Raw genomic sequence first — 134,169 nt, forward strand, 5'->3', positions numbered from 1 at the left:
ATTCTTGTCTGAACACTGGGATCAACAAGGCATTTTCACCATGAGAACTGCACACCCTTACTGCATATTTTCTTTTTCAGACTATTCTCTGTAAACCTTAAAAAGCCTCTACCAGCCTGTCTGGTCCAGCCCCATACTGATGTTCAATTTGAACTTTATCAGCTTGACATGACGATGTATGCATGCCTGAAAGCACTGCATTGCTGTTATGTTATTGGGTAATTAGATATGTGGGCTATTAGCAGTTAAACAGTTGTACTTAAATACGTGGCCAATAAGGTATACCAGAAATTAAATTAATTATAATTCCTGCCTGTATAAAATATGTAGTTTGTGAAACATAACTCTCCTTACAGTGCTTGAGTTTTACATATTCTCTCTCTGAGTATCATTAGTAATTTATTTTCTTTTGTCAATTAAATTTTTAACTGTGCTAGAATTGTTTTTGAATCCTGTCACAGAGAAATAACGGTAAAATTTGACACACTAACATCTTTCAAGTTAAGTTCTCCTTGTAACTAAATCAGTCACCATAAATACCCTTAAAATAAACTTTAAACTGTTCCCAGGATAAGACATTTTCACCAGTTTGTATATATTCCAAAATCTAATCAGTTCATCTGGTTGTTATGATGATAATTCCATATAAAGCCTACAGACATCTAACTACTCATTCTAGTTGGCATGTCGTGCTAACTGAAATCTCTGATGGACCCACGGATGAATGGATAATTATTGTGCATTTTATTATGAATAATACATAAACACTGCAGACTGCAGCTTTTTTGCTAAATAATTAAATTTTAAGAGCCAATCAAAATAAAGCAGTTGTCTGATTAGATGCTTTATAAACCAAATGCTAATTCAACAACACTGTAATTGTTTTAGATGTCCGTTTTCCTTTTCCTGAAATCCACAACAATCTCCTTGCTCTTTGCTGTGTTGAGGAGCAGGTTGTTGTCAGTGCACCACGCTGTCAGCCGCTCCACTTCGTGCCTGTAGGCAGACTCATCTCCCCCAGAGTTGTGTTGTCTGCAAATTTGACGATAGTGTTGCTGTTGTAGGCAGGGGCACAGTCATATGTGTACAGCGTGAAGAGCAGGGGGCTCAGCACACAGCCCTGGGGGGAGCCAGTGCTGACACTGATGGCTGAGGAGATGTGTGGGCCCACCCTGACCCTTTGTTTGCGGTCTGTCAGGTAGTCCTTTAGCCAAAGACGGGTGGAATAGGGGAGTCCCAGGTCTGAAAGCTTGCACACAGGTCTGTGTGGGAGGAGGGTGTTAAAAGCAGAGCTGAAATCAATGAAGAGAAGGCATCCCCTGATGCTGCAGGTGGGATAGGGTAGCGTAGAGAGCTACAGCTACAGCATCCTCAGTTGACCTGTTTGCTCTGTAAGCAAATTGGTGCGCATCAAAGGTGGGAGGGATGAAGGACATGATATGACTCCGGACCAGTTTTTCAAAGCACTTCATCAGGACTGGGGTGAGTGCTACTGGCCGATAGTTATTCAGGCTGGAAATAGATGATTTTTTTGGTAAGGGGACTATGGTGGAGGATTTCAGACAGGGTGGAACTGAGGCCTAAGACAGTGACAAGTTGAAGATCCTTGGGAAGACCGTAGCCAGCTGTTCTGCACAGTCTCTCAGCACACATCTGGGTATGCCATCAGGACCTGCCCCCCTTTTGGGGTTGACAGCCTGGAGCGAGCGCCTCACCTCCTGTTCCTCCACCTTAAAGGTGGGGGTGATGTTAATGGGAGCCGTTGTTGCTGTGTTTGTAGCAGCTGTCTCTGCTGGCTCCACCTCAAAACGGGCAAAGAATTGGTTCAGCTCCTCTGCTATTGAGGCATCACCTTCAGCAGCTCCCTGACTGGTCCTGTAGTTGGTAATGTGCTGAACTTCCTGCCAGACCTGCCTGCTGCAAGTGTGCCATGCTGTAAAGGGCCTTGTTTCCCGACCTGAAGGCGGTGTTTCTCTCCTTTAGCAGCCGCTAGACCTCCCTTGTCAACCAGAGCTTCTGGTTGGGATAGACCTGGATGTGTTTCTCCACTGTGACTGTGTCCATGCAGGTCTTTATGTAGCACAGTACACTGTCTGTGAAGAGTTCTAGGTCAGGATGTTCGAAAATGTCCCAGTTAGTCCTGCAGCTGCAGAGAGGCATCCTCAGGCCAGGTTGTGATGGACCGCAATAATGTTGGAGCAGATTTTCTGAGAGGGGTGTGTGCAGGAATCAGCAGCAGAAACATGTGTTCAGTCCACATGTTACTGCCAGGTGTGAAAGCTGTTTAGCTCTGTAGCCCAGCTTAATGTTCGAGTAGACCTTATCTAGCATGTTAGCTCCTCCAGTAGCACACTTTACGTGCTGGTGGAGTTTGGGGAGCACTGTTTTTAAATCCGCATGATTAAAGTCTCCTGCGATAATGAACGCCGCGTCAGGATTCCGACTCTGTTGTCTGCTGATGCTGCTGTATAATTGTATAAAAGCCGAAGTAGCGTTAGCAGCTGGTGGTATGTAAACAACAGTGATCATCACCATGTTAAATAGATAGGTTTACACTTTACAGTCATGTACTCCAGCTCTAGGGAGCAATGACTGACCGCTATCACTGCATTCGTGCACCAGTTGTTTGTTGATATAGACACACACACACACCCTCCTCTGCTCTTACCAACAGCCTACATCATCGGCCTTCAGGGATGGTGATCCATGGAGATCACAAGGAGATGTCCTGGCGATCTCCACCAGTATGGAAATGCTAAGAAGATCATGGCGGTTGTAGTATGTGTTTACCCAGCAAAATGTTACATGGAGTAGAAATAAAATACACATAAACATACACAAAACAACATTCCGAACGGGAGCCCACCGAGCCGCTTCAACTGTGTGCGCCGCCATTCGTCCATCCAAAGCAGTCAATCTTTTAGCAGCAATGAACAAAATCATGCACATACACATTAAGAGCTTCAGTTAATCTTCATGAGAAACCTAAAAATCTAAGGGAAATAAAATACCATCGACTCCAACAACAGCATTACCAACAGTGCCAGACAGGCTGGTTCAAGCCCCTCCTGGGACCTCAGTGTGCAACAGACTCCAGAGTTTTTCCAAAAAAGTGTAAAAAAAAAAGCCCTCACACCTGGTAGCAGCTCAAATGTGCAGAAGCGAAATACTGTATTGTCCCAAAATATAACCGAACAATGTACAGTACACATACACATGCATATTAACATAAATACACTACATAGCCTTTAGACCTTTAGACCCATATGAGGTTCTTCTCCAATTCCAGAAGCACACAATAGTACAGATTTTGTAGGCTATAAAATAACCAATTCTCTTCACTGGAACTGCAGCACGACAAAGCTGTTGTTCAGTAAACCAGCTCCATAAAGACATGTTGTGTTAAGGTTGGTGTGGACGAGCTTGAGTGACCTGCACAGAACCCTGACTGAACACTAGCCCAAACTTAGAACCAACACTATGGTAATATTCATGGTATTTGTATGGGCACATATAATTGTGAAGCTCAGGGAATATCTTAATTCTTTCATTTATCTATTTATTTATTTTTTATTTTACAGTCTGTCCTAATAATCTTAAAGGTTTAAGATTTACATAATGGTATTGCAAATGTAGAGATGCCATTGAGGATGCCAAGGATCTTGGGTATTTTATAAAAAATGCTTTCAAGTATTTAAAGCAATTTATATACAACAAGCAGTAATAACATTATGACTACTGAGAGGTGACCCGAACAACATTGATCACCAAACATGCACCATGGCCCCCCCGAGCCTCATCATGCCCACGGAGAAACCAAGTAAGGTTTCACTTAGAAGGAACTTAACAATTAATCCATTAATGCAAATTAATGATACATTTAAGCAAATTATGCAGATATCCCATTGTCTCATTAACATCTATTCATTCAGTTTATTACATCAGCTCATGAAATTAACAAAAAGTAATTGAAGGATAAATCTGTTTCTGGATGGTTCACCCATTTTTGCATTTGCTATTCTGTATAATTAATGACATGACATTTTTCTGCTGTTTTTGGAACAACATTTTGGCCATATCTAGTTTGTTTTAGGGAAAAAAAGCTTTATAAAACAGAAGACTGGCATTCTTTTAGTTTTTTTATTTGTTTATTTGTATATATGCAGAGTAAAATATTTCAAGCCTGTTTTAGTTTCATTGAACATTCACAAGCAGACTTGAGGTTGTCACTGCCAAAGCAGGTTAAACAAGTAATAAGTGATGGATCTTCCTCATGAAAAAGGGAATATTCAGGCACAAATTTCCATTGTCAGCCAAATACACTCCCTGTTCGGTAACTGGAAAATGAGAAATCGAAAAAAAGTAAATCGGATTAAGAATAAATTAAAGATTAAGTTAAAAAGACAAATGCCAGTGTGTTCAAATTCACTTATACGTATTTAACACTGTTATTTCAGCAGGAAAAATATATAAAAAAAATAATGAACTAAATCCAGTAAAAACATACAGTTTTGATTTTCTAGTTAATATTTATTGGTGCAGGTGCTGGTTTACATTGAGCACGTAACTTATTAGTAGCAGATTTTAAAGTAGATTATTAAACCCATCACATACAGTAACTGTTCATAACATCGCTTTTATTTAACATTTTGATTTTATTTAAGGTGCAGGTTAAACTTCAGGCAGATATTTAAGTACTGCGAGAGTTTCATTCTTTCAGTGGTCGATTTAAGGCATGCCCACAGTGGTACACATGCACAGTACGCTTTTAATACTTACAGTTTCTATTCTAGCACATAAATGCTCCTAACTTCACTTCTACTAAACATTTTGATTTAATTTGAAGCCCAGATTTAACTTCAGACAACTACCAAAGGGCTGCCTTAGTTTAATTCAATAATAAACAAAAGGTTTTGTCTGAACATTGGTCAGAACATGCTCTTACAATGATATCTTTGCATTTCATACATTGAAGGAGCCAACACCAGTCTCAGAAAATGACCTGTTGGTATGTCTGTCCAGACAGGTTTTGTCATAGCACCAAGCTAAACTGGCTAGACAGACATACAAACAGGAAATTTTGTGTGTAGAATAATTAAAGTTCTAAGGCCATTTTTATACCACGTTGTGTGGCGTGTTGAAAAAAATTGCGAAAAACTTTAAATGATCTGAAAACTTGGCGTCAGCACATAAGTTTCATTAAATTCAGTACATTTATTAAAATTAATGTTTCTTTAAATTCATTAAAACTTTTTTTATTTGTTAAGTGTCAAAAAGTCAAGTTAGGCACCCATAAGTACAGCCATAAGGAATGTTCATCACCGAAAAAGGAAGGTGAAAGTTAGACTCAGTAAGTTCAATAAGTTAGACTTTAATAACCTTCGAAATATAAATCTTCGGAAAGGTAAAAATGAGACCAATAATGACTACATTATGACAAAATAATTTAGACTTATTATAATATTATGATTAATTTTTGTCCAGCACTTTAACAACCCTAACCCTAACTCTAACCCTGTTTCCCTGCTACCTTCCCACCTAAAAGAATCTGTTTATTTGCTGTTAAAACACTTGTGTAACTTTACAATAAATATTATTAATGCATTTTAGCATATAGTATTTAAAGTGATAATAATATGGTGCTATGTCTAATATTTATTTGCAGTTCAAATGAAAAAACTTGCAAAGAAAAAACTACGTCTATTTACAGATGAAACTGACTGCACTTGAAGCCGTGAATAAATCTGTGCAACATTTCTTCTGATTCTTCTTGAAGCACTTTCTTCTTGAGTGTCCTTTTCCCTCCTGCTCCACCTGGCCGCTTCCTCTCCATCCTAAAGTGTCTGTCTCCATCCTAGCTGTGCTGCTCTGAGGAGACGTGGAGTGAACATAAGGTAACAATAACTGTTGTACTACATGCCTGTCCCCTTAAAATGGTGTTCCTGAAAGATTACTATTAAGAGAAGTCTTCATCCACATGGCGCACTTCTGCCAGGGAGCCAGCAAGTGGCACTACAAACTTACTAAAGTAATGGATGAAGGCCTTGGAGTATCCGCCCCTGGTCTAGTCCACATTGAAAACAACTACACAGCTGTACAAGCCAAAACACAAGCCTGATTCCAGATGTATGGAGCTGCGTACAGAACACCGCTGGACAACGGGCGCAGCTGCAGGGCTTCATGGTGTCTGCTTTGCAATGCAAATGTAAGAATGTAAGTAGGCTTATAACATAAAATACATTGCGGCATTGCGGCAGGGGAGGGGGGGCATTTAGTTCTGTAGTGAAATGCAGAAGAGCACACACAGGCTGTTTGACAGAGTGAAGAGACAGAGTGGGAAATAAATGCAGCAGTGATTTATGCTGCTTAGGCTGCGTCGGTAATGTTCAGGGCCTACACATTATGTATTCGCATATAAGAAAGCAAAAAAGAACATCTTTCATACGGGTAAAAAATATATTATTTTAGCTATTTCAATAGAATTTGCAGTGCGTTTCTGAACCTCAGAATAATAAATATACCCATGGCTATACCATGTTGCCTTTTATGCTACAATGTGACTCTGCAGTTTACTCGACTGAGAGTTCTTAGGTCAAGATGACTTTTACATGAACTCGTGCTCGGTCTAAGCAAACTGACTTGTTTTCATTTTCATTTCATTTTCAGTACTTTTTTTTTTTAAATGTTATGCTTTTAACAACAGTAATATTATAGCTTAATAATAAGCTTTTTAAGGCCAGAAAATAAGAATTATTTTATTATTTGTGGTACATTTCACCTACGTAGACAAACACAGAACCATATTCTTTCTTAATAGAAGAAATTTTACATTTTATGTGTTGGTGAGTGAGAAAGTGAAATTATAGCTACATGTATAATGAGTGTTGTGACATACAGTATGTAGACTGATAACACTTAAGATGTAGGAATGTTCACTGGTTATCTACACTACTGGGTAACAATTTCCCTAGTTTCACCAATAATGTCAGTGCTAGGTCTCACCTGGATACGGACGTCTCTTATTTTCATGAACAGTTTAACATCATATTCAAACAAAGAACTAAAACTTTAAAGAATCTTAAACCCATAACAGAGTAAATAAAATAGCTGACAGAAAATACAAAGAGCTATTTAACATCAACTATTTTTGTGAGAGTGAGAGAACACTTACCACAGTGTATTTAAACTGTATTCCACAGAGAATAATGAGATCATGTGATGTGAGTCATTTGGCAGATGTGAATATCAATGAATTGATGTTCGTATTTAAATTATGTAAAAGAGATAATCTATTAAAATATTCCTCTTTTTTAGTATTTAGACTTTTAAAATAAATTACAAAATAGTTATTGTTAACTCTAATGCTTGTATTCATTCTTTACATTAGTACCCGTCACTGATGGGGAAAGAACTGTTCGTAAAAAAAAAAAGGTTAAAACTAAAAATAAGCTGATGAGCTTTAAATCCCTAACCCTATCTGCTCCAGGGTCCCTGTATCATAGCCGACCCTGCACTTTGAGCCTCGTTATGCGGGGACATGCAAGTAAGAATTTCACTGTGCAGTAATGTATATGTGACACATAAAGGCTTAACTTAACTTTAATGCAATCAGTGATATTATTATTTCAGGGTAAAGCCCACATACATGTCTGCCTGTAACGCCACGGTTTCAGAACATATAAGACAAACTTCCCGCAGGAAGAATAAACTTACATTGATCTGGCCATTCCCTCTTTGAAGGTTGAGATTGCGTAATGCACGAGCCTTGCCAAGCTATGTTGTGTTGTGGTTTCGTTTCTGTTTCTCAAGGTTTTTGGCAGCTTGTAGATGCATTATAGTTGTTTCCTGCATCTGTGTCTTGCACATACTCAATCCTCACACAGTAAACTATCGATCTGATTACCTCGGTTGAGTGAAGTGTATAGCCACACCCAAAACTGCTCATGTCCCTTCTACAGTACATTTTTATTTTATTTATGTTGCAGGATTACTGTCAGGCCAATACCTAACCACAGCCGAAGTTTTTTATTAAATTCTGTACAGGCAGTTTTATGTTGTGCGTATCTGGCTGAACAGACATAAATACAGATATACATACAATCATAGAGACTTGGGTTCAGGTCAATGCATGAAATATAAAGATATCATTAAAAAAGCGAGTTCTGACCAGTGTACAGACATTATTTACAGTATATAGATTTCGAAATCAAGATAATGCTCAGCTGCAAAAGTGGACATGACAGAAACACCCAGTTTGAAGCCATAATGACAATTCACAAGCTGAGTGACACATAGGATGCACATAATGTTTGTGCAATATTGTAACGTGCTGTCCATTAATGGTGAAATATGATATTTTGGAAAAGAATATACTTGTTATTAACATACATGGAATGTACCCCAAATTATAGAATGATTCACAATAATATTGTATTTTTTATTTTTTTTTGCAGATCTGAACATTAAATAAGGAATGATAATCTGCGGGAATATTTTAACGTTATGGGAGACCCTAAAACAGAGAAGGATCTACGCCGACAGGATGACGGTGTCACTCTGTGTCCCAGCAATACAGAACCAATTGTCGGTTCCAACTTCTCTGTTTCTGATGAGAACCGTGGTAAGTTGATAATGACAGGAACAATAAAAAAAAAAACACACGATACATAACAACCAAAAAGAGATCTCCACTGTAGAGGAGGATGACACCATGAGGGTCTCTTTAGATACCAGTTCATCAGGTAAACTTAGCCTTAGGCATTCCACTTGCTAAAGAAGCATACGTCTGTGAGCTCACTGTATGATGTGATGTGTAGCAGAATTTTTTTAGCTGCAGACTTTTGTCCATTTTGTGTTTTGTTCATTACAATGTTTTATATATATATATTTTAAATAATTTTAACATTAAAGGTAAATAGTCAAACATTTTTTTTGATTAAACATATAATGGAACAAGGTTGCATGCTCGTACATGGTGACTGCATGCCATGTATATTTGATATAACATTTTTTGTACTTGCTTTTGTATATTTTGAAGTTTTCATTGTAACAATCGTCTTTTAGTTTTAGAATCAGTACCAGAACAAACGAATGAATTGACCAGGGTACTTCTTTTATATATCCAGTGCCACAACCTGGTTTATCAGCTAAGGGCTACATGACTTCCTTTAGCTTCTTAAAGGCCCTAAACAGATTTATGTTAGGCAGACCCATTCACTTACAGTATATTAAAATCATATTTGTCTTTGATGGCTTGATGATATAAGTCTATTGACATAATGATGTGATTGTGGTGATTGACATAGTGGTGTGATTGTGCTGTAGGTACTCCAGGGCCCAGTCCTGCCTTTTTGGCTACACTGAGCTCTCTGGGTGAACACACTGACCACATGCTCCTGCCTCGCTCGTTACATCAGGTGGGTTTAATTAGCTGTTAAATGTTAAATTGTACACTGAAATATAAATATACAGTACAATAATGTAATTATTATTATTAACAATAATAATAATAATAATAATAATAATAATAATAATAAGGGGGATGTGCAGAGCTGTGGCAACTACAGAGGAATAAAGTTGATGACCCATACAGTGAAGCTGATGGAAAGAGTAGTGGGAGATGCAGATGCAGTATTTGCTTTGAGGATTCTGATGGAGAAGTACAGAGAAGGTAACAGGAAGTTGCATTGTGTCTTTGTGGATTTAGAGGAAGTATATGACATGGTGCTGAGAGAGGAGCTGTGGTGTTGAATGAGGAAGTCTGGAGTGGCAGAAAAGTATGTTAGAGTGGTGCAGGACATATACGAGGGCTGTAAGGGGTGAGATGTCAGGTGTGACAGAAGAGTTCAAGGTGGAGGTGGGTCTGGATCAAGGATCTCTGAGCCTCATCTTGTTTGCTCTGGTGATAAACAGGATGACAGATGGGGTTAGACAGGAGTCTCCATGGACTATGATGTTTGCAGATGACATTGTGCTTTGTACTGAGAGCAAGGAACAGGTGGAGGAAAATCAAGAGAGGTGGAGGTATGATGGAATGGTGAGGCTAAAGGCGGCAGAGGTAAAGAAAGTGCAATGCTTAGGGTCAATAGTCCAGAGCAACGGAGAGTGTGGAATGGAAGTGAAGAGGCAAGTACAAGCAGATTAGAATGGGTGGAGAAAAGTGTCAGGTGTGTTGTGCGATAAAAGAGTATCAGCGAGAATGAAAGGAAAGGTGTACAGGACAGTGGTGAGACCAGCGATGCTCTACAGCTTAGAGACAGTGGCACTGATGAAAAGACAGGAGGCAGAGTTGGAGGTAGCAGAGCTGAAGATGTTGAGGTTCTCTTTGGGAGTGACGAGGATGGATTGGAATTAGTCTATCAGACAGACAACCCATGTTAGAAGTTTTGGAGATAAAGTTAGAGAGGCCAGACTGAGGTGGTTTGGACATGTTTAGAGGTGAGATTGTAAATATATCGGTAGAAGGATACTGATACCAAGTATTAGGTCAGTTCAAATAAAATTGGCTGTGGACTCAATTAATTATATATTTCTCTTTGGTTGACTTGGCCCAACGTTTCATCTACTCAAAAAAGTAAGTTCAAATCGGCCTAACAATACCCAAACAATTAAAACACACAAAGACACAAAACAATTTCATTATTGAACCCAACTCTCAAATATTCTTTGAAAATTCTTTTTTTTTTGCATTTGATGGTAAACATGCACTACAGAATGTTTATGGAGATAATACAGATGGATGAAGAACTTTAGGGAGCTGGGTTCAACAATAGGGCAAATGCATGGCTTACAATACTATGTTGAGTATTACCTTTGTACAGATGAAGAGTTACTTTGAATGAGCTCTGTTAGTACATTATGCCCACTTTTGCATACTTGCTCTGCAGTAGGTATGAATAATACTCACCCTACTATAGGACAAGAGGACAATAGGACAGAATTAGGACAGTATATTTTCAGTGATGCAATGAAAATCATGGCACTTTTTTACTTCCCAAAACATTCCAAGTGGCAGACGTCTGTGCCATCATTAAATCCAACTCTTTGAAAATCCCCTTTGTTGCATTTGATGGTCTCAAAATGGACTACAGAATATTTATGGAGATGACACCACAAGCACATGCAATGTGTGGCTGTAAAGCTGTATCCTGAAGAGCTTACTCCTAATAGAAGCATTCATATGCATTATTGTCCTTTCACCTAAAGGCATTCAAATTACATGTGAACTCAAATGCTTGGGGTTATATTGTGATAATATAATTATATTGTGCAAAATTACAGCTAGAGAAACTGCTTTTTTGATGTGCAAACTAAATTATATTGCTACCTTATACCAGATTTCTGGCCTACACACGATCAATTTATTAAACTGTTTTAGGATTAACACTTGAACCTGTAGGAAGACTGTAGCCAAACATTATTAATTCATTATAAGTTAATTAGTAGGCATTTTGGAGGCAGAAAATGAGTCAATTAGGAGACTTTATTTCCTTAACATGTTCTATACATCTTTTTTTTATAGATAGCAGAAGCTTATTTTTATGAAGAGAACTGTATCCTTTTACGTCAGATTGCACAAAAACACAATATAAATTTTATTAATAGTGTGTAAATAGCAATATACATAAATCAGAAATAAATACTGTCTCATGTAGCAATGATTACAGTTTATTGTCTAGTTTTTACAGTAATTTCCATAAACCAGTTTTGTTTCTTATTGTTTATGGTTATAATTATGAGGCTGGAGGAAGGCTAATGAGGGTGGGGCCGTTGAGGTTTAGCACCTCACTAAGGTTTAGATATCCTTTTATAAAAACATTGTGCAATGAATATAAAATATAAAGCTGTAGACATTACAAACTATGATCATTGTTACTAGTGTTGCCTTTAACTCACTGATGCTGCCAGACCAGTGGGCAGTTCAGTTCCTGCATTTGGAGATGCTTTATCATGAAAGACTGATTTCCAATATTGCTTCCATGCAGAAGGACTGGGGTAAGTGAGCTGGAGGTAAGAAAATGAAAAGGGCTTCAGAACAGGCACAGTAATCGTGCTAAAAATCTGTGTCCTAAAAGTCTAAACTGCCTTGAGGTTTAAGTCAAGTTTTCTCTTTTCCTTAGCAGTATGTACATATACTAATGTATTAATGCAAGTTAAATGATAACTTGCCAACACACATTACCATGATTGAAAAACATCAGCTTAAAATCAACACCCTTTAAACATAACTTTTATTTATTTAATAGAAAAAAAACCCTTTATAATAATATTATAGTAGATAAGTAGATGTTATTGGATATGGAATAGGAGTTTTATATCCAAGTGTGTGTGTGTGTGTATGTGTGTGTGTGTGTGTGTATTTTCATGGTTGCATTCAGAATCCCAGGGCAAGGCTGTTTCTCAAGCAAAAATCTCTTCTTCTGTGAGGATCCCCTGTACTGAGACCGAGACAAAGTGCATGAATGCACTGAATTTCATCTGCAGAACACACCAAAGGTATAAAATCATGATCTCTGTCCCAGTCCTGCACATATACAGTACATGTTCATCCCATGACCATAAAATGGGGTAGTTTTGGGTTTATTTGTAAAAGCTGAAAACATTCTGATGATGGTTTTCATTGAGCAATGTTCATATAAATGTGTTTGGAAGACAGGGTGAACACGGCTATCATCCCAGCCTCCCAAAAAATCATGTCTAGGCAAGAAACCACACCTTTTTAATAATGCATACCTGAATTTCTGATTTTAGGCTTTTCCTTGGTTTTTATGTGTTGTCGTTTGACTTTTACTGCAGAGCTGCCACATACGTCCTGGAGTGTAAATGTATTTAAATGTGTGGATCACATGTCTAAACTCACACTTACTTTTTCTTCCCCAGACCTTATTGCAATGTGAAAAAGGTAAGATATAAAGATCGTCCAGTCTTACAAAATGACTGAAAATAGGGTGGGATTTCAGGTTTGAAGCGTGTGTGTGTGTGTGTGTGTGTATGTTTTAATGTAACATGTTGGATCTGACACTGAGAAAGCAAGTGACCGAGGAGAGCATTACTGTTCAGCAGATAAGTGCAGAAAATCCTCTTAAAATGAAGGACTGGACAGAGGACCCAGAAGAGGAAAAAGGAGATGAAGAGGACAGAGAGGCTCTGGGGCAAGAAGCTTTGACGGAGGAGGTGCAGAAGGAGGTGCCTGGAAGACAAAAGTTATCTAGGGAAGAAGTGGCTGAGCTCATTAAAGTTGAGGAGGTAAGAGGACTCGTCGTAAGCTGTGTTGTGAAGATCTCAACTTGCACACAGGAGTTGTAGAAAAAAGCTTGTAAAGTGATTTTATGTGTTAGTTTTTGTGGAAAAGATTTTTGGTGAAAAATGGAGTAAAAGTCTTTGACATTCCCAGAAGACTTCAAGCACATAATGGTGATGAGACTCTTAGACGCAGTAAAACATTCGAATGGTACAAGTAGAAGGCTGGACTGTAGGTGGCTAAGAGCTCACTGCAGTCGTTCCTGTAGACATTTAGAGAGTGGAACACCTGATTCTCAGTAGCTTATCACGAACTTGCGGAAGAGACGCATCTGTACACACCATCATTCACCAACACCACTTGCATATTACAGGAACTCGGCAGAGAGTTATTGTACCATCCCTCACAGTCCTAACCTCGCTCAAAGCTATTTTCACATTTTTCTGGCATCAAAGGAGTTCCTGGGAGGCCAGTGTTCCAGAAATGACACAGGCAGTCCGATCATGGCTGCTTTATTTTTTTTTAACTGAGAAAACTTTTTACTTTGATGTATCCAAGCACTAGTGAATCCCTGTGATAAGTGCATCAGTGTAGCAGGTGATTACATAGAGAAAAAAGGGAGTTTTTACTTTCATAACTGTGTCTGTTATGTACAATCAAAAGGTTTAGTCTTTTCTGTAGCCTGACTAAGGATGTTAACAGCTTTTCATTTCCGTAAAACAGTGACTTAACCGCCAAGTATCTGCTTCCATTTATGTGGCTCCATTGGTTAGTCCACTCAGTCTCGAAAAACTAAATGTTATAATATCACCAACAGACAGCTGCAGGAATTTGTGGAAAACTTCTTGAGGGTAAGTAATGACTTGCTGATCACTTGGGCGTGGGCCTCTTATATAACAGACAGGCCCTTATGAAAAAAGCAACAACGTTTCACTTGTTTGGACTGAATAAAAACACAGAAGCTTTTCTCAGATCACATACCTGCATGCATGTATAACTGTAAATAAGTACATATTAAAAAATACAAGGAAATAAAGTAACTTAGATTTAGTAATATAAAAAGAGCAGAGTGATTTACTACGGAATAGATTACAACTGTATTCTTCTATAGATATATAAAACAGAAACACTGCTTTGCCTGCTGCTGGTGGCCGGTGTTTGAGTGGGTGGTATAGCAGGAGTCACTCAGGCATTGTCATGGAATGTAACAGTAGGAAGTGTCACAATCACCTTTAATGACATACTCCAAGGTCATAGAGCCGTGCCTACCTTCTCGTTATGCATATAATGTATTATAGAACATAAGCACGTCCGGCAAGAACACACATCTGACGATGTTAAGTCATTTAAAAAAAACTCTGCTTAGTAATTGCTTATAAGTCTTTTTGAACCGTCATGTTGTTCTTTTGACCGCCAACTAGCTTCTAACACAAGGCTGAATCTTAAATCCCTCTTTAACCTACGTTGTGTAAAACAAGAGATTGTACACCGTAACAATCTAGCTTTCCGTTTAATGCTATTTGAGATGAAACCTGAGAACAACACACTAACTGTTGATCGCTAACTGCCAGTCACGGCTAGTTAGTTCCACCAGTCATGGAAGGATAGTTTTGGTGGAGTAAACTAAAAAAAACAGATTTACTTAGACTCCGTCCACACGAAGGCGTCGTTTAAGAAATATCTGCGTACACACGAAACCACTGAAAACGGTGTAGTATATATGCCAGACCAGTATGAGGCGCTGTAATTCTGCCATAGAGATACACTATACACGGAGAAGAAGACTTTGAGCATGCAAATAACCTTGCGCGCTGTATACGAACCAAGATGGTGTTGTTGTAATGGTACCATTATCGCTTGTTGCTCATAACAGTTGCATAGAAGCAATAGATTTTGCTGTAATAAAGCTAGTAGGCTTTGTAGCAACACGAACACAATCACGTAGTCCGCCAATATTGTTGTTGCTGTTACGTGTGACGCAGCTGACACGTGATGTGATGACATCATCGTTTCACAAAATATACGGATTGGCCGTACACACGAAGATGCAAGGGTGTGGTTTTCAGATTTATCCACTTTGGGACCCGGTTTGAAAAAATAGCGCTTTCAGTCTCCCAGAGGTGTGGACTCGAGTCATGTGACTTGGACTCGAGTCAGACTCGAGTCATGAATTTGATGACTTTAGACTCGACTTGACAAAATATAAAAAGACTTGCAACTCGACTTGGACTTTAACATAAATAACTCGGACTTTCACTTGGACTTGCGCCTATTGACTTGTAAAGACTTGCTACTTCCCATAAAAAGCCCAAAGATAAAAAGTATGTTAACACGGTCCGCTCTATCTCTGTTTATTTGTCTGTGCGCGTGTGTGTGACAGAGCGCATGCGCGCATTCGGCACGACATCCAATCAAAGTACGGTAGCTTCTTTTGATTCGACAGCATCCAACACGTGACAACAACATGCACGCGCCAGTTCGCGAAATGATACCGAAGGTAGCTTCGTTTGGCTATAAAAAATTGTCTTTATGCGCGGACCACTGAGCTTCTACAGAACGCAGTAAAGGCCAAAAAGGAAATTGTTAGCGTTTTTTAATCCTCTGACGAACTCTAGCCATCAGGATGTGTTTCCCTTGTTATCTTGGACATATTTAGAATGATGAACCTCGGCTGAGTCACTTGTAGGCTGTAAACATGTCAGTACATGCGTTGTATTGTTTATATTTAATCACTGGTATACACTACCCATGATTTGCTGATTTCTTTCATATGCAGTTTGGGTTTATTCAAATAATGTGACCTAGTGAATTGACATCACACGGATAAAATGCTAATTATCTCGCTAGAGTTCGTCAAGGATTAAAAAACACTGTCCTTTTTATTCTTTACCGCGCTCTGTAGAATCTCAGTGGTCCGCGCATAACCCTTCGCGGGCGAGCCTTCTCCTAAATGCGCGTTCCCTGTGGCCTTTTCAAGGGGGTGGGGCTAAAAAAACGCATCCTGATGGGGGAACCAACTTCGACACAGCATGAGGTAGCCTACATGAGTGTATCACACAAGGTAGGGAGCAAAGTTCTTTAATGTTATGTGAAGAAAACAACGTTATTGTTTGTATGAAGTAGCCTACATCATTAAGAATATGTGCTATCATTTTACATTGCTACTAGCATTTACTAACATTTGTATTTTTATGTATCTGAGCAATGTTCTTTCATAAAAAAAGGTTTGTTTAATAAATACAGATCTTACAACTATACATAATCTGTATACATTTTATTTTTCTGCTAAAAAGACTTGAAAAGACTCGAAAGTCAAACCGTTGGACTTTGGACTTGACTCGGGACTTGCCTGTCTTGACTCGGGACTTGACTCAGGACTTGAGGGCAATGAATTGAGACTTACTTGTGACTTGCCAAACTATGACTTTGTTCCACCTCTGCAGTCTCCTTAAACGCCGGATCCGTGTGGATGAAACGGCAATACGAAAAATTTTTTTTATACGTATACAGCGAAACGCGTCTCCGTGTGGACAGGCCCTAAGCCTGCGCAAATTTGCGTAAATTCCCAGGACCTCACACCTACTAGCACCCCTGCTGGGTTTTTTAACATGCTGTCAGCTCCATTGTTCTCTTGCTTTTGTTGTGTAAACACACCCATTACCTGTGAGGCCTGGCACATTTGCATTTGTTAGCTTAAACCAAGGCAGGCCGAACCTTTGTGTGTGACATGGAAACCTTCAGAAATGCCTGCTGTATTTATACAAAAGACACACATTCACAATATATGGATACACGAGTCTGTTTTATTTTAAAGTGTTTCATACTTTACAGCGTTTTCACACCCAGTGTCCATCATCCCCGCATTTGGCACAGGTGAATTTCTGACATGTTGCACAGGTAAATTCGAAAAAAGCTGCGGCTCCTGTTGCACTGTGTTGTCTGTACAGTCCCTGGCACAGCAGCAGCAGCAGCTTCAACCTGCCTCTGTGCCAGTATTTCCTTGTGTTGCATGAATCGGCAATGGAGTTCCTTAGCTAGAAGACTCAAACAATCTTTTGCCTGTCCACCCAGTACATGCCTTGTAAAAAATGTAGACATTCACCGCCACCAGGTCCAGCATATTGTAAAAAAACGCTACTGGTCACCTGCGTGTTGCTGCTCTTACGATATACATCCGCACCATTTGGTCCGACACGTCTACACCACACTGTAAAAGCAGAGAGAGAGAGAGTCATGAGTATATGTGCTTTTTTTTCTATAGGCCTGTATAGTATACATCAGAAAACACTGATGTAAAATTATACACGCATTCACATACCTTCATGTGGTTATAGTCTGTTATGTTGGGTTTCCTCTTCCGCTGTCACCGATTGCCACGTCTTGGTGCATGGAACTTAGAACACACACAGTCTTGTTTTTTTTAGGTGCATAAATTGTCAAGGAGACACACACACTTCTAAGCACTGAAGTGGAGAATACCTCTCCCCGTGCAGTGTCTTTTGCAAGTTCATGCCGGACTTTATTCACCGTGTCCAGTAACTGCAGCAGTCTGTGCGACAGTGAAGTAAAGAAATTGTCCGTCGTGACATTTCTACCATCATCCAAAAATGGCTTCACCAGATTCATGACCACGTTCTCTGCCAACCTCTCTCCCTTCTGACGACTGGGGACCTTTCCCAAAACTCAAACTGCTTTGCCTGCTGCTGCATTATGCATTGCAGACATATTTGGTCTTCAAATCTGTGGCCATCCAGAACTTGATCCCAAATTTTTCTGGCTTGGTTGTGATATAAGGTTCGTAGATATACTGTTGGCACCAATGGGACACATGATTGCTCTCACAAACAGAATTGAAATGAATGCCATCAGTTCATGAAGTTCCAGTCCGGCTCTGTTCTGCGGGCTTGATGGACCGTACACTCCCTGATGGTCTGCAGCATTCTCACGTCTAACAGGCAAAAGAAGCTTTGGAGCACACTTGTAATTTTACACTGTAAGAAGATAAACAAATAAAGAATGGTAAATTTACATGAACCTCACTCTAAATGGGTTTATATAAATATCATATGTACTATGGCAATGACGAACCTTAGCAGACTGGGTGTCCAGCTTGCGCAGTGAAGCACGAGTGATTTGCTACTGCACTGGGCACTCCAATGTCTTCTTTTGTTTTACGGAGGCCATCCTCATGTGTGTTCTTAAAAATGCTGAGAAATGATTCTCCTGCGTGGGTCGGTCTGCTTTTATGCACAGCACTGTGCTGTAGTCATGCAATGCCACTCCCTTACATACAGTCACAATGGACAGCATCACACTTTTTGGCCACCTCTACAGCATTTATATGTTGTGAAAAGCCGGCCTAATTGCATTACAGTATCTGCCATTCTGCCATCAATGCCATGGCAATAGAACACTGCCAAAAGTGCCAATAGAGGGCACACAGGCACACAAAGAACAGCGCTCTCTGGTTGTGGGGGATGTGAGTTGAGCAAATGAACTAAATCACTTGTTCAACAGGTTTGATTCATCTGCCCCTGCCTTTCCACCCATACTGCCCTCACTCATATACCCCCTAATGTCTGCTACAGGCACCCCTACCCCCACCTCAGACACTTCCTCTACACTTCACACTGCTTCCACTCTCTCTGCTCACTGCTCCACCGCTCCCCAACCCCCAAACAGGAGAGATTCAGAAGGTCTTTCCTTCCAATCGCTGTCAGACTCTCCAACAAAGTCCCTGCAGCTGACCCCACACACATATAGACTAACACACACACATCCAATACACCATCCAGTACACCATGGTAGTTTCTATGTGTTTCCATGTAGATCCACTCTGTACATAATATACATACAGTCTATTTTTACATACAAACATGTATATATACACACATAGACACCAATATTTTTCAAAACACGTGTTCATATTCATGTCTCCAGATTGTTTGTATAGTGCACTTTTTATACTGTACGTTTGGTACAGTTTTTATTTTAGCTGTCTTGCACTGTCTACTTTTCTGCAATGACAATGCAGATTTTCCACTTGTGGGACTTATAAAGACAGATTTGCTGTGATTTCTGACATCTAGACACGCTTCACCAAGAACAGTGCTGAGAGTCAAGGAACTCCATTGCTGAATGCAGGGACGATGGTCATTGGGTCTGCAAATGCTGAAACAGACAGACAGACTGTGTGACAGACAAAGAAAATATATATCAAAGTAGGTTGCACCAACTAGAGAAAATAAACATACAACCTACTCACTGAACCATTATCTATTAGCAGGCCCCCTAACACAATTCTGGAGCAGGGGTGAAGTGAGCTTCTCCTCGGGAATGCGTGCACTGATCTTATGTAGCAGCACCGTCTGTAGCCACCCTCTGATTGGCATCACCTGGGAGCATTTAACTGCCAAGCAAGCAGAGAGTGAGAGAGTACAGCACAGGAACCAGACAGCCACACCCAAAGGGCGGGAAAAAACAATACCCCAAATGAATATTAATATGCATACATCCCTAGGGATGCAACACCCCCACCACCAAGAATATAAACCAAGAATAACACCCCCACACACACACACACTACTCAGCACAGCTGTAAAAGGGTCAACAAGAAACAATTTCATACTCTCGAAAGAGCATCGGCCATAACATTTTCAGAACCTCTCTTGTGACGAATGTCCAGATTGTATCCTTGGACAGCAAGAGACCATCGCAGCAATCTTTGGTTGGAACCTGACATTCGAGAAAGAAACACTAGAGGCTTATGGTCAGTGTACACAATGATTGGATTGGAATTACTTCCCAAATACACATCAAAATGCTGTAAAGCAAACAACAATGCTAATGCCTCCTTTTTAATTACACTATAGTTCTGCTGTGTTTGAGAACGTTTTAGAGAAATAGGACACAGAATGTTCAATATGGTATTCATCTTCCTGTAGCAGGACTGCTCCCGCTCCTACAGCGCTTGCATCCACTTGCAGCCTAAAGGGTACTTTGAAGTTTGGAGCAGATGGGACAGGTGCATGACAAAGCAGATATTTGGCAGCTTCAAATGCCAGCTGACAATCCTTGTTCCATAAGAACTTTCGATTGATACTGAGGAGATCTGTGAGTGGAGAGACGAGGGTAGAGAAATTGGGACAGAAACTTCGGTAGTATCCTGTCATACCTTGGAAACGTCTAAGTTCAAGTTTGTTGCAAGGCACAGGGAATTCAAGGATGGCTGAAATCTTTGCCTCAACAGGTTTAATCATTCCATGGCCTACCCGTTTACCCAAGTAGGTGACGACTCCTTTTGCAAATTCACATTTGGCAAGGTTCAGGGTTAATGAAGCTGCCGCCAGGCGCTTGAAAACCTTTTCAATGGTTTTTAGGTGGTCTGTCCAGTTATCTGAATGCACTACAATATCATCCAGATACACTTCACTGTTTGGCACGTCTGATAGTATCTGATGCATCATCCGTTGAAATGTAGCAGGTGCATTTCGCATCCCAAATGCTAGTACTTTTTACTGTAAGAAACTATCAGGAGTGACAAATGCAGAAACTTCAGAGGCATGTGCTGTAAGAGGCTCTTGCCAATAGCCTTTTAGCAAATCCAATTTGGTGACATATTTTGCTACCCCTACTCGGTCTACGCAATCTTCCATTCTAGGAAGGGGGAATGGGTCAGGTTTTGTTACATTGTTGACCTTTTGATAATCAGTGCAAAATCTAAAAGTATTATCAGGCTTTGGGACAAGCAAGCAAGGAGAGCTCCACAGACTTTGGCTGTGCACAGCAATGTCATGATGCAGCATATATTCAACCTCCGTCTGCATGATCATTCGTTTCTGTGGATTTACCCTGTAAGGATGCTGCTTAATAGGGGTAGCATCCCCAACATCAATGTCATGAACACACAATGTGGTTCTACCTGGAACATCACTAAATAAGGTAGGAAAGGCATTCAACAACTTGGTTAAATTCCTAAACTGTTTCTCATCCAAATGAGAGGAACTGTGGCAGTTCTTTCAGGATGACCGAGTTCTTCAAATGAGTAGATGAAAGGGGAACGTCACTGTTCAACAAACCATCCTCTTCTAAAGAGTAGTTTGCCACTACACTCACAGTGGCAATAGAGGCAGGCAGTTGAGAATTTTTAGCCTGACCCTCAGACATTTCAGAGGGAGCCCTATCCACATAGGACTTCAGTCTGTTTACATGACAGACACGGCTTTTACACTTTCTGTCTGGAGTGGCAACAAGAAAGTTTCTCATTCAACTTCTTTTCAACCAGATATGGCCCGGAGAACCTTGCATGCAACATAGAACCAGGGGATGGAAGTAAAACCAGCACAGGATTGCCCGGCTGAAAGTCTCTTTTTACCGACTTCTTGTCAAAATGAGCCTTCAGCAGTGGAAAGATGAAGTTTGGCAAGATTTTGTGATTTGTGCAGCCCCTCACGGATAGAGGTGACAATCATCGACAGGATTGGGTTTAGAACTTAGATTCAGCAACTGTTCACTTAGCAACTTTAACGGGCCACGAACTGTGTGGTCAAAAACGAGTTCAGAGGGGCTGAAGCCAAGGGATTCTTGCACTGACTCTCTTATTGCACACATCAGGAAAGGAAGACCCTCCACCCAGTCTTTCCCAGTCTCTATACAATATCGACGCAGCAGATTTTTCAAGGTTTAATGAAATCTTTCGAGTGCCCCTTGACTCTCAGGGTGGTATGCAGTTGACATTTGGTGATTTATGCCAAGTGTTTCAAGAGATTGTTTAAAAACCTTAGAAATAAAGTTTGTCCCTTGATCACTCAATTACTTTTGGCAATCCAAAAGTTGTACAAAATCTAAGCAACTTCTTCACAACAACCTTAGATTTCAGAGTGCGTATGGAAATAGCCTCAGGGAAGCGAGTTGCAGCACACATGATAGTCAAAATATATTGGTGACCTGATTTAGCTTTGGGCAATGGTCCAACACAGTCAACAATTAAGCGTTCGAACGGCTCACCCACAGCTGGGATAGGGCATAGAGGTGCAGGTGAAATTTATTGATTGGGTTGACCTGCTATTTGACGTACGTGACATGGTTTACAGAACTTGGCCACGGCTAACTTAAATACCAGGCCAGAAAAAGTACCTTGTAATGCGTTGGTAGTTTTTTTTGTTATCCCTACATGACCAGACAAGACATTTTCATGGGCGAGTTTCAAGACTTGCTGTCGATAACTAGCAGGTAAGACAATCTGCCACACTTCCTGCCAACCTAAATCCTCTTGCCGGGGCTTCCATCTACGCATTAACAACCCATGTTCCCAGAAGTAAACCACCCCTGTATTAGGCACTTTGGTAGTGCTGTTTGCAGCCAATATGCACTTGGCTAGGGAAGGGTCTGCTTTTTGGGCAGCAGATAAGTGCTTGATACCTGCCTTATGAGGAGCTTCAGAAGTTAATCCTTCAGAGTCTACAGCGTCAGGGTCTGGAGCTATGGACAAAACACACTCTACAGGGTCAGGTTCATTAATTAGAAAGGAGTTTGAAAGATCCACTACCTCCCCAAATTTTTTTGACTGGGCACAAGTAACTGCACAGGCGGGAAATGCAGAGGGAAATTTGTTGCCAAATCAGGTTTACATGCTGTAATTGGTTTATGGGACACGACTGGCCTAGGAAAGACTGTACCACATGCTAGGTCATTCCCTAGAGTCAAATCAACCCCCTCAACAGGTAACTGTGGACGTACAGCTAACCTGACTGGGCCATTCACCATGTCTGCTTTCAAGTACACAGTAAGAAGGGGTACATTAACACAGTCCATGTTAATTCCACGAATTAAAACGTCATTACCTGTGAATGAATTATCTGAGAAAGGCAAGACGTCGGCAGATACGATAGACTGTGCTGCACCCGTATCACGCAAGATGGTTATCGACTTAAAATTTGAATCAGAAGACAGAGAGATTGAGCCTTCAAATAAAAAGGGCTGATAACTCTCATCGGTAGGAGGACTCTTGTTACACAAAGCCTGTATAAGGGCAACATTTTTGGGTTTGGAAGTCATTTTCTTTTGTTTCCAAGCCTTACAGTCTGCAATCAAATGATTTGGATCCAGGCAGAAAAAAACTCTTTCACCACTATTTATCGACTTACGACCAAATTTAGATGGGGTCTCACTTTTAGATGAATGAACAACATGCGGGCCAGCCAAAGTTTCCAAATTCATCGTTTGACAGACGTATGTGCCGAGAAGACATTTCTGTGTGTCAGCACAAACTCATCTGCCAAAACTGCAGCATTAGCTAACGACGTCACTTTTTGTTCATTTAAATGTACAACAATTTTTGCAGGAACACAATTTAAGTCCTCTAGCAAGATAAGTTAAAGCTGGTCCTCCAGATAAGTAACCTTAACTTACTAGCTACCCGCTCAAAAGCTACAAAATACGAGCCAACCTCTCTTTCTCTGAATGGAGGCACAGGTCTTATATACCTGCTAACATCAAAACTATCACTAGAAGGCAAACGAGAAAAATCTTGTGTGTCTGTACTACCAGCATAGGTTAAGGGTAATGAGACTGATGGGGGCCTAGTACGTGGGGATGGAATTGGTTTCTGAGTCAGCCGCTTTGATTCAAGATCCAACTTACGTATTTGGATATCTCGGTCAGCTTGAGTCTCTACTAGTCAAAGCCTAATCATCTCTGCCTCACATTCCTGTGTTTTAAACAAAAGATCCATTTCCTTCAACTTTAACGCCATCATTGGATTCATGAGGCACAGATCCAGCGCTGAAATCCAAATCTGCAGCAGCAGTTTTTACTGCTTCAGAACGAACCCCAGCACCATCCTCAGACTCATCTGGTAAAATACCTGCCTCTACTAACTTCACAAACAGGTTTTCCTTAAGCACTTGCTTTGTAACATCTTTTTGAATGTTAATATTGAAAAATTCTGCAACTAAAATAAGATCTTTTTTTCTACACCGATTAAAAGCTTCAATAGTAGGACAAAGAGTAAATGTTGTAAAATCAAACTCTATTATCCCTAGGTCTACAATTTCCTCCCTACCTACAGTCGAAAACAGTCAAGCAATTTGAGAGAAGAGTACCAACAGCCAATTAGAAAACCGAACAGACGAGCCCCCACTTGTTACATCCCCTCTCCCTTACGTCCAGGGGTGGGAGTGAGGGTAACAAAAGAAATAAAACTTATAAGGAAGAAATTAACAAAAATGTGGAAGGATCACTTCAGTCCACTGCCCCAGAAATGCAACAACACTTTTTGATAATTAAGCAAGGGTTTATTTATGGGTACTAAAACATGGCAGCAATAAATGATTTCAGGAGAGGGTCAAGGCCAACATAAACAAAACACACTTTAGCTGTTTGAGGGAATACTAAATAACCTAACCGAGCAAAATAAAAGAAATAATCAACAAAGGCTTTCCTGCACTCCCTTACTAACTGAAAAACAGGGATAAACAAAATAAAAGGGCACCCTCTCTCTACGGCTTCCCATTTAACTATAACAAAGAAAAAAAAGTTACAATACCTCTTAGTACCTCTAACAAAGAAAATATATATCAAAGTAGGTTGCACCAACTAGAGAAAATAAACATACAAGCTACTCACTGAACCATTATCTATAATCATTGATACTTGCACCACAACAACAATTATCTGATAGCAGGCCCCCTAACACAATTCTGGAGCAGGGGTGAAGTGAGCTTCTCCTCGGGAATGCGTGCACTGATCTTATGTAGCAGCACCGTCTGTAGCCACCCTCTGATTGGCATCACCTGGGAGCATTTAACTGCCAAGCAAGCAGAGAGTGAGAGAGCACAGCACAGGAACCAGACAGCCACACCCAAAGGGCGGGAAAAAACAATACCCCAAATGAATATTAATATGCATACATCCCTAGGGATGTAACACTTCCAATATCATTTCCAAGATCCCCATGGGTAACTGGAAAGTATATGGAAAAGGATTAACCCTTCATTTGCTTAAATGAAACAGGACAGTATTCCAGCACATACTGTAAGCAACTCAGGAGTCATGATTGCCTTTTGTGCCTAAAAAGAATAGCAGAGAAGACACTTAATTCTACACATGTTACGAGAATACGACAAAAAAAGTCAAATTAAGTGTAATTAAATTACATTATTTTCAGTTTTCCTCTTGAGTCACTTTGTTGCACGTCTTTCTTTTTCAGACCTGTAATGAAATGTAGTAAAGGAGAGGTATGTTTATATTATGTAAATCAAAGTTTTCAAAATAATAAGTGCTATGCCTTTAAAATTTAAAATTGACTGATTCTTATTAAACATACAAAAGTTAATCTTTGTGCTTTTGTTCATGACCCTAAATAGATTAAAAACTGAAGCGATTGTGCATATCGCAATATGTACATTTACAATACTTTAATCATTTTTATTATATTGCACAGGCCTAGTATGTATAAGTGACACCTCAGCAAAATGTTTAGTGCTAGTTCATAAAATGTAGAGAAATAAAGGAAAGACAATAAACCTCAAGGTGAAATTCTCCAAAAGAAGCAAACACCACCAGCTCCTAACACCAGGCATGTCTGTCTGAGGGGGGGGAAATATATACTTTCTAATTACTTTCTATTTATATGGCAAATATACATTAGAGTTTTTACTCACCTCTGTAAAATCAAAATCCCCTGCGGTTGCAAAGCTCAGGAAATACTGGAATGGTAAACATTACAAATACATTTGTTCTATATTGAATCAAAATCTAGTAAAAAAAAAAAATGTCAGCTCTATAAACTTACCATCAAGACAAAGATTTAAGATTCAAAGAACTTTATTAATCCCAGTCTTTTAAATACTGCTCACACCGCCCCTTGCTTTACACTGTTTTGTGCATGTTTGCAAGGCCCTTAAAAGAGCCCTTCGTTTATGTGAAGAAAACAAAGAGAGAATTGATAGGTAGTGTAAGAGTTAGAGAATAACAGCAAAACAAAACAAGCTAAACAAAATAGAAAATGTGGTGCACAGGGTGTGCTATCTGGTGTGCTATATCATTACTACTCTATGTGGAATATCAAATATTATGTGCAATATAATCATGGGTGCAATAACATAAATCTACAAGAGACAATTCTGCACCTTTCTGTACAGTCTGTAGTTTTTTAGTTTTCTCTATATATTTTATACTATTTATATTTGGGTTTCCCCCTCCTATTGTATTTGTATCTTTTAAAATATGCAGCCACTGGAAAAACTATTTCCTTTGGCATTAATAAAGACCTATTTTATCTTATCATATCTTATCTTATCTTATCTTATCTTAATTTACTGAGGAAAAGGTACATTTAAACGAACAGTAATGTTATTCCCTTTACAGTTACTGTTGTAATGATGATACACACTTATTACATCGAGGCTCGTTTACAGTGAAACATCATCCGCGACAGTCAGCAAATTGTATATATATATATATATATATATATGCATGACTTACTTTAAGCAATTTCCCTCTGGGATTAATGATGTTATTTGAATCTTGAATTTTATATTTATAGATGGAAACTATATCCATGACATCACGCATGCACTGGGGCACACACATCATCTCAAATGCATTGAAAAGCACACACAAAAAAAACTTTAACACTTTAACAATTAAATTTAACAATTTAACTGTAACAAAACACCAATTTACACATAAAATGTAGCAGGTGCACCCACTCACCATGCAGTACACAACATCAGAAGTGAAGGTTTAACGTCATTACTTTGCCACCAATGAGATGAGCTGTGGGAGTTACGTGTCCAATGAGAAGGCAGGTGGGCGGAGCGACACGTGCAGCCCCGCCCCAGATTCAGCCCCGCCTCGAATGAGAAGGCAGGTGGGCGGAGCGACACGTGCAGCCCCGCCCCAGATTCAGCCCCGCCTCGATCCGATCTGATACGCCGCACTTCCCTTCACTCTAGTGTCTCTAATACGGACCCCAGGACTCCATGAGCTTCTATGCGATCTTCCCACGCCTCGTCTCCAGTCATTCCTCCAGTCTGTGGTTGGAGGAATGAAGGGTTATTATTATTATTATTATTATTATTATATTTCAGTGGCATTTCGTTGAGTCTTACTGACGGGATTTTGTAACATTAATTCGCTACAGTTAAGTTATAGGGCTAAAATGCCTAAATGGTTCAACGTGTATAAATAAACTTTTTATTACTGACCCCATGTGGTGACTCTTGTACATTACATCAGTAATGAAGCGTGTATGAGATGTACTGTATTGGAGTCATTCTATAATGTCATGTCTGTGGAGCCATTTAAAAAAAAAAAAATATTAATTACATGATAAATATCATTAGATATCTATTGAGATACAGCATGTAATGTTACACAAACATTGTATATCCTGTGTTTCACCTATAAATTGTCATAATGCCAGTCAATTGAGCGTTTCTTCCTTGTCTGCTTGGCAGCTGATGATTTCTTCCTTGTAAAAATAATTAATAACAACCATTATTTTCATTAAAATAATTGTAATATATCACTTTATTAATGTCTGCGTTCTGTCGACTGCGTTACTAATAAACTGTAAAAGTCCATCCTCTAAGTCAAATATGATGATTTGTCCTATTTGATGACCAGCATAACACGTCCTGTGACCTTCATTTTATACACATTATGGTATGTGTTCTCAAATATTTTTGAAATATTTAATCTATAATAGCTCCCTACTATTGAGTATATGAATTGACCATCATTTATGTTATGTTCTCTGTTCTTTATGATTTTAATTAAATTATATTGCTAAACTAAAATGAGCAGTGATCACACAGGTGAGATCTGGCACTGACATTATGGGTCAAAATAATGATAATTATATGACAAATGACTTGTCATACAATACGTTACACATCGGTATAGATAATCAGTCATTTATTCCCACATCATTAATGTTATTAGTCCACAAGTGTCACAACACATTTTAAAAATCAATGTGTTTTAAATAGATTAAAAGAGGAGATAGAAGACTGGTTGGGATGCTGATCCTGCAAGAAGGAGTGTATATTTGGAGAAGTAGAAAGAAACTGCACAAGTGTGATCAAAATATATGCCGCAGAATGAAATGACATCACTTGATGTGGGTCACTCTGCATTGGGACAAATCATTTTGAGTTGCAGGATGAAGTTCTATTAGTGAAATGGTTTATAAAAAACTCAATAGAGAACCAATTATTTAATTTGAAAGAAAAGTTGCAACTAGCAGATAAGTAACACTAAAGTAATTTATTAACTTGAACCACTTTTCATCGTAATGAAAAAGAACACTGTTTATGTGAAATGTACCCCAAATTATAAAATGACTTATATGATCACTTATCTGTAACTGATTGGCACTTATTGGACAAACCCATTTAACCCTGTTCCCCAGTGTTTGGTGATGTACAGTATTTAATATTTAATGTTTTCCCCTGACTCTAGACCTTCACCTCAAACGGTCTCATCTCCATCTTGAAGAAAAGAACCAGAACTCCAGAGGAATCCTCTCCTGTCGATACCTCTCCAACCAGAAGTTCCTCCAAGCTTAAAGTCCACTTCATTGAAACAAATGATTTACTGGACAATGGTATGATTTTCCTTGCTAGAGTTTTATACTTGGTGTGATGCATTTTAGTGTGTAACATTTCTATTATATTAATGTACAGATGACGAGGGTGAAGACTCCTGTTTGTTCTTCCTTGCCCTGTGCCTGGTAACAGTGGTCATCAGCATGGGCGGTACCATGCTCTACTGCGCTCTGGGAGGGGCTTACTCTAATATCTGCAGTGATTTCTCACACAACATGAACTTTTTCTTAGGAGTTGTATATCAAGTGGTCGAAACTGTCACACGATTGTTCTTTCCTGCATCAGCATAGCTCTGTTGCTCTGAGAACACACTCATCTAAGCATACGTCTTCACCCGGTGAAGACAAATCGACAGCTGTAGTCATGTGTTAAAGCAGGCGATCTTAATATCATGAAAACTGAGCTTCCACTTTACACAGATTGTGTAAAAATCACATTATATTATGTCTACTGATTTTTTTTTTATGTCTGTAAAAGATTTTTTTTTTCTTGCTATGCAGTCAGTTTGTGTGTGGTCATGTGACTACATGTGGTTATTGTTATTGCGGCTGATTGGTCAAACGGAGTCATGTGATTCTTGTTGCCATGTCTGATTGGTGAAAAAAAAAATCTAATGTGTAGAATAAAAGGTTAGAAAAGTAACAAGTCGAGTGTAGTCGAATGTAGCGGAGTAAAAGTAGCGTTTCTTCTTCTCAAATCTACTCTAATAAAAAGTATTATGCAGTAAAACTACTCATATAAGTCTTTTTTTTTTTTTCAAAAAGACACACAACACACAAAAAGTAAATGTAACTCGTTACTACCCACCTCTGCAAGAATTAAAGTCACAATTTATTAACTTATAAAAAACATATAATTACCTTATTAACTATATCTTATAAATCTTAACCTTGTATTTGATTACATATTATCAATCAATATTTCATGCTTGCAATATTTTATTACTGCGCACATCTGGGCAATTCACAGTTAAACAGTTCATCTACTGTACATGTTGATGCAACTAAATTGACCATTTAACTTCACTTTACACGTGAGGTGCAAAAAAGGTTAACTTCTTACTAAAGATAACAGTAGAGGTCCACAGGAAACACATTTTATTATACGCTATGACCTGAGCGTCTGGTAAATCACTAGTAAGTAATTATGGCTAGACTCACTTTTACAATCCCTGACTGCATCACATATTTGTCATATTCTGGACTGTATTATTAGCTACTGTATATTTACTGTTTTATTTTAATTTATTATTTTAAAGTTTGTATGAAAATTGTTTCAGCTTTTATGTGTTCAAACAGACCTAGAAATATGAATAGTACATAACCTATTATATTACAGTTTACTATAAAAATATTGGCCCCCAAGTGAAAAAAAAATCTGTATAAAATAAACGTGGATGAAAATTCTCTTTCCATTTGAAAAAAAAAAGTCCTTTCAAAACCAGTTATCAAATCATCAAACAGTAAGTAAGAGCAGATGTGCATGGGAGAGGGGCTGGGGTGGCAGTAACACTATATACACTACCACTGCAATGAGAACCATCCACCTCCATGGATATAATATATTTATAATTTATAATATAATTACATATAACATAGTTAACCAATGTAGCCATTCTCTCCAACTCAACCTTAATTACGTATCGTTGGTCAATTAAATGTCTGTGTGTTTATTCATGAACTTTTATGTGTATCATTTCCATGCACTAAGATCCAGAACAAAAGTAAACTACGCGGTTACGGTATGTTTCTCACAAATCAGGTAGTTTGAAATGCTTATGGAGTAATGTACAGAATAAGCACAACCTCTAAGTTAATATTGATTTTATACAACAGTTCCACAGACATCGTATATTATCATGAGATAACTACAGCCCTGTCCGGTCTTAAATCCCAGATAGTGTTAAATGGAAACTTTATGTGCTAGGGGTGTACAATCACTTGTTTAACACACAAAGTAATGCCCATTGATTAGGGGTGAGAAAGGGATTTTGGAGGGCTTTGTTTTATGTGACAGGCCGCACGGTGGTGTAGTGGTTAGCACTGTCGCCTTGCACCTCTAGGGTCCGTGTTCGATTTCAGGCCAGGCTCGATTCCCGGCTCAGTGTGCATGGAGTTTGCATGTTCTCCCCGTGCTTGGTGGGTTTCCTCCGGGTACTCCGGTTTCCTCCCACAGCCCAAAGATATGCAGGTTAGACTAATTGGCGTTCCTTGGCACCCTGTCCAGGGTGTACCCTGCCTCGTGCCCTTAGTCTCCTGGGATAGGCTCCAGGTTCCCGTGACCCTGAATACAGGATAAAGCGGTATAGAAGATGAGTGAGTGAGAGTGTTACGTGACCTTATATTAAGCTCATATTATGTGTAAATAAAACAACTTACATGGTTCAGAGACAATTCGGAATACCTTAGAAGCAATTACTAAATAGATAGTAGTTGTTTAAGATGATGTGTGTTTTCTTGCTGAAAGTGCTTCTGTCACTGGTCTTGAATGTGGGTTTTGGTTGGCAGCTGTTATCTGCTCTCTCCTCAGTACTACAGACCAAACAGAACTACTATCTTCCATGCTGCGACCGACAGTTAGTGTAATTAACAATTATTAGAGCACCTGAGACGCAAAGTGCTGTTACCGTCTGTTTATCATTACTTACGTGGAATGCTCCTCTTCAATCAGATTACTCGATTTGAACTGTTGTATAATTTAGTTTAAAACACATTTAATAAATGAGCAGATGTTGAACATTTAGACTCCTTTAATTGGCCTGTGCTGGGTTTGGGTTGTGCCCTGCAGGGTGTTGTGGCTGAATTTCATCTTTCTGTCTTTATCATAGATGTCTGTGGCCATGAAGTCTCACAGAAGTCTCCAGAAGTCCAGAGTTCCTCTAAACAAGAACTCGAGTCTTTCTGGCTTACTGGGAACCTTTAACGTGACAATAGTTTAATCATAATGTTTAATTTCTCATAACTTTCCTGGTCTGGAAAATATTGTTTATCATGACTGTCACACCATATAATAATAAATTCTTGACTCCTGCACCATCATCTTCATGAGAGAATGTGGGGAGGGCGTAGAACCAAGCTTACTTCATTAGGGCCTGTTTCATTATGAAAAGAGATTGAGCCAATATGTCTTTTTCACTTGTGGATTTTTATTCTACCCGCAGTTTTACTTATGATGGTGAAATAAGTGCATCATATAAATGCTGTGTGAACCAGCCTGTCAGCTAAGTTGTGTCTCTCCCTAATGAGAACAGATGCAGCTGCAGCTTTACAGATGCTGCTTTTCCATTGCTTGCTGGTATGTAAAAGACCTATGGAGGAATATATTAAAAACCAAGTTATTATTAAACACTGTGTATTTATGACAGTACGAAATAATTTCCCATGGTCTACTCACACACACACATTGAATTCACCATGTTGAGTTTAATAAAATACTGGCATGAAGAAAAGCAAGAGCGTTAAACAAGCTGTAAAATGGCACCACTGTGCGGATCTAAATAATACAGTATGGTTATAAATACTCAGAGTGACACAGCAAGCAGGCCACCCGTATCCCTCTGCACAGTGACTAGCATCCTGTTCGAAATGTAATCTATAAAACAAACTCTTTTTCTTCTTACACTCTTTTCGGTATAACATGAGCTATACAGCAAAGTTGCCACCTTTTGTGCCCTAGATTTCTGTTCTTGACTGTCAGCAGTGGAACTGTGTTAGCTCATCCACCTTAAGGTTTAATGTCTTTCTCATTCTGAGATGCTTTTCTCCTTACCACAGTTGTACCATAGACTTCTAGTCAGCACACACTAGTCTGGGCATTGTCCACTTACTGTATCTCCCACACTGACAAATAGACTCTGCACACAGGATGTTTCTCCACATCATTCTATGGCATGAGATCAGCAGATTCTGAAATACTCAAAGCAGCCCATCTGGGACCAACAACCAGTTAAAGTAACAGAGATCACACTTTTTCACACTCTGGTGTTTGATGTGAACATTAACTGAAGCTCTTGACCTCTTGCATGATATGTCTTAATTTATGTTTCTTAAAATAAATGCTACTTTATGTGCAATCTTCCAAACCCTAACAAATACACAGTATATATATATGGGTATATCTCCAGACACACATGTTCCCAGTAGTAAAAAGGAATTTATCTTGTGCAGTTGTTGTTGTTGTTGAAATAATTTCCGCTTATACAGAAACAGTCATTATGCAAGGAGGTGGTTATAAAATTTTGCCATTTTGGTAGTATTCTGTATATAGTACTGTATATATTTGTGCATACTATATATATACACCATATTACCAAAATGCACTCTCTTTCTATGCACTTTTATTGAGCTAATCTGAAGGTCACATGAAGTTTGGAGGTCTGTAGCTTTTGACTCTGCAGGGCGACCCTTGTTCACCATGCGTCTCTGCTTCGTCAGCCAATTTGCTATCCTCCCAATCGTTTTTTAACTTACTGTATGTGCATCTCTCTTAAGCTCCTGTCACAGCACTTTATTTGGGTTGAGGTCTTGACTAGGCCATTCTAAAACCTTGATTCTTAAAGTTTTCAGCCTTTTTGATGTAGATTTCGGCTTTAGATCATTGTACTATTGCATGATCCAATATGAACCAAGCTTTAACAATTGGACAGATGGCCACACATTTGATACTCTGGTATATAGGGGAGTTCATAAACGACTTAATGACTGCAGAACGCCCAGGTCCTTCGGCTGCAAAACAAGCCCAAATCATCACCCCTCCACGGGCGAGCTTGGTATGAGGTTTTTCTGAAATGCCTTTTGGTTTTTAGCACAGAGGGCATTAAAGTCAAACAACACCACTGCGGCCAACACCATCTGTCCATAGGACATTGTTTCAGTAGTTTTCTGGATACGCAGATGCAGTTTTGGAAAGCTCAGTCATGCTTACATGTCCTTTTTTAGACAAAAGCAGCTTATCCTGCCATGCCCTCCAAACCAACCATACTTCTTCAGTCCTCTTCTAATTGTGCTGTCATGGACTTTAACATTTACATTATTTTAAATGAGACCTGTAGGGTCTGAGATGTACGTAAACAAGGGTGATTAGCAGCAGCACCTGGCTGCAACTTACCTTCTTAAATGCTGTGGAAGCAATAATGAGGTACTTAGTATTGCCTGCATGTTTTTTCTTTTGGCTTCATTTTTGATAAGTGAAAAAAGTTATATTTTGTTCATCTGAGTCTGAGACTCATTACAATCAGATAATTTTTTGCCTGGTTTTACACATTATTATGTTCTTTTGCAGGTTATTTTTTAACAAAGCGTGAGCTTTAGCTGGTTCTCATGAAATCTGGCAGTGATTCATTGGCGAATCAAAAGAGTCATTTGGTCTGACTCACTAAAAGGTGTTCCCATGGCTAGTCAGTATGCTATGGGGTTATGAGTTAGCCATCTTACGTTAGCCATCAAATGCACCAATCAGGACATGGTACGGTATCCTTTCAGATGTCATGTGTTCTTTCTTTGAAGTCACTGTGTCTGTCTGCATGTTCACTCTTTATGAGAACCATGATGATGAAGGCATAATTTAATGTAATGTGTATGTGTCGAAGGGTGGGGAAAGAGAAGCAGGAGGCATCTAGAGAGAGAAAGAGAGAGAGAGGGAGAGCGAGAGAGAGAGGGAGGGAGAGGGAGAGAGAGGGAGAGGGAGAGAGAGAGAGCGAGAGAGAGAGAGAGAGAGGAAGAGAGAGAGAGAGAGAGAGAGAGAGAGGAAGAGAGAGAGAGAGAAAGAGAGAGAAAGGGAGAGAGAGAGAGAGAATGGAATGTGTTCTGACTGAGCCCCACCCTTATTTTCTGCATCATTTCTCTCACAACATCTCTTTGTTACCTTTAGGTATTCCATCACATGAGCTCACTGCTTACTTGCTTTCACTATACTGACACAGTGCTTACCAGTCGCCCGGCTCATCCTTTTTTCTTCCTGTCTTCTCAGTTTCCATTGCTCTAAGTACTGTTTGGAGATCACACATCCCAGGGTAGTACAAAGCAAGTGGGCACTGCAGCGTGGGCTCGGCTTTGATCAGCTAAGCCTATCCATATGTTTTTTTTTGATGTAGAGAAGAAGGGAAGAGGCGATATGATGCCAGTAGAGGTATTAGGGATGTGAAAGTCCGCTTGTAAAACAGAATGAAAATGAAGGATTCGGAATTCCAGAAAGCTGACTGTGGGCAGGTGGTGTTAAACAGGAGTCGTCTTTTTATCTATCAGAGGCTCTTTCTCCCTTATTAGCTGCCATCATGTTTAATCACCACTGCAGTGGTACACACACAGCCGGCAGGACAACCTCTGTCAGGTCTGGTGCAGGGAGAAAGGAAATCCCATTTCCTACAGTGCAGGAGGGGTTTACAAGTTAGATGGGGGAAATAACAGGGAAAAGATATGTCTCTCAATGCCTTGTGTATCTCTCTGGTTCAGGAACAAAACAAAGGCATGTATTATTCTTCCACACTACCACCAAAGATAAGTCTATTTGTTTGGTGACACAACAGATGTCTGCTTGTTTACAATGCAGACTGAGGCGATGAATAAAGCGCGACTTTTTTGGCCAGCATCTACAACTACAAAGCCATACGTAATGCAACATATACAGTCTCCTTTAAAAGTATCAAAACTGCATTTTTTTTTGTACTTTAAAGAGATGCGTGTTTAAGATCAAAAGATACTTAAAAAAAAGGACCTTTTTTAACCCAAAAATATTAGAACAGGTGATGGACAGGTGTTGCCCAGGTGTGCCCGGATAGATTGATTGTTTAAACAAATAATAACTCTGAATATCTATGTTTGGTTTGAACCCATTGAACCCAAGAATAAACCAACATTAAAGCTGTTCTTCAGTCGACAGCTGTATGGGAGAAAAGCAAGATTGGAGTCCTAAATAAGGAGGAAAAGACCGGTGTAGCCACAACCAAACATAAAACAAGACAGCCAAAGAAAACAACAGCTATTGATGAAGGTAACATTGTGAGAGAACTGAAGAAAAATCCAAACCTCAACAGCCTGGCAGACGTTAAGACATCACAATTCCACATTTAAAGCAGATCCAGTAGCATTCACCAAGTACAGACTGGAATAATAATAAAAAATAAACAATCTGCTCATGACTTAAATTCAAATGTCTTCAGTGTATAGCAAAGAAAAAAATGATCCGGTATCCTTTATCTGACCTTTACATACATGCCTTTCATTTGTAACAAGGCTGTTAAACATTACAGCTTTTTCTCCACAATCTCACCAGTGCAGCTCTTAAGACTCTCTAAGTACCCGCGTGTATAACATGAAGGTAAGTGTTGTTTAAGGGTTAGCTTTTCTAGAGATTTCCGCTCTATGAAATATAATTAAATCACTGTAGTGTCTTAGAATTCCAAGAGATGTTATGTAAACACAGAATAGTTCAAATAAATAAAAGCTGCTTTGATGTTTTTGTTGTGAATATTTTTGTTTATTAGGCTTAAGGTCTAAGGCCCTGTTCAGACCTGGTATTCATCTGTCTCAAGTGATTCCATCACAAGCATTTACATCTGTATTGTAAATGTATTCATGAATGAAAGACAAGGCATTGGAAGACGCTTTGCTGTTATGGCATTGCTGTCTCTCAGTGAGTACATATTTTCCCGCTAGAGCAGTGGTGCAGCAGATTACAGTAGGCATGCCTTCTTTTGCATTCACACTTCAAAGGAAATGTGATTAGGTGAAATGAAATGGTGGTTGAAGTGAGTGTGATATATCCAACATCACAGTGTGATATATCCAAATAGAGGATGTGGTTAGCAACGTGCACTTATTATCAGATCACCCGGGACACACGTTAATGCTAGATGGTTAAATTTAACATTGCATTGTAATTTGTTATATACATTATCACCACAACCACAATCTGTGTATCTGTGATGTACGAAGCCCCTTAAACGACATTACTAGAGAAAAAAAAAATCTCTTTGTGTTTTAGCCCAGTTAATCACATCATTTTTTAACTTTTAAGTCAGTGTTGGTCTAAAACACATTTATACACAGACTAGCGTTAGTACCCATCGCTGACCGGAAAAAAGTTTGTCAAAAAAGTTGAGTATCTTACACCTTGTTTACACTAAGTTGTACTTCTCTCATCATTAACCAAATCCACTCCCTGTTTGGTAATTAGAGAATGACTCACAGATGATTCATTAAAAAAGTAGTTCGGATAAAGATTACTTTTGTCTTAAAAGGACTTCAACACGATAAAATTCACTTACATCACTTCAGCACAGTTGTTTCTGCTGTAAAAATATAAACTAATCCCATTAAAAATATTCAAATTAATATCTACTGGTGCAGGAGTTTGTTTACATTGAGCAAGTGGCTTATTAGTAGCTTTTAGTAGTGTACATAACATCACTTTTACGCAACATTTTGATTTCACTTATGGTGCAGATTTAACTTCAGGTAGATATCTAACCACTGCAAGAGTTCCATTAAATTCCTTTCAGCAGTCAATTTAAGATGCGCCCACAGTTACAGTTTATAATCGTCTGAACATAACTGCTCCTAACTTTACTCTTACTAAACATTTTGATTTAATTTATGGTGCAGGTTTAACTTCAGGCAAGTAGCGAAGTAAACAAAATCTGGCTGGACAGATAGAAAGACAGTCAGACATGCAGACAGTTTTCTGGACCTCCCATGTATGAAACATAAAGATATCATTGGAAAGGTTCTGACCAACATAAATCTGTTTAAGAAATGAATGTTTATATGCAGTCACATTGTGTGTATCAGGTTCAGCTTTCTTATCTATTAATGCATTGGTACTAAAAAATGTCTTACCTACTGTAGAAACAGTACATTTTCAGATGGGACCATAAAACGCCATTTTTCATAATACTTAATGCTTCTTATCTCCCAATCCATGCTTCCATCCATATTTTGTAAACATGCCCTTTTACAGTATATAGTGTCCTTATCTTTTTAAAATTCAAATATTAATGATCTTAATTGGCATTCAGATAAAACTTTTTGATTTTCAATTTTGATTTCACATGAAAAGACCTAAACCTGAAAAGCTGCATTATTTTAAAATGCAAAATTGTTAAGATATTGCAAGGTGAATTTGACATGGTTACGGACACTACAGATTTTCTGCTTTTTAATCTTTTACCAAAAACGGGATATTCTAATTTAAGCAAAGATTTTGGAAGCTTAAACCAATTGTAGTATCAATACTTATAAAGAAATATAAATTTCATTTATAGGCATTATAAGTTATTATTGTTTGAAGCAAGACAGTATAGCGCTGAAAAATGGCCTTATGAGGACACATATACAGTAAAATCGTCTTTCTAAAACAGCTGAACTTGAAATTTTTAGGAAAGCAAGATTGGCCACTTCCATGTTGCATAAACTTTTTCTGTATTATATGTATACCATAAAAATTTGTAATTAGCACTGATACTGTGGTTGGCCGATAATTAAAGATTTTTACATTTATTTAATCTATTTTACATTTAAAAAGAGTTTAAAGAAGAAGAGTATGCATTTTTAGTCATAATGGTAAATGGTTACTAAGGCTGTGTGCTATAAACTAACAATGCTGTCATTCACAGTATAGCCTAGCTGTACTTTATAGTTAAATTTGGATGAATCCATAACCCCCCCTTAGGTTTTATCAGGGTTATTAAATTTGACCATTCAGGATCTGTCCAAAAATGTGCAAAACAATAATGACATACAGGAGGGGTTATATTCATTTTAATTAATTCAGCTAGCTACAAAATGTCAACCACGTTACAGACTGACAGGATACAGAGGGAGCTTTTAATATGACATGCATTAAGGACACCAGTCTCACAGTTTAACCTATGTGTCATTCAGGTAAGGTATTTATTTGTCTTCTTATACAGACTATTCAACATCGTAGCAATTTGGTGTGCATAGCTCTAAAGTACAGAAGCAACAAAAACCTCTTTTTTGTCACTGATTATTTTCTCTTTTTTTTTTTCTTTTTACCCAATAACAAAGCACACAGGGAAAGTAAACTAACAGAATACAGTCTTCTTATAAAAGTAAGATCTCTCAGAAATATGCATCTTTGCTTTACATTGCAAATGTTTGTTTATTTTTATTTATTTATTTATTTATTTATTTTTCTCAGAGCATCCAAAACCTATGATACAGAAAACATCTAGTCTCAACCATTCAGCACTTCAGTCATTATCTTTTCCAGGCTGCATAATCATTTAGAAAACAGGTCATTTTTGCAGAACCATCATTTGTTATCATGTCTGTTACAGTTCTTCTTTCGGTCATGTTGCATTATGTTACATCGATGGTCACAGTCTGTTAATATATATCTTGACAGAAAGAGAGCACTATTGCAAACTTGCAGGAATATGGAACGTTCAACTGTGTCCTAATACTGAGCATGCTTTTGTCAATTTTTGCTACTGCCATGATTTTTTTTTTCAATATTTTTAAGACAAGTTTTATTTATAAGACTCTAAAATCTACTATTTGTCATGCATTATGCACAATTCACACCACTTGGAATGCAATGTCTATAACAGCTACAGAATCTAGTTGCACTTTGTCTAAACAGTAACTGATTATGTTTGTGATGAAAAGAAACCAAGAAGGATACTGTAAGTGCTTTTGTACCGGTATCATTGTCATATAATTAATCGTCTTTTACCCATTCATCATTTGCCATGACAACATCAAAATAAGGAGCATGACAGTAGCCTAATGAAATGACACAGTTTTACTAAGACGATACTGAGATACTGAAAAGGAAAGACAGTTTGTAGAGCATTCCTATTATATATTTCATCCAGTAAAGAGGTTTATATCATATATAATATATATATGTATACATATACAAGCAGGTGTATATGTATACACATATATGCATACATATATAGGTGACAAAAACAGAAAAGAATAAAAACTTCACAAGTGAGCTAGAGCCATTGAGCCAGCACTATATACAACCTTTGGAAAGAATGATACAGAGTATAAGAAATCATTTTTACGAGGACTATCATTGAAAAAGCCGACAGACAGCACACAGAACAACATTTACAATGTAGGGATGATATGTGCATGTGTGCAAACCTAGAAGGTAAATACCGAGATAAAAGCATGTTTGTGCCTTTTGACAAACTGCACGGTTAGTAAAATCAGGCCATTCAGACGTTTAACCGCTGCCAAGAATCTTTGTGGCCCTCTGGTTAGCTTCATCAATCCTGGTCTTATTGGACTCAGCCTGTAGGACAACAACAACAAAAAGCAAGTTATCATAGCATTGTGTTTTGTACTTTGCATTGTACAGTACCTCCACACAACCACAGAGTTTAATCTGCTTTATTGGACATATTGCATGTAGTATAGCATTTAGGGCTGCAACTAAGGATTATTTTAATAATCAATTAATCTGTTGATTATTTTTTTGATTAATAAAAGAAATCCAACCCTTTATTTAAAAACAGAACTAAAATTTTTAAAAAGTGCACAAACATGTTGCTCCTTGAGCTGTTATAATAATAATAATAATTATTATTATTATTTATGCTTTACATCTGGCAAATATATACAGTGGAACCTTGGATTACGAGCATAATCTGTTCCTAAAGCGGGCTTGTATTCTAAAACACTCGTAAACCAAATTTCATTTTTAAAAACACACTAACGGAATCACTGCTGTAAAGTAAAAATAAAACAAATGAACCTGCACTTTATCTTTGAAAAGCATCGCGACAGAGCAGTGTTGGTGTGTAAAGCAGAGAGAAAGCGTGTGTGTGTGTGTGTGTGTGTGTGTGTGTCTGTGAAGGTAAAGGTAGGAGGGGTCTGTGCGTCTAGCACAACAAATGTAGCAAATTATGACCTTTTCAATATTGTGTGATTTTAATTTTTTCAAGCAGATCTTAGGCTATCACAACTAGCGTAAATAAAACCATCATCCTAGATTTCTCACAAGCTAGCTAGTTGAACAAAACAATTCCTTGGCCAAGTTAGCCTAACTAACCTATTAAGTATTGTCTCATTAAATTGAGTAAACAGGACCGCTAACTACCTAGCTAATATTGCAACTAAATAACTTAACTGTACCCCCTCATTTCTTAATATTTCACTTCTAACTTTCTTGTATTTTTAATTTTGTCTTAATGAATAATCCTTCAGGCTTTTCCAGCTCTCATTGTTGGCATATTTTTGTCTCCGACTTTTTCCAGACCAGTTTTAGAGGAATATTTTTGTTTGTGAAGCCACACAGTGACCTATGAATCATTTAAGCATAAAACTTGAGGAATGAAGCAGTGAGAAACAGGTGTAGATGATGACAGACGATCAGGCCGGTGATTAGTATACTGGTAATACTGAATGCTGAGTGGTTGGAGCAGACAAGAGGACAAATGAGGTTGCTGCTGAAGTTATTACATAAACAATCAATTTTTAAATTGATCTTTGGGCACTTTGTAAAAATATTTCTCCTTATTTAATTTAATCTACATCATATAATAAAATTTTATATGTAGAAATAAGAGAGGCTGAAGACCTTTGCACACTAATATATCTCCTAATCTATACTGTAGTTGAACACATTGACAATCAATAATTGATTCATCATTGACTTATAATGATAAGAAGGACATATTTTCTCAGTTATTTAAACCACAGTTCCAACAAGGTAGTTATGTGAAACCTCCTGAACTGCAAGTGTGCCCCCTTATGCAGTACAAGTTAATAGATGTGTGAGGCACAGAAAAAATATGATGCAAAACAAACTTTACATTATCAAGGGAAACATTATCAGTTACTAAATTCTTTAAAAAAATTATTGGATTAGTGTATAATCACTGCCATCCCTGGTTCCATTATTATTTTTTATCTCGATGAAAATCACATAATATAAACAAATGTATTCATAAAATGATGCATTTTGTAATTTGTACAAAAAGAAGCATAAAAAATCTTGTTACTAATAAAATAAAAAGGTTTTAATGTTGTAGTGAGACCTACCTTGTCCATGATCCTGTCAATTTGGCGATTCTGGGTGTCAATCTCATTACCCATGTCAAGGGCCATGTGGCGGAGGTTACCAATGATGCCGCCCACCTGCTCCAAGTTCTCATCCATTTCATTTTCCCGGGCATCATCTGTTACCCTGCACAGACGATCACATGCAGGACAGGGTGTGATTACATTACAAGAGTTTCTCTTGACTCCAGTGATCCCAGGTCAGATTTGAGCTTGGGTTACATTCTGTCTTTCATATATTCTCCCCATCAAGCCTGACCAGGATGAAGCGACCACTGAAGATGAATATGTACACCGTTATTTACTCATAAAAGACTTAATTAGCCTCATCCCTTGCAATATAGAGTATATAGGATAATTTGCTTTTAACAAAGATGTCTCAGTGGTATGGCTGTCTTAAGTCCATTTCTTATCCATATTAACCTCACCTGCGGATGAAGCCTCCGCTGATGGCCATCTGTTCCCGCTCATCAACCACACGGGCAGGCTGGCTGTTCACCACACCATCCTGGTTGTTGCCCCAGGCCTTGCTGCCTCCGCTCTTCATTCTGCGTGAATCATGAAGAACATGAGCGCCAAGGTGGCCGGAAAGCCTCCATATGACCAGTGTTTCCACCCACTCACACTAGCAACAGTGGACAAATGCTGGACTAACAGGCAGGCAGTAACAGGCATAATCAAATCAGAGCTATCTGAAATGTTAGGCCTTGCTGACATAAAACATACATGGCCTGTTGGCTAAATACATAGTTTGGTTTAACAGAGGAAAAACAAGGGGAATCTAGCTATTAAGAATAATCTGGGACTCAGAGGTCAGCCATGCATTAGGTCTGCTTCCTCTTCCCAGTAATAATGGCTTGTTTCCCTGTCTCTGATTATGACAAATAACAAAGAAGCCTGGCAGACAGACAACACAGAATAACGGGACTGGCACACTGTCAGAGACAAGTGCAAACAACCGCAAAAGAAAAGAAACTGCAGGGACGAGAACCCATTCCTAGGTGACCGTTTTAAATTGGGCTCCACTGCTAAAAGTTTTTGTCTTTTTTTTGTGGTGGTAATTTTATAAGCTTGATCATTTTGCCTTGGGTTATATCAGAGAACAAATTAATTATTTTAAGATTTGTGCCTATGTATAATAGTAAACGTTTGAGAACGATAGAAGAACATCACATTGAGATGACTTAACTCTCATCCTGTTTTACTCATTACATAAACGTCTGTCATCTTCCTGAAGCGCAATCTAGTTAAGCATTGTTTGTCTAAAGCGAGACATTCTGGTATGGTTCACATGAAACACTGCTGTGAGAGATCCGGATTTTAAAGCTTAGCTGAGAAAAAGCCAAACTGCCCACTGCAGTGTTATTTATATTCCTCAGCATCTAACTACATTGGCAGTGTGTTTCGCTTTCTTCAATGTTTTAATGCAGGTTGAGACTTTCACTGCTTTAACATCCTGCATTTGGTTCTAATTAATGGGAAATATTATTTAATCAATAGCAATGAACTATGTTATATAAAGGCTATACAGCAAAAAACACAAGTGTCTGAGTTGCATGAGAAGTTATGTTGAGATGTACGACCCAAAGAACGCTTTTAAAAACCACACACCTTAAGTAAATTTAATCCCAAATTTATGATTTAGATTTCTTTTTAAACAATACATAGCTTAAAGAATGATCAAGTCTATTTTTTGTAAATATAAAAAAAAAATATTCTCTATGCTATAACAAACACTAGGATGCTTTATATAACAAGATAAATCTAAATTGCAATATTTGCTTTATATTTTAATAAGGATTAACTTGGTAAAACTTAATATGATACAGTATTAAATACTAATTCACTAGGATTTGAAAGGCGGATGCTCTACATAAGCCAAAGTTTTATACCAGTTAGAGGCAAAGATATTGGTTTAAAGTTCTCCGTCACAGGAAAGTATTTAGACTTCTCGGGTCTTATTATCCTCAAATGAATGTGAGGGACTGATTATTGATAGCCTACTATATAAACTACAGTATATGAGATATAATGCACTGTATGTGATAACAGCTAACTAACTTGTCATTTGAGGAAATTGTAAAACAAGGTTACAAAAGGTGATTTTTAAATAATTTAATTCTGTAATTAGTGCCAAGTTGACATCAAGTTGACCTGCTGTTTTTAAAATTCAGGGCCGTCATTATGTGGCTGTGTCTCAGCCTGCATGTTTTATTCCTTACTTATAATTAGGGTCAGGTTCTCTCTTAAATAAAACTTCAAAAGCTTTACTTGCTTGAATATTTTTATTAGAAATATAAGAATAAGAATGATAGAATAGGCAGGGCCAGTATAATCGAATTAAAGCAGACACCACTGTAGTTCTCTCTGCCTGACCTAGATCTGGCCTGCTCTTCCCTTGGGGATAACCAGTAAGAACATGGCTCTCTCCACCGCACATGCTCACACATCTCACAAAATTTTCATCAGTCTTCTTTTTCTTCTTCTTCTTCTTATCCCATACCACTCATGTGTTAAATCCTAACATTGTGTTCCTTAGAATGTGATTAATAAGAAAGAATATATGTCAGTCTTCAGCATTGCGAAGGTCATTAAGCATCAGGTTTAACAGGCAGCATTAATTCCATTAATAGCAAGAGTTGCATCAACATGCATTTAGCATTCAGGGACATGCTGTCATTCAAGCCAGTGGCATTGATGGATGTGCTCTCAAAGTTGCATGGAAAATAGTTTATTACTTTGGTCAGCTTATGATGCTTAATGAATTTGTTCATTCATAAAAATTTATTTGGAGGAAAAATTGTCATGACAGATTATTATTATTATTTTTTTTAATTAGCTCACCAAAAGCTCACCAAAATGACTGCATTTTTTTCGACATCGTTTTAAATTTCAACTTTGGCACATCCATACAGCTTTTTATTATGGATTCTTTGACAAGTCAAACTCTAAGGTTTTCTAAAGGACCATCCTGTTCATCTCTGCATGCGGTTCTCAGAGCAAAGTTAGGATCAGTGCAGCATGCCTTACTCCAGATATCTGGTGGATAGTCGCTCTCGCTTAATAGAGGACTCAGAGCCAAGTCTGCAGGGCAGCTGTGTGTGTATGTGTGGGAGAAGAAGTGTGTGCACGACCAGTGGCTCATGCTTGTTGTTTCCTTTGGGGCAGGTCATGATGAAGAGCGTGGGTAGTGAGTTCAGTCACTGCTGGCTAGGGCTACTAGATTTCTAGGGGGTATTATTTTATGTCCTAATATTTTTAGGCAGGCAGGCAGGCAGGCAAGCAGCACCTACTTGTTACATGGACAGGAGCAAAGACCACAGAATTTTCCTAGATCGTTCAAATTCTTTTCTGCATCCTTCATGTCCTTATTGATTTGGTCCATCCCCTCTTCGATGCGCTCCAGTTGTTCTGATTAAACAACAAGCAATTTATCCCCCACAGAACGAAGCACGTCAGAAGAAGACAGGGAGCAAAGAAAGAAAGGAGAAAAGAGAAGACAAAGAAGAGAAGACAAAAAAAAACTTCAGACAGTCACTGTGACAAAAGGAAAACTAAGGAGGAAAAAAACGGACGCCACCACATACGCAAAAAACCCTCCGTCACATGGTCAGTACCTACTTGTTACACGGACATATGAAAAGGCCACAGCATTTCCCTAAATCTTTTAAATTTTTCTCGGCCTCCTTCATGTCTTGGTTGATATGGTTCATGCCATCTTCAACACGATCGAGTTGTTCTGGTCAGGACAAAGGGATGACAGCAGTGGAATGAGTTTTATTGGCTTTTTTTTTTTTTTTTTGGAGAAATGAATACTATCAAGCTGGATGTGGCTTATCTAGTGGGGACAGCATGCATTTGAGTAAAAATAATGTCCATACATAAAGACATTTCAATCATATAATGGTTTTGAAAACAAAAAAATTGACCAGTTGTACTGCATAATGGGAATTTCCACAGAGTATTATAACAGCTCTCTGAGGTCAAAAGCAGTAGCTCTCATGGTTTTAATTAAACCCCAGGACAGAAATCTCTCAGCCCAGTGCAGGGGTTATGGCTCACTGAGTCAGAGTGTGCGAGTCTCACTAAACAGTGTGTGTAAATCACAGTTTATTTGTCTGGGTGGGGGTAAGGCGTGAACATGGCGGAGGTGGCTGCGTGATCAGTGGGGATGCAGTTACAGTTCCACTGTTAGATATGTAGTTAGAGGAGAAGAAGAAAGGCAGACTGTGGAGAGGTCTGGAGAGAAGGAAGCCCAGGACTATTGTCAGATTTTGTAGAATCCCTGGTTTTCGAAGCCATTTCCCAGATGTTTCTATACTGTAGGCATTTTTTGTGCAGGTGAAAATCATCACAAGAAAAATCTATCATGAAAACACGGCCTTTTGTTCCCCCTAACTGAATCCATGGAGAATTTAAACATTTACATTTATGAGATCATAATGTTTTTACTGGCAATACAGTTTTACTGAATGACAGTCTTTCAGTTTCAATTTTTTTCTCCCAAGCTCATGTGTTTTAATTAAGGCTCAAGACAAAGATACTGGATATTCGGACTACCATACACATAGCCAGGGATTATACAAAACAGAAATTAGTGTTTAATGGAAAAGAGTGATGTTTGTCATCACCAGCTAAATCGATCGTTTTTTTCCCCACACAGAGAAAGAAACTTAGTTTCTTCACATTTTAAAATGTTCTCGACCAAGGGTACAGTTTAACACTGACCAGACGTTGAATATAAAAATGAATCGAGGCCATGTTTATTTGCTGTTAGTGTGCATCTAGAGGTAAAGAAGCACAAAAGACTGAAAGGACAAAAGAACCAAGGGTAAGAAAAGATTCAGAAAGATGTTAGTTGAAAGGAAAACAGTGAATAAACATAAAAAATGAATAATTGATCTGTTCATTACTGTAAGTCATCAGTTTGTTTCATCACTGGCAGTTAAGTTACATTTCTTAATATTACTTAACATCTAGTATAATAAGAAATACAGATTTTATGTAAGTAAATATGTCATTATCCAGCTGTAAAGCATTTAAACTTACCTCCTTGCTCATCCAGCATAACCAAAGTCCTGATACCAGCATCTTTACTCTACGCACCAAGTGGCATGGAGAGGTTGGCACAGATGATGGTGAAAGAAAGTAGGAAAGAGTGGAAACATAGATGAGGTACGATCACTGGGAGAAGTTACAGGATTCTTTTACGAACTGCCATCAGGGAAAGGTGCAGGATTATGTAATGTCAGGTTATTGGGTTACAGAGTTACAGTATGATTTGGCCTCAAGGGAAGGTGTAGGATAAATATTAGCAGTAACGAATGCACAGAAACCAAACACAGTGCCTTCTTTCTTTCCTCAGCTGTTAGCATTTACCCTACAGTATGTGACAACAAGGAATCTTAATTATCTATGACATGTGACAATGCTCCTGGGAAACCTGTTGGAGAGTTGATAAGGATGAGACCTAGTGACCGGGTCAGCATTGATTATAGTCTAATTGTTGTAGTATATTTGTCATGGACACCATCAAAGGGCCTAAATAAATGTGTTAGTAGGAATAAGGTTTAAGGAAGGCTTTAAAATGGTTTCATGTCTCCTGTTTGAAGGTTAGGATTCTCTTTGAAGCCTTATGCTTTGGTGGTGAAACTGTATAAAGTGCAATATCATGTTAGATTCTGGAATCAGCAAGGTGTATGCAGGTAATTTTTCCTTTTTTTTTTCTTTTTATTCTTATAATTATATAATCTTTTCCGCATGTGAAAAAAGACATGGAACTGTACAATGAATCTCATTTTTTTTAACAAGGCACCCATGGTCTTTTTTAAATTACTTGTTCAGTAATTAGTATTCATTAGACTTACAGACTACTGTTTGTCGGTGAGCTTATGAACGCTAAGCCACAGACATTGATATATACTCAATACTTGACTGAGACTTTGATTAGCTTTACTGTTTTCACTCGGCCTGTGTGCATCATCTCATTATTTCTTGGGATGCCCTGGTCTTCTCTTTTATGTTGTTTGAAAGTGTTCAGTTATGTGCCTGAGCTTAAACACAAAGAGGAGCTGCATCAGCATTTGCAGTGGAAGCAGCATCAATGTTTCCTATAATCAAGAGGCTGCATAATGCCATATATCAGGCTGAGATGGAGCACGACAAGTAAACTCCCTGGGGGTGAATGCGTTCGTGTCAGCATGTACACCCCACTCTGGAAAACCTGAAATTAGCAGCTAAGCGTCTGTTCTGTGAAAACGTATGGCACATATCGCAACCCAGATTATCTACAGTAGTTCTCATCAATAAATTAATAATCATGGACTGAGAGCAGGTATGTGTCCATTTTCAGTCACATTCTCTTTATCAGCTACAGTTGTCCTCACTCCTTATTGTTCCTTCAATTAGAGGTCATGCATTGTTCTTGTTTCTGCATTAGGAGTACAATAGACACCATTTATAAACATGACATTGAGACACTTAGTATATAGCAGAGAAGCCATCCCTGCAAAAGTCTTGCTCTCTCTCTCCTTTCTACTTGTTAAGAAAAACTAACGTTTGTTTTTGGCCACGAAGTTCAGCAGACAGGAATTTAATAGGAAACCATGTAACAGCACAACGGTTCTTATTAATATCAGTTTAATTCAAGTTTTCAATTCAATTCAATTTTTATTTGTATAGCGCTTTTAACGATTTACATCATCACAAAGCAGCTTTACACAATCAAAAGAATCAAAAGTTTAAGGTTTTCAATTCAATTTACATCTTCTACCCTTTTACACTAACACAATCTTGCTTTTTACTCAACAATAATTGCTTTTGACATATTGAGCAGCAAATTGTGCTGGTCAGAGCCAGTTAATGCAGCCTTAGTCTCCAGTAGTGTTATTTTGTTTTTTAAATTCTTTTGTTATAATTTTTTATTATAAAATTTTGATTATTAAAGAGAGCAATATTGTATTCAAGTTTTCCCTTTAAAATGTTACCGTCCATATTTTATTCTCATCAATAAATAGAATACTATACTGTATATACTTATTGTTTAGAATATTCTGTAATCTGTATATATGGCTTACCTCTTCCACTAGCTGGAGCATGCGACGAGTGCTTTCCAGTGACTGTTGAAAGAGATATAGAAAACATCATAATTATAAGGAAGAATTGGAAATCAAGATCTTTAAGACCTGAGATATGTGGGAAATCCAATGAGTGAATAGTTATTCACAGCACTAAGTTACTGAAATTCTTCATTAATTTACTCTCACTTTACTGTCATATACAAAAACCCAGAAGGCAGTATGACATTTTTAGAGATATATATTAATACTAAGTCACATTAATCATCCAAAACTGCAGATTAATAATAAACTAACACATTGAAATCATGTCAAGGTGAATAAAAGACATCATGTGAGTATTTACCATCACGTGAGCATGTACACATTTACCATCATACCACATATGCTATTTGAAGAATCGTGTAGCTCACAGGTTTAGAAACCTAACTCTTAAATATCCAAATATGCTGGAAAAAAATTATTATTAGAATTTCTATGTAAGATTTTTAAAAAGTCGACAGTCTCACAGTTGCCCATGATTGCCTTGTGTTGCTCTGACTGCTGATGACATGGCTTATTTTTTTCTCTTTTCAACCCCAGTTAATTTTATTTAATATACATAATCTAATTTCATTTAATATAAGGGAATGTGGAACTTTTCACAATACTGTATATTGAAAACAAAGGAGGATTGGTAGCATTCTTACAGGGTTAGCATTTATTCCAAGCTCAAATGGTACAAATTTCTCATGAGATGAGGCTGATGTTGCTCATAAATACAGTGTGCCATATCAATTATGGCAAACAGAAGCAGAAATATCTGCAAGGACAGAAATACCATCTTAATGCAACTTTCATGGTCAGTAACATAATTTATAACTGAACCCTGAAATGGCTGAACTGACTGAAATAAGCATTCATTACACAGTTCTTATGAATGCTGAAAATACTCATTCCACCATTTTATACAGTGTATTGAGAACTAATTCCGCCAAAACCACCATTAATACAAAGTACTGTGCAACCTCACCTCATCGGCCAGCTGGTCGGCACGCTGTTGCATGTCCGAAAGCTCATTGCGCATGTCTGCGTCATCTGCCATGGCTGCTGGGTTGGAGCTGGTGGAGCTGACCTACAGGGAATATGGGAAGAACTGGAAGAAAATAAAAGAAACAAGAGTTGGTGGACTGTTTATTAATTCTGCATTGCCTTTGAATTAACTTTGATTCAAGATGCTCCTGTAACAGAACCGTAGTTAAACATGCAAGTCTTCCAAGTAGTGATTAGAGTATTCATGTCAGTCACGGTCAGATTTAAAGGCTTCTCAGTTCCATTTCCATTAAAAGATTTCTCCATTGTCGAAGCATTCTCACTTGTAGAGGTCATCTGGATTTATAGTCACACTAAAGCCATTTCACCTACCCAGGCTATTTTAAACAGCATCAATAAACACCTTTTGCCAGTTCTGTAACCTAATGGCAATGTGTTATGTAGTTTATTGGATACATTTTTTTTTAAGGAATTTTATAATGATGAATCAGAATGAAGCTGAAATTTATTATTTTTTTAAAAAGGGAAAAGCAACCTTTTCTATTTGGGAATATAACAAGCATTTTTTTTTTTTTAACTTCAAGAAGTTTGGGGTTTGGGGCATCACTTTTTTCTCATTTCTTCTGCATTACTAGATTGCCTTCTTTCTTTTCTGATGGCCTGCAGGATTCTCACTGTGCTAGAAGAAAATGTTAGTCCATCTCTACTTGTTTCCACTCTATGTAAACTATAACAGATTCTAATTATACAGGAACAAATATGTGATGCCTTATGTTTAACAATCAAATATAAGGAGTAGATATAGACACGTTCTCTTCCTTCAGACGTTACATTTACATGTGGAATTCAATTAGATCTGAGCAAATATTGAATGTGCTATAAAATCAGAACATGAGCAATTCGATTTAATGCCGCAGCTTGACCTTATACAGCAATGGAACATATCTCAGGGACGCTGAAACTCACTTCATCACTGATTTCACCTTTAGCGAATGACCAATGCACCAGGTCAGTGCACAAAGCCTCTTTAACAAAGGCAGAGCAGAATCTTTCCTTAAACATATCCTTCATCCAGGCTATGTATTAATGGGTAAGGTCTAAAATGATTTCAGGAAATTTCCCTGACAAAATGCTGATGAGCAAGTCCCATTTATTTTTCGGCAGCGTGGGAAATGAGGCTAGATGTCAAAGCAAATATCTGAAGAATTCAAGCAGTACCCGGGTTGAACATCCTCATTATGCAGTGGAGGGACTTTCTAAAGCAGAATAAAATAAACATCCATGACACGTAAGAGCTGGCAGAGAAAATCAATATTAAGCCTAAACCCAGTACTTACACACTGTTAATTTACTGTCCCTTTAACGACCCAGCCTTTCCTCTTCCCCTCTCACAAGCTCATGTGGTTTGGTTATGTAACTCTGCAAAAAGGCAGAACACTGAACCAATGCAATGTTACTGAGACAAACCATAAGTGCAACCTTGCCTTAATAGTCTATTTCTCAGCATCTGTAATGACTTATAATCATGCTGATCACACTTATTGTTATGTGTGCAATCCACACTTTGACGAGAAAGCCTGGAAACCTTGCGATAAAACAACTATCATACTATCATCACTCAGACCATACACACATAAACACACAACAAATACTATGTCTCCATTAAAGTATTGCTTTATGAAGCTCCTTTGGCATTAAAACAAAAGCATTAGTATATTTGTTTAGCCAGTGTTTTTTCTTCCTATCATTTAGACGTCACTCTTGCTTTAATCTGTTTGAATATTCTTTAAACCTTCTACTCTTTTAATGCACCATTTCCTCATTTTCTATCATTCCGTCTTCCTGATTTATGTCATGAATTGCTACAGTAAACAAAACAAGCCTTTGTAAAGTCTTTGATAACGTTTGGATGAGTAAAACTGTGCTTTCGACATGTAAAACAATCTCTTTCTCACACACACACACACACACACACACACTGATTTCCTGGAACTGGTCAATTGTAACTGAATAGCAGCTTATACAACAGAGCATGAGACAAGGAGATTACACAATAAGAAGGAGAATGCACATGCTAAGTCAGCACAGACCAATAAGTACTGCATTATACCAAAAAGGAAATCAATATCACCTTGTTTCTTATACTTTTCTAATAAGCAGTGATAAATCTTTCTGATTATATCCAAGACACTGCAGCTTGCTAAGATGTCGTTTTTGGCATCAGTAGCATCCCTTGCAGGTTGTTGTGTTGTGAAAGCCATTCCAAATGATAATTTTATGAATTTATGTTTGAAAGAGACAATTCTGTTTGGCGCTATTCCAACCTGATATCCTGTTTTCCCGATGTTTCAGTGAAAATCAGAGAAAGCGAATGTCCACAGATGAAACCCCCATCCTGACGCAAAAACCTGACTCCAGAGTGCAGTGATCAGAGAGAGCCTTACAGAGCAAAACACATGCCTACAAAGAGTACAGCCCAGTGACGCATATCAGTTCTTTTAGTATTGCAGCCATTTTCTACCGGTTTATTAAACCTGATTTCACTTGACAGATCACAGTAATGTAACACATTTCTACTCAATCAGCTTCATGCCTTGGCTTCATTAGGCATGCATTATTTAGCTCCTGTTGTCATCAATGTTTCATACCACTGTAAAGGCAGTGGTTTGTGAAATGTCTTCAGCAACATAATCAACTGTGTTGTATTTACACTAACGTTCAAAAGTTTGGGGTCACTTTCTAACTCCATGATGGTTCCTGATTTTTATTTCTTTCTACATTGTAAAGGAATGCTGAAGGCGTCCAAAACATGCATTAATCTCCTTTGAACAGTTAATGGTGAGATGTTTCTGCTACTTCTGCTCTGTAAAGACTTCATAACGCCACTAATCTGAGGTGCTGTTAATTAGTCATTTTTCAGGCTGATAACTCTAAATGAACTTCTCGTCTGAGACAGAGGTAGGTTTTGGTCTCGCCCTCCTGGGACGGCCTTCATGAGAGACAGTTTCATTATGGTGCTTGACGGATTTTGCAAATTCACTTGACAATACAGTTCTTGCAAGAACGATTACAGAAAGGCTGACCTCTGTGTCTTAAAATAACAACTAACTGTTGGTTTTCTTGTTGTTACGTAATTACCTAATCCCATATGTGTTATTTTATAGTTTTGAAATCCCCAGTATTGTTGTAGAATGTAGAAAATAAATCACTAAACAAAAACAAAGAAATTTGCAAGTGTCCCCAAACTTTTGAACGGTAGTGTATATATATAATATTTTATTTATTTTTTTATAATATATTTTTTTTAAATACAGCACATCTGTCCCCCGACAGATCTCATTATTCTCACCTTCTGTAGCAGCTCTGCATTTAAACACCCTATTTCAGTTTGACTGAAAAAATTCACTGCCAGAAACTGTATTGTACACATGCACCAACACATGGGTTACGCAAATTGTCCAAACTGTATAGTTTATGTAAAGAAAGGCAAGAAATTTAAAAATGTTGTGGAGCATTAGGGTGGAAAAACAATAATTATAAACACATATCCACTATTTATAGTGTTATAACGGCTACATAAAGTCTTATTACAATATTTAGGAAGTCAGTTATTTTGTTTAATTTGCCAAAATGCACCCGATTTTGATATACTTCTCCTAGGGAATTTATATGTCACCAAACCAGGCCTGTGTGATCTAAAGACACTGAGGATGCAAAAATTGTAGAGGGATTTTTGTTATCTTAAAGGGTCAGCTGTGATGAAGCCACTGAAACAGATATAAGAAGAGGGGGAAAAGAAAAGGAAAATTTTAGGATGGAAAAACACAAATACAAAACTGCAAATGAAAAATACACAAAATAAAAAATGAAAAAATAATATAAAAATAAAGGACTGAAGGGGTTACAAGGGACGCTAGTCCTCTTATTATTTACACACATTTAGCAGACGCTCTTTTCCAGAGCAACTTACATTTTAATTTCATTATACACCTGAGCAGTTGAGGGTTAAGGGCCTTGCTCAAGGGCCCAACAGGGACAACTTGGTGGTTGTGGGATTTGAACCCGGGACCTTGCAAAACATTAGTTTAAAGCCTAAACAACAAGTTGACATAAGAAATATTAAGGGCCCATCAGCAATATTACGTTAATTGTGTAAAGTGTGTAACACAATAGCTTTTTGTCTTACACCCCTATCTCACCTACGTGTTTTCGCATGGCGACCATAAGTACAATTCATCGCGATTCACCGCGAGTTTTGTCATAGAGATTAGATTTTTTTAAAAATTAAACATTTAATTTTTAGGCGGCCCTCTCCGGCCTTCACAGGGGCATCGGCCGGTCACTTGTTAATGTATTAAATATACTGTATCTTAGTGCTGCAACAGCCTATATGTAAGATCAGGGATAATGTATAAAGGACAACTGTCTACTACAGTATATAGCACCACAAATAAAGTCAGGGATTTGTAATACCAGGGGCATTCTATTCGAAGCGGGACTCTTGATTGTAAAGAATAACAAAACATAGTTTATCTATAGAATCCACTACTAGACTGGTGCACTTATCCCACTAGTGCTTTGATACCAACAACCTAGAACATTTCCTCAGTACGCCAGAGCCCTGTGGAAATTGTCTTGAAGTGGGATCAGGACTGAATGGGGGATGTGCTAATAACTTCCTGACGAGTTCCTGTACATGTGCAAGTGGTGTTGGTGAATGATTGTGTGTACACTTCCCACTGACAGATCTGTCTCTTTCACAAGCTAGCAAAAAGTTATCCATAGATTTTCATCTCGCCGAATGTTCATGGAATGGACCGCAGTGGGCTCCGAGCCACCTCAGCCAGGACCGTCATTCACGGACACACAGCCTTCCCTAAAACATTAGCACCCAACAAATGTTTTACTGAGGCTAAGAGTCTCATCACAGTAATGTGCTTGAGGTCTTCTGCAAATGTTGATCATTTTTACACCTTTATTCACTATAGAAACATCATTGCAAATCCTGGTTTGCAAGCTTTTCCTCCTCAATATAGAGAGGTGAGAACATCTTGAATGACTCCCTTTCTACACAGGCCTCAATAAGAACAGCTTGGCTTTGTGCCTGTCTCCCTGCCATTTTGTTTTTGGAGCCTCTGTCTCTCTTGGTGTCATTCTTGTAGCCTTTCTGTCCCATAAAAGGGAAACAAACTTACCGTGTTCAATCTTGAATTTTAATAAACCTGTTTTAAGACATTATCTTTCTAATCCGGTTATGGGATCAGGATTCTGGGTGTGTTAGACATAGGCATTTCTTAGTTTTTTTATTTCTCACTATTTTTTTTGTGATGTATCTTTATAATTTATTGGATTTATAATTTGATTATGAAAAAATGTTTTATTTTACTCACATTATAGCAACTCATGACAACACCTTCCCAAGAGAAGAATAACCTCTAAGTTACGGATCAGATCGTCAAAGGTTTAAGCTGTAGCACTGCTTTTTGGACTTCGAGCAAGGCTTTAATGACATAGTAAAAGAATTTTACTATACTGCAATGTATTTGGCTCATTCTCCCGAAGCTACTATAATCTTAAACACACCTTATGTACATATAAAGTACAAAATTAAGTGTTTACATGAAATATAATTTAAGTGATGCAATATAAAATTTAAATGAGCTAAATGAGGGAATGTGTTTATCAATAATTTTATCAACAGAAGCTTAAAGTACCAGAAAAAAACCCCTCACAATGCATAAACAATTGTGCAAAGGTAAGCATTACTGCGGCGTCTCTATAGTACAACGCAGTAAGCTGAAATCGCTGACAGTGCTCTGCTACTACTTTAAATGATATGTGTTTATACAGCTCATTATAATTAAAATAGCCCAATCATCATGCAGGACAATGCATTTATTTCTATGTAGTCAGAGTAGGAAAAGATAATGGTAGGGTACAAGGGTGTTTTCATGGCTGAGGGCTGAAGATATAATGAAAATCTTTACGCCTATCGAACACGGGTCTGTTTCACATGCCCATCTGTGATCCTCCTGCAGTCAGAGCGCCAGATTCCACTGCAGCACCGAAACCCCTCCCAACCCCGATATCACGCAGTCCACCTGCAGTCTGTCCACACACCCAGCCAGACTTACGGTGTTTGTCCCTAATAGCAGGGGCGCAGCAGGACAAGATTTTATAGCACGCACAAAAAACGCATGCCTGCTTGTACGCTACCTCTAATTTTTGAATGCAATGCACGCACCAGTGTTGTAAAATAATTATAGTGTCTGGAGGATAATTTGGGTCTCTGTACAAGGTACAATAATTTCATGTCATAGGTTTTTTTTTTTGGTATCATAGTTTAACAGTGCGAGTCTGATTTGGAACCAGTCTGGTTATTTAATATATAGTATATCATCACATGTCACAGAAAACAGACCCTTGATCTAGTAAATCAACCAATTCACATCTCTATTGAGAGATCATGAGACAGCTGCGGTCACCTCTAAGCTAGTGGTACACAGTGAGGCTACAGACTCAAACAAACAAACAAAAAATTCAAACAGCCTACTGCAGTTCAACTGGTAAACGTAGTTATATACGCAATGTTTTATATACGCAAACTCGCCATAATTTTCCCCAGTTATTCTGGGGTCTGGCAACACTTGCGTGCACATACAACTACTCAGTGAGTACTGTAAGCAAGAGAGAGAAAGAGAGATTGATTCAGGATTTTTTTGCAGGTTAATATTGAAGAGACTTGCTGCCATATAAGAATGATAATTAAAAGATGTTTCTACATGAACAGTTAATTGTTTTAACTAGAGGTTTTTAAATCATAAATGAAATGATCTTTTTTTTGTGTTTTTTTCACCATAAGGTTTTTTCATTTTCTGACATGAACATGACACTGTTGCTCTCGGCAGAAACTTCACTGTGTACACCAGCTTGCTTTCTCTTTTCAAACAGTTGAAAATTTTTCTGTTGTTTTCTATTGTTTACGTCTAGGCTACAGTATTTACACAAGAGAAGCTAAATACAGGCAACACTGCCACTGATGTAAAAACTGACCAAAATCACAGAACTATGTTTGCACAGTGCATACAGGAGTATGGCTGCTCACGAATGCTATGCACCTAAAAAGGGTGGATTCAAGTAATCTCTGTATTACATCGATTTTCCCTCATCATATTGCACAGTTGTTTTAGTTTTTTTTTTAACTTGACAGTTTTGTTAAAGTGAAAAAGTTCTACAAAAGTACACTGAAATAGATATAAGGAGAGGGGGAACAGGAAAGGAAAATTTAAGGATGGAAAAACACAAATATAAAAAAAACTTCATATGAAAAATAAGCAAAATAAAAAATGAAAAATTAATATAAAAATATATGTGAAGAATAAAGAACTGAAGGGGTTCAAGCAACGCTATTCCTCTTATTATTTCCTCGTCGCTTTACTTCTCCTTATACTTCTCGAAGACATTGTCAGTTCCAGAAATATTGCCCCCTTTAATCATAGTACTGATAAACTAATACTGATATACTGTACAACTTCTATTTGTTGAAGTCTCATCCTGAAATCTCGACCCACATATCTGAATCTTTGACTAATCTTCTTTGCATAACATTTTGAAATGTGGGTCTCTAGAGTTGAGACTGGGTTAACTGCTGAAAAAAACATTGATTTTATGTTCTTCAATGTATCTGTATTCATTTTAATTGAACATGCTGATTGTTTTAGTTTTGGAGACAAAAAGATTTTTTGTTCTTAATTAATTAGAACATATGAGGTGTTTGGTGTTTTAACTACAAAACACCAGTAACCAAATGTTGTTTTTACAATGTTTTATACATCACCTTGTTAGAAAATATAACATAAGATTAAACAAAAAGCAAAACAATAAAAATTTTGATTGATACTGTTAACTGATATGTTGTTAATTTCTTACATGTAAACTTCACTAATGTTTATTTCACGCAATCATTTTTGCCCCTTTTCTTCAGGATACCAAAACTGATCAATTGTATGTTATGACAGACAACTAAATCCACATTTTCTGCTTAAATAGACAATTTCGGTTAAAAATCGAGTGTTCCCTATATTTTAATGCAGAGTGTCAAGACAAATGGAAGATATCCAGATCCCTGACACCGTTCCTACCTTCTGCATAAGAGCGTCTTCTGTATCACTATTACACTTTCACTAAATCTCATGGAGAAGGATCGCATTTGTTCCATGTGCACCTCTATACAAGTGTTATTAGCAATAACATAATATGAAATTTCACAATTGCATTTTCAAAATCAAACTGAGAGTATGAGTGTGTTCATATGGAGAAGAAACATAGAACTCAGGATCTTTCAAGCTTTAACCAGAAAGTAGCAGGTCTTGGCATCAGTGACTGATAAATATTTAAAGAGCAAAAAAAAGTAAACCTACAAAGACAAAAAAAAAAAAAAAAAAGCAATTAGGGGTCCAAAAGCCAGAAAACATGAGAAATACCTTCACTTCATATCTTCTCAAGATAATATGATTTGATGTAGTCATGCTAAATAATATACATTTTCTAATCAAAGAACAATCTTTGTATTTAAGTGATGAATAGTTATTATAGGTCATCGATATTTAAATAATTTAGGATTTAAAGGAAGTAGCAAACGAAACGTGAAATATACAGAAATCTTCACGAAAGTTTCAGTGAGTAAGACTGAATGTTTGCACCTAATGAACACCCTCAGAAAGGGATGGATGGATGATATTATACCAGATGCTCTAGATTGGCATTTGACCTTCAACAGAGCTCAGTCAAATGTATTTGCCCTTGCATACAAACATGAATGAACTCATGACCTGCAGACATGTGCTGTGAAATCAAAAGCCATAAATCCCCGATATCCTTTTAAATCTTCTTTTTAACGGCCCTGAACCAAGCCCCAGCCCAATCCCCTGCAGCGGTTATTATCAGAATGACTTACACTGGACATCTTGTCATTTTTCCTCCTCAATGTTTTTTAACTAATCTTTTATATCCATAAATTCATCCATCTTCACTTATCTATCTATTCTAACAAGCCTGTGTATTAGATATCTCTTCAACTGCTTTGGGAAAGCTGTTTATTTTACAATGCTATTTTATGCTCCCATGATTTTTATGGAAAAACAAACGAACCAGAAATAAGAACAGTCCCCCAGGGCATGTGAATCCTCTGGCTTTCAATTGTAAATGTTCCTTTCATTGGTCTGATGATCTTTTAAAATCTCAAATGATATTTGTCCTCACTTTTTATCACTCAGTACTCTCCATTAACTAACCAATAATCTCAGTAGCATAATTGAAAATAAGATAAGAAAAGTAGATTAGGAAGGAGATTATTATTCAGCCCCCATAGCTACTGAGGATTCTGCAGCAGGAAACTGGCATCCCTGACAAAAAAAAGAGGAAGATATAAATATAAACCATCAACACCCAGTGCACTGCAGCTGTTCCAACATGATAGATACAGCAGTATGGTCTGTCATTTAAAATGTGATACAGCCTCAAAGAACAGGTCTAAACACAACTCAGAGCACTTAGCATTACCGCTTCTATTGACAGTTTTGCTTACTGAACATCAATTTAAAACAGAAAAATGAAAAATATGTAATTAACCTTAAAATATATTTTTCTTTACATTAGTATAAATAATGAGCTTGTTGCTTTCTTTAATGCTTGCCATTCTATTTTACATAAAATCCACAATTGCTAAAGCTATATTTTATGCTGACAAAAAGTAAAACACGCAAATCTTTTTTAAACCAATTTAAATTTTAAACCTTGTGTCGAATGAAACAATTTGATGTCCTATAAAAATCATTGTAAACATATTCCCACACATTAAAAATCTGTTTACTTTTAAACACAAGCTATGTAAAAAAAAAAAAATCTGATGCAAATTAATAAAATAAAAAGGTTATTGGCCCAAAAAATATCCCAACCTTTTATTACAGAAAACACAAACATGTAAGGAGCATGACAAAAAGATGCTAAGTTTGTATTATTATTATTATTATTATTATTATTGATTGCTCCACTGCCAGTCCCAAGCCCTGATAAAATGGAATGGTTGCGTCAAGAAGAGCATCTGGTTTAAAACCTGTGCCAAGTTGTTGTGTGGTCCGCAGTGACGATCCCTTAATGGGAGCAGCCAAAAGATTAAATTAAAAAAAACAAAGAAAAAAGATTTCTTCCCATTCTCTGTATTGAATTATTGAGAGTTATCTAATCTTTATTAAGAGTGCAATAAATTATTTAGAATGACATTCAATTCAATTCAATTCAATTCAATTTTATTTGTATAGCGCTTTTAGCAATTTTCATTGCCGCAAAGCAGCTTTACACTCACAATGTAACAATAAGTATCTAAGATTTACTGAATCAACAGGCTGTTGTTGACTGCAATGTTGGGTTCCTGATAGGAGTTCAAGTCCCAGGACTGCTCAGCTGCAACTACTGGGCCATTAAGCCCTTATTCAGAGTGAATAATATTTATCTCCTACATGCAGTTGAAGGTTAATGCCTTAGTCTAATCAAATGAATAAATAGGATAAACATAAGTCACTCTGAATAAGGATGTCTGCCAAATGCCATATATCAGTTATTTTGCTTTATTGATCTACAAATTCTGTACAGTCCAACGGCATACATAATGATGTGCTGTAATCATCAGTTGGTATAAAAGTGTGTAACAATACAATAGAGCAACAAATATAATGTATAAATTGTATATAAAATATATATATATATATATATAGTATTACCCCGGATGCTCTTCCTGATGCAACCCTCTTATTTCATCTGTCCTTGGAACTAGCACTGCAGCCAGATATATATACAACAGGTTTTATACATGTTTGAAAAAAAACTCCCTAATATGTTGATATGAGGCCAAATATTGTTTACTTGAAATCATAGCTTTGTGACATCATAATCTCTTGAGTCTGAGGCAAGTTTATGGTGCGCAACCTAAACATCTTATCCACTAAGATTTTCCAGTTTATATGAACACACTACACGTAGTAAGGGAATCACATGTTCTACTCGGGGTTACCGGATCAGAAGGTTCAAACACCACCACCGACAGCTAACTTCGGTTAAGTTGCCACTGTTGGGTCCTTGAGCAAGGATGGCAGTTTTATGAAATAAAAATGCAAGTCGCTCTGGAAAAGGGTGTAAATATAAACGTTATCTTATGTTAGGCTGAATAGCATAATTGAAACCTTTAACTTTATTTTTGTTTTGTTTTTAAAAAGCTCAACATTTTGCATGACCATATATTTGTTTATGTAGCATGTAAACTTTGTTATGTACAATGTAAAATAGTTATGAACAGTTACTTTATTGTTGCTTTTAGCAATATTTTTACTCATCTCTGAATCACCATTTGAAACTATTACTTAATTAAGTTATTTACTTGATATTCTCCAAGGAAACGATGTTTAATTTATATATGATAATAAGGATACATTAAAAAGTTTGCTAATAAAAATGGCTTATTTAAGTCCATTACAATCCTTAACAAATACATGGTCAATTTATTTGCGTTTCAAGATAAAAGATATGTGGGTGCACAAAAGGAATCTATTAAATGATGTATATGATAGTTTCTTAAATGATTTAAGTGTTAAAAGGGCATTAAAATGCGGCCGGGTTTTCAGCACCCGTCTGTCAACAAATGGTTCCATCTTGACAACATGGCGTTGTGAAAAGCAGGGACGTGCTGGGGGTGTTGGTGCAGATTGGTGTACGTGGTCGCGTTGTGAGTCACCATTTCAGGGAGAAACGCAGGAGCAGCGCTGCAGTCTAACAGCCGCATTACACAGTCGTGCCCTGATCGAGCCCACCTGCCTCTCACAGAAGCACAATCACAAACACACAAGCACACAATGCAGGCCTACACAATAGACGCCTTTCCACAGCGGGTGTCTGGTTTAAAAAAAAAAAAAAAAAGCTTTTATTAATATTTGAGGTCAGTGAGAGGAGCTTTTGGGATTTTCCACCATGTCTGTCGGAAAGCGCGACATGAAGAAGATATATATATATATTTACTTCTCTCTCTCTCTCTCTCTCTCTTTCCCCTGCGTCACGAATGTGCAATGACTAATCATGGCGTAAACAGAAAATAGCTTTATAAACACTAAAGCACAACAACAACAAATCACTATCATCATCATCATCATCATCAGTAACAGTAACAGTAACACCTCACACATAATAAACAGGGATAAACTGATGCTCCAAAACAGATAGAGACAGATTTGACTGCAGCATCTATAAAATCCTCGGAACGAGAGCTGCTGTAGGTTGTCGTTTCGGTGTTACAGAGCCAGGGGGAAATGATACCGCGTTAGGACGTGAACACCAGCGATCCCGCAGATGCGCCGTCAGTGCGGGTCTCTCCCCTGTCCGCCCCCGCACACCAGGCCCCGCCCATCACCCACCGACCAGCGCTGACAAGACGACACGGTCGGTAATTACTGCCCCTGTCACGTAAATACACACATGATGTCGCGTTGTCCTTTTTCTTTTCTCTCTTTGTCTTAAGGACTAATAACACAAGTGATGTCTGATGCGTAATGTGTTTCCTTTTACTGTCCACAACTCTCTCTCTCTCTCTCTCTCTCTCTCTCTCTCTCTCTTATGGTATGTCGCAGTTTATCACGCCATCCGACGACAGTTTCTCTTTTCCTTGATCTTGTCCGCAAAGGATATATATATATATAATTTTTCCGATGTCACGCCTGTTTGTCAGTTTTTGTTTTGGCTCAACCCAAAGGCGCATGCGGTGCGTAAAAAAAACCCGCAGCAAGGCGTGTGTTTAAATAGGTACGACGTGTTCAATAACGACGTCGTAAACACGATGTCTATCGGTTTAGTGCTCAGCAGAAGAGAGAATAACATAAAGGGAATATAAATAAGCAAAAAAAAACAAAACAAAACACCTTTACCAGACACATATTCAATCCGTTTGGACGTTATAACCTTTGATCTATAATCTATAAATAATGTGTGATGTTAAATGTTATTTATTTAGACTCGAGATGAAACAGAAGGCGTTTTGAGCGCTGTCACTGTCCAAGGTGCTGAAGCGCAGAATCCGCCCACATCGTGCGCACCGGCCCGCGGCATCTAGCACACAATCCCCAGCATCACCATCACCATCATATCACAGCTACTGTATGTGACAATCTAATCACAACCATAACACGGGGGGCATATACATATCAGCACACTGCTCGCAGGGTAACATTTTCAATTCGCAATCTCTCTTTGGTTCAGGTTTTCATTCTAATAATCATTTTAAAACAAAACACAAAACACGAATCATAAACGGACTTTTTAGCACATTGCCTATAAAGAGCAGCCCCTTACCTGAGGATGTGAGATATTTAGTGTCTGACCGCTTTGAAGTCCGCTCCTGCTGGCACTGCCTGGCTTTACTGCAGCTTCTTCTTCAATGGAGACGCGATCTGCCCGCGCCAAACATGGCCGCCGCTTTGACGTCAGCGCGTTTTTAATAGTAGTCTGGCGCGGGGGGGGAGAGGGGGGGGGGGGTGATGGGGGAGAGGAGGCCAAAGCTGAAATCAGCGTGTGCTCACGCTACAGGGACAACAAAACACGTGAATGAATGAATGAATGAATGAATGAATGAATGAAAAAGTAATTTTATTTAAACCGTCAATCATTTACAATTGGATGGATTATAATAATAAAAAAAAACCCATAAGGGTGTAGGTAATAACTGTCTTATAAGGGCAACATCAATGGTGGCATTAATTTTTAGAGCAAAATAGGGGATTTTGATCTTTTTGTTTGCTTTTCTTTTTCTTTCTTTCTTTTTTTTTTTTTTTTACCAGCCAGATAATGATGGATAATTCTTGTTGCTTTTTTCTTATATTGGTTAGCATTGTGGCTTAACACCTCCATGGTTGATGGCTTGATTCCTGCCTTGAGTCTGTATGTGTGGGGTTTGTCCAGGTGCTCTGGTCTTCAGAGTAACCTTAACTGCCGTTTCCAAATTGGCATTAGTATATGAGTGAGTGTGTTTGTGTGCTTGTGTGGCCTGCAATGGATTGACACCCCATCCAAAGTGTACACTGACCAGTGCCCCAAGTCCCCTGGGATAGACTTCAGGTCTCCTGTGACTCTGTACAGGATAAGAGCTATGGGGAATGAGTGTGTGAAAGAGCTTTTCTCTATATAGCCAGTTCTTCTATTGTGTAGCCTATATTCTTCTGTATTTCAATATTTTAACATGTCAGAGACAGCAAATATAATAATAATAATAATAATAATAATAATAATATAAATGTAATAATAACAATAATTAAATAATCATATATTATTATAATCATGTATTATAAATAATATTTATTATATTCCTGTTACTTAACAGCAGGCTCTAAAATTATTGCTTTAGTTGAAGTTTTGCATGCTCTCTTATGAAATGCAGGGTTATCACTACGTTTCATGTTGTTGTTGTTTTACTTCAGGACAAAGTTGAAAAATGAGCCTCTATAGATCTATCTCAGCAATGCTCTCTAATATAAACACAATTTCCTTCAGTGAACAATCCACATGAGAAATAAACATGGAATGCATTTCTATCCACTGTCTATCCCCCCTTCTCTCTCTCTCTCTCTCTCTCTCTCTCTCACACACACACACACACACACACACATACACACACACACACACACACACACACACATTTACCACTTTAAAGCCATAGAAAATGATAGAGTCAAAGCGTGGTAATAGCATCTTTCAGTTCATCCTCACTTCCTACAGAGTTTTTGTCAGTCATCTCTGTATCTCTGAAATGTTTCGTACCCGAGAGTTCGCATCTGACAGCCCGGTAGTTTGGAAATGGTCCAGAGGCAGAAGGATGCAAACACTTCAACAGCTTGCAACAACAAAGCAGCAATGACTTGCAAAATTTTGAAATGGGTCAGAAGGTCCTCCTCATGCACAGACCCACTGAAACTGATCAGATATTTATTAACAGGATTTTGTTGCAAGGTCTTATAAAGGTTTTATAGATATTACACACACATATAAAAACACATCAGGCTGTAGTTTAATATGAATGGTATATTTTGGAATATGAGCAGTGCCATAACAAATGTATTATCCAAAACAATGTTCCCTGTCCTCTCCTACACTCTGGATGATCTGTCTGCTCTGTATAGTTTTCTCACTCAATCATCACCCATACTGCTTTATCCTGTATTCAGGATTGCAGGGGGCCTGGAGCCTATCCCAGGAGACTTAAGGCGGCACAAAGGCACAAGGTGGGGTACACACTACGGGCAATTTGGAAACAATAATTGGCCTAATCGGCCGGTTTTTGGACTGTGGGAAAAACATGCAAACTCCATGCACACAAGCGGGAATCAAACCCGGACTCTATAGGTGCGAGGTGACAGTACTAACCACTACACCACTGTGCCGCCCTGTATACGTTAAAGACACTAAAATATAAGTCTTTCTAAATCTTTTATTAGTTCTTTAATATTGGTTCTATTTTAAATGCTGAACCAGACACAGACAGTCCCAATGAAGATTTGTTTATTATGCATTATTGACATGTTTGGTGACCTCTGACCCTGATCTTACTGCCTGGATTTTACTAATTAAATTACAGATATAGCAGTTAAGACCGATAATATTAGAAAACACGCACAGAAATAAAGGGAGAATGAAAGAAAAAGATATTGGGAGGGGTAGTGGGAGAAATTGTACAGGCATGAGTGGGAGATGAGATAAAACACACAAAGCAAGAGAAAGAGAGAGATTGAGTGGGAGGGAGAGAGAGAGAGAGGGGGAGGAGGTGTGCAGGCCAGAGAGAAAGGACTGGATGTAGGAGGAAACCTGTTGAAAAAGTCAGTGAGGGAGGGGGTGAACATGGTGCTTTTGCAAGAGGACTCTACTCATGACTCAGCAGTCTCCCCAATAAACCTGTCTCTGCCCTGCTGCCTCAGAGAAACAGGCCACAGGAATGACTCAAGGGAGTGAGCACTTTGTCACATAACTGTCATTTTACTGGACTATTGTTATTATACACTGCATTGCCAAAAAGTTGCCATTTCAGAAGGGTAAATTTTTTGGGCTGCGTCAAGGAAGGAAAATAACAAAAAAGACTTGAAATGACTGGAACTGGAGTAAAGAAACTTCAACAAATAATCAAAAGCTGGAAGGACAGCGCTGAACCATCAACTTTGTGATCGAAAAAAAAAAAATCATGAATGGAGTTTACTTAAGGTCGCATGGTAAAAATGAACAGTAAAAAACACAACTATGTTTAAAAGTGAAAGTAAGAACATTTCCATTTACAAAGTACACACAACGTATTGAAAATCCACAGGATTGGAACTGAACAGCTGTGTGTCCGTAGGAAAACCAATTGTTATTTAAACTAATCAGAAAGAAGGCTTTAAATTGTCTGGCAACATAAAGATTGGACTTTGGAGCGATGGAAAAGGTCATGTGGTCTGATAAATCCAGAGTGACCCTATTCATATTCCACGGCTCAGATTGTGAGTGAGAGGTTCTGGGAGCATAAGGAATCATTTTCACACCTGAAATGGACACCACATTGTGTGTTGTAACCAAAGGTGATTGATTTAGTGTGTGACTTTTTTGGCCATGGTCTATAGTTATTGTCTTGATGTAATAAATAAATGGAGTCTTGAGTTCCAACGCGACTGATTTTGTAAATGACAATCATTTTTTTAAGATTGTAAGATTTTACGCTTTGGGTCTGGTAATGAAAATGACAAGCTGCATTTTATTTTAAGAGAGAGTTAACAGGAACAAACTTTGTTCCACTAACTATAAACCAAAAAAGGGTGACATGTCATTTATAAGTAGATTAACGATAGCACAGCAGGTGTGATCAATACACTCCAGGGCAGTTATATGAAAATACCAGGTTATTTCAGGGTAGTAACATGGACTGTGTGAATTATCTTCAAAAGTAAAATACAGGACAAAATACAAAGATACAATCATTGATGCATGATGTCTGAATTTTTCACTACACAGGAGAGAAAACTGATATATTAAAACAAGGGAAAGATGAGGTTGCATTATATGACCTAGGACATTAGATAAACATGCACATACTGTAGTATGGGTGTAAAGGTGTAAAGATCTTCCTTTTCTGACTGTGCTGAAAGAATGCTAACCTTTGGAGGAATCAAACATCCCCAGGGCCTTGGTTTGAGGATGAAAAGCATTTGAATAAATAATTATACAATTTATAGCTATAATAAATTATGCAAATGCAAAATGTATCAATAGAAACCAAATGAACATTACAACCTCTTTGAATGATATATTTTTTTAAGTTAGCTTACAGCATTGGAATTTCCCTGACTGAGCTCAGGACAATCTCGCAAAACATTTACAGTATAAGGTAATTTCAATCAAAGTTAAACAAAAGCTATCCAGGCTATCCGAAATGTGCTAGTTAGGTTATAATAATTTGGGCATTCCCAAATTGCCTGTAGTTTGCATGTTCAGTACGGTATATTTTCAAAAATGATCGGTGTCTATTTAGCAGGATTTCATAGTGTGATTGATTTTACTAATTGCATTGCTATTCAAGTTAGATGTGTGCTTTTTCCTGTTTCTCTTCTTTTTCTATACTCTGTATATAATATTGTGTCAAATATTCATGACAGTAATAACTTTGTCACATAACACTGGTGAGGGAATGCAGGTTCTAACAAGACAACACACATGCATACACAACATACACAGTCCTGTTTCACAATGGACCGCAATATGATCACTTTGAGTTTGAGCAGAGGTTAGGTGGAAAATTGTTTGCTTTGATTTAACTCTGTAACAGCTCCAGTAATTTCTCACATCAGCTGAGGATCTGGGTGTAAAATCACTTGAAATTCCAATTTGACAGTGTGTCATATATTTGTCCTTTGAGAACCTCTATTTGATGGAATTTGCACAATAATAGGTTGCAAGTAAGTGTATATCAGATCTGGATGGTAGCGGGAGCATACTGCCTGTGTGTGTACGTGTGTTTGTACAGTATATCTGTGTTTGTCTGTTCAATGAGTCAAAATGTAATGTGTTCTAGCCAGCTATCAAGGGGCCAACAAAATGTATGTTTCTCTCACAGTGCTTCATTTCTTCTTCTTTTGCGTGAGTGTATATTTGCATGTGTATTTGTGTATTCAGGCTGTGTGCCTGCGTGCTAGCTGAGTAATCCTTGCTGCATGAGAATCTGGTCTCTAAGCAGATGCACTGTAACTCTTAAACTCTTAAAAAGTAAATCAGGGCCAAAATAAAAATAGCACTGAGATATTATATACACAGGCATCCATTTTGCTACAGAGTCTGCTTGATCAGGAGGGAAGGAAATAAGGAAGGTGCTATGGAGTTGTGGGTGAATGTGCCATTTGAAAAATAGATGGAGAAAGGGATGAGTGGAATGTGTCACCAAAACCATCAATCCTCCTACACACACGGCTACTGTGCTTTATTCCCCCACCTTCCCTTTTCACTCTCTCTGTTGTGGAGGTCATTGTTCCGGTTGATGACTCAAAGCTTGTGCTGCTAATTGTTAGCGTTGAAAGCTTGATGCTAGACTTCAGGCAAGAGAAAAAGAGAGAGAGAGAGAGAGAGAGAGAGAGAGAGAGAGAGAGAGAGAAAGATATTGGTGTCAATGTGTATTTGCACATAAAGAAGTGGGACAATACTGCAGATGGAGCACCTGATTAGTCCCCTGCACCTTCACCTGTATGTTGCCATGGAAACCTGGTGGTTCCTCTCCAGTCCGCCTGCGACACCTGCAGCCTCGATTTGTCTCTTTCCTACTTTTGCTCGAGCCCCATGTCTGTTTAGAGAAGGAAAATCAAACACACTTTGTGCTGCCTGTGCATGGAGAGCGTGGGAATTACACTCCAAACACACACACACACACACACACACACACACACACACACACACACACACACACAATAGTGCAATATCATTATAGTATACAATAAGTATCTATGGATTTCCCTACAGTTTCTTCCTATGTGTGAGTGTGTGTATACTGTAAGCGTGTCCATGACAGGCTCAAGGTAGAATGGTACTGTACACGACTCTACTGCAGTGAAACTATTGCCACTTTTCTGGATCGATGCAGGGACTGCACCCCTGTCCTGTTGTCTCTGCCCCAGCAACCCGCACTGATTTATTATCCACAAGCGAGCTCTAGCACGCAGCTACACACACTAATGTTTCACAATGGACCGCAATATGATCACTTTAAGCTATACTACAAAACAAAGTCTGTCTGCTGACATCACATCTAAAGCGTTTAGGATTAAAGTTACTAATCTTGATGCTATATTTGAGATCAATATTGATCCACACAGATGAAGACAAAGCTCCTGAAGCTTTATGATCCAGACTGTATTGGGAAAAAGAGATAATTGTGTAATTTATCATGGCGCAGTAGCATGTCATTAATATATGTTTACAGTGAGTTGATAAGTGTCTGTGTGCTGCAAGACTTTATTAAAAGCTTATCATGTACCACCACTTCATCAGTCATCCCTTCCCTGGACAAAAAGACAAACACCGTTCATCCAAACACATTTCCTTTCCTTGCACTATTTTTACAATGCCCTCCTCCAACTCCAGGATCCGATTAATTCAAATTCAATTTATAGCTCCACACAGCAGCCAGCACATGCATAGAGTTTACTTCTCTCCTCCTTCTGATCACTGCTCTGACTCTCAAAAGTAGGAGGAAGAGAGAGAAAGCAGAGGAGGGAGACGATGGCTCTGAGTGAGCGTGCCAAGCGCAGACGCTGTGCAGCACTAGGTGAAGAAAGATGGTGAGCAGCGGGGTACTCTGAAGGCATCCATCTGCCCTCAACTAGTGAAATTATACACGAATTCAGGCAAGCATTGGTCATTTCAGGGCACTAAGAGATTACTTGGATATCACCAGAGCGTTTATTACACAGAGTTATGAGTGGGAGGAATGTGTTTACAGACTATATCTTTGATTAGGAGGTTATCTTAAGTGTGCTAGTGTCATAATGTGATCTTCTACATCTACAGTCTCTTGTAGAAATGTTCACATTGATCATGTAAAAGATCAAAAAACATAACATCTAATCTTTATATTGGGTGTTATGTTTTATTACATAAAACATATTCATCTTATACATCCTGTAACACACATAATAGATTAGGAGAATATGACACAGTTATAACGCCAGTGAGGTAAGAACAAGATTAGTCAATGAAGCGACCAAGCAGCCAGTGGTAATGCTCAACACCATGCACCACTATTATGCTTTATTGCCTGTCATGATGAGGCTTTCAGGATGATGACCAGGATTTGGGTTTACATATTGTGCCAATGGCAAAAAGATGCAATTAAGATTTTTTGTGTCTTTAATTTGGCTTCTGGCAAACACCAAATACTAAACACCAAAGCATGCAATTTTGTTTTTCTCTCTAGCAAATCCACAACTTCTCTTGGATATCTGTTCATTTGCTTCTCTGGCTAAAACCCTCCTTTTCTGTTCACTGATGTTGGATGGATGGGCCCATCAAGGCCAGATCAGTATCATAACAAATATTTTACTTTTTAACTAATAGATTCATGTTATAAAATGTTTGGGGGACTTAGAAACACAAAAACCCAATTTCCAAAACGTTTTCCTTAAATTGTTCAGCTCCTTGGTCTTCGTGCTAATTTGTCAGGAATGTTCTTTGGTCCTGGTGCTTTCAAGACACTGGAGGTTTAAGTACACAAACTCAAGTCTCAAGTAAAAATACAAATAATAGATTTTGCCAAGTTGTTGTTGTTGGTCTTTCGGCTGCTCACATCAATGGGTCGGTTTAGCGGATCATCCAAGCCACACACAGGTTGGCACAGGTTTAACGTCAGATGCCCTTCCTGATGCAATCTTCTCATTTTATCTGGGCTTGGGAAAATAATTTCACAAGTACTTGCTTTAAATCTAACTGACAGAGTTCCTGATAAAATATATTATTAAGTACTGAAGATGAAGGTGATAGCTACAATATTGGATATCAATGCAAACATACAGGATATAATAAAGTTAAATAACAACATTATATTTATAAATGTTATTGGCATGAACCACAAACCAGAAAAGTTCACAACTCCTTTGCTCAGTGTGGTGTCTACTGTAGTTAGGTACCTTGCTTCTAATCTCAACTTGACAAGTGCGCCTGTTTGAGAGGCTTAAAAAAAGGAGCCTGAAGAATCCCAAGTGGGTGGGCTCCGTTGCCTAGGAAACCATCAATCACTTTGGTGCACTAAACTAACTGTGCTTTCGTATTGACCTGCCAGTTATTTTTGTAAACTTGGACTGCTTGGACTGGTGGAATTGTATTGTTACTGTCCTGCCCACGTGGGGCGATTTATAGTCTTTGTAATTAATAATTAATGTACTTTTGTGTGTACATTGTCATCTGAAATATAATAAGTGTATATTTAAAATGTAAAGAGTAAAAGCACAGGTTTTTCATAAAACAGGTAATGAGTAAAAAGTAAGAAGTATGGAAAATAGTTAAGTAAAAAACAGATACAAAAAACATGCTTAGGTGCAGTAATGCAGTATTTGCACTTCCTGCCACCTCTTCTGCCAGATTCTGGTTTTATACAGTACTAAAATCTTGTGACACTTAATGTGCACACAGTTGGACTCTATACAGTGAAATATGTAGATTGCAGCTGCATTGAATTCCCTCTATTTTGGCTAGAGCCTGAGTCCTAGCTGAAAAGAAGCTGCCCGAAGCCAAGTGCTGCCACCACCATGCTTTGCCATGCGCATGATAAGTATTTTTGCACACATCTTTCCACATGATTCAGGGTTTTTTGGGTGGTTGACACCTAATAGGTAGATGTTCCCATAGCAGTAGGTCTCTTGGCAACCTCCCTGATATGCTTTCTTCTTTCTTCCTCTTTTTGTAGGAGGTTATGTTCTTGGTAAAACTTTCATACATTTTTGCTTGCAAAAGGTATTCGACAAAAAGAGACAGTCCATACTTTGTAGGCACTTTTGCCTCACCAGTAAGCAAAAGCCAAGATGTTAAGAATATCCTACAGAAACAGCTGGTAGGTGTGTGATAATTACTTTTGCTTCACAAATGGTTTATTCTAAGTATAATCACATGCTACATTAGGAACATTGTATTTATTTACTTGATATTACATGCAAAAACCTGACATTACAATAATTATTAAAAAAATTCTGACTGTGTGACTTTTATATCCACTTCCATAATGTCCTGCATACTCTTAAAATTTTCTTCTGTCTCACTACTGTTCAATGCACGCTGTTTCAGCGTCTGTAGCGTTAAAGCTTTAAAGAACCACTCCTAAATGCCTTTTTGAGGAAGAGTAATGTCCTAGCCAATTAGAATGCAGGGGAGGGAATCGTTCAGGTTTTGGACCTTATCAAGCTTTTCCCATCTGTTCTTAGAATTTTTTACCTTTCACAATTAAATAAAGGTAAAACTACATGCAAGATCTTTAATTTATGACAAAAACCTCAATATTTAGTGCTTTAAAAGTTAAAATGCAATTCCTGCTAAATACAAAAGCCGTTAAGGACTTAATCGCCTTTCTTAAGAGCAAAAAAAAAGCTACTGTATGTTATCCATTAGCAGTCAGTCTCTGTCTACTAGCCATGGCTTGTTAATTTAAAAATGGGGCCCAGAAAATGAAACTGTACAGACCCTAAATAGATAGATAGATAGATAGATAGATAGATGGATAGATGGATGGATGGATGGATGGATGGATGGATAGATAGATAGATAGATAGATAGATAGATAGATAGATAGATAGATAGATAGATAGATAGATAGATAGATAGATAGATACTTTCTTGGTCTTGAAGAAAATTGCAGATATCCTGCAGCAATAGAGACAGTAACACAAAGACAAGCTTGTAGATGTGATTGCACACTAAATGTCCTGCATAAAGAGATGTGAGCTGAACAAAAGTTACGAGCACAGTCATTTTTTGTTCTTTTTTTATACCCCAATTTAGGGGCTGGTGTCAGAGCACAGGGTGAGGCATTATACAGAACCCCTGGAGCAGAAAAGGTTTAGGGTCTTTCTCAAGGGCAGTTACCAGGGTTTCACATGTAATGCACTTTATTGTCTGTTTTGGCTCTTTGAGGCTTTTGTATCTGCCATCTACTGTACTGTAACAAAATACTAAAGACATTTATTATAAATACCCTAATCAGCCTAAATTATGAAATGCAAAAACATTTATTGTTAACCTTTTTAGTGTTGCTTAGCTCTTAGGTCATGAGCAGTGTAAGCCCTGGATGGAGCCATTTAACCCTATGAGGCAGAAATAGCTTCTATACCTATATGTGGTCTATACCATCATACCATGCAACCCTTTTTCTTTAACAGTCTTTTGTTTGTAGAGTAATCTGGCTTTACAACCTTTTATTTACTATTGGTAACTGACACCACTTCCGGACAGACTTCCTTTGTTTGGCTTGTTCTCAAATGTTTTTATGGCTTTTGCGCTGCAGCAGGCAGAACATTTTTTTACTGAAGTTCATGTAAGGTCTATGAACCACAAACTGTCGCCAGACAAATATATGCTCATAATGAATAATTTAAATCTGTGACAAAAAGCATTCTGAGAATAGCACATGTTTGTTCGGTGTTGTAGTGTTTACTCGTGCTCGAGCTGCTGAGTTTAGTTAGTATTACAGATCTCAGGCCAGTCTGTCATGTCAGCAATGAGCCTGAGGGGACGAGTCTAATTGTTCTCATAATTGTGGGGCTTGATAGTAGGATGGAGCTGAGAGAGAGAGAGAGAGAGAGAGAGAGAGAGAGAGAGCAGGAGGAACAGCCTGGCCGGAGCACTCCGTCTTCTCCTGGTGCCAGTGGTGGCAGGACTGCTGAATAAGCTTTCAGTGTGTGTCTGTGTGTGTGTGTGTGTGTTGAGGGTGTTTGAGGCACTGCAGTACTGCAAGGAAAGACTTAGTAGAGTGCACACAGGCAGATCTTATCAGCTACACACTGCCTCAATATAAAGAATGTTGTGAAACCTTTTTCCACACATGCATACACACACACACACACACACACACACACACACACACACACAATATTCTACCGGCCATAGAGACAAGGCTGTTTTATCCCTCCTCACAGCTGGTGTTTACACTAAAGCAAAATCGCATTGATTTCATTAAAAAATAAATAAATAAATAAATAAATCACAGCTCCTCCTGCTTTTCTTCTCTCCCCAATTTCTTTCTCTCTTCTCTTTCTGTCGCTGACTCACCCTGCCCAGCTCAGTGTGTCTCATTACATCCCTCCACAAAGCGAAGTGTCTCCATGTGCTCACTCTGACACTGGGCTGCCCTTCACCTTTTTTTTTTCAGATGCACTCTCTTTTCTTTCCCTCTTTTCATTCTTTGTATTCTGATACTTAACTATTTAATAACACCTCTTTACAGATATACATGTATAGATTTTACTTTACTATCTTCTGTTACCTGTTCTGTTTGCTACCAGGAAATGAATTTACTCTTCAAGGGTCATACTGATATAAAGCAGCTGATATTAAGACACAGTGATACTAAACATGAACAATCATGAATATGTCTGTTTTTTGTGAAAGCACTTCTCATGCCTGGAGAGCATCAGATGTGTGTAATCAATTAGAAACGCAATCCTTTGAAATGTTTAATGTGTTGTTTTTTTATGAGTGACTTTTAATGAAACTACTGGTGAGTGAAGGCTCTAAAGTGATTGACATTTACAGAAGACTTTAAGCAGTGTATGGTGATGAGACTCTTAGCCACAGTAAACCGTGTGAGTGGTGCAAATGAGAAGAAAGCCGTATGTCTCCACATGTTTAGGATGTTAAAGGAGGTATTAAAGGGGCCAACATTTCAGATGTAAAGCAGAGAAATTATACAGTTGTGGACAGAAATTTGCACTGACCGTGAATATCTTGGCAATATTGGGCTCTTAATTACTTCTTTATTCTGGGCAGTATGATTTCACAACATGCATCTTTAACAGAAGAATTTTGTCCAAGATTCATCCATCTAGCTGATGATTTGAGGTTTTGCAAAAGAATTTTAAGGTTATACTCCTCCTTTATCCTTTTCTCTTGTACTAGTTTCAGAGCTAATCTGCCTCAAAGCATGATGCTTCCACCACCATGTGCAACAACTTCTACAGTGTTCTTGGGCTTGAATGTCTCAACATTAATGCATCAACACACCTCTGGTCAGTTTCTTTTTGCCCATGTGGTCAGATACAATTTTAGTCAAGGTGGTGTGGGTTTCTCTCTTGGACAGCAGCCTATGTCCGGCTGAAACAGTCTGATCTTCTGAACCAGTTTCCTCTCCACTGAGGGGGCAGTATGGGTCTTTTCCAGATCTTGGAAAGTGGTTTCACCAGGCTGCAATTTATACTTACTGTACAATAACTTGAGCAGATCTTGGAATCTGTAGTTGTTAAGAATTTCTGCCAGAGGTTCTTGACTTGTGCAAATCTACCATCCTCTTTCTCAGATCTGTACTGAGCTCCTTGGTATTTTCCACTGGACTGTGTGTACTGTAGGTCAATATAATACGTGAACACTTTTTTATGTTGCACAGAGGAGCTACCAGCTGGAGTCAATTATCCTCATTATCCCTAACAGGATAAATTAAATATTGTGCTCCAAATTCTTCTTCTTTTTTTATTAAATATGTGTTGTATAATCATTCTGCCATTCACTTATTCACATTTATAATGAGTGTGTGTACATTTATGCCTGTTACTGTATATACACAGTAATGGAAACAGTATAGGGGATTCTCTAAAACAGATGCATTTTTTGGTCATCTGCTAAGTACTGTAGTACCCAACATTCAGCTTTCATTGACTGTCAAATGTTTGACCGTTTTGGCTAATAGTAGTCCCAATTCCATATTTAGCTTAGACAGGAGCAACACATTTCCGACATCAAAAAATTGAAATATTATGCAAGACTGTTCTTAAATCTCCCTAACAACTCTTTCTGATCATTTATTTATAAGACAATGTTGAAATTTTGAGCCTGATGATCTCAAAACCAGTAAAATAAAGCTAAGAAAAAAACGTAGACACTTGTGTTTGCTTGCAGCAAGTTCTTCCTGACAACAGTGGTCAGGTCACTGCAACCTTAATTCATAGAGACTGGTGCATTATTTTTAAAGGGGGAAAGGGTATGGTGTGACACGGTTGAAAACAAACCAGAGGATGTGTGTCTATATGGTAATTTCATAGATCAGAAAGAAATATGTTTAGTTAAAGTACATAAACATGTGGTTAAGCATAAGCAGCAAAATACCAGTATTAGTTGCAGTTTTCATTTTTTTGGATATTCAATGCAGATGTGATGAAAGAAAAATTATGGCTTCAAAAAACATTTTGCCATTTTCTTTAATTAAATATCTTTGATTAAATTCTGGGAGAAATAAATGGTACCCGATTTAGAGAATCTATATAAATAAATAAACAACAATGATATCTTTATGTTTTCTCATTGGAGGACCAGAAACCAGCCTCAGTCTGTGTGTCTGTATTTATGTCTGCAGGTCTGTATGTCTGTCTGTCTGTCTGTCTGTCCAGCCACATTTGTCACAGCGTCATGCAAAACTGGCTAGACAAAATGTATTCTTTTCTTTTCTTCACCAGTCCTTAGATATTTGCCTGAAGGTAAACCTGCCCCAAAAATAAACTCAGAATGTTGAGTAGAAGTGAAGTTATGAGCAGCTATGTGCCATATATAACTGGGATTAGTTCATATTGTTAATGTAAAGATTGTGCCCCTGCTGCACCCTCTGCTGGTCACTAGAGGGAACTGTGAGGAATGAAGGGAGACAGAGTGCTGCAGGAACAGTGCTGCAGTATGGCGCATTCCTCCCTCGTGTGACCTGCGAAGCTAAAACCAAACCTTTTACATGCAGTTCTTGTGGTATACTGTGTCTCGTAAACAAGTTCAACAGATGTGGAAGCTGCAGGTTAACAGCTGCCTGACACTTTCATTTTTAATGACGCATAATTTTTCGTTTGATGGAAATGTGGACCGTGCTGCTTAGCTTTCAGACTCAGTCCCAAAACACAACACTTTAACGCTGCTTGTGTGTCCTTCTGTGATTTGACTGAGCGGTAATAGAGCCAGTGCTCACAGAGTACAGAATGAGCAGCGTGCAGACAGAACTCACTGATACACACACTACAGGAGGAGGGGTGGAGTAAAGCCTGCATAGGGGGGCCCAGGCCTGGAAGCAGACAGGGATTTAACACACACACGCACACACACACACACACACACACATACTGTACTATATACACACACACACACAATCTCTCCCTGTCACACACACACACACACACACACACACACACACACACACACACACACACACACACACACACATTTTCTCTCTCTCTCACACACACACTCAAACACACAAAGACACACACAATGTCTCTCTCTCACACACACACATTCTCTCTCTCTCTCTCTCTCTCTCTCTCTCTCTCTCTCTCTCTCTCTCTCTCACACACACAAACACACACACACACACTCTCTCTCTCTCTCTCACACACACACACACACACACACACACACACACACACACACACACACACACACACACATACTGTACTGTACACATAAAATCTCTCCCTGTCACACACACAAACACACACATTCTCTTTCTCTCACACTTTCTCTTTCACACACTCACACACACCTCTTCCTAATCTTTTCCTCCACCTTCACTGTTATTCCACTGTTTATTATGAGAAGAACTGAGAGATGATCCATGATTCAGTACTATTTACTTTAGTAATAAAGACGTAGCACAAAGTATTTGTTTTACAGTATATAAATATATATTTATAAATAAATAAATACATTTGTTATATATAAATACATACAGTACATGACATCCAGATAAGCTCCATGCTATTACATTTACAAATCTAAACAAACTAAAAGACAAATCCATAAATTTTAGTCCTGGCATTTCTGATATATATTTATTATTATGAATTGAAGCTGAAGTTTTAGATTACTACACACTCACTCACACACTCACTCACACACACACACACACACACACACACTCATTTACACACTACAGGCAGTTTGTGAATTAGCCTAACCTGCATATCTTTGGACTGTGGGAGGAAACTGGAGTACCCGGAGGAAACCCACCAAGCACGGGGAGAACATGCGAACTCCATGCACACAGAGATGGGAATCGAGCCTAGCCGGGGTTCGAACCCGGACTATGGGTTTACTAAACCTATGCAGGTTAATCTCTCATCAATTCCCCTCAAACGTCTGTGAAAGCTCCTGTGCTGTCTGGTCAGCATTTTTGCTGAAAGGCTGCTTGAACTCATCAAAAGACACTTCATAAGTAAATCGTTGTCTCTTTTTCTGCTTCTCCATCAGCTGGCTCCGAGGAAGCTGTTTGTCCCACATCTGAAATATAGATCCAAAATATTATGATATTATTATATTTGGAATTTCAAAATGCATAAATGGTTATAATGGTTAGGAAGGTTTTTTTGTTCAGTTTTTGGTATGAGGTATAATGACAACAGTTTAATTTAAATTAATAATATTTTTCAGTTCCATGAATATTTAACTTTAATTTGTTTTACACAAACAGTACTGTGCAAAAGTATTAAGCCCTCAGTTTTTCATATTGAACTAAATTAAATGATGTGGGATATACGAGAGAAATGAGGGCAATTGTATTACTGTGACAGGATGCAAAGTGCCTAAAGATAAAATTGAAAAAATGGTTGTTGATGTAACAACCTCAGCAGCAACCTCATTTCCCCTCTCGTCTGTTCCAACCACTCAGCATTCAGCATCAGCAGGACACTAATCACCGGCCTCATCTGTTAATCATCTCTATCCTCAATGTAATCATCTGTTATCACCTGCATGTGTTTCTCACTAATGAATAAATAATCACATTTAATGATTCATAAGTCACTGTGTGGCGTAACTGCTCTGCTGCAGGGACTTAAAATGAGAGCCAATTAAAAAAAATAATCCTTCAAGAAGTCTGGAGACCTAAACTTAAAAATTACATTTAGCACAATACGATGGGGTGCTCAAAACCTTTGCACAGTACTGTATGCACATTTTTTGATTTCCATTTGATCATTTTGACCCAAGCAGAATTTCTGAGTCACTGCTTCCTTTACACATTATCACAAATAACTATGAATGAACAAAATGTAAAAACATTAGGGATAATAAATGACAAGTTAGTAATCACCTGTGTCATGTTTATCAGCTAATCAACTTACTGTTTTTGGCAAAAAGCTGATGTCCACTTTTTCCAGTGCTCCACTGGCGATCCGAGTACTATGAAGGATCACACTGTTGGCCAGCGCTTCTGTTTTCCCTGTTGAGGTTGCGAAGTACTCTGAGGCCTGCGGTGTAGGATCAGACCCCTGCTGGAGAGAGGAAGAATAAAGATGGCATCAGGCCACAAAACTGCATGCAAGGACTAAACCAATGCTAAAAATATTAGCTTCTCAAAAGGAATGAATGATCATCCGTTTATATTACAAGACACAAACTGTGCAATACACCTTGTTGTTAGATTTCTAGGATGATCTAGATTATCTAAACACAGCTGTTTGTTCTCTCAAGCAAAAGGATAAAGCTGGGGATTAATGCATTAATGGACTGAATCCTATGGTCACCATCTCTGCACTGGCATAAGTGTGGTCATTATTATAGTAATCGTTTAGCATCTATATACCAGGGAACCTTTAAAGATTTGAGAACACATAAAAAGACATGAAAAAAAAATACCTCTGACAGTAATTAAAATGGTGCCTGACAGACACCCCAGACGTGCCACACGTGGATTCTCTGGCAGAATTAACACAGCCTGTAATCCGACACGTTCACTCTCAGTTGCTTACACACAAGGCCTATTCCTGTTTTTCTGCTATCAGGTTTTATGTTTAGTACAGATCAGTTATAATGTGTATTAAATAATTACCTAGCGTGTATTTTTTCATTCTCAATAAATACTGTATTTCTAAAGTACTGGTCATATACACTATCAGCCATACTGTTAAACCCACTGCCAGATGTAGTGAATAACAGTATCTCAAAACAGTTGTATATATTATACAGCAACTGAACATTTAGTCTTTAAAGTTGATGTGTCAGAAGAAGGGAAAATGTGCAAGTGAAAGGATCTGAGTGAGTGTGACAAGGGCCACAATGTGTTGTCTAGATGGCTGCGTCAGCGTATCTCCAAACACCAACTCTTCCTGTGAGATGTTCCTGTCCTGCAGCAGTCAGGAAGAGCAAAAGAGAAGTGATAAGTGATGGGGCCATGGGCATCCTAGACTCACTAAACTCAACTTGTTGAAAAAATTAATCCTGGTTCTGAAACACACAATGCATTACAGTTTGGTGTTCATGGAGCTGCGTAGCTGCAGACCAGTCAGGGTGTCCATGGTGACCTGTGTCCACACCCATATAATGGAAATGTACAGTAAGCAAAGGAACTGGCCCACAGAGCAATAGAAGAAGATTCCCTGGTATGGTCTAAAATTGCATATTCTGAAGGCCTCTTTCAGCAAGATAATGTGGCTCAAGGATGGTTTGAAGAACATAACAATGTGTTTGTAGGCTTGACATGGCCACCAAATTCTTTGGGATGTGATGGGCCAATATAGCTTACAGTAATTAAAGGACCGGCTGCTAACATCTTTCTTCAGAGGTCTAGTGAAGTCCATTCCTCGATGGCTCAGTAGGCAGATGATTTTAGTTCTATGGCTGTTCAGTGTATCTTGTCAAACCCTTTCTATGCCATCCATCACTGGTTCTGTTAAAGGAGCAAATAATTGACAACCACTTGTCCCTTTATTAGACAAGTCTAACTTTTTGGTGCATTTTCTAGAGACTAGAACTCTTCTGGTCATAATTTCTGGTCAAAATGTTTATCTCGCTTTTCTGGGCATAATTTATGTTACTCAAGCATTTCATTAGTGCTGAGTTTCTGACCACAATGTCTGGATATCTTGGTTGATGAGCTATTCTCAATCTACTATCATTAATAACTATTAAATGGTTCATTATTAGTACAGAGAAGTAATTTGAATAATGGATAGGGTAGAGGGGGGTACCAAACTATAAACTTATATGTACTGTATGTGGTAGGTGTATATGTTAAAATAACAAGCTCTAAGATAGCTGTACCTTCTCCATAATGGACGTGCTGGTGGCTGGTCTTGGTTTGGCCTGAGGTTTGACAGTTTTATGGTTCTTGTGATCCTTTAGCTTACAAAGATTATCAGTCTTGGCCTGGATCAGGTCTACAATCCTAAGGTCTGCATACGCACGGGCAATATCCAAACAGCTTTGCTCTGCAATTAAATGATTTAATGTCTTTGACTTCAGTGAGAGCTGGATCTAGAGTTCTTAATCACTCTTAATGATTTAATACACTACAAATCTGAAAACCAGAGTAGCTTCCTTTGCTCTGATGAGGCAGCAGTGATCTAACAAAAAAAGTAATACAGGCTTTGCTAAAGGTATTGTTTGTTTAGAGAAATGTTTATGCCTCATCACTGTAAGTAGTGAGTAATTGTAGGGGGTAACCTAGTAGGGCACTTATTTAAAGTTTTTATGATGAATAGGAACATGCATAAAGGACTGAATAAGTTCAGACTTTTATAGTTACATTCTTATGTAAAGACATTTCATTTCAGTTTAAAATCTTGCATATTGCTCCTTTAACTACAGTATATTTGAATAACTAAATTTTGGCCAGGAAATATTTTTCCATGTTTATACAACTGTTATAACAATACTACATGACAAATGCTGCTGCTGTACCTGACTTGTTTTTTGCTGTAACTGTTGCCCCAACTTTAATAAGGTAGTCCACACAGCAGGGCCTGGAACTCTCAACGGCCCTCATTATGGGCGTGGCTCCACTCAAGGTGGGTGTGTTGACTGCTGCCCCTGCCTCCACTAACAGTTTAATGATGTCAAGTTGTCCAGCGTGGCAGGCGTGGTGTAATGGAGTCCAGCAGAACTGATCACACGCATTCACATCAGCCCTGCATCAAGTAAAGAAAACATTATTAAAATTACTGGAATTTAAGAACTGTCAAACACATTTTTCAATCTGGATGTATACTGTAGTGCTGAAATATTAATTTGGAGTGGTTGGAAACAAATAATGAATGAGAGTGATCAGAGATCACTTAAACACTTGGTGAAGTGACATTGTAAACAACAGACAGTTGAAAATAGCTGTGTTTTATAATGAGAGTGAGAGCATTTCTATATGCACACAATGTGATGACACACAGGATTGGGACTAAACAGCCGTGTGTCCATACAAAAACCATCAGGACTTGTGACTTATCAGGAATTTGTTAGGGAGCATGAGGAATAAAGGCAGATGATGACCTGAATGTACTGATTGACCAGGGTATCACATCTACTGTACTGTATGTAGTTTTTATTTCCTCATGGCTCGGCTATATTTCTGCACTAGAATAATGATGAAGTGGTCCTAGGAGCATGAGCAACCATTTCGACATCTGAACTGGACACAACTTTGAGTGCCATATTTAAAGGTAAAAGTGGTCAAAGGAAATGTTACAAAGTGTAAAAAAAAAAAAAAAAAATTTAGCCAGGCGGTGTAATTGTGGCTGTCCTTTAGTTTTGCATGCCTCCAACAGTGTCACTGAAGAACAGCACAATTATTGGGTGGATAGATAGATGAATGGATGGATAGATAGATTTTTTCCTTGCCACTGTCTCCGTCACCATTGGCTTGCTCAGTTTGGACAATCTCATTATTATCTAGACACAATTTTCTCACACATACAGTACACACTTCCATACATTTTCTTTTCAAATTTTCCATTCATTTTTGTGAAGCTGATTTGAGACAATGGACATTTTTAAAAGCACTATATAAATAAAATAAAAAATTTGAAATTGAAAACTCATCTTCTATACCGCTTTATCCTGTATTCAGGGTCGCGGGGACCTGGAGCCTATCCCAGGAGGCTTAGGGCACTAGGCAGGGTACACCCTGGACAGGGTGCCAAGCCATCGCAGGGCACACACACACACACACACACACACAAAATATAAATTTTATGTGTATATAAATTTTATAAAATAAATATCTCCGTAACCGCTTACCCAAGTTGAAGTAAAATCTTGGCCATTTCATAATTCCCACTTGCACAAGCGGTCATGAGTGGTGTCTTGTAAAAACAGTCCTTGACATCCACTGGAACCTTTTGACTAAAGGCCATCTTCAGGGAATCAATGTCTCCAGCCTTAATGCAGTAGTTTATGTTTAGAAATGTCTTTTCTGGTTCAGTTATATACCAGATTGAGTCATCCTCTATGGGATGCCTTGGTGGATGGTCCTGATCAAATCGGTTTGTGTCTGTAACAAGTTGGTACTTCTCAATCATAAAACATGGCGGCCCCCCATCGTCTCGACGAAAAACATTTTCTGGTGGGATGGTGCAAATTGGCACTGGAAGGTTCAACCTGCTTTTCTTCTTGCCATTCCCTGAGTTCCTCACCCTTTTCTTTGTTTTTTTTAGTTCATATGAGGTCTTAATGAGAGTCCTGGGCAGATATCTGAAACCTTTGAAAAAGTCATTAATGTTAATTAAGCCTTGCCTATGCTTATCATAAGCAAGCAGTATTTTTTCGACATCTTCAACATCTATCGGGGCCTGGAAGTCTTGGAGAACAGAGACAAACTTCTTAGAAGATACCACCTCTAAGTTTGTAATTCCATGTGAAGTGACTTCAAAGGCCTTTCTCAGTTCAGCTTCATTCACATGAGACCAATCATAAAGTCTCAATGCCCATGTGCCATTGGTGTAGCTCTTTGAAAACTTCCCATTCAAACGTTCAGCCCTTTTAAGCTCTTTCACGGAGGTCTTGTGATCTAAGTCCTTCGCAATTTGACGGGGAATCAGGCCTTCCATGTTCTTCTGTTTAGGATTGCATCCTGAAATTATTAGGATAGTAACATGTCAGAATTAAACATATAGCCAGTGCAGATGTTAAAAATTAGGTTTTATACATGATGTACAGTAGTAATAACATTGCTAGTACTTTAATAAAGGACCCACTTCGGCGTTCATATCTGGTCCAGGAGGTCTCTAGATGAGAGCATCTGCCAAATGCCAACATTTAATGTAAATGTATAGGCATTGATTATGTACTTGAAATCCTGGACCTGTTCAGTCTGGACTCCATCAAGATGTATGATGGCATTTGATCCGTTAGATCTTGAAACCTTGGTCTTGTCAGTATTGATTTTCAAGCTATATGGCGGAGTGCCATTTATTTATTTATTAACCATTAACAATGACATATTTAATTAAAAAAATAAAAATACCCCTTGAACATTGCTTTTAGTTTCATTTAAAAAATACAAATAAAACTGCTAACATTATGAGACTGTTTCTTCTAATCATTACCTCTCTGGGCCAAAAATCTGCAGCAGTCAGCAAAACCTCCTCGGGCAGCATAGTGCAGGGCCGTGTTTCCTTCTGCTGTCATCACTCCCATATCAGCCACATATGCAGACAACACCTGAAGAATCTGGTGAAGATACCAAGCAAAGGTTAAAAAAAAAATTGTACTTACTAAATTATAGTCTTAGATAGATCTTTGGAATAAAAAGCTAAAGCTAGCTTTAAATTTTAAACACAAGACTTTGAATTGTGGACAATATTTTGAACAATATTTTGCAGTCACTTCATAGTAGCCTCCTTGAGCAGCGAAGTGAACTGCGTTGAACCTCTTGTTGTCCAGTATGTTGACATTTGCCCCTCTTTTAAGGATGGCTCTCACCAGCCCCACTGCTCCTGCTCTCACTGCCTCCATTAGAGCAGTGCGACCCGTCACCTGCAAGTGCAAGCGTACACACTCTCATCACACACACCTGCTATCAAGTATCATTATGCCACCTTAAATCATGTTGTAGCCGACAAGAAATTCGACAGCTACATGCTCTCAGCACAATTTGATAAAACTGTCTTTCAGTTGATGTGTCAGGGTGAATAAACATTCTTCCTGATCTGGTACAGTGTCTAGCAAAAAAACGTTCCTTTCACATAACAGCACAATACATCCTGTTCTGGAATCTGTTCGATGGCAGACACAGTTACATTCTACATTGATAATACAGTTTGTGAAAAGAGGCACCGAATAACACTAAAGATTGTAATAGAATAGTAACTAAAATTAAGTGAACCAATTACCAAAAGCTTATTGACAACTCTGGCAGTTTTATATTTATTTTTGAACAATAAGTTGTGTGTTAATGAATAAATGATGATTCATTTGTAACAAGGAGAATAAGACATATGCATTCGTAGTGTTTTATGCATAACAGCAAAGGGGTATTTAAAAGTTTACCCTGTTTACAAACTGTTTTTTTTTCACCGTGTCCTCCCTCAGACGCTTTAAAACCTGGAAGTAGAATTTGCTATTAACGTTGAAGATGAATTCTCTATCCACAGTGGCATGAACGTCACTGTCAAAGACAATGAGCATGCACATAGTCAAGCTGCAGACCTGCCTCACCTGTTTTCGATCATAGAGATGATGGGCTCTTCCACTGTTAAAGCTGTTGCTTCGTCTCAGGGATCTACCCATACACCCAATTTTCATCACCGATGATGATGGGGTCATGCACAGCATGCTGACGTTTAAATTACACGTGAGGATCGGCTGGACTGTAACTTATGTCACATCGACAATGGCAACATGGTTGTAGATTGTTCTTCAGCGATCATCATGCAGAAATTGCGGAATGGTTCCAACATTTTCAGGGATTGAGCTCATAGAAGGTCTTCTGATTTATCGTCTTCTAGTGATGTTCTTCTGGTCTTGAAACGCATGTGCTACTCAAAATACCTTAAATAACTCATTGCAGCATGGTCGTAAATTTGTTATGTCAAATAATGTTGAACGTCTCTGTGGCAGATTTGCCCAGTTCCACACAGAATTTAATGTTCGCTTTTTGTTCCACCTTGCTGTCCCTGATGAAGTAGCAGACCTGCTAAGACCTGTAGCACTGGTTGCACAGGTCTTTTGGCACATTAAGTTATAAAGGCTGGTGCTCCCTGTGACCGTGCATGCAGCCTCGTGCTGTCATCTGTTGGAGTGTTACAGTGTTAGTGTCGAAACCTTTTGATACCCCTCGTAACTTATTACTGACTAGTTTAGGATTTCTTTAAATAAGACTAGAGGTTACAAAGTATGATACTCTTAAATTAGGATAACATTCTGTTCTGTATTATGAATTTGTTAATTTATTAAGTTGATATTAGAAGCTTATGTGTAATGTGGCCCCAAGATTTTAATGCTATAAATCATGGATTTATATAAATCAGTACTGGTAATTATGTGATTATGTGATTAAGGTCGTTATAGATACATTACAATTGTATAATCTGGAAGATTGCTGTCTTACTGCACAGGCTAATTATTTTTAAGCTTTAGATCATGAAGCATTCTCCTTCTGAAAAATATTTCTTTTAAAATTGAGAGCACAATTTATGGGTTTCATCAATGATGGGATTTTTTCCAGGTTCTGGAATCTGGTGCATTTATCATTAAGGAAAAAAATATTTTGTGCTTACTCAGGTTGTTGTTTTATAGTAAATTGTGTGGAAATATAATAATAATAAAAAAATGGACATATACTTCTTACAGCACTTTATGTGAAACCTCATATTTATATGCAAAATAAATAGAAAGTAACAGAAATAGAAAGTAAAAAAAAGAAAAGTATCAAGTAGCAAGCAAGTCTGATCAGTCTGCAGTCAAATCTGCAGACTGAAACCCCTTGCCTTTTTGCATACTCACATTTAAAACACACACACACACACACACACACCAAACGACATACTCCTCAGCACGCCTTACCCGATTGAAAGCGTTGGGGTCAGCCCCCTTCCCTAAAAGGCTGAGACACATGCCCTCACATTCCCCAGCATTCTCACAAGCTTGCAGGAACAGTGGGATGCCTGCATGTGACACATTGTTTACATCCGCCCTGTAGTTCAGCGCCACCTGGAGGCAGCGTGCGTGTCTTCTGGTGGGATAGAGGCAGTAGAATAGCACGCCTAGAAGAGCAAACAGAGGCGTATTACATTAATTTAACTAACCTATACTCTGATCTGTAATTAAGACATTAAGGATACTGCACTCTGCTGTGTTTGATCTCCAGGAACGACCCACCGATTGTTACATGAATTAATATGAGAGAGCTGGAATAAAGCTTAACGTGCGGTGTTACTGTCTCATGTGGAGTGTGCTTGAAACCTCATCAATATATAAGCAGTGGGAAAGAGTAGTACATCAAATGGTCATCTGGATACTTGTACGTTATAGCTTATAGCAGCACTTGTGCAACTCAAGTATTGGAGCTGCTATAGCATAAAGGTTTGCTTTAAGGCACTACACGAAGCATCATTAAATGGGTATTCCTATTGCCATCTCAGGGAGCATTTCCTCGGCTTGCTCATCACAGACAATCCTATAATTATAATTTATACACAAGTTAAACTCATTTCCCTAATTTAATTCTATTTCTGTAAAACCGCTTTGCGACAATGAACACTTTAGCACTTTATAAATAAAGCTAAATTAATTTAAAGTAAACAGGAAGGATGTAAGCTTATATGGAATGTCTTCATCTAAGCATCTAAAAACATAATGTCTACAAACGTTTTTCATTTGGCATCATGGATTGCTGTGTGTTTTTAACGATTAACTTCTAAAAGTGGTGTTTAAGTGAGGCCTGTGGATTCAAATCTCATCTCTAGTCTGCGAGGAGTTTGCATGTTCTGCCCAGTACTTTGTGGGTCTCCTCCTGGTACTCCAGTTCCAAAACAAGTGCTGACTGGCATTATTAGTGTATGAGAGAATGTGTGTGTAAACTCTTAAAAGATAAGGGCCTTTAACAATGTAGGCTACTGTATGTAAAACCAGGATATTTCAAGGCCAGGTCTGGGTAAGTGTGCTCTACAGAGCCATTATGCAACTTGAAGAAACTTAAGAACATTTACAAAGTTAAACAGGTTTTGTGTTTCTCTCTTAATAACAGGCAATGACTATCTTTCACCCACCTTTGCCTTCTGTGTCTGTCAGCTTCATATCTGCATGCTTCTCAGCTAGCAGAGTAACCATGCCATCATGTCCGAGCTCGGCTGCCAGCATCACCGGTGTGCGTCCTTGCTTGTCCTGGACATCTGGACCGGCGCCATGGAGTGTCAGAAATTCGATCATGTTGGTGTCGTTGGCCATCGTGGCCACGTGCAAGACACCTTTGCCATCGTGCGGCTCTGTCATGTTGACAAGGTCATGAACGCCCAAGTGCACCAGCTTCTTGACCTGCACCATGTCTTGTGCACGCACACACTGCAGCAGGCGGTACATCTGCAGCTCCTGCAGGTGGCACTTGGTTACCAAGCTCAAGCTCATATGGGGACCTGAGAATAAGAAACTCAAATGTTAATAAAACCCCTACTCAAACACTCACATTGCTTTTCTAAATACGACATAGGTAGATAAGTAGACAAGCAATGACCATGTGTGTGTGTGTGTGTGTGTGTGTGTGTACCCTGCCCAGTCAAAAATAAAAGTCCACACACACACCTTTTGCTTTAATTTTGGCCGTGACATCATTTTGATAAGCATATTTATTTCCATAAATTTCATCGGCAGCATAATTTCGGGAAAGGGTTAATATTGACTTATCAGACCACATGACCTTTTTCCAATGCTCCACACTCCATGCTTTATGCTCTCTAGGAAATTAAAGTCTTTTTTTGCATGTTCTCCCTGTGCTCAGTGGGTTTCCAAGGACATGCAGAATAGGCTGATTGGCGTTCGATTGCCTGAGTGTGTGAATGTGCATGTGAATGTTGACTGGAGGTCCTACCACACTCATAAAATACAGTATGAATACAATGGTCACCATTGGCCATGGTCCCTAGTTGGACTACAGTGGTTCCTGGATGGACAGATGGACACAGCTGTTTATCTCCATTCCTTTGTGTTGTTTTTGCATTGTAAATGTGGAATTGCTTTAACTATAGCTATTAGACTTAATTGTAAGTTCTACTGCTGTTTTTTTTAACAATTTGATCCCACAAAATGTTTAGGTGATCTCTGGTCACAATAATTAAAAAAAATAATAAATTCCAACCACATTTTTTGCTTGAAGATGATAGTTCACTACTAGTTCATCACTTTCCTTCCAGGTTTTACTAATACGTTTTACAGTTTTTAACCCAGTTTCAGTGAACTCTTGCTTGATGTAGGACGATTTGTCCCTTCTGAAACAGACATGTTTGCTACAACCACAGGATATTTCTTCTGATTGTTTAAGAATGAGTTAAGAGCTACTCACTGCTTCAGTTAATGTTAAATAACTTGTTCCTAATAATAATATTGTGCATAATATTAATGAAGTATATAAACACTATCTAGATACAAAATATTTAACAATGCAATTTTTTTTAAATAAATAAGAAAGTAAACAGTAATTTGAAAACAAGACTTTTGTTATGTGAAATAATGGCTACAGATCGGACTATGTGCACTACAGTATACAGTATGTACCACTATGTGCAAAAGTCTTAAGCCAGGTCTTATTTCATATTAAAGAAATGGGAGCAGGTTTTACTGCAAAAGTGGTTAAATATATGATTTAAAAATTAATTTTTATGATACCTAGATATCTTGTGAAATTTAATTATCTTTGTTTTTACAAGACAAACGGATTGGGGTCAGAGTGGTGACGGCTGGCCTTTCTGAGCTACCGAAGCTGTTGACGTTGTACAGTAGTAGTCCTTAAGGTCTGGGTGACTATACGGCAGATTTAGAAGTGATGTTTGGACATGTCTCTGTTATAAATATTGAATTCCAAAAGGACTGGACAGACATTTTTCAAGCCATTACATTCACATGTTGAAAAAACAAACTCTTGTTTCCATGGACTTTTTTTGTATCTGACATATTGGGGGAAAAAACTGTTCATCTTTGCTAGTTGAATGGCTATGATATTGTAATATAAAAGAATATAAAAGTAAGATACTGCTAGGCATCTGGTGTTATCCAGGTAATTTATTGACCTTTAAACAAAATGGAACCTTTATTCTCCTATTCTATGCAGATCCTTTGAAAGTATAATGTTTAAGTAATGTGTCTTTTCATTGTTGAGGTACAGTATTGTTAAGCCAATTTGTTTTTGTAGGAAAAAAAATCACTTGAACCAACTGCAGCAGTGCGCTACAATGGGGGACACTTGGCTAGTCAACCCTAAAGAAATATAATTATTTGAGCCCACAACCGATACTACTTGTTCAACATTTTGAACTATATACAGTAAATGCTGTGTCAACTAACCAGCAAAGTGAATTATTTAGTTTGGCCGGCAAATTTTTCTAAAAGTTAAGTAAACTTAAAAAAAAAAAGCTGTGCAACGTTTTAATAAACTTTATGTTAAGGGTGGCTTATTTTTTTGCAGTGTCCAAGTAGCAAGAAGCCAATAATTACACATTTAATAACTTAGTATCCAATTAAATTAAACTAATTAAAGCCTGGATGCATAAGAGGCCAAATAAGCCTTATTTCAAACTTATAAAAATAATAATCAGCCAGGATGCATTGTTCAGACTCTGCAGTTATCTTAGTCATCAGTACTGTATATTGGTTCCTTCAAGTCTCATATCTGGAATATTTTCCATGACATATTGATCATATCTCCTACCTTTAGCTGAAACTGACAATGAGCAGCAGCTGTAGTCTTTCAATGAGAACTGAGTAACTGAGTCCTGGCCAGAGACTTTCCTACTCATTGTTCCTCGAGTGCCAGCCTGTTTCTATAGCAACAAGAACCTACGAGTACTTTTTAAGTCTGAGCTAACGGAGAAGTAAAGCTTCCTCTCCTGTTTCAGCTGTTACAATCTCCATCTTCCTCCTTTCAGTAGTTAAAGTTAGAGTGCGCAGAAAATAAAGAATCAGTGGATGAGAAACACTATGTGTAATGTTCGGGGGACGTGTACAGTACATGGGCCTGTTCTTTAATTACTTCCTGGTTTGTACTAGCTTTAAGGCCTAGTGTTATTATGTTATAAAATATTGGAATATTTTTGCAGTTTTCCTAGTTTGTGTTTCTTATAGTTAGTTGTTTTAATTGTGTGTTAAATATATCTGGGTCCAGTCAGTTTAACTATTATTAAAAGGACCAACATTAGTTTCCACTGTACTTAAAGGGATAGTTTAGACTTTTTTGGAAAGCCAAATTCCACAACTATCGTCCACGTAAAAATGTAGTTTAAAGTTGAGCTGAGACTGATGTAGTGCTTCTGCGGTCCCAGTGAGCTAAACCGAGTTAATACATTTAATACAGATCTTACTCTGTATTATTGTCTTTCTTGGTAATAGCTGTATGACTAGTTCTGGTTAGCCATACAGCTAGTTCTGGTTAGCCATACGGCTAGTTCTGGTTAGCCATACAGCTAGTTCAGCTTTAAGATCAGTGGCAACTAATAGATTGACTGCCAGCTAGTCAGTAGCAGAATGAAGAACAGCTCCTGAAATACAGTAATGTAAATAAACAATGGTTAGAGATTCTTGAACCTGATTTATAATTATAATTCCATGTTTCATCCATGGCCGCGTGACTCTGTACAGGGTAAGCAGTGAAGAGTCAATCATAAACAATGAGTGAAAGTTGTGAGAAATAATAAATAGTAATAATAACTAACTAAAAGCAAGGCTTATATTGTTCTCCGGCCTTCTCAGGAATGATTCCAGCACATGCACAAGATTCCTTTACTGGACTACAGCTTATATCAGTTTACATGGTAATACATCCTCAAGGTGGTGAGTAACTAATAGCATCTCTGACAAAAGAAGCTCCATAGTTAAGTAATTAAGTTTCGTTTCTTTATGCTGGATTAGAGTGCAGGTAAGAGACGGATGTAACACAGGAGGAAATTTAATCTCAAACAGCTTGGAAAGTACAGTAATCTCTTTAATAAAATAGGATTTAAAAAAAAATCTAACCAATATTATATTATAAAAAATATAACAGAACAAAATGGTTCTCTTCTGAACATGCTGTTTCAGTGTCTATGTACTGTAAATGAACTACAGTACTGCTGAGCCACGCCCCTCCAGAAAACAACAAAGCTGAGAAACAACAAGGCAGGGGAGGGGTATCTTCTCATATGAGGTCACATTAGGAAAATAATCTGATTGGCTGGTTTAAACCCAATGCAATCCAAATATGGAAATAGAACAAAAAACAGAAAATGTTTTTTTCTTATGTTATTTATTTGTATACACACAGACACGCACACACACGCACGCACACACTTGTGACCCATCTGAATATCTAAATATGATTAAAAAGCGATTTTTGCATTATGGGTAGTCTTAAGAAACAACGAAAATGTACACCTTCAACATATATCTTCAACGTTGAAACATGTTCACACACTGTTGTGCTGTGAAAGTGTATAAAAATCCACAGTTGGTGCTGCAGGCTGCCACAAGAGGTCCTCAGTTCTAAACACATCCCACATTAATGTACTGCTTATAGCTGGGGCTTCCTATACTCACTTTGACTAGAAAATAAATTTCAGAGACCTAATTATTTTTTTATTAATTTTTAAATGCATGTCTACTGTAATGTTTATTACTTGGCACCATGGAGCTTTTTTTTTTTAAACCCAAAAGTTATATCTTCAGAAATTTGGACAAAGTCGATATTATTACAGGTCACAATACGTCAATTAATAAAACTTAATAATTAATAGAATTTTAATGATGGTGTACTGGATGTTTATCATTAGATGCATCTATATGGACAATATTTCTTCAGTCTTTTTGAAATAATTCTGATTAGATATTAACTGTTTACGTCTGTCGCATTTAATTAGAATAAAGCTTTTGACCTGTACAAGTGATTTATAATCTGCTGTCTGCTGTAATGAGTTTAATCTGCTGGAAATACTGTATAACAGAAGAAGAAAATGAAGTTTCTTAACAACTTTGATAAAAGTCAATTTGAGTAAAAGTCACAAGTGGCTCTGGTTCATGGAACACAGGGGTCACCAGAACCCACACAAAGGACCACTGATCCACTGGATCTAACCCATCACCATAATACTACAGACATTTATGTATATATATATATATATATATACTCAGCAAAAAAAGAAACGTCCCTTTTTCAGGACTGTGTATTTCAACAATAATGTTGTAAAAATCCAAATAACTTTACAGATCTTTATTGTAAAGGGTTTAAACAATGTTCTTCATGCATGTTCAGTTAACCATAATCAATTAATTAACATGCACCTGTGGAATGGTCGTTAAGACCTTAACAGCTTACAGAAAGTAGGCATTTAAGGTCACAGTTCTAAAAACGCAGGACACTAAAGAGACTTGTCTACCGACTGTGAAAAACACCCAAAGAAAGATGCCCAGGGTCCCTGCTCATCTGCGTGAACGTGCATTAGGCATGCTGCAGGGAGGCATGAGGACTGCTGATGTGGCTAGGGCGATAAATCGCCATGTCCGCACTGTGAGACGCCTAAGACGGCACTACAGGGAGGCATGAGGACAGCTGATCATCCTCGCAGTGGAAGACCACGTGTAACAACACCTGCACAGGATCGGTACATCTGAATATCACACCTGCGTGACAGGTACAGGATGGCCACAACAACTGCCCGAGTCACACCAGGAACACACAATCCCTCCATCAGTGCTCAGACTGTCTGCAATAGGCAGTCCATGAGGAGGAGATGCACTACAGTACTTCAAGCAGCTGGTGGCCACCAGATACTGAGTGGTACTTTTGATTTTGAGCCTCCCTTCATTCAGGGACACATTGGGAAACATTTTTAATTTATGTCTTATGATGTTGACTCTTTTAGTGTTCATACAAATATTTACACATTTACATTTACACAAGTTTATTGAAAGTAAAAACAGTTGAAAGTCAGAGAACGTTTCTTTTTTTGCTGAGTATAGATTATGTTAAATAATCTTAGATAGTCTGTAAAAAAGAATGCGACACACATGCACAGAGTCAAAAATGTCTTTAAAGGTATATTTTTTTTTTCCCAAAATCAAGTAAAAAACAGAAATCACAAACAATAATAATAACATTATTTTAAAAAATTAACTATCATCTGCAGACTGTATGGCTGGCAAAATAATACTGTATACAGTAGAATCTTTGGACATTTAGAGTATAAAACTAAATATACTCTATATGGCACATACAGTAAAAAAGGATTTAAAGTGATGATTTAATGGTCAAATAAAGGAAACAGCAATGTCTCTAAAAATACTGTTAAATGAAACAAGTCCAGTGGCTTTACATTCCTCTCACAACAGTGATGGTGAAAAGTACAATAACTTGCATAAGGCGTTCCACTCGTCTCACCTGTCACCAAGACCCAAGACATAGTTTATGAACTCGTGAAAACTACAGCATGTGAACTTCAAAGCTGCTGTGTATGTTTCGTGAACGCTTTTGCAAACTTGTTTCTATTGTTTCATTGCGGGAAAAAAAAAAAAAAAAAAAAAGTTATGAAAACAACCACAACACTCTTGACAGTTCTGTGGTTTACACTAGCTTCTGGAATTTATGAACTAAAATATGTCGTACAGAGCATGCAAAATGTTCCTGCTGCTTGTTGCTCACTGAATTGTAATCACACAGGACGGAGCTTTATTCCTCCCCAAATATGGAGTTTTGGAAGCATAAAATAATAAGGAGGACTAAAAATAATTATTATGGCCTTTTCAGGGAAAACTGAACAGAGCACACACACACACACACACACACAGAGTTTTGTTCACCACCACATACACACTCATATCACTGATTTCCTTTTTACATTTTAACTCTAACTTGCATGTCTGACTTGCATGGTTTGGGGGTATTAAATATATCCTGGAGGTTGAGTCCCAACAAAAGTGTGCCTCTTGGTTAATATTTCAAGACTAAGCCGATAAGACAGTACAACATTCTTTGTGTTTAAAGCCCTTATTAACACCGCGATAAATGTTTCTAAGAAAGAAATGTTTAAGTCAGCGTACTCTCATTGTCCTGAACCAAGTATGAACAGCTGGCACAAGACACCTGAATGGTTTTCGCTCTTATAACACAGCATCGACATGATCATACAGCAGCATCCCACTGAACATAGTAAGAGGTTCGACTGAATCAGCCAGTTTCCCAGTGACCAGGTCGATGCACACGGTCTCTCCCACCTCTAGAGGCAGTATGATGTTGAAAATGACCAGAGATCCAGGAGTGTTTCTTGATTCAGCCATAGGTTTCTCCAAACCCTCTGGTTGGTATCCGGTCGAATCTCCACGTGCAATTCCGTAGTTGGACTTTGACAACACTGCCTCTATCTTCATGTTCTTCTGACCAGTCAGGACTGCACTGAAGAAATAACGTCCGCTCACCGGTGCTGTGAATATGCCTGGTAAAATATGCACATGTATCAGTAACAGAAGACAATAATTTAATAGTTACAATTATCAGCTACTGTAATATATACATCCTTTGTTTATACCGCTGTCATATCATGTCTTTACATCTCAGGGAGCCCTCATGTCTGTTTCCCTCTGGCTCTCCCATTTAGTTATGCTGTCATAGTCCTGCTGTGGTCCCTGTTTGCACTCTGCACTAAATATGAATTGACTTTATACATTGTGTGACCATACCTAACTCCCATCTCTCCTTTTCTTCTGCTCTCTCCTCTTTCCTCTCTTCTCCTCTCTCCCCCTCTTTCTCTTTCCCTCTCTCTCTGTCGAGTTATACATGTCTCTCCTGAGCTGCCAGTGATCCAGACTCCCTCTGCCCTCTGGAGCTGTCTGACTCGTCCTGTTGTCCCTGTGGAGATCTTGTCGCATGGATGCCCCGTTTGGTCTGCCTGGGGTGCGTGTGGTGACTGGGGACAGTTCCACTTTTCCACAAAGACATCCTCTGAGGACTCATGACTGCAGTTGCTCAATAGTTCAGGACTGGAGTCTCCTACAGTCTACCTGAGCCTTCAATAACGAACGGAATCCATATTTACTTAAACACATCTCCTATTATACTGAACTTCCAGTCTCACACAGTATGACTGCAGATCAATCCCTGCTATCTGTTATCACCCAGATGAGGATGGGTTCCCTGCTGAGTCTGGTTCCTCTCTAGGTTTCTTCCTACTGCCATCTCAGGGAGTTTTTCCTTGCCACTGTCGCCGTCACCCTTGGCTTGCCTCATCGGAGACAGTCTTATCATTTTGATTCATACACATTCACATATCATACAAAGCTGTGTAAAGCTGCTTTGCGAAAAATGTTAATTGTTAAAAGCGCTGTACAAATAAAATTAAATTGAACAGGGTCACAGGATGGGATGCCAACTTGTTGCAGGCCACAAGCAGACACATACACATACTTTGGAAACGCCAATCAACCCACAGTATACTGCATGTGTCTGGAGGTAACCAGAGTACCCAGAGGATCCCATCAAACACTGGGAGAACATGAAAAGCCCTCCAGTTCGCCCCTGTGCTGCCCAGTTACAATTAACTTTTAAAAATCTAAAAGTTAACTCTTTAAATTTGAGATGCTAGATAATATTATTTGTTAGACAATGATTTTGGCAACATGCTCATATACCTGTGTGTGGACTGTAAGACATCCCCTCATTGACGAAGACCTTGTTGAAGACAATGGTGCCTGAGCCGACCTGTGGCTGTGTAAGTGCTGCTGAAAACGACAGTCTCGGGACATTTGCGTCGTCGCCTGGAGGACCTGTTGGATAAAAGTGACACCCTCATTATAGAGAAGTCTGGCAGTGCTCATGTCACTGTAATCCTATTCCCTGCTTGATAAGGGTTGTTCAGTGAGGCAGTGAAGTCTTACTTCTTGTAAAGAATTTTCTTGCTTATTTTTAAGAACTTAATCTCTGTGTCTAATGATGTAAAATGATTAAAACACTAACCTTGTTCACCTCTTGGACCTGCCATGCAAAACAAAGACTTTTAATTACTTATTTAATTATTACATATAGCCTGTAGGAAATAAAACAGTCATGCAGATTATGTTTTCTTTTAGTTACCTGGCTGACCAATTGGTCCATCCTCCCCTTGTATACCCTGGGGGCCTCCTATGCCCGGTGGTCCTATTGGACCTGGTAGGCCTTGGGGACCTCGTTCCCCTTGAGGTCCAGGAGGGCCTGGAATAAATCATGCAAACAACATTTCTATTACAAATCGTTTACATCATCATAGTTCTTTTAGCTAAAAATAAATCTAAGTGTTTAAGATGTTAAACTGCTGATCAGAAGGTCGCATGTTCAAAGCACCACCAAGCTGCCACTATCGCTATCCCTAGTCTGCTCAGATGTATTATGAGATAAATGTTGCTCTGGATGAAGATGTCCAATAAATGCCATAAATAGAAAATGGCTTGAGGCTAAATTGCAAGTTTAAAGAAATTTAAACAATTCTGAAAGCTTGATCTGAGACTGTACAGGAGCTGCTTCTATTATAATTTTGTTGCTTAGCAGAAGTTACTCGCTTTTAATATAGAGAGAAAACATATGAATCTTGGTCCAAGGTATGAACTTCCTCTTGTCCATGATGCTCTAGCTTGATTTATTATCTCTGTCCATTTGTTCATTACTCATCACAAGGTGCCTTTAACTTCACACTAAAAATCTAGTATTCTCAATTAAGTTGCTAATGCCCCATAGGATAGTTTCCTAGGGTATACAGTATATTTCATAGTGGTCTTAGTGCTCGTCTCTCACTGGTATAATTAACATCCGTGCACGTGTGTACAGTTTATGTATGTGTGTGTAAAGCATCTTTTATTTTGTGTTTGTGTGCATGAAAGTCGTCTTTTCACGTGCGCGTGTACTGTTTATTATAACACATGTGTGTGCACGCATGTAAAGCAAAAGCAAGTTCATTAGGGAGGTTAAAGATCCATTTTCTTTCTCTCTCTCTCTTTCTCTCTTTCTCTCTCTGTCAGCCTGCACTGTGTATGTGTGTGTGTGTGTGTGTGTGTGCACGCGTCATTAGACACTGTGCCCCTCCCCTCCTCCTCTCGCCTTTACATACACACACACTCTAACTGAAACACTGCTCTGTCGCAACTCTTTTCAAAGGTAAAGTGATTAATTTGTTTTAATTTTACTTTACAGCAGTGTAGTGATGGGAAGTTTAAATCATTTTAGTGATTGATTTGAGTGCTTCTTTAAATCTCATTCATCAAAATGAACTAATCTTTTTTGAGTCATTCAGTCATTGATCTTTGGATCAGAAATAAAATAAATGTTACATTTTCAATAAACAGACCCCTAACACGTGTACATACACAAATTTTGGCTATAAATCCAGTAATAAAAATATTACAATGCAGCCAAGGACATATTATGATAAACAGCTCACCTCTCATATCTTCTCTCCAAGTCGTTCGTTCTTTTGAATCTATTGCACTGCATAGCGTCTATGGGAGTCATTTGACAAAAGAACGAAGGATTTGGACCAAAGACTAAAAGGTAACTACTCATTTCTGTTTGCTGTACATAACCTATGGCCAGTAGAAAATGAACGACTCACTCTCCGAGACTACTGGTTCTTCTACTACGTGACTACTGAGTGACGGCAAAGACTTCATGACCGACATATTACTACTGCAGTGATTCTGTTAGTGTGCGCACACTCGAGTGTCATTAGAGAGATTTCTTGTTTATTTTCCCAATAAAACAGTGTTTCCGTTAGTGTGTGTGTGTGTGTGTGTGTGTGTGTGTGTGTGTGTGTGTGTGTTTGTGTGTGTGTGTGTGTGCGCACACAAACACACATACACAGCACATGCACGCACAAACACACATACACACACACACACACACACACTAACGGAAACATTTTTGGGAAAAATTTTTTTTTTGGGTTGTGAAACGAATAATCTGAGTTTACATTATTTCTAATGGGGAAATTCTTTGATTTACGAGCACACATCCAGAACCAATTATGCTCGCAATCCAAGGTTCCACTGTACCATGGTATTATTTATTGACAGTATATGTGCCACACTTGTGCCAGGTTATCCCATGATAATTTTTTTTTCTGTTAACATAAATTCACTATTCACAAAGTTCTTAAGATAGTTATGTATTGTTAATTTATCCAGGGTTACAGAAGAATCCATTGTTCTATTAACAGTTAAAATGTCAAAGTGTTTCGCTTATTGCTTGTGCTTTAATTCCAAAAACTTTTGTCGATGCATCGCACGACACAATTATCCCTAGTTTCTTTTTTATTATTTCAGGGTACCTACCGATAAAGTCCTGCTCAGTGAAAGTCTGGAATTCATTCAGGATTTCCAGTAGTGTGGAGTTGACAGTGTTGACCCTGCCATGGATAGTCTCCAAATGAACACTCTTGATGTTGTGTATGGCCTCTCCCTGAGTAAGAATGCTAGCATTAAGCCCATTAACACAAGTCCAAAGTCCAGATACATCTCCGTTTATTATATTCTTGATCTGCTGCAGGTTCTCTGAAAGTGTCTCCAGTCTGCTACAAACATTCTCTAATGTTAAAAGCCTCCTACCCAGCCCGTCGGCAGCATGTTTGCATTCACCCATCTCCACCAACAGATTGCTTTCCAATCTCTGAATGTTGTGGGAAATATTCCTGAACTGTTTCTGACTGTCCTCTATGTGGTCGTCCATCCAGTCCTGAATCTTGTCAATCTGGAAAAAGATTTCATTCTTCGAGTTCTCCAGGTCAGTTAGCGTGCTGTTGTGTCTCTGAACAGTGTGACCCAGTCCCTTCAGCGTGTCATTAACAGAACTGAAGGTCAACTTGATTCCAGAGAGCTCACCCTGAATGGACTGGAGTTCCTTTACCAGTGTGTTAGTTATGACGTTGTGATCATTGGTGTGCTCCTTGAGTTTGGTTGTACTAATATTGCATTGTCCCTGGCATTTCTCCACTTCCTCTTTAAGTTTGCCCACTTCCTCTTGTAAGTTAGAGCACACCTGTGAGCATGCACTTTCACCAGAGTTCACTTTTCTGTCCAAGTTGGTGAATTCACCTTGATATTTCTCAAAGCCGCTGAGGGTTGTGTTTCTCAAGTTGCTGAGTTCATTCTCTATTTTACTCAGAGCGGAACTGCAAACGCCACAGTTAGTCCTTAATATCTCCAGTTCTGTGGAAATCTTATTAGAATTCTTACTATTCTCTCCCATTAGATCAGTAATTTCCTGAACATTGTGGCTTAGGTCTGAAATGCGGTTCATCATTGACTCACCAGACAAAGAGAGATCTTTCAGCCTGGTGTCAAACCTTTGGATGTCTTCCATGTTGGCAATGACTTTCCACTCCAATGTTTTAACCATATCTTCTGTTGTATTTTTTTGGCTTTGTGCTGCACATGCTTCTGCACACAAATTAACCGTTGTTGTCAACTTGTTGGTTAAGACAGATGTCTTATTTTCCAACTTAATTATGCGATCCTTGTGGTTGTCCACAGAGTTCTTTATCTCTCTCATATTGAGCTCAATGTTAGAAATCCTCATGCCGTGGTCATCGTTTTGCTTAAGGACAGAGTTCCGTATTTTGCTGATTTCTCTTTGCACCAGCTCTTTCATACTGGTCTCCATGTGAGAGCATTTCTGCTCAGCTTTCCTCATCGTTCCGTTCAGCCGACGTTCCAAGTCTCTCAAACGGCTGTTCAGCTTTTCTTCTGATACTTTTCCTCGTCCCGCATTCCCAGCAGTTCCTTTCAATTCTTTGTCAATGCGTCCATTTAGCATGTCATACAATTCTGCAGTGGAACTAACCTTCTTTTCCAGTGCGCCAACTCGTCTCTCCATGTCTACGATGGCATCACAGCAGCTCTGTGAGCGGGCAAGCTCCCCCTGCAAGACCTCCACTGTCTGGCTATGGTGCTGCTCCATGACACTTATGTGCTTTTCCAGGGCACGGATCCTCTCCCTGTCCTCCTGCTGCTGCTGCTTTATGCTCTCCACACCACTTTGGCAGGCAGCGCAGGACAGTGAGATGCGATGCTCTAATTCGTTAAGAATCTCATCCTTCAGCATTCTGTACTGACTTCCTCTGTCTAGCTCATCGCCTGCAGTATTGCCACTAACCAGATGGTTGTTTATACTGGTAAGGGTCATGTCATGTACTTGCGTCATGTTATCAAGCAAATCCAGCTTGATCTGAATGCTGTTAATGGTTTCCCTCATTTCTGGTTGAGCTGCATCAGCAGGGTTTTGACCACCAGTGTGGACTCCTTGTGACCAGCGTGACTCCTCATTTATTCTCTGATTCACTCCCTGTAAGGTGGACTGCATGTCACGGAGTCCTTTACTCAGACCCTGAATTGTCTCCTCAAGTTGTTTGATTTTATCACTTTCTCCTCTTTCTAAGGGAAAAAATGAGGTAAAGAGAGAGAGAGAGAGAGAAAGAGAGAGAGAGAACTTAAACAAACCATGAATGCTCCAGTTCAGAATTTGTATTATTCAATATATCTTATCAATGTATCTTATTTCAATTCAATAAAATTTTATTTCTATAGCACTTTTTGACAATCAAAATTAATGGAAGTTTGTATGAAATGTGAATGTGTATAAATCAAAATGATTAAATAGTTCCTGATGAGTAGCCAAGGGCGTAAAGGTGGCAAGAAAACCTCCCTGAGATGTCAATAGGAAGAACAGGGAATCCATCCTCATTTGCGTGAAATTGGTATTAAATATATACCGCTAGATTATTCCACATGGTGGAGAGAAACGTTTAAAAAAAACTAATCACAAAGTCACTGCAAATGATACAACTTGTTCTTTTCCCCGTACAACAAACTTGATAAACTAGTTAATACTGTATTTTAATCCAACAACAGCAGACAATTAGAGCGTTGTATGCAATGCAGCTGAGAAGAGCCTTAAGCCCTGTTCACACCTACAGTAGCATTAACATACGTCCTGGGTCATCCAGTTGTAAACGTTAAGCACTGAGTGTAGATATGAACAGGGTCCAGTGTGTCCCTACTGTATGTTTTGACTACATGATCAAAGTGTTTGAAATAGTACATACAAGTACTGTACATGAAAGGACCAGCAGATTTTAGCCTAAAAAAACAAACAAACAAACAAACAAATATAGCAGAAGAATGATGTGATAAATATGCACAAGTTCACAAGTGCTCACTGGAGGAAATGTAAAATGCCAGGTGTAAACAGCTGTTCACATTTTGCTTGTGATCTGATCTCTCTACAGTATATTGATGGTTAATGCCAGGTGTAAAAAGGTATGAGTTTGAAAGTATCTTATTTACCACTTACATTTGGTCAGTCGAAAGAGTTAAAGATCCTAAAAAACTATTTCACTTACTACATTGAATTGTTTGTGTTAAAAAGTAACATAAGCACAACTAACCACAGTATATTAGAGCAATAAATGGAACTCATTTGTACACAACCAGAAATTATTATTTTTTTATTAATTTATTAAAATCTGATTTTTATAATTTTTTTATTATAATAAGAATAAAATAGATCACATGTTCAGCTTTATAATATCTGTACCTTCTCCTCTACTCTGTTCATTCCCCGTATTAGATCCAACGTTGTTGATCTGTGAGTTGCCTTTGGGGCCGTTGTTGCAGTCTTCACCTGAATAACCATTACAACACTTCCATTCCATCTCTGTTACCATTTTGTAAGCAATCCTGTACTTCGGTCTTCTGAATGTCCTATATCTATTGGGTAAGAACATTATAGTATGAGTACAATAAATGTTTTGTATAAAAGTCCTAGCAAACAGACTCTCTCACTCACTTGCTATATTAAGTTCATAGGATGCCTGAAGTCTATCCCAGGGGACTCGTGGCATGAAGCAGCATAGACCCTGGACAGGGTGCCCATATATAATATGGCACACAAGCAATGGGCAATTTTGGAGATGCCAATTAGCATACCTTTGCCTGTCTTTAGACTGAGGAAGAAAACCAAAGCGCCCAGAGGAAACCCACCAGGCATTTAGAGAACGCGCAACACAGCACACAGACAGGAAGTGGGATGCGAATGCTCAACTCTGCTAATCATTATGGCAACAAACATAGTGGATCATTTTTAAAAATATATTTAAAATATTTAAGATATTTGAAATATTTGAAAATATAATTTAAATATAAATTTTAATTGTATTTAAATAATTAACCTCTTGCCTATGCCTACTTTTGAGCATTTAGCGGAAATGTGTTGTCGGTATACAGACTCATCTCCCGCGCTGCTACAGCCTTTTAAAACTTCAGTTACCAAAGAACACTTACTTGGACACACACACACACACACACAAATGCTTTACAGGTGGACACACATGTGGTCACAGTGTAACAGTACACGGGCGCACAAAAGTGACAATACGAGTGATGCACTGAGACTGAGTATGGGAGACGATTACCCACAATCCCATAGTGCGAGAAAGAGAAAAATCATTGGCTCAGTTGTGATCACATGATGCTCAACAGAAAAAGCGTACATGTACTACTCAAGTTAAAAATTCTGCATTCCTAAGGTTACGAAAAGAATTTAGAATTAAATTATGTTTGTGAACTGAGGTTCCACTGTACACTTAAGTTTTGCTTCAAAAAGTCAGAAAAGTCATTTTAAAAAAGCTCTAATAAGAAGAAGCCAAGGGTTGTTCTTTTTTTCTCTTTAAACACAATTTCTCTCTTTTTTTTAAAAACAATGTCGAATTTTTGTTTGTATGCCAAGTCCCTGCTCTATAAAGATTTTGACCTCACCACGAGGAAGACATAATACTCAGTACTCCATATTTTTCACCAACAGAGCAATACTTACAACACTACCCGAGAGCACTGCTGACCCCAACCACAGTTCTGGTAATCAGGCTTGACGTAGGTCTCCACTCCATCCTCCATAACACAGCTGACAGATTTCATCACCACATAGGCACACCAGTTCCTGTATAGACATGGCACAGTGAGAGAAATAAGGGCGTGCTGGAATAGTAATGGTATTATTTCTTTTTTTCCCTTCAGCCCTTGCCCAGCAAAATATCTATTCTCAGTATGACACACACAATCCATAAATATCCTTCGTATCACTTATTCCTAAATCCATGCCCCCCTTTCCCCTTAACAATGACTAAACAAATCTCTATCTGGTGACTGCAAAGAAATACATCTTTTACACTGTCATAGTTTAAGGTTTGCAAAACAACTTAGAAAAAAAGATTTTTTGTTTGTGGTGCTGCTATTTTAGACCAAGCGAAACCATTAAAGTTAAAGTTAGGTTTAAAACAAGTATGTTTAAAGTTTAATCCCCAAAATAGATTAAATCATGATGTTAGCATAATTTTTATATATTAACTGGTTATTTACAGTGTAATAATTGTAATTAGTGTAATATTTTTTGTAGTATTTGCAATGTGTTATAAATATTATAATGTATTTCCAATGTACTAAAGTGTATGTTTTTCACATGAGACATTTATACAACGCTGCAAACTCTACTTCAGGGACAATTTCTTATAAACACTATCCACTCCAGTTTGTTTCAAGAAATGTGCAATCAAAAATCTTTAGAAACTCTAAAATGGAAATGTTAAATGCATTCACACACTCAACCTACAAAAGAAGCGTAAGCATGGATTAACTCGACCACATAAGCAGCTGCTTAGGGGCTGCGACCTCTGTCATCTGTTAATTTACCATAAACATTTTCTTGATTAAGCATACAAAGTCTTCAAAGGCTTGTTAAAAGTTTTATTTTTCCATTTGCTTTGTTTAGAAGAAAGGCTAAGGTCTGGAGGTCAACCAAAGGCATACAGGTCAGACTTAGGACCTCTTTGATGGTCTCTTGTCTGATTTTGTCCTACTGAGCGAGACAGTCACAGATTCTTTAAAAGACAAAATCAGCCCAGTGCCCCTGCTCCTTAGGGCCATCGATGTGCGGAACTCAGCATTGAAATAAAGGCTGTTACAAAGCAGCTTAGGCATTGAGTATGGTCTGCTGGATTAGGGGTTGGCATTCTTCTTTACTCCACAGGAATACATATCTGTCAATTACGCATAAGAGCTTGTCTAAAATCAGAGTAATGAGTTACGTTGTCAGTGAAGGTCTACATTTGCACAATGTTTCTATCTGCTTACATAAACCCAGTACGATGTGGATGCACAATGCATTTAATCAGGATATAACTTTTGATGGAGCAAGGTAGCTTTGCTCTCTGTTTAGAGTTACATTTTCCTGAAATATAACAGAAAAAGGAGAAGAACTTTGACCTTTTTTTTCGATTTTATTTTATTTGTATATCGCTTTTAACAATTGTCATTGTCGCAAAGCAGCTTTCCACAATCAAAATAAAATAAACAACATATATATCCAACCTGCTCACAATAATCACAATTTTTGGAGTACACATACCAACCTAAATATAAAGCAAGCTTAGATTCCGCTCTTGATGACTTAAAACGACGAGCTGTAGACCTAATGGTTCACGAGAGAGAAGTCCCTGAAGCAGCATAGCGCTTCCTAAGTATTTAAATTAAAGCTGTGGAATTATGAAGCCGTTTCGAGCTGCAAGAAAGAGGGTTTCTGCAGCAAGTCAGACCAAAACGTGTCCCTAAGCCACACTAACACTGTCCAAATCTATTGTTTACTTGTTAAAGCTAATTAACTACTTGATGATTTGCAGTTGGCAGCGGAAGAAAATCCTGATGGAGCTTCAGTACCTTTCCGAAAGGACACTTCATGATCAAAACACACTACTGCAACAAACTCCAGTTTAATGATCAGGAATGTATGCAAAATTTCCCTGTTTGAAACATGTCAAGTCACCTAATGTTACCTTTATGTGGGGCAAACATGTGCAAAAAGAATATATTTATTCCAAGAAAGGAGATGCAATTGATGTTGCAATGGTGACTATTTACTTACTGAATGGATTATTAAAGATTTCCCCCCCTGTCAATCCCACTAGAGTGGCTCCACTGTGTGGAGGTGTTGATGTCTTATAGCAGTAGGACAACTTCTGTAATCCAGTATATAATAATAATAATAACATTAATAATATAATATTTAACAACTTTCATTATTGGGAAGCCTATAAAATAACACTTTATTTTGCACATCATATTATTTTTTTACATTTTTTTTATTGTGCACCAGCAATGAATTCTACACACATCATAATCAATGACTCTAAATTGTTTATGAATGATATGGTGTGCATGGACACAGGTTATTTTATCATATTATTTATTAACAAAATCAGTGTTCTGCTAAATTTGAACACTAATTCAAATTAATTAATTAATTAATTAATTTGAATGCTGTGAAGAAAGGATAAACTGATAAAGCATTGATGCAGCTTAGTTTTATCCTTTAACTCAGCCCTCAAGACAAGCAATGAGGTCTCTGAACAAGAGGAGTTGAATATATTTTGCATGGACAAAATATGTTTTTTACATTAAGTTTAAATATTATTAATTAATAGTGTCATATTTAGATATTTAACAATGGCCTTAGATCCATTTTATGTGTTTTTATGCCCAAAACATAGCATGACCTGTGGCACCACATCTTGGGGTTTTAACCCATTTCTTGGAATTATGGATAGCAACTCAGGATTTATGGATTTTGCAAAGCAATCGTGAGAATTTTTAACTTGCCGTTTGTTGTTAAAGCCTAATAAATGATCACTTCTTTGTCATACTCAAGACCATGGGTCTGGGATAGATCTACCATTTGATGTTATTACTTTACTTCTTTACTTATTTTTTATTATATTTGTAAATGATGTCAGTGGCCTACTTCAGATTTGGAACTTCCATATTCCATACTTCCTGGCGTATCATTGCCGGAAAATTGTGATAGAATAAAACTTCATAAATTGGCATAAATTGTAGTTTAAACAGATTGATACTTATTTTGGATTTAGGGAAATGGAGAATGGCAGCACTGAACATGACTTACTTTGGGTACATTAAAGTGACATACGGTGGTACTAGTTTTAATATTGTCCTGAACTGCAGATGATATTTTGAAAAAGAATCCAAAAAGGTAATTAAAAATGCTTAATCTATGTCCACTATTGATGTCTGAACACTATCTTAGCAGCTATTAATTCCTCACTACACATCCTGAACTTATCTGAAACTAACAGTATAACTGAACACTTTTTAGGTTTCATAATTCTTGTTACACACCTTCCTGTAATATTAATGGATTTTAGCAAGACCATTTTGGGGAAAGAAGACCTGTTTTTTTTCCTGCTGTTGTTTTCAGCTTTTGCTTTCTCTTTGCTTTCAGGACTCAGTTTGGTCAGGTTTAAAGTCATGGAACAGTGTTCTTATTTCACTTCCCTGAGCTCCTAACAAACCTCACAGAGCCTGTTTGTATAGGCTACAAACTGTCTAGACTCTTGCCAGATGTTCCTTCTGCCAAAGAAGACAGTTGTGTTGTATCTAAATGTCACAAAGGATCACAGAGCTGGTTTTACACATGTCTCTACCACACACAAGGAATTACAGAAATATGAACACAGTTTATTCATCTGAGACCCAAACGCAGGCCCAAGCACATAAAATGACAAAAGAGAGTAAGAGAGAATGAGTGAGAGAGAGAGAGAGAGAGAGAGAGAGGAGTTAACAACTTCAGAGCTACTGTACTGCTCACCATACTGTATAATACTTCACACAGCTGTTAAAATAAAACGCAGATCCAACAGACACTGAATTGGCATTCTTTCTCAAAACAGAACAGAAAATCTCGGCTCATGGGTCTAGCTAAGGACACTGATGTACTTTTTTTTCTTTTGCTCTATCATGTTAATTTCAATACTGATAGCTTTGATGCTTTTGCAACAGATTTCAATCATAGAGTGTTGTCCTGTATACACATGTATTTATTCAGTACACTCCTCTAAAAGTATTCTGTAACATGTGATGTGTATTTTGTGAGCTTTGGTGACTTTTTAACCCTTCCTTAGTAACTTCTGAGCAAACTGTTTAAAATGCACACAATCCCACAGATACAGGTCTTCAGGTAATGTTCACATCTAACTTTAGAATTGGGGGGGCGGGGGGGAATGCCTATGAGCAGAGAATCTGCAATCTGAAACACCTTGCTAGTAAGAGAGCTCAGAAGAGAATGACCAGACTGATAGGAATCTGACTCAAATATTTATTCTTTCAAGTGTGGGGAGAAAAGCATCTTAGTTTAACCCCCCCTGTCAGCTATGAACATAAACTCTGAGGCTGTCCTGGGACAGACCCTTTTCCAGAACACTTTTCCAGAACACTTAAAAAAGACCAGGTATTTTTGACTAAATATTGAATATTGAACTGAATATTTTCAGCTGTCCAGTTTGGGTGAGTCTGTGCCCATGACAGCCTCAGACTCTTGTTTTTGGCTGACACAAGTGGAACCTGTTAAATGATTGATGACTATGAATAGTCACAGATATACTGAATTTGAAAAATGAATTCTATTTTATAAAATATCTTTCATTTTTGTACATATTTTAATAACAATTTATTTCATAAAATAAAGTTTTTTTAGAATCATAGTTCCCTTGTCTGTGCTGCTCAATAGCCTTTATAGCCTTCATTCGCAAAGTAAGAACAGGGCTAAAATCATCCATGAAGTTCATAACTGTGAAAGCATGGGGTCCATGAAATGTAACATTTTCACTTTTCATGTGTTGTGTTTTGTGTCCAAATATTTATCGCTTATATTGTTCTTATTTTTTTTATTGTATAAAATGTATATATATACACAGTAAGTGGAATCCTTTTTGTGTGTATAATGGCTTTAAATTTTACTCTAAAAATCAGGACTTTTTATGTCTATATTTACTTATCACTTACTGTACTTGGCTTGCAAGATGCATGAATCATTTTTTTGATGTCTCACAGGTGTAAACGCCCTTTAAAGGTTTTTGGGACATGTCTTCGCTATCGTACATCTTCTACAGCTCCACTCATCCTCTCCTCACACAACTGATTTTCCTTTATTTCTCTTTTCTTTCTCTTGTTCCTATATGTCTTTCTTGTTTTAATATTTGATACATTTTAACTGTTAAGAATTTAAGTTTTGTTCTTAGTAAAAAAAAAACAGTTTAAAATATTAAAAATTACGTGCTGCACTTTTACATGACAGACAATTCAGTATCTCTCCACTTTACAGGGGTGTAGGTGTCCTGACCTGTGCCTGCTGACGGCGCGCGGGTGCTGAGTGTGTGTGCCTGGTGTGTGAGATCCCGCTGCCCAAACACATCCATGCAGCAGCAGTGCAACAAAACACACGAGCAAACTGTGCGCCATGATCCACAGAGGCAGTTCTGAACAGATTTAACCTTGAGGTTTTTTAAAAGTCTGTTTTACGCACGGAGCGTGAATGAGAGTTTTCCGTAAAGTTCTAATCCGACCTCTCCTTCAGTCCCTCTGAAAAGTCTCATAAGCTCTGGTTTAAGTTACTTTCCATCATTCTGTAAAGCTGGGGATCCAGGTCTCATAAGCTCAGGTTTAGGTTATTTTCTGTCACTTGCCAAAACTGAGTATCCAAAGCTTTAGCATCCACATGGTGACCGAGTGTGGCGCGCCGGGAGGAATCCAACTACTGCTGAGGAGCGATGATGAACAGGAGCTGTGTGTGCTCTCTCTCTCTCACACACACTCTTTCTCTTTCTCTCTCACCCCCACCTCTCTCACACACACACTCTCTCACCCCACCTCTCTTTCTCTCTCACACACACACACACACACACACACTCTCTCACCCCCACCACTCTCTCTCTCTCTCCCTCCCTCCACGAGTCTCCAGAACAGCTCTAATTCACTTTGCCTCAATGTTTCTCAAAAAACATCAGATCTTTATCATTTAAGCAGATGAAGCCGTATAAGATTAGACATTTTTTCACTCTTTGAGCCCCTTCCCAAAGCACTTTGATTTCACTAAAACACAGAAACCTCAGATCAGACTCACAATGATTTCTGAGAGTGATCAGAAGCGCAGTTACTGTCCCTTTACCCTCATAATATCACTTGGAAAAAAACATCTACTGCAACTTTGCATGGATCACCGCCAATCACATCAAAATCTCCCTCAGCTGGTGTTTTGATGGTGGTGAAGAGTGCTGTCAAATAAATGATCCCAAAAATCTCAAAAGAGAAAGCTGTACTGAGAGAACAACTGTCTGCCAAAAGCCACCTTTAAAACCAGTCACAAAAGCACTTTCTGAAACAAAGTTGTTATTTTTAATAACACAATTAGTTAGTTATTGTCATTCAGAATCTGTGTTTTTCTGTTTATGGCTAATACAAGCTACAAAGCTAACTATCTCATAAAAGGCTGAATTCCAAATCCATCTCTAACATCTGATCAAGAGCACTACTTTGGTGTGTGGAACAAGGGTTTGTACACCTTACATAGCACACTAGCTTTGCAGTTAATAAAGCTGATTCTAAAGCGGAATTTCTAAAGTGGAAAATAAAGTAACACCAAAGAATACACTAACTGTTAGACGCCGGCTCCATCAGACACAGTTATTTAGTTCTGACAGTTTTTGAAGGATATGTGTTGGTGGAGCAAAAAGAACTGTTTAAAGAACTGTTGTATAAAACCAATATCGCGCTTGAGGTCAAGGTACCGTATGTAGATATCTACAGTACTCAGGCTGCACCCTCATGCCTATGACCATATTACAGCCATGCTGATATTTAATACATATATTATTTATATTACAGTAGACCTGAACTGATATCCTGGATTGACTTCAGTGGACCAAAAATAGCTTTTAAAGATCCCCTGGATTTAGCATTTACAGCCTGGGAGGAATTCAGAATTTGGGGGGAAAAGTCAGGTCAGTGGCTTTGGATGAAAACCAAGTTGGATGTGTTTAAGATTAGCAGCTTAGCAGAGATGACGATAGATAAGAAAATTGTGGAATGTGTATTTATCATCCTTCAGGTCTTTCACAGGCAACACAACTTGACCTTAAATCCGACAAACAGACATCTTTTAAAGTTTTTTTAAAGTGTAAATCTCTTTAATCTTTTAATAACAGCGACATCACATTCAACTGTGTTATTTGTTCATGTGCCAAACTTACAAACTCTGCTTCATCTCAGAATCTGATAAATATTTTTGTTCTTCAGAGTCATACTATTAATATCAGCACTATAGACTGTGTTTTTAAAGCCTTGCAACATCGAGGGTAGTCCATCTAATGTGCTGTGTAACAGCATGATCCTGCTGTCCCGGGATTTTTTACCACTTTCATTCTGAATGTTTAAAGTTTCAGTTTGACTGTGGAATTCATGGGAAGCATTAAAGTTTCAGTTGATAACTAAGCAATGTAAAGTACATGCTATTCCCTTCACTGACACAGAGGACACAACTTTTTGATCCCACACTATACACTAATAAACTTTGGATGTTCTGTGATCTCTTTATTAATGAAATATTAATTAATATGGACATGCCTTTCCAATTAGCTGTGGCCTAAGAAGTTGTTGGGACTGTTTAAGCTGTTGTTATTTTAGACATTCAGGAACCCACAGGATGCGTGTCACTATGGTATTCTGATTTACTTTGATATATTTTTTACTAGATCACAGCAGTGGTGCTATTAAGGAAGTGTCCCAACTAAACAGGAGCTGTACTGAGGCTATAAAGCTCAGTCAGGTTTAAGACAGGTCATTAAACAACAGTGCGCTGCCCCACACATTGCTTTCAGACCTGGATGACCACACACAACATTTGCATTGTGCATGACTCCTCACGTTTACATAAATACACACAATCAAATGCAGTGACACCTGCCTTTAAATCTCTCTCTCTCTCTCTCTCTCTCTCTCTCTCTTTGCCTTCTCAGAGAGAAGGAGCAGCTTAAATCCAAATCTCCAGTTTGCACTACATTGAATTAACTGTTTAAGGTGTAGTCTGAGTATTTTGATTATCCTCTATAATTATACATGCATTAAATACAGGCAAATCTTTTAGCCCCAAAGCACTGCTCTGCTTTATTACCCCACAGTCTCACTGTCTCACTTTTGGCTAATTTAAATAAGTCTAAGAGCAGTCAGTTCAGAATTTGTCTAAAACAAAAAGAAGAAGAAATATGATTCGGACACCAAGGCAAGTCGAGCTTCAGTGAATAACATTTTCTATCACTTCTAAACATTAGAACGTGGTCCAGTGGCATAAGGCCTAAGATGTGTTATGTTCTCCTTTATTTTTCACCAGTATTTATTTATTCTGCAGCAGTCCACTGTAATTACAATCCAATTAAATTGGGTTAAAATGTAGATTTAAAATGTTATGTGAGCAGTATTAATGTTGAATTTAACATTATGTTGTTTATTATGTTGTGCATTATACATTATGTTGTTTATTATGTTGTGCATTATACATTATGTTGGCATAATGTATAGTTTTAAAAAAATATATAAATTAAAGCAGATCTAATCCAAGTGATTACCCATATTTTGTTGTTAATTTACTTGGGGCAATAATACCAACAATTATTTGTAACAATATTAACAAAAACAAAATTATTATTATTATTAGTAGTATTATTACTATTATTATTATTATTATTATTATTATTATTATTATTATTATTATTAACAGACACCAGTATACTTTTCTTCCAAATGGAAAAAAAAAAGGTCATAGCATTTATATTATATATCAACTTTTGGTAGAGATGTGTCAACCAATTTAAGTTTATCACATGTTTTTAATAAGATATAGTGACCTAAAATGTGCTCTACCAAAATATTAATCAGGAAAGTAAAGGGTTTACTAACTAAACTTAAAATGTTTTTGGGAAACTGGGGAAATGGCTGCCCAGATGCCTACATTGGTGAAAAGCTCAAGCAGTTTTTTTCTACTGAGAAACAGCCTAGTGACAGAGTTAATATTTACTCTGCTGGGATAATTGTGGAAATGGTTGGCAGTTGCAGTCCAGTAAACCTAACAGATTTCTCTACTTATAGACACTCAGTCCCTTGTTGTTTTAATATTTGTAGTAAGTAGTGCCCATCATTAGGGAGAAAAGCAAAGATTTGGCTACATGCTAGGGCATGTACTGCATGTATGGAATTAAAAAGGTTTGTTAACTAATCTGTCCTGTAGATTATATCACAACACTCATATATAATTGTTTAGATTTGTTACCAGTATGGCTTCAACAGGCTGCAGGCTTTATATTAATGTACATTTACTATTACAGTATTGTTTTTGTAATAGTTCCAGCTCACTCACAGGGTGTGATATAAATGTCTTGTTAATTAATGATGAGAAATTATAACTGTTAATCTGGTGAAGCTTACTTTAAGGAGATGTTTATCTTTAATTCTTCAGTCTCTCCGGGATCTGAGGATCCAGGTTCAAACTGCCGGTGGGTTGTCACACCCCAATACTTCCTAGCCACTGCATGCAGTGCCGGTCCCAGGCCCAGATGGGAGGGTTCCATCAGGAAGGCTATCCGGCGGCAAACCTGTGAAAAGTTGTATGACGCAAGCTCTCGAAGGGAGCAGACGAAAGAGAGTTTGTCTGTAATGTTCAGGAGGTTTTCTGTGGCAGTTTGATATTACTAGCTTCAACAAAGGCAATGACAGAAATACTGTTTATAATTATAGGTGATATCATAAAGTGGCACATGTGGCTTAGTGGTTAGCTAACTTTCACCTTGCATCTCCAGTGTCAATTCCTGGCTTCGATTCCTGGCTCATGGCTGTGTGCATGAAGTTTGCAATGGGACACGCCTCCAGATCCATAGGATAAATGAACAGCAGGACAGATTTCAAAATCATGTACATTTCTAGACATACAATTATCATACTCTATACTGAAGACAAAGCATTGCTTTATGTTTGAAAATTATCATGTTATAATTTTTTGCATCACTAAAACAACATTACCAAGTGAGGAAAGTATGTGGACATCTAACCATCAAACGCAGCAGTACAGTATGCCTTTGTATACTATAAAGCATTATAATTCCTTCACTGGGACAAGGAGATGCAGACGGAGCATGATGATGCACCTGTGAGATCCACAAAGTCCCTGACTTAACTGAACCAGACTGAGCACTTTTGGAATGAGCTAGAACAGGAGTCTTCTCGACATCTCACCTTTGGTATCCGACCCCATTAAAACACTCATGAACAAATACGTGTGATGATCAGGTGTCCACAGACTTTTGACCATATGGCTTATGTTCACCTCTGGGGTCAGGTCACTGGTGGCTGATTTTCTGTTGCTAACACTGAGATTAAACAACAAGCCTTCTGTTTGCTTCATGGGTATTTTTGTCCTGGTTTCATTTTGTATATGTGGGGAAATGTAGCTGGGCTTGTTCCAAAATTTAAATATGATAAATATTTAAAAATTATTTTTAAAGAGTTTCACGGTTCAGTTCTGAATTCGAGCTGAGGTCTCTACAACAAACACTGGCTAATAAACATATTAAATTAAATGTATTAATGCATTGTGAAAAGCTAGTGATCATATTTAAGTGTAAGCTGTTTTTTCTTTCTTTTTCTTTTCTTTTTTTTGTTTTTTATAAAAATTTTTGCCAGCACTGTGGTGTAGTGGTTAGCACTGTTTCCCCGCACCTCCAGGACCAAGGGTTTGAATCCTGCATCAGGTGTGTGTGCATGCAGTGTACATTTTCTTCACGTGCTGAGTTACCTTCAGCCACTCCAGTTTTCTTTCACTGATTATGTTAATTGATGTTCTAAAATGCCCACTGTACATGCCCTGCAATGGATTGATGCCCTGTCTAGCGCGTACCTTGTCTAGTGCCCTGGGACAGAATCCAGACCCACAGTGACCCTGTAAACAGGATGAGCATTACAGAAAATTCATAAATAAATGTAAATATCTTTATGATTTAAATAGGTTTTTGTATTGGCATAGCCTGCATTAAAGGTCTGCACCTAAAATACGGCACTGGTCAAGAGGCACTCAGACAAATATTTTGTCTTCTCATTACTGAAATGTCATTTGGAAATAGCAGCAACACAAGTAATAGTTTCATAACATTATGCTGATAGGATTTACTGCTTTAGTTGCTACTATCAAATCAGCGAACACCTGTACTCTGTGCGTGCAAAAGCCTAACCGCACAATGTCTGGGGTCCTTAAGTAATACAATAAAAGTGGCCATTTATGCGCAGTGTATGCAGCACATGCAAGACACTAATGACGATTGTGGAAAAAAAAAAATAAACAACTTTTCTTTGGTTGGTTGGTTGGTTTGTTGGTTAATCCCTTTTCTTTAACGAGCCAGCTCTGTTGCTCCTAATGTTTACCATATGCACCTTACTTTATTCTCAGTTGGTGCCGCACATTTTTGTGGTCACAAATGGTGCTCATGAGCAGATATTTTTTCCTGGTGGGAAAAGTGATTGTGTCGAAAACAAGCAGCAGGTTAACATTTACATTTCATTCTCTAGATTGTCTTTAGAAGATTGGTTTGTAACATACGTAGAGAGAAACACAGGTTCTCTGAAGCTGGTATTAAGGGCCTTGCTAAAGGGCCCTAGAGTGGGCAGCTTGAAACCCTAAACCGTCCCATACAAAGAAAGAGTTACCAAAAGTTATAAAAGCAAAGGGACAGGGTAAATAAAGAAGGCCCCTTTGTATAAGCGGTCGAAGGTTCAACCCATACTCTCTTCTCTCCACACCATCCCCCTTTCCGTTGCCTTCTGTTCAGCTGTAACACCAGGAATGACAGGGTCAGCCGAGAAATAAAAGACACTTTTAAAAAAATATATATTTACTTCTGCTTTTAGTGCTAGACAGTTTAAGTAAGATAATGAGAAAATAGAACAAAATGTACATGATGTTCGAAAGAGAAGCAAAGTCTATTTAACTAAACTGTCCTTTGGACTACTTTGGACAGATATTAAGACATATTTGGCTTTTGACGTATGGAGGGTAAAATGTATGGAGACAAGTACCCTTCAGGCACAAGAACCCGTGACACATTTATTCATCCTTTCTGACTTGGCTCACTGCTAGGTAGAAATAAAAAGGGATCATTCATGCTACACATAATTTAACCAGCCAGGAATGTCATCGTCCTAACAGAATAAAAATAGCACAATAGTTTGACACATGAGTTTTAATTATTAATATTTTATAGCTTGGTTTTGTTTTAAAAATGAAAACAAAAACTTCACTATTCTGTTTATTAGATGATTATTATTAGTAGTAGTTTAAACTCAAAATTAGGAGAAACAAAAAAATCCTGCAAATTTACATCTTTTGTTTTCTTAAGTAAAAAAAAACTTTAATCTCTAACAGTGAAGAATAAAGTAAAGAAATTTCCGACCCATGTGTGGAGTGGATTTATCTGCTCTTATCAGGCTGTGTGCTACAGCTTCCCAAACCAGTTAAGGAGTCTAGCACCTCTATCTCTGATACAAGACATTCCAGACAGGAACACTATCAGACCACATAACATACTAATTGCTCGAACAGGAAAGTTAAATGCAGTTGGAGCTGAAATCAGTAGAGGAGGTTGCAAGTAATGCAAACACAAAAACAACATAGATTTGTTTGAAAGTTAGCTAACCACTAAGCCACATGTGCCACTTTATGTTATCACCTATAATTATAAACAGTATTTCCTTCATTGCCTTTGTTGAAGCTAGTAATATCAAGCTGCCACAGTAAACTTCCTAAACATTACAGACAAACTCTCTTTCGGCTGCTCCCTTCGAGAGCTTGCGTCATACAACTTTTCACAGGTTTGCCGCCGGATAGCCTTCCCGATGGAACCCTCCCATCTGGGCCTGGGACCGGCACTGCATGCAGTGGATAGGAAGTAATGGGGTGTGACAACCCACCGGCAGTTTGAACCTGGATCCTCAGATCCCGGAGAGACTGAAGAATTAAAGATAAACATCTCCTTAAAGTAAGCTTCACCAGATTAACAGTTAAAATTTCTCATCATTAATTAACAAGACATTTATATCACACCCTGTGAGTGAGCTGGAACTATTACAAAAACAATACTGTTATAGTAAATGTACATTAATATAAAGCCTGCAGCTGGCATTATTGTTGAAGCCATACTGGTAACAAATCTAAACAATTATATATGAGTGTTGTGGTATTTCTGTTTAAAATTGATAGCATTTGGACTAGTTCTTACTTGGTTAAAGATACATACAGTAAGATTCTGGAGGTTGTCTTTGGTTGTCCAAGCCAGAGCAGAGAAACTGGCTGATATCAGTGGTGACAGTGGAGGAGTGAGACCCAACACATTCCAGGAGATCAGCAGCATTCCCTCACGATTGTAGAGTTAAAACAGAGGAATATTCTTACACACAAATATTTCTAATATAAGCGAAATCACACACAACAGCAGAAGCTCATATTGGATTTAAGTTCTTGACTGACAGGAGTGGAACAAGATGTGGCCTTCTCCTGGTGCAGTACATCTGCTTCAAAGTTTTCAAAAAGGATTTGAGCATCTTGAGATGCTTTTCTGCTTACCTCAGGTCTAAAGTGTTTCTATTTCAGTTACCGTATCTTTCCTTTTATCCTTCTCTGACCTCTCAAGAAGCTGCTGTGTTTTAAAATCTCAGGAGGATCTGACATATTGAAACCAACCTGGAATTAACAACCACATCATAGACAAATAAAATGCCTTTTTTTTTACATAATGATGAAACTCTTGGCGTGTATCTGCAAGACTTTATATTTTGCTCTTTTGTTACATGATGAAGCTTAATGGAGTATTGCATGATGTAGTTGTTTCTATTCAAATGACTCGTAAGTGTATATGCAGTATAAATATACAGTAAGCTGATTTTTAGAGATCTATTTGCATGTTTTTGACCATTTCTTATGACATGACTTTTATGTAGCAAATACCTACAGTATATAATTCCTTAAATGTACGCTGCCGATCCCAAAAATCTGCCCTCTGCAAAACCTACAGTATGCTTTATCTTCAATCCTACATTGAGACTAACATTTCACAATTACTGTATAACAGTAGACTGCATATGTCTGGTGTGATCTAATATAGAGGTTTAGTTTAAGTATAAAGGTTTAATTAATGTAATGTGTTTAAATGTGTTTAAAAAACACTGTTGTGTATTAATAACATGGCTATGTAGCAGCAGGGGTGATTAATCATGATTGGACTTCCTGCTTCTTGTTTGTAATTCAGACCTCTCAGGAGCTCCTTTAATGGTCCAAACATGAGGAAATTGCTTGGAGAAAGGTCAGAACTATACAGGGAATGTGGCAATAACTCCCAGGAGTGTTCTGTAATCTGCATTGGTGAATAATTGTGTGTAATTTAATTCAATATATAACGCCAAGCAGACCACACAGGCTTCCATGCAATGAGATCTCCAAATGGAGGTGGGGCACCAGGATGAGTCAGACAGTTCGGTATGGTCACAGTCACATAATGTATAAGGTGAATGTTTATTTATTGCAGAGTGCAAGCTGGAACTCCAGCAGGACCAACCTGAGTAATCAATAAGAGTTGGGAAGAAAGCATCTAAACATGCCAGTTCACCATAAAACGTCCATGAGTCCTTCAGATCAGCTTCTTTACCTAAAGCAAATCTATTTACAAAAATGCTTGTCTAAATAAATAGACTGTGTCTAAGTCCCTGCTGCAGTTTTCTTAATATGTGGTACTGACAAGCACCATGCAACCTTTGATTGAAGCTGAGATGTGTGCAGTTCCCACAGACAGATGCTTCTCTTCCCCAAGTTGATAAGATGTCATCTGTCATTTTGCATTGAAATATTTCTGTACATTACTTGGTGTAAATATTATTTTAGGGTATTTATATTTTACCAGACTATGAATGAAAACTAATAAGACTGTTGTATAAGCCCAAAAGTTATGAAAAGGCCTTCCAATTAATGTTTGGGACTCAGATATACATCTACTGTAGGCTAAAACCTATTTATTTAGCCCAGCATTTTTGTGAATTGATTTGTATTTTTATGCAGTTTAGAGTATTTTCAAACAAGAATGTGAAGATTATATTTGCCAATGGCAAGCTAGTTAATTATCATATCATATCATATCATATCATATCATATCATATCATACACATATTAGGTAATGGGTATGAAAGTATATTAGATATGTTTGAATATTAGATGGTTATAACAAGCAAGACTAAATATATAGTGGCTAGTAATCTGGGTGTCTGCGGTGTTCTGTGTTACGTCAACTAGTCAAGTGGTAAATTTACCACTGAGTGATACGCCAAGTGTTGTATCCTGAAGGCAAAGACATTTTATAGTTGCATATGTTACTCTTAAGTCTTATTGTGTTAATTTGGTGATTTTTAAAAAGTAAATTTAATTTATTTCAGTTTTATTTTTAAAGGGCTTTTACTGCAATACCACAGATATTTATTTAACTTATTTGATAGAATCCCACACCCTACTCCATTTGTTGTTAACTTTGCTTGTTTTGTGTCGTGCTGTTTTGTCTTGTCATATGTTTTGTTCTGGAAGCTCTGTCACTAAAACAAATTCCTTCTATGTGCAAGTGTACTTGGCAATAAAACTCTTTCTATTTCTGAAAGTGGACATTGTTGTTAAGCAGCTTTACAGAACAAAAACAGAAATAGGAAAATGAGTTTAAAATGTGTGAGAAAATACATACACATCAAAATGATTAGATGGTCCCTAATGAGCAAGCTGAATGCGAAGTTGGCAAGGAAAAACTCCAACAGGGAACCCATCCTCATTTGGGTGATATCAGATAGCAGGGTTATTCAGCAGTAATACTGTGTGTTAGGCGGCTGGAGGGAAAGGTTATTAAGTTAATGGATTCTCAGGTACAAAACTATTTGTAAATCATGTGCATTTAACAAAATATTAACAAATTAATGTTAACATGAACATTTAATGAAAGTGTACCTTCCCCCCACTTTTAAACAGTATATGCAAAGACTGACAGTCTGTACCAGACACAGGGTTAGACATGAGTGTTGTTTTTGGTAAGAGTTGGAGACTCAACTTAGCATTCAGGCAAAGACATTTTGGCTTTGGCAATAGACGTTGGACTCCCTTCTGTTTAAATGCTAAGTGGTGAAGTTAATACACTGTACCACTCTAAAATGTCAATCAAAAGAACACTTTGTGCCTCCTCTTTTCTGTTTATAAAATCACTCTGAAGTTCCCAACAGCCTTCTTTTATGCACAACCTTAACCGCATTAAATCCATAATGTATAGGGTAGTGGAGGTAATTCAAAACGTTGTCCCAAAACTGGAAAAATGGTTACCACATTCACATCATTCACCTTAAATCATTTCTCTCCATAGGGCGAGGAACATTTCTCCTAGTATTGTGCTAATGTAAGCGCTGAGGGGTTTTATGGCCATCTTGTAGCTCTCTAGTTCCCTGCAGGGCAATTTAACTAAAGCGCTAAGTCCTGGAATGCTGTAGTGAACCACAGGCTATAGTACTTCCTCTGCTTTTGTCGAACTGCAGCTCTAAACCAGGTTTAAAACATTGCTGGGTGATGAAGTGGAAACTGATTTTTTTTTCTCCATGGAGGAAGACAATCAAAGCTTTTATCCAGGCCAGGTTGTTCACAGAGGCACCATTTCTCAAAATAGTCAAGTGTCTTCCTTATAAACGACCTTAACTAATCGTGGATTATCCGTTTAGCATGGGTCCATCTGCTACTCTGGTGCATAAAACAAGAAATGACAGCTACATGGCCACTCGCTAAATGCCTGCTCACTTAGTTTCTTCTAGTGTCCCTCTGTCTGACCTGTAGCACTTATTAAACTCAAGAACTGACTAATTGTGTCTCACCATGTAAACATGAGGCTGCTGATTTAACAGAGTTTATCTCTGACAGTAACCACATCCACTTCCCCTTCTTGTCTAAGAAACTTATTACTGCAATCATGACTTTATATTTAATTGCTGATTAATGGCTTATTCATGTTGACTACATGATATCTGCAAAATGAAAAAGTGAAGGCTTTATAGTGATAGGGGAAAAACAAACATCATATTCTTATGTAGTTCAGTGTCCTTCTAAAGTATAAGAAAAATGAACAATACAGTACTTCTGTAAATTAAAGCTAAAAATTAAATAAAAATGCATTGTCACTTTTTTTTGCATTTTAAAAGTAATAGACAAGCATCCTTAATATGGACACCATTCACCTTTGAACATACGAGACAAAATAACTTGCTGGTAAAGTATGATGCTGATTATTCATTCATTCATTCATTCGTAGACGTAGAGTTTTATGGTGACCTGGTATGTTTAGATGCCGTCTTCCCCACTCTCACTGATCACAGTATGACTTTAAAAAACAATTTCCACTATTTGTAATCACCAAATGAGTCTGGTTCCTCTTAAGCTCCTCTTGGTTCCCCTATTGCTATCTAAGGATTTTTTTTCTTGCCACTGTCCACTTGTGGACAACAAGGACAACGTAAAAATTATGATTCATACACATTTTTCACATTTCATACATATTTCCATAATTTCCTTTTGAATGTGTAAAGCTGCTTTGTGATAACTTTAGTTACATTGTTAGAAGTGCTATGCAAATAAAGCTGTATACACCACCGTTCAAAAGTTTTAGAACACTTGCAAATTTCTTTTGTTTTTGTTTAGTGATTTATTTTCTACATTCTACAACAATACTGGGGATTTCAAAACTATAAACTAACACATATGGAATTAGGTAATTACGAACAACAACAAAACCAACAGTTAGTTGTTATTTTAAGACACAGAGGTCAGCCTTTCTGTAATAGTTCTTGCAAGAACAGTATTGTCAAGTGCATTTGCAAAATCCGTTAAGCACCATAATGAAACTGGCTCTCATGAAGGCCGTCCCAGGAGGGCGAGACCAAAACCTACCTCTGCCGCAGACGAGAAGTTCATTTAGAGTTATCAGCCTGAAAAATTACCAATTTACAGCACCTCAGATTAGAGGCGTTATGAAGTCTTTAAAGAGCAGAAGTAGCAGAAACATCTCACCATTAACTGTTCAAAGGAGATTAAATTCCTTTACAATGTAGAAAGAAATAAAAATCAGGAACCATCATGGAGTTAGAAAGTGTTCTAAAACTTTTGAACGGTAGTGTAGATCTGATGGAATCGAACCATTGATGTACGAGGCCATACTGCTAACAAATAAACCACCATGGCTTCTTGATGCTGATCATATCAGCAATTTTTCTTTATGTAAAATTCTGTTATACTTAGTGTGCTGCAAATCCTTACACAAATGTACAAAAGCCCAATTTAGCCATGTACTCCAGAAAAATAGATGTGAAAATGTAAAAAAAACATTTAAGAATGCATTTCTTTTAGCTGCTGTCCAGTCCTGGCAACTGTGATAAACCTTAATGAGCAATTTTCAAATTATTAAGGATTCATACAAAATCTAAAAAGGTTTTTATTTGCTGGCTTCTATACTGTAGTACAATGTCAATGTTTAAATAATGTTTAAAAAAAAATAAACATTATTTAATTGAATAGAATATATAAGTACATGAGTACATCACAGCATGTTGAAAAGCGGTTGAGCGTTTAATGTTTCTTTCACTGTGAAGCATCAATACTGACCTTTTAACACGCATGTGCTGTTTATTATAAAGATGCACAGAGCGACCAAAGGATGAGTATGCTTTTTTTATGATAGTAAGGACTGAGGGGGGATTAAGATTTAAAGGATGTCTGTTATGTTGTTTAGAGTGCACATCCTGGCTATTTCAACTGCTTCTAGGAAAACACATGTTTATTTCAAAATGCCATAAATAACCTATTTTTAAATAACAGAAATGGCCTAAGCATAAATAAAAAATTGCTCAGGAGCTTTTCTAGCACTCGTGGAAAATAGAGAATTTTAAGAAAATGTAAACAGCTATTTTGTGTGTGGTGCTATAGAAAGCAGTGTAGGCTATACTGCAAGACATTCTCGGGGTGTAACGTGAGAGCAGAGACATATGGATCCCGTCATACTCTTGTTTGGTCGGGTCAAACCAGTGGCCTTAAGGATGGGAAAGCGGCTTGCTCTGAGAAGGCACAGGTTCAGAGGGCTGCTTAACTTGTAAGAAAAACATTGCTGAAATAGAAGCAGGTTCAGAGCTGGACGAGAAGATCTCAAATCAGCACTTAGTTCATTAATATGGACTTTAAGAAATAACACAGTGTGCAGTGCAATGCAGCCAGGCCACCTTTACTTAGCACTTACCGTCTTAAATCAGTATAATAAGTGCACACTTGCGGGAACAAGAGGAATACAGGCATATGCTAACATCTCATAATGTAAACACTGGAAATATGGATGTTCATAAAATGGACAGCTTTATGGTTAAAGTGTTTTTCTTTCAATTTGCACACGTGTGAGTCTGATGTACGTCGGGTTTATGGTAAATTCGGGTGCTATCTCTACATGTTTATTTGCAGTTGTGCGAAAAGGTTTTTCACTTCATTTCACAAACATTCAGCTATACAGCACTGTATGCAATACCTTCACACTTATTTTAGAAAGAAACACAATGTCAAGAAATGTAAAGCATGCTAAGGTAGTGAGAGGAAACGTATCCTAAATGGCTTCTAGTTCAAGAGGTGCTGTCCTTATAAAGCATGGTTCTGTCTGCTTTGTGCAGAACTAAAAAAGATCAGTGACATTCACTAAAACAAAGAGCATGCTCAGGGCATTTAAAGCAGAGGCTATAGTAGACAGTCACACAACACTTCACACAACTCCCTAAGTGAATACCAGACTGTAAGAGGCCGAAACAATTTTACTATACACTAACGGACCTCTGCAGAGGGGTTATTTCCTGAATTTTCCATTTTATTCATTTGGGCCAAGGACCTTGTCCTCCAATGACTGTGTCTCTGTGTTTCACCAGTGGACTTGTCCAAATCTGCAGGAGGCTTTCTTATCCCTGTTGACATGTGGTTTTGCAAAGAAAAAGCAAAGAGGTGATTCTTAGATTGTGTCAACGGTGCCAACTCCCGAGCCTCGCAGGCCATAAACAGACCAATGGCTGAGGGAGGAGAATGTCTAGATGGAAAAAGGTTCTGTGACTTGGGTGGAGTGTGTTAACTTCAGAATTGCACATAAAAGACCCTCTTTGTTGGGCTCTTTGGAAAGCCTGGCAAAGCACATGATTAATCTAAAATTCCTTCACTACCCGGCATATGTAAGTGCACTTAAAGAGGACTTTATACACAGAAATGCTTACCTTTCAGGGCCATTATCTCAAAGAGAGGCCTCTGGTTGTTTACTCAACTAGAACACAATGTATTTGCATTTATACTCCAGTCTAAATGTAAATGAGGATGATAAGATTATATTGCATCAAAAACAAAGAGAATCAATATACTTAATTATTGTATTTGTTTATTAGACCTGTAGATCTTTTCTTATATAGGTTTCTGCTTTACTCTCCTCCTTAATAACCTGGTATTTATCAGATAAGCATGTGTAGAGACAGCCACCAGACTGGCCTGGACGTGGACCACCCCTGGTCTATTCCTATGATGTACATCGGACATGGGCTCTCAATCATTTTGCCACAGGAGACCCCTTTAATTGTAAAATAAATTCCAAGAAACCCACAGTACAGATTTATTTTTTAAAAAACCTAATAAATTGTTCTAAAAAGTATAATAATCTATAGCAGCATTAAAATGTGAAAATCTGCCAAGGCCTACTCAAACCTCAGAGAACTGGGCCTGGAGAATCATTCTGCAAATGGATTTCTATTTTTCTGCCGGATCAACAGCAATGATAGGAATGCGTGGGGACGTTTGTATCACATCCCAGAATAAAGCCATATAATTAAGTCTCATTACGTAAATCAATCTTGCTAACATATGAGCAGCTATACCACAAGCTAATATCGATATGAGCTTCTTTTTAAAGACATTTGATGGTAATGTCTACGTTATAGCATGTCTCAGGAGCTATTAATGAAATTCAAATTGCTTTATTGAGGTTGTGATAAATTTTCAACCAACATTATCATTATTATAACAAAATGATAGCTTGTAATATGAGCAACATTTTAGTCAATCCAGGACTTTTGAACAAAGTTATGAAGGTAAAAAAAACTAAGAGTCTGATCACTGTAGTGTGATTAAAGTCTTCTGTAAATGTCCATTGCTTTTATGCCTTTATTCACCAGATACCAGTTACACTAGTTCCACTTTAAATTGGTTAAAGTGATTTAATGTACTGTATTATGTAAAAGATCTTTCTGAAGGGTAACTTGGCTGACTCTACCCACAATCTTACATGGTAATATGAAATAAAGATTAATTACATAATGTTAAAGAAATATATAATCCAGCCATTCTGTAGTGTTCTCACATTGGAATATGAGATATAAGTATATTCGCTTGCTAAAAACTAGCAACCGAATACTTCTTTTGGATGATGCAGTAAGATGTAGGAAATTTCCAGTGACTTGAATGTACTTTAAGGTATTTACACCACAAACTGCACACACAAATCCACCAGCATTGTCCTTAAACCCACACTTGCTTCACCCTCCTGCTGTCTGGCAAGAGGTAGTGAATTGACTGGACTAACACCAACATACACACACATACACACACACACTGAACACCATCCTATTCTACTGCATTTGCAATTTTTCACACTGTCTGCACGTTTGCACCGGCTGTTCAGACTCTGTTCTGTACAATAAAGAGTTATAATTTTTAGAAACAAAAGTGTGGTAAGAGAAATTCGGAGAGGTGTTCATTATCATCAGACGTATTTATTTATACTAGTATTTGTCATCCATACAACATTAGATCCACTGCTATACAGAAATGGACCAGAAACAGTTTTCAAGCTGACACATTATATTCGACAATGGTCAAAATTAACATAATTTTAAGATCTCCATGTAACCTTCCGCTTGGTGTCTTATATACCAAAAATCTGAATGCTATGGAAATTACATATTAAAACCTGACATGACAATAAGAAGGTCAACGGTCAAATTTTACATACTGTGGAACCTTGGATTAAAAGCGGGCTAGTATTTCAAAACACTCGTAAACAAATTTTTTAAACGAATTTTCCCATAAGAAACAATGGAAACTCAAATTATTCGTTCCACAGCCCAAAAAAATTAATACATAAAAATAATTAATACAAAATATAAAGTAAAAATAAAACAAATTAACCTGCACTTTACTTAAAAAAAAAAAAGGTAAAAATAAATCCTGACAGATAAGTGTTTCTGTTTATGCGCGCAGGCGCTGTGTGTGTGAGTGTGTGTGTGTGTTTGTGTGTTTGTTTGTGTATGTGTGTGAAGCTAAAGTAAGAGGAGAGAAGAAATTAGATCCCCCTCTCCCTCTTCTCGTCTTATACAGTAACCCCTACTTTCTCTCTTATTTGAGTTTTTACAGACACGCACACAAATACACACAAACCCACACACACACACACACACACACACACACACACACACATTAACAGAAAGACTAAAAAAAAAAATTAACAAGGAACATTGTTAATGACACATGCATGAGCGCATACTAACGGAATCACTGCTGTAAAGTTAAAATAAAATAAATGAACCTGCAGTTTACCTTTGAAAAGAATCGCAACAGAGCAGTGTTTCCATTGGAGAGAGAGAGAGAAAGAGAGAGAGAGTGTGTGTGTGTGTATGTGTGTGGGTGTGTGCATGAAGGCAAGAGATTATACCAGTGAGAAACGTGCACTAAGACCGAGCAGGGGAGACGATTACCCACAATTCCGCAGCCGCAAGAGAGAGAAAAACCATTGACTTAGTTGTGATCATGCTCAGCGTCAAAACAAGAAGCTCGTAAGCCAAGACATGCTCGTTAAAATTCATGACAAATCTTTGCTTGTCTTGCAGAACTCACAAACCGCGTTACATGCAATCTGAATTTCTCTGTAATTTATCTAATCTTTGTGATCAATTTTCTGTGAAGTTATTATACTTTGAGACCTTTACTGCAATAATGAAGTGTACAGTTGAACCGTGGATTGCGAGCATAATTTGTTCCCAAAATGTGCTTGTAATCCAAAACACTCGTACATCAGAATAAATTTCCCCATAAGAAATAATGGAAACTTTGATGATTCATTCCACAAGCCAGATATATTAATATAAAAATTATTATGCAACATATAAAGTATAAATAAACAAATTAACCTGCACTTTACCTTTAAGAAGAATTGTCGCTGGTGTGAGACAAGAGAGGGGGGGAGGGGTGGGGGGTTATTGTGTAGGACACACACACATATACACACAAAATCACTGCTCTCTGTCTGGTCACTGGATTTTTTGTTTTTTTGCCTTTAATAAGAAACCTCTCTAATGACATTCCATTGTGTGACATTCCAACACTGCTACAGCCTTTTTACCTTTTTTTTACAAAGGCATGTTGTTGGAGTACATTTACTAAAAAAACAGTCACAGCACATTGACATAAAGTGTAAAAAAAAAAAAAAAAATGCTTTACGCACATGCACACATATGCCCACAATATTATAGTGAACAGTACATGTACAGTATGCATGGATGATGATTACTTACAATCCCGCACTGCGAGAGAGAGAAGAACCATTGGCTCAGTTGTGATCATGTAATGCTCGGCAGACAAAATGTATGGGTACTACAGTACTTGTATTTCAAGACCTTGCTTGTTCATGGAGTTACAGTTTTTCTCAGTCACTTTGGTGCGTTTCTCAGATCAGAATTAAAATTCTCATAACTATTAGTTCAACCTCCACAACATTTAGTCATTTGTGCACATCATAGTAGCAATTTCTTCTTTCTCTGAACAAACTGCAAATGATTTTGGACATGTATCAGTTGCTTTCATACATTTCTCTGCTGTTTTTTGACATTTCCATTTGCTTATGTCATGTCAGTCAAAATTAATTATACTTTTAGATGCTGAATAGTCGTTCTCAATAAAACTAATAGTCTTACTTTCATTGCTTGAGTCATTACACACAAAATTGTTGAACTAGTTATCAAATGTCAAATATTAGTCATCTGTCAAGCAAATTTTATACCTTTCTTTATCATTTTTTCCTGGAAATGTCTCCTAAATTGAACAATTGATCTCAGGTGAATTGACCGGCATCCACATGAGCAAATGGCCCTGCTAGCAGCCATGGATGCAGCATGTGACAACATCACAGCAGAGTCCTCCAGAGGATGGATTCGCCACTCCAGGAGATACTTTCCTCCCTGCATTGCGAGGGATAACATCCGTTGTGATGTAGATGAAAATATGTGGCCAGACAGACAGGAACGTCTGGATGTGCCAGAATGATTTACTGTACCTGTATGTTACAGTACTGTACAATACTGTATGTACTGTTACATGTACTGTATATTGTTCACATTTGTGCACAGCTCTACCAAAAGGGTGATTTTATGTTTAAATGTATTCTACAGTAAACAAGTGACTGTAGCATATGTTTCTTTTGCACAATGCTGTAGAATTACAAACACTTCTATACAGTAAAAATGTAAAACGTACGTATTCAGTGTCTCAGTTACTCCCAAAACTCCCATAACATCTACAGTAACTTTACTGCACATTTCAAATGGCTGTACAAGTAGGGCATAGTGCTGTCTTGAGCATTTTCAGGTGCCACCAAATATTTTTGCAATGGAAAACACTGAAATTATAAACTGTCATAGTGAAAACATGACAAAGCCATTTGACTATCTTGTTCATAAAGATGGTGTCAAGACTTTTCATTTTGATGGCACTGACAGTTTCATTGACATGAGTACTTGCTTTTGAGGAATGGATTATCAATTTTGAGCATGTGACGTGCTTTTGCAGGCTATCCACTAGGTTTTGCAGTTTGCACTAATTGTTCTGAGAAATGCACTAACTGCTGTGCAAATGTTAATAGTGTTCTGAGAAACGCACCAAAGCGACTGAGAAAAACTGTAAAATTTGGTTCAACATGTTGGTTCATCTTGCAAAACAATCAGACCAAGTTACTGGCAATCCAAGGGGTTTACTGTATATATATATAGCCTATATATATATATATATATATATATATATTGTAGCATTTTTCCACATTCACAGTTACTAAAACAGACATCTAACACACACACACACAACCTGGCCGAAGCCACTACCCCAAACACCTTTCCCCAACACGGTGAACACATCATAACCCCTCCCGCAAAGCATGATGGTTGTCTCTCAAACCCCACCCACACCACACTGCCCCCACCCGAGCTGTGACCGTCCCCGGTCACCATGGCGAACTCAGTCTTGGAGGCGTGACGGTGGCCGGCGCTGGCGTTGTGAACGCCGGAGTCCTTCCGCGGGGGAAGGAGGGGTGCAGCCCCCCTCCCGAGGCGGACCGGCCTCCACAGAGTTCAATGTTTCACTGGCGTTGGGCCGATAGGGAGCGAGACGGTCTCGGTGGAGCACGACCACTCGCGACCGCCCCGTCAACCGCACCTGGTAGACTACATCGGAGAGCTGGACAATGACCGTGCAGGGGCCCACCCAGTGAGACATGAGCTTAGGCGAGAGCCCCCTTTTCCTTCCGGGGGAACACACCCACACCTGCTCCCCAGCAGCAAAGTCTCGCCCCTGGCTGTGAGTGTCATACATGCGGCGCTGCTTAACACCGGCGTCCGCCAAGTGTCTACATGCCAACTCGTGGACATGGAACAGTTTGTCTTTCAGTGAAAAAAAATAATCCAACCCCGGCTTCGTGGGTAAATCCACTTGTGGGGGGGACCCGAACACAAGGTCCACGAGCGTGCGCAACTCGCGACCGAACATTAACGCAGCTGGCGTCAGCTGTGAGGACTCCTGCACTGCTGTGCGATAAGCCCAAAGCACGAGAGGCAAATGTTCGTCCCAATCCTTTTGCCGGTCGCTGGTAAGCACGGCGAGTTGGGTGGTGAGCGTTCGATTGAAGCGTTCCACGAGGCCGTCACTCTGCGGATGAAGGGGCGTGGTGCGGGTCTTTTTCACCCCGAGGCGCTCGCACACCGCCGCAAACACCTCCGCCTCGAAGTTACGCCCCTGATCGCTGTGCAACTGCTCTGGGGTGCCGAATCGGCAGAACACCTCATCCACCAGCACTCGAGCCGTGGTGAAAGCGCTCTGGTCAGGGACAGCAAACGCCTCCGGCCACTTGGTGAAATAATCCATGGCCACCAGCACATACCGGTTCCCGCGATCGGAGATAGGAAACGGCCCAAGAATGTCCACGCCCATACGCTCGATAGGTGCCCCCACCCGAAAGTCTTGCAAGGGTGCCCGCGAGCGCTGGGTAGGTCCCTTCTTTGCCGTGCAGACGTCGCATCTGTGCACAAAGAGTTCACTATCCGTGTGGCAGCCCGGCCAGTAGAAGCGAGCGCGCAACCGCCGCAGCGTTTTAGTGACTCCGAAGTGTCCCGCACCCGCATGCCCGTGTACCATTCCCAACACTCGTAAACCTCCCCGCAACACTAGTCGGTTGAACTGCGAGTGGAGAGCTTTTTCTCGGGCCCCAGGTGAGCAACCGCGGCGTAATCCGGTCTCTGGCCCGCGTTAACCCACCCCAGTACCCGCTGCAGCGCCGGATCCTTCTCCTGCTCGGCAATTAGCTGATCACAGTCCATCTGTGGCACAGGCGAAACGACTACAGGCGATGGTTTACGCGACGCGATAACTCGGCTGCACACCGGATCGGACGGCTGATTACCGACGGGGGGCTCCGGAGGACTGCGCAGGGAGAACATTCTGCTTCACGGGGGTTGGAGAGTGTTCAATGTCGCGATCACCCACGCGCTCTTCAACCCGCTCGCAGTGCCGACAACGCTCTTTGCTGCACGGCTGGCGGGATAAAGCATCGGCATTAGCATGCAGTTTTTCCGCTCAGTGCTGAACGGTAAAATTGTAGTCCTGCAACCGCTCGAGCCATCGCGCTAACTGCCCCTCGGGCTCTTTAAAACTAAGCAGCCACATCAGCGAAGCGTGATCGGTCCGCAGCAGGAAGGATTGCCCGTATAAATACGGCCTAAAATGTTTAAGGGCCGCAACGACCGCTCGCAGCTTGCGCCGGGTGACGCAGTAGTTCCTCTCCGGTCCTGACAACGCGCGGCTGAAGTAAGCTATAGCACGCTCTTTACCCTCGGAAACCTGAGACAGGACGGCCCCCAGCCCTACATCGCTTGCGTCCGTGTCGAGAATAAACATACGAGATGTATCAGGATATCCGAGAACGGGCGACGTGACCAAAGCTTCCCGTAACCGAGTGAAAGCACGCGCGTGCACCCTGTCCCAGCGAAACGGCTGATTCTTTCTTGTGAGCCCGTGCAGCGGACTGGCGATCGTGGCAAAATCCTTCACAAACCGGCGATAGTAAGAGGCTAACCCGAGGAAGGTGCGTAGTTGTGACACATTTAGCGGTTCAGGCCAATTCTGTACCGCCGCAATTTTTGCTGGATCGGTGGCAATACCTCTAGCACTAATTACGTGTCCTAGAAAACCCGTCTCTCGCCGCAACAGCTGGCACTTTTTGGGGTTAATTCGCCCGCCGGATCGCCAAAAATACTTCACGTAAGTTAGCTAGCGCGACCTCAAACTCCTTGCCGTGCACCAATAAGTCGTCCAGGTAAACGACACAACGGTTGCGAGGAATATCTGTCAACACTTTCTCCATCAACCGTTCGAACGTCGCTGGAGCGTTACAGAGGCCGAACGGCATGCGCCGAAATTGCCATAGTTTCTGCCGGGGACCAGCCCGCGAAGTCAGCGGCTAGCTCCACCTGGGCGATGAATGTGTGGGGCTAGACAGCGCCGTTGTAGGACGGCAGGTGCAGCTGCAGGTCGCCTCGCCGGCTGACGGCGCACGGAGCTGTAGCTTGCTCCGGGGTGAGCTTTAACCCGTTACTCTCCATCCCACTTCTGACACCAAATGTAGCGTTTTTCCGCCGGGAAGAATGCTGGAGAGACGAGTGAGCTTATTTGCTGCCCAATGCAATGGCTGGGAGTACTTTATTAGGCACACAGCATGTATGGCATAAGCAGCACATTCACATAGGAACCTACATCCAATTCAGCCTCAGCCTGAACCGGAGCACATTTCACACGTCACACCCCACATTTACAGTTACTAAAACAGACATCTAACACACACACACAACCTGGCCGAAGCCACTACCCCAAACACCTTTCCCCAACACGGTGAACACATCATAACCCCTACCGCAAAGCATGATGGTTGTCTCTCAAACCCCACCCACGCCACAATATATATATATATATATATATATATATATATATATATATATATAGATAGATAGATAGATAGATAGATAGATAGATAGTATACCCAGGATAATATCTTTTATCTCAGAAATATTTCCGAGATAGGGAATATATTGTCACTAAACAATGCAGAAAAACTAGTTCAGTCAGTCCTGCACAAGTCCCTGATTTCACTCCGCACAAAATATTATAATTGACCTTCTCTGTGGGTGTACCTAACAACATATTACATCACACTTTTTGTACTTATTTCCATAATTCTTTAATTTTGTAAAGCTGCTTTGCAACAATGACTGCTGTTAAAAGCGCTATGTAAATAAAATTGAATTGAACTTTATTCAGGCCTGACATTCACTTCCAAACAGTAACATCTCATCCATCTTACACAATTTAATCCCCTGCATTTTAATTCCCTTGCATCAATTCGCTTTTTTAACCTCGTACCACAATAGTGTTAACTCAGGCTGTTTTTCTGTAGGCCGTCTTGTTTACACACCACTATAGATAAAATGAGAACAATATTTCATACTCAATCAATCAAATTAAATTAATCAAAATGATAAATGTATGTATTATAATCCTAATGTGAACATTTTGCCACACACCTAGTGCAGGGGCTTGAGGAAGTATTGAGAGTACATGCATTTCATTATCAGAAGTCTGTAGGATAATGTTTTTCAAGCTTAGCCTTTCATAAATGTACACATGATAGACTGTAGGACATTTGCTTTTCAAATGTCAGACCATTCTGTTATCTACAACTAGTCCTAATGCAGGAAGAACATAATCAGTGGCATTTTATAGTTTATGAGTGAATAGTGGAAACTGATAGAGACAAGGAATACTTAAAAGGAATATAAAAAATATGCATCTAAAAATTGTGCTTCTTATCTAAGGAATTTGTTAGATACTGTAGTATACTACTCTTCGTATCTGTCTGTCTGAAAAGAATTCCCTGTCAGCCTGAGTGCACTGTACTGTGCTCACCATAAAGCAGCTGGTTTACATGCTCCTGATAAGACATTTCCTGCCTCAACTCCCTTTTTAATGACAAAACATCAGTAAATCTATGAAAATTTTATTCCCAGTGGAAACGGCATGATTACAGTGAGGTTCACTAAACATGCAGGTCATGGGCTTTGCTTTTGCATTTAAACAGGTTAAGCTTGTCAGTAAAGAAGCGTATTACATTCATACAGTTGTGCAAACTATTACGCACAGCTGTATGAAAAATTATGCAAAAATAAAATTAAAAAAAAACAGTCAACTTGGCCACCTATTAAACAAGCAGTTTCCATCTGTGGGTTTTAAAAATGATTTGTTAATGTATTAATACGGTATAAATATTTCTATATGTATAGAGGACACTCTTTTTTTTGCTAAAAGAGCAAATTACCAAATTGTAAGTCCTTCATTCCATGCACTGTTCCCTAAATAAAGATTGCTTTTTTTTTTCCATTTTACATCCACATGAAGTCCATGACACGTACATGACAAAAGATGATGTGCAGAGCAGGTCTCAGGGTACTTGTCCTCTTCATCCAAGCACAAAGCTTCCCTTTTCATAACTGCACATTCCTGGAAGTGAACCATTAGCCCCAGATCTGCTTCACATTAACCCTGATAAAGAGGGCAGAAAGCAAGATTTAATCCTCAGAAGGAATCCATTGTATCTGCT

General features: G+C 38.4%; 4 protein-coding genes across 6 annotated transcripts; 1 reads left to right on the top strand and 3 right to left on the bottom strand.

Moving 5' to 3' along the window:
- The first annotated feature begins 6,103 nt into the window (after positions 1-6,103).
- cnstb (consortin, connexin sorting protein b) lies at positions 6,104-29,586 on the top strand. Of its 3 annotated transcripts, none has more exons than XM_053488492.1 (10): positions 6,104-6,213; positions 8,454-8,620; positions 9,325-9,416; positions 11,522-11,552; positions 11,908-11,994; positions 12,378-12,495; positions 12,880-12,901; positions 13,060-13,245; positions 28,709-28,853; positions 28,933-29,586. In XM_053488492.1, exons 2-10 carry the CDS (start codon positions 8,503-8,505, stop codon positions 29,142-29,144), a joined length of 1,011 nt encoding a protein of 336 aa, XP_053344467.1. In that variant the 5' UTR covers positions 6,104-6,213; positions 8,454-8,502; the 3' UTR covers positions 29,145-29,586. The 3 variants fall into 3 exon arrangements, with proteins under 3 accessions (XP_053344467.1, XP_053344469.1, XP_053344468.1); XM_053488494.1 differs by having other exon boundaries at positions 13,063-13,245; XM_053488493.1 differs by having other exon boundaries at positions 6,114-6,205.
- Positions 29,587-38,589: 9,003 nt separating this feature from the next.
- Positions 38,590-63,507, bottom strand: snap25a (synaptosome associated protein 25a). Its single transcript, XM_053489082.1, has 8 exons — positions 63,389-63,507; positions 49,980-50,102; positions 48,968-49,009; positions 46,941-46,989; positions 45,185-45,302; positions 42,320-42,439; positions 41,874-42,018; positions 38,590-40,122 (listed from the first exon to the last, which is right to left on the bottom strand). Exons 2-8 carry the CDS (start codon positions 50,049-50,051, stop codon positions 40,054-40,056), a joined length of 615 nt encoding a protein of 204 aa, XP_053345057.1. The 5' UTR covers positions 50,052-50,102; positions 63,389-63,507; the 3' UTR covers positions 38,590-40,053.
- A 14,671-nt stretch (positions 63,508-78,178) lies between these two features.
- ankef1a (ankyrin repeat and EF-hand domain containing 1a) lies at positions 78,179-88,591 on the bottom strand. Its single transcript, XM_053488419.1, has 9 exons — positions 88,237-88,591; positions 87,032-87,231; positions 84,854-85,003; positions 84,574-84,697; positions 83,267-84,098; positions 81,938-82,164; positions 81,299-81,465; positions 79,381-79,530; positions 78,179-78,538 (listed from the first exon to the last, which is right to left on the bottom strand). The coding sequence occupies exons 1-9, from the start codon at positions 88,589-88,591 to the stop codon at positions 78,380-78,382; spliced, it is 2,364 nt and encodes a 787-aa protein (XP_053344394.1). The 3' UTR covers positions 78,179-78,379.
- Positions 88,592-94,215: 5,624 nt separating this feature from the next.
- Positions 94,216-109,848, bottom strand: emilin1a (elastin microfibril interfacer 1a). Its single transcript, XM_053489126.1, has 8 exons — positions 109,398-109,848; positions 104,028-104,150; positions 102,750-102,922; positions 99,491-101,587; positions 97,266-97,382; positions 97,149-97,166; positions 96,824-96,958; positions 94,216-95,631 (listed from the first exon to the last, which is right to left on the bottom strand). Exons 1-8 carry the CDS (start codon positions 109,514-109,516, stop codon positions 95,300-95,302), a joined length of 3,114 nt encoding a protein of 1,037 aa, XP_053345101.1. The 5' UTR covers positions 109,517-109,848; the 3' UTR covers positions 94,216-95,299.
- Between the last annotated feature and the right edge of the window lie 24,321 nt (positions 109,849-134,169).

The sequence above is a fragment of the Clarias gariepinus genome, chromosome 27 (assembly GCF_024256425.1).
Source record: "Clarias gariepinus isolate MV-2021 ecotype Netherlands chromosome 27, CGAR_prim_01v2, whole genome shotgun sequence".
NCBI lineage: Eukaryota > Metazoa > Chordata > Actinopteri > Siluriformes > Clariidae > Clarias > Clarias gariepinus.

Coding starts and splice junctions, on each gene's coding strand:
- cnstb (XM_053488492.1), top strand. CDS start 8,503: ATGGGAGACCCTAAAACAGAGAAGGATCTACGCCGACAGGATGACGGT. Junction 12,496..12,879: donor ATCTGCAGAACACACCAAAG/GTATAAAATCAT, acceptor TTTCTTCCCCAG/ACCTTATTGCAATGTGAAAA. Junction 28,854..28,932: donor AAATGATTTACTGGACAATG/GTATGATTTTCC, acceptor ATTAATGTACAG/ATGACGAGGGTGAAGACTCC.
- snap25a (XM_053489082.1), bottom strand. CDS start 50,051: ATGGCAGATGACGCAGACATGCGCAATGAGCTTTCGGACATGCAACAG. Junction 45,303..46,940: donor TATGCTGGATGAGCAAGGAG/GTAAGTTTAAAT, acceptor TTGTTTAATCAG/AACAACTGGAGCGCATCGAA. Junction 40,123..41,873: donor TTGACAGGATCATGGACAAG/GTAGGTCTCACT, acceptor GTTGTCCTACAG/GCTGAGTCCAATAAGACCAG.
- ankef1a (XM_053488419.1), bottom strand. CDS start 88,591: ATGAGCTTGAGCTTGGTAACCAAGTGCCACCTGCAGGAGCTGCAGATG. Junction 84,099..84,573: donor CAGATTTTTGGCCCAGAGAG/GTAATGATTAGA, acceptor TAATAATTTCAG/GATGCAATCCTAAACAGAAG. Junction 79,531..81,298: donor GCACGTCCATTATGGAGAAG/GTACAGCTATCT, acceptor TCCTCTCTCCAG/CAGGGGTCTGATCCTACACC.
- emilin1a (XM_053489126.1), bottom strand. CDS start 109,516: ATGGCGCACAGTTTGCTCGTGTGTTTTGTTGCACTGCTGCTGCATGGA. Junction 104,151..109,397: donor CGCGCCGTCAGCAGGCACAG/GTCAGGACACCT, acceptor ATGTCTATACAG/GAACTGGTGTGCCTATGTGG. Junction 101,588..102,749: donor TGAACAGAGTAGAGGAGAAG/GTACAGATATTA, acceptor TTTTTCCCTTAG/AAAGAGGAGAAAGTGATAAA.